This window comes from Mytilus edulis, chromosome 3 (assembly GCF_963676685.1).
Source record: "Mytilus edulis chromosome 3, xbMytEdul2.2, whole genome shotgun sequence".
Classification (NCBI taxonomy): Eukaryota; Metazoa; Mollusca; class Bivalvia; order Mytilida; family Mytilidae; genus Mytilus; species Mytilus edulis.
Window position 1 is genome coordinate 51,703,822 of NC_092346.1, and position 138,244 is coordinate 51,842,065.

Here is a 138,244-nt window from a genome sequence, read left to right on the forward strand (position 1 = left end):
TTTTTATATGTAATGAAACGTAAAACAATTCAAACTAGAAAACTAAAGGCATGATTTGAGAACAAAATAATGAACGAAAAACAAAATATGATTTACAACAACACACGACAACCACTGAATTACCAGCTGCTTACTTGGGACAGGCGGGTTAACCAAATTTGAAGGCGCCAACCCTCCCCTTACATGGGACAGTGGTGAAATGATACAACATAAAACTGAACAAACTATAAAAATCAGTTGAAAAGAACTCATCAGTTCGGTACAAAACAGAAATACATCTAACAAAAACACAAATTGACGTATATTGGTACTTGTACTTCTCACAACAAAAAGACACTATATATAGGTACAGATCTGCGAGTACAAGCAGGTACTGACAATTAGTTACAAGCCAATAGCAATTGGATAAAACAAATCGTGCATCTAACACTAAAATATCAATCAGTATACATCCAACATCCAATGGATTTAGTAAAAGTGGTTTCATTTGTTTTTTAAAGGGGGATAATAATTCATTTTACGAATAACGAAAATTATCTGCTTCTAATTAGAATTGTCTCCCTTTTAATGCAAGCTTAATTTTAAACAGCTAACACAGATGATAATGATTTTCAACTTAGATAAAATAAAAACAGAAAGACACAGGCATATAATTGTCCTCATTTCCCAGCAGTATGAAATTCTAGACATTTACATAATTTCACTATTCAGATTAAATAAACACCAATAAACAACTATTATCATTTCCCATGTCACCCTCGCAAAACTCTAATAAGTAATCTGAATTAAGTTGAATTACAGATCATGTACAAGAGTCTGCACTTAGCTCACAAGGATCTAACAATATCTTATTCGTGATTATTCATAAAAAAAAAATTTATTTCCAGAAAAAAATATGAGTAAATTAAATCCATTTATGATCAATATACTTGGCTTGTCAATATTATCACTGTTGCAGACATCTTTGAATTGCCTTTTTACACTAAGGTCCCAAAACTTTTATTGAGGGTTTCCCTACCTACCTCATCCAGAAGATCTAGAAATATGCATTGCCATAGTAATACATAAAAAAGATCTTCTAAAGAACTATGTTTCAAATTTGTATAGAACTTATATGATATACGTGTACACACTGTTGTAATATCATTGAAATAAGAAATACAAAAGTGGATTTATTACATTTCTCCCCATATGATAAACGCAATGCTATAAATAAAAAAAATATTCTAACATTTTTTTTAAGGAAAAATACCTCAACACCTCTATGTTTTATCTTTAAACGTTTGCCTTTATAAGAGGAGTGTAATTAATTGTAGGGGTGTGGGTAATGACGGTAAATATCGACGGTAGAATCGCAGCTTACTATGATATATTATTTCAGTTTTAACATCCATCAAATATACATTAATTGTTTACGTCTATAATATAAAATAGATACCAACAGAAGAATGCTTTTACCATTTGTTTTTTGGGTGGATTTATAAAATGACAACAGTAGGTCATCTTACCCCATGTGCACTGACCTTACCTTTGAAAAACACAATGTCATGTTTGTGATCTATAGATATACAAGCTTGTTTACAATTGGTTATTTTACCGTAATACATAAATTGTAGTTTATGTAAAATAATCGTTTAACGGTGCCCTAAAATCTAGTTTTGTGATAACCACTTACATCCTTCAATTAAAATACCATTAAAGTCATCCATTAAATAATTCTCACTGAACCTTATAATAAAGGTATAGATGATATGTATCGATACCATATAGAATATTTTACGCTATTTTCGTAAGTTTAAATACATTGATTTAAATTTTACTATTTTTCAACCAATATTTTGGTTAGAAAATATAGAAAGTTAGTTTTTTTTCCTTACATATATGCGAGATTTAAATGCAATTTCAGTACTTGAATTTTATTACATATGCCATGTCTGGCTCTGTGGTGTGTTGGACGTACCGTATTTTGTGGAGAGTTGTTTCATGGGCGCTTTTTTATATATAGTTGCTAACTTTTACTTCATGTTGGTCTCTGGTGGAGGTATGTCTCATTGACAATCATACCATATCGTATTTCTGTATCGAGTACCTTATATTGCCCTCTTATGATATTTTTCTGATTTATAGTATTATTAGGATGCTGTCTAACTTCTATGTGCTCAAATCCCAATTCATTCATATTCAAAACAAAACATACGAAGTGTTTCAACATTCCATCTAATATAAATTTCAAACAGACGTAATTCAAGCTGCTTCATAGCAGTCCGTTTTATCATTATTTAGACCGTGTTGCAGACTTTTCCTTCTTGGGGTGCAACACTTTTATTATCGAAGACGTGATATAAACACCTTTCTTATATCTCTCTTGCGCTGAACGAATTATATAGAACAATTTAACGAGTTACAGTACTTTTAATTTAAAACTAAAATTAAGACAATTAAAACCGAAGCCTGTTGATGCACAGCACGGTGAAAAGAATGCTTATAGTATACAGTGATTTGTTATTGAATACAAGTGCCATGTCTGTTTAGAGATATATATGACACGATAAGTTCAACAACCACCAACGTTGTTAAACAAAATTAAGAAAATCTTAATCCGGATAATATTCATATTCCTATAAATATACAATATGTTGAAATATGCAATGTATAATTGACAAGGATTCTAAATCAGTAACTAAAGATAAGTTTGGCAGACAAATGCACTCGTTTAGAAAAAATTACCAATATAAACATTTGGATTTTTTTAAACTCTAAGGAATATTAACAACACGATATTTTAGTCTTAAATATACATATAGGAACCATTTATTAATTTAGTTGAAACCATACTTTGGGCTAGACATCAGTACCTGCATTTACTCTAAGATGATCGGTACTTAAATGTGTCTTTGGTCTTTTAGTTTTTTGTATTGCTCTAACCTTAGTACCAAGACGAGTCACGCATTCCAATTTAATCTTATCAATTTGTTCTCGTCTTGTATTATTTCACCAGAAGAGGGACGAAAGATATACCAGAGGGACCGAGAGAGGGACATTCAAACTCACAAATCGAAACTGACAGCGCCAAGTCTAACCAAAGAAAAAGATAAACAGACAAACAATAGTACTCAAAACACAACATAGAAAAATTAAAAAAAAAACTATAAGCAACACAAACCTCACCAATAAATGAGGATGATCTCATGTGCTCCAGAAGGGTAAGCACTCGTCGTGTTGCTCATGTTAGTAAAAACCCTGGTTATCGTTATTTCTTAATTGTCTTACTTACTTAATATTTTTCTTCAATTCGTTCCGTTTTTTGTTGTTGTGTATAATTGTTTATTGTTTAGGTCATCCCGAGGTCTTTATTATAGTCTATACTATACTACATTGGTTTGGCTTATAGTTGAAGGCTGTACGGTAATCATATCTGTAATAGTTCACATATTTGATCTTTCTAATTGATAGATTTCTCATTGGTTAAAATGGCAATCATACCACATTCCCTTCTTTATCTTTGGTATATGTTAAACCATTCAGCAAGAGTGGCCCTTAACTTTTTAAGAATAGTTTTAACCAGATGCTCCGCAGGGCGTAGCTTTATACGACCGCAGAGGTTGAACCCTGAACGGTTGGGGGCAAGTATGGACACAACATTCAAGCTGGATTCAGCTCTAAATTTGGATTGTGATTAAATAGTTGACACAGCATAGGTTTCTGACACAGAATGAATGTGTTCTAATGAACTTAAAATTTTTGTTTTCTCTTAGAGCAATTCACTATGCTGTTGAATATTAATCCTCTCAAAAAAATGTTTGAAGAAATTTTCTTTTTTATTTATGAAATTTCAAATGAGAAAAATTGATCCCAATTTTTTTAATCACATCCCCCTTTCCCTTGTTCCAAAACTAATCTCAATTAAAATTTCTAATGGAGTTTGCAACAATAACTACTCATTTAAATACATCATAAAATATTAAGATGTAAAAAAACTGCTTGTTATCACTGAATGGTAAAGATTATTTTAATTTATCAGTTGGTAGTAAAAAGTGAATATACATTGTATATTGTATATAACAAAGATTTAAGTTGATTCTGGACAAAGAAAGATAACTCCAATTAAAAAAAAATCTTGCTATTGCACAATATTTTGCAATTAGATATTTCTTGCTTACTATTCTGGACAAAGAAAGATAACTCTAATTAAAAAAAATTTGATATTTCACAATATTGTGCAATTAGATATTTCTTGCCATTGCGCAATACTGTGCAATTGAAAAGACTTGCTATTGCACAATACTTAATATAATAATTTTAGATCCTGATTTGGACCAACTTGAAAACTGGGCCCATAATAAAAAATCTAAGTACATTTTTGGATTCAGCATATCAAAGAACCCCAAGATTTCAATTTTTGTTGAAATCAGACTAAGTTTAATTTTGGACCCTTTGGACTTTAGTGTAGACCAATTTGAAAACAGGACCAAAAATGAAGAATCTACATACACAGTTAGATTTGGTATATCAAAGAACCCCATTTATTCAATTTTTGATGAAATCAAACAAAGTTTAATTTTGGACCCCGATTTGGACCAACTTGAAAACTGGGCCAATAATCAAGAATCTAAGTACATTTTTAGATTCAGCATATCAAAGAACCTAACTGATTCATTTTTTGTCAAAATCAAACTAAGTTTAATTTTGGACCCTTTGGACCTTAATGTAGACCAATTTGAAAACGGGACCAAAAGTTAAGAATCTACATACACAGTCATGACAGTTAGATTCGGCATATCAAAGAACCCCAATTATTCAATTTTGATGAAATCAAACAAAGTTTAATTTTGGACCCTTTGGGCTCCTTATTCTGTTGGGACCAAAACTCCCAAAATCAATACCAACCTTCCTTTTATGGTCATAAACCTTGTGTTTAAATTTCATAGATTTCTATTTACTTATACTAACGTTATGGTGCGAAAACCAAGAAAAATGCTTATTTGGGTCCCTTTTTGGCCCCTAATTCCTAAACTGTTGGGACCTTAACTCCCAAAATAAATACCAACCTTCCTTTTGTAGTCATTAACATTGTGTTTAAATTTCATTGATTTCTATTTACTTAAACTAAAGTTATTGTGCGAAAACCAAGAATAATGCTTATTTGGGCCCTTTTTTGGCCCCTAATTCCTAAACTGTTGAAACCTAAACTCCCAAAATCAATCCCAACCGTTCTTTTGTGGTCATTAACCTTGTGTCAAAATTTCATAGATTTCTATTAACTTAAACTAAAGTTATAGTGCGAAAACCAAGAAAATGCTTATTTGGGCCCTTTTTGGCCCCTAATTCCTAAAATGTTGGGACCAAAACTCCCAAAATCAATACCAACCTTCCTTTTGTGGTCATAAACCTTGTGTTAAAATTTCATAGATTTCCATTCACTTTTACTAAAGTTAGAGTGCGAAAACTAAAAGTATTCGGACGCCGGACGACGACGACGACGACGACGTGATAGCAATATACGACGAAAATTTTTTCAAATTTTGCGGTCGTATAAAAACTAACCATGTACTTTTGGTGCATACGGACTGAATAGTTCGCGTAATTTAGAATATAACCCAACACCGTTCCCAAACGTTTTGTCGATGGACCAGAGGCATATATACACATGTATGTCTCTGGATGGACGAACTGCACTCAATAATTCAATATATTAAAAAATAGTAGTTAAAATGAAAAGAAAATTGCGGAATATTCCGATTGTTTCCTACATAATCATCCATATTACAAAGGACACAACATTAGTATGATTAAAAAATCACCTGACTCACATCACCTTCAGTATAAATAGTAAATGATGGAATTCAATAATCAATAATACTTAAACATAAAGTTAGTCAGTACAACATCCTAGTCATCTGAAGAAAAACATATTTGTTAACACTGAAAGTTTATACCGTCTGGGGGAGGATATCCAAATTGGGAGACAAGGCAGTAACATCTTAAACACATCAACAAAAAGTACAGTCTTCTTTAGAGTGGGGTAAGTGGTCCGATCTCTGGGAGTGTACATGTATAGACTTGATACAATAGTCGTTCGGCATATGGGAATTTGAAAATCGGTTTCATTTTACTACCTATCATCATCCATATAATTCCATTTAAATCAAATATTTTGTTAAATTGAAATTATCATTAAATTTGTAATTAAAATCTTTTGTTTTTGAATATATTGATACAGTGACATATTATATGACCAATGATAGATGTATACTAATTGAATGATGGCTGCTTGTTCAATCTTGTGACACAAGAAAGTAATTTATAATTGCACTGTTTATGGTAGAGTTCCAGGAATCTAAAATTCCACAAAAACTAACGTATAAATGTCAACGGATAAAACCTGTATCTAAGCGAAATGTATAATGGATATATAGTATGAATTGCCGTTTGCTTTTAAAATAACCAATATATAAAATATCAGTCTAGTAATTAGGAAGAGAGCGACATTGTCTGGAGATTTATCATGTTTTTAAAAACCAATTCCATTTGTACTATTCCCCCGTACTGTTAATTGATGATGTAAACAAAATGACAAAAGAACCCTCCCCTGGGTGAGAATTACAAATGAAAATGTAACTAATTAAATATCATGTCTACTCTAGACCAAAAGATCACTTTTCTACATTTGATAGATGCTTCTAATGTTGTTTTCAGTATCGATTTGTAAACAGCATAACGGCAGGTATCCTGGAAACGATAGAAATTATCCTGACAAGATCACAGACAAACACATAAACCTCCACCAAGCTTTATGTAAAAGTTCATCCTTTATAGGAGTTATATCACAAAGAGGTAAGATTTATATTTATATGTCAATACACTGCTTTGAAGAATGGGAAAGGCATAATACTATACACATCAGTCAAATATTTATGATTGAACATGTGCAAATTCGTAGCTTCGTGTAGGATAGCAAAGCAACGGGATTTCGTGCATGGCTCGGAGGAACCAAAACATATTAGAAGTTTAAGACGTAAAACTTTCAAAGTAAAGAAACGAATTACATAAAGGTGTAATCGGATTTCAACGACTATGCATCTGAACAGGGCATTAAGTGAAATCGCAACCAGAGAAATATACAGTCAGCTTGACTGCAAACTTAAATAATGAAGCTGAATTATGAAAGACAAGCATGTTGGTATCGACAAATATATAAATTATATATAGAACTGATGGAACGGTAGAAATGATAAAAGAACTCCAAGTTAAGCACTCATAAAACAACAGATTTCCATTCGTGTTTTGACTAAATTAGTCTATATATGTGAGGAATTAAAACTAAGCTCATAAGAATATATATATATATAACATTGTTGGGTTGATGTTTAGACGAGTTGTATATATATATATATACAACTCGTCTAAACATCAACCCAACAATGTTAGATCTGTAAATTTGCTTTCGCAAATTTTTTGTTCTTCCCTCTATATATAGCTTATATATATACACTCTAGCTATATCTTTGAACGGCACAGTGTTGCAATTTCCCCTTTGTTTTGAGTATATATTTTTTTCGGAAAGTATCTGAACTTATATTCAGGTTAGTGTGAAGGTTGGCGCCTGATAAAACGCTTAAACCCGTTGCATTTGTTTGCATCTGTTGTTCAGTGGTTTATGTTTCTTGGTTAAGATTAAGCCGTTGTTTTTCTTGTTTGAATGGTTTTACCCTAGTCATGTGGAGCCCTTTATAGCTTGCTGTTCGATGTGATCTTTTAAAGGCTCTGCGTTGAAGACCGTACTTTTACCTATAATGGTTTATTTTTTACAAATTGTGACTTGGATTGAGAGTTGTCTCATTGGCACTCATACCACAAATTTATGTATCTATCATATGATCACAAGAAAAAAAGTATACATTCTAAATATTATAGTTTTTAAATGAGTCGTGACTGCTGATATTTTTATAGAGAGACGACCATATACTTTATTGACTTTCTCTTGAATGCATATTTTTGTGTGCAGGGGATTAGGGTCACTACAATGGTAACTGTCTAGGCTAGATAAAACGGTTTCCTTTTACTACCCTGTTTTGTTGGTAATGAGCCTACAGTTTTGAATATTAGAAAACCAAAAGCTTTTACATAATGTGAAAATATATTGTGGATATTATGTTTCACATCATTTCAAATGAAATATATTCATGTGCACAATGTTCGATTGTTTTTCTAATCTAAAAGTATTCGTAATTTAAGATAACTGATAGCTGTGACGTATGATACAAGAATGGGTTAATATTATAAGGTCACAAAATATTGGTAAATAGACATTCTTGTATCAGGCACCTACCATTTTTCTAGGTAGGTTGCATTTTATGTTGCGGAGAGAAAAAAATAGAGCTGAAGTTTGAAATCTTTCCTCCCGACAGTATATGTTATAATTTTGAAATCCATTATAAAGGTGAATTAATTAGAAAATGCTGGTTTTCAACCATACTTTTGGAGTTAAGTTTAAAATGTTTAATTAGACAGTCGGTTTTCCCGTTGGAATGTTTTTACACTAGGCATTTTGGGGGCGCTTTATAGCTTGCTGTTCGGGGTTGAATACCGTACTTAGACCTATAACGGCCCAGTTTACTCTTACAAATTGTGACTTGGATCGAGAATTGTATAACTGGCTTTCAAATGTTTACACGTGTGCGTTCCTGATGAAGGAAAACCCAGAAATATCGTTTTTGGAAGCACGTTATTTATAAAATGTTATCATTTATAATTCTATGTAGTGAGTAGCATAATAGAAATAAATTGTATACGCATGAAGGATCCGAATATGTTCTGCGTTCAGTTTTAAGCATTCAGTAGCATATCTAGTCACTCATGCGATTGTCCGTGTAAATAGATTAAAACAATATGCAACACCATGAGCAAATGTACCATAACAATAATTGAAAACCTGTGCGGTTTATAAGGTTCTAATTTTTTGAATTAAAAAAAAAGAAAAAAAGGGGGAGGTGTATTTTAGATGAAGGCCTATTGCATGATCTCATTTTTAGAAATCATATTAAAAAAATCATATCAATAAACTTTTAAATTGTTATTGAATTCGTAAAACAAAAAGTAGGAAAAACATCAAACTACTGCTTAACATAAAACTAAATGAAGTTTTCTATATAACTGGTAAATATAGCAAAGACAATCATAGGTTGAATTATCTTTTAAATCAACAACATATTACTGTTAATATAAAAAAAAGGTACAGACTTCTGTAATCTATTACTGAAGTATTCCTAAGATTTCTAATATAAATATTATGTAATAGCGGCCGACAGATTCTCAATCAATACGTATTCAGAATGTTGAGGGTTAATTTGATCATTTTACTTTGCAGAATGAACAGTCGAGTCAATACACATTTGATGGCCAACAACCCAGACTACATTCGTGAAATATGACTTAATTGAAAGGAATATCTAAGTTTTTCATCGATTTTTATGTCTGTGAAGTGTGTGTAATAACGGTTTGTCAGTAGGAATTACATAATGCCATTAGAACGATAACAATATAACCCGAGGACAAACGAACTACAGCTTCTATCAAAAGTAGTAAAGAGAAAACAACATTCATTCTAAAATAGAAGCTTTTAACCTCTGGTAGTAAAAAAAATATAACATTTTATTTAAATATCAATCCATCTGTTAATATAATTAAACGTTGCATTCAACTTTAAAATCAAAACAATGTTTGATTAAACATTAAAACACACTGAAATGATTTAGCATGGAGAATCCGTCTACAAGTCTTGTGATGGCTTGTTTTATCCTCATCTTGATCCAGTTATCTAAGCATAAACAATGTAATATGTGGATAATAACCCGATAATAATCTTATATATTACCCAAATTAATTAATATAAAACGAAATGCAAATTGAAACCGACAAACTGATCTAAATATGTCTAAATACACAAATTCATCTGTTCGTCAAAGTCAATTACCATACAGATTAAACAGTAAGAAACAAGTGCCTTTAACAAATACCTTGACTTTTACTAATGAAAGTAGTACTCGTTCAATTAAATACAATGTAGCTCTCGCCACAATTCATGAAATTGAGGAAGATTTAACAAACGGAAGAAGTTTGGGCGATATCAACTTCAACAAAATTAACCAACAAAACAATTTTTCTGCAGAAGGAAATGAAAGATTTAACAAATACAAGAGGGTTAAAAGTGGCAGTTTATTACAAAGGAAGAAAGTTTCTACTAGTCAAAACAAGTGTGCGAGTGACGAAAAACATTCTTTTTCCCAGTCTACCGAAATAATCCGACATAATATCAACAACAATATTAACAAACGGAATACAAATATTGATAGGGATGATAATATATCACAACTTAAGGCCAGGGATTTTAAACTGAAAGAATCCGATCTTCATAGTGTGAAGAAATTTGAATACACTGCATCCAGGATCAGTGAACAAAGAGACATTCTTTGTGAAATATCAGATAATTCAGAAACAGAAAACCCTACCACTGCCAGGAATTGGAAACCTGATTGTCAACTTAATTCGGTGAAAACGCTAAAATCAGAAACAAACAAATACAGAAAATTGATCAAAGACAAAGGGGAAGACAGTCTTCAAGAAGTTGGATCAACAGCAACAATTCGCAGCTCAAAGATCAAGAAATATGCAAGTGCAATACCAAAGTTGAAAGGAAATGAAGCTAATCCTGGTGGATTAAGAAAAGTAAGTAATTTCAAGAGTAATCAGTCTACCTTCAACAATACTGATCTTTCTTCAAATAAACACCGTACAGCTACAACATCTCAACCCGAAAACAAAGTGAACAAACTTCAAGTACAGGAAACACCTACTACCAATGTTATCTCGAATAAGCAATGTCTACCTGTGCCCAAACATACAGGTAAGAAAAACGTTAGTAGGTTGTATATAGTTGATACAATCAGTAGAACAGACAAGACAATACCGTTTAATAAAGGAGATGTACAAAATCAACGAAGCGATGGTATAAACAAATACTGTCGTAATACACGTGTTAATGAACCAGTAACAATTAAAGGTAGATTAAGTAAGACTGGAACGTCGAGGACAACCCTAGTTACAAAAGAGAACAGTGATTTGACAGAATCTGGCACTGGTAATCTAAGCTTCAATTCGAATGATGGGAAACAAAATGATTTAAAAAGTGCTGGAAATCTTCAAAAATTAAAAACTGAATTGGATATTTTATACGAGGACTTAAATGCCGACAAAAATAACCATAATGAGATAGAAGATCTGACAACGAAATCTGAGAGTTATTCTAAAGAAGGTAGGGAAAGTTTAAAAATAAATTCAGAACAGGACTCTATTAGTGCAAATAACAAAAATAGCCGAAAATCTCCTTTAGGTTGTCAATATAAATTCAATGACTTTACCTGTGTGGAATTCATATCAACTAACAATAAACCAACCACTGAGAAATATACATTAAATATTGAAGATGACAAAAATAAAAGTGTTACCTCAGAGGTCAAAAATAGCTTAAAATTGAAGATAAAAGACAAGAATGACATTTTAAAAACAAATGAAAAATGTGAGTCATCGATTAATTTCAAGGTAAATTCAACGGATGTGTCCTCGAACTTTATGAAATTTCAAAAAACGGGAAGTGATGGTATAATGGAAATTGTTATGCCTCCAAAATATGACAAAGGAAGAAAACACACCTTGAGTAAGGACAAAATTGAAAGAAAAGTAACAGATGATCAGGTAAAAGAGACAGGAAATGTAGTAAAACCTGCAAAACCTAGCGTAACTGCACACAGATTAAAATCAAATAGTGGAAAATCTGTAACAACACCACAGGTGAAAGTTAAATCATCAATTAAAGAAGACGATCAGCGTAAACATGAGTTAAAGAAAACTTCAGCTGGTGATGTTCATAAAAATAAAACAGATAATGTCAAAAATAAAACTTCTGAAGAAAGGCAACTTAATAAAGATAAACTGTTACTAAAGAACAAAAAATCCTATGCTACTAATGTTGGAAAATCTGACCAGTTAAAAAACAAACTAAAGGATAAGGAATCGTCTTCGAATGGAAAGAAAAGTAGCGGACAAGGTGAGAAGGTTATTAAAAAACACAATGATAGCAATGCATCAAGTAGTAAAGCAATAAACAAAGTTTGTCAAAGTAGCCCCAACAGACAGATAGTAGAAAGTGATAATAGACAATCAAGTGATAAAGAAATAACTGATGAAGTGGATGAGACTTGTAAAGCTGCCAAAGATAAATCAATTAATTGCTCTGGAGGTACTGAAACTTTCTCCAAAGATAAATATTCAAAAGTTGTCAGTTCTAAATTGTATCCAACATCGGATGCGCAAATCAAAGTAATTGATCAAACAAAACGAAAAGAAAGTGGAAACACAACTTTGCGCTGCAAGAACTACATTAGGGAACAACCATCTGCCGATCGATTACATAATATCAGTAGTATTGGCAATACTAATTCACGAGAAATCATTGATCAGTTAGCAGACGGACAGAACAATTCAATTGATCAGAAGGTGCAGCAAAATGCACCGAAAAAGTTATCTCATTTATTAGATTTGAACATCAAATCTGAGAAAGACATTAGTTACGATCATGAGGAATCTTCTGCAAATATTGTTGTTTCTAATCAATCAGAAGGTAACTGTCAGGATTATAAACTTGGAAACCTGTCGTCTGCTGACAATGAAAAAAGTAATGAAAGTTGCGCGGGATTGTATCAAAGTGAAAATATTGTAGGTACTACAGGTCAATGTGTAAATGACCATGACTGTGCAGTATCATCATTATCCGTGGAGAGAAGTGTGCCAAAAGCGATTATTAATGATAATACGATGATGGGAAATGATTTACAATATATGACAAGTGTTCCTAACTTATGTCGAGGATTAAGTGAAAGTATCCAAAACAAAATATTTGGTTTAGGTACGAATGATTCTTGTAATCAGGATAATAGTGATTCATTAAATCGGAATACGTTTATTAATAACGGATTAAATACATCAACTGAAACTACTGACAGAAATAATCATGATACCTTATTACCATGTACGGTGAGTACTAAGAAAAACCTACAAAGTGTCTCTACGGAAACCTTAATGGATAATAAATCGTGTATAAAACACACTGACCAAATGGATAACCAAAGTAGTACTTTAAGTGATCATGGAAAACAAACCCATAGAACAAAAGTTAATGATCAAACAAAAGCCAAAGGCGAGAACCAAGTGAGAAGAAAATTACTTTCACCCAAAATATCAATAAAAAAATTCAATTCAGAGATTCCGAATTTGGTTAATTCAGTTAGAGTGAAAACCCTGCATAAAAGTGACAGGTCGGAAAAGGAAAAAGTGAACCAAGAGAATGTTAAACGCAAAGAGAAAATACCACGGACAAGTACACCTACTTCAAAAATATCAAAACCAAAATCTGATGTGAATCGTTCATCATCTATACAGAGTTCGGTCTGTTCTGGCGGCAAAAAGCAACCTTATAGTTGTACTGGTGCCACAACTGGTTTAATTCCTAACAAACCAATCGACAATCTAAGGGAATGGAGTCCGTGTTCTGATGTTTCAAATGCATCATCTTGCGGATCTTACAAAGGCGTAAGGCCAAAAACTACATCGTTTATCAGAGGTAAGACTAACGAATCATCCGATAAATTAGTAAAAACGTTAACAAGTCAAAAAGAAAAAGACACATCTGATATTTCTAAAACACAAAACGAATGTTGTCAATCAACGAAAAAATCAAATAGAAGTTTTTCTTCTTCCAAGATAACGAATTCAAAACATACACTGTCTGGTAAACAATTATCGACCAACAGAATAGCCTCTATTGGATGTCCGTCAGCCGCACAGAAAACAGCTGAAAATGTCAAAGATCCAGAAAAATCAATCAACTATCAAACACAATCTAATGTCAAAACTGTAAGAAAAAGTTTAACTCCTTCTCCAAATAGAAAACCTAAGGGTAAAAATTTAACAGTCAGTGAAGAATCTCTAAAAAGCCATATTCCAACAAAAGCAGACCAAGAAAAGACAACTCCAATAATCATGAGACCAGATACTCTTCCACTACATACTACTACAAACAATATTCTTCTTTCCTCAAAGGAGGAAGCTTCACACAAAAACACGTCAAAAGTTAATCGTGTTATACGACCAAACGAAATGAAGATGAATGCAAAACACAAAACACAGCGTCATTCGCCAAGTCCAACGACATCTCTTAGTTCAAGAGCTAGTAGTATTGCATCATTATCTGACCGAAGTGCTACTCAAAAACGACCAGTTAGCAGTAAAGCCACTAAAAAATCACAAAGTTCAAATATTCCTAAAACAACAAACAGAAATCCATCAGAATCTTCGTCAGGGAAAGTTAACAAGATTCCTATAGCGTCTCGCCCGAACAAAATCCAGCTTAGTAAGATGACAGATCTCAAGACACCGTGCTCGTCGAAAAGTTGTACACCAAGTCCTACCTTGTCAAGGAGCTCGAGGGCATCGAGCGTCGTATCTCCTTGTACAGTTAAGAATCAAAGTTTGAAAGTTAAACAAGAAACAACTAAGAAGAAACTTAACATTACAAATGCACGAAAACCTGAGTTACTACAAATTAACAAAGTACCTATTCGCAGGGCTAGCCTATCAAGTATCAAATCTGTCAAGGTTGCTAGGACACCAGAAGATGAAAAAAGCAAAAAGCAAACGACAGCAGAGTCGAAAATACAGAGAACATCAAAACTTCCAAAGTCAAAATTAAAACAACAACACACCACCGTCGTCTCTAAAATACAACGGCCACAGACAACTGATACAAAACATATTGTTGAAGGTAAAATTTACAAGGATAAAGTAGAAAACAAAACTAATGTTCAGCAAGCTGAAGACCTATTAAAACAGTCCGACAAAAAGTCACACGAAGAGGAACATCCCATTTGTAATAATACTTCTGATATCAATGCAGAAACATCAAAAACAGTGTGTCTATCTGATAAAACTGATCATGTTCCTACAGCAGATCAAATCAAAGAAGAGCCGTTTGATTTTTGTGAAGCACAAAATACAAATATTATAACAAACCAACAACTTCAAAAACAGGTGCAAGATCCATTAATGGAGATTAGATCTATATCAAATAGTAAGACTATTAATCCCATGGATATTCAACAGAAACCTGAAGTTCATTCAAGTATTGAATCTGTGTGTAGTGAACAATACTGGTCCGCAAGTGAAGGAGAAAACGAACACGACAACGTACAATTAGATGACAGAGTTGTTCCTATGAATCGAACTAACGAAACAATGGATAGTAACAAAAACAAAGAGATTTTATGCGGCAAACACAATGATGCAGCGGACAGTGATGCAGACGATAAGTGCGAGAAATCTCACGTGCAGTTGATGTCAGACAATTGTGCATTGAATGCTTTGCCTTTAGAATCTAAAACCGATTTGTTACATAATTATATTGACAGAACTTGCACGACAGAAAATGATTTAGAAAATTCAACTGATTTAATGATAGAAAATATTAGTCAGCAGTGGAAATATGATCGTGATACGTCAGAACGGCTTATAAACACTTTTTTGCCAGTTGATTCGGAAGATTTTGATAAGGCTCAATATGTGTCTAACGATTATGAAGAGAATATCTCCCAACATTCAAATTTAGAACAACATCTCAATGCAGGAAACGATAAATTGAGCGTAGAAATAAATGAAGTTAATCGATGTAAATTTGAATCTAAGTACAACATAGATATAGCGGAAAATGCCGTCAAAGAAGTATATGTCAAAACTGAAAAATTATCAGAGCCAAACATTATGGAGAACCTGATAAACCAAAACTCATGTAAATCAGAACATTCACAAGAGGAAGTTGATGATATATACTTTGGACAACAATCAGAACAGCAATGCGAAGAAGAATGCAAATCTGAAACTAGTTCAACAGGCCATCTTAATTTAGAAAACAACAACATTGTAGAGGACTTTGCATCAAAACACGATTCAGATGGATATTTCAACAATGGTTTATATTTAGAGTCAAGCAAGGGCGACTTCGCAACATTCGATAAAACATTTGATAAAACGGAAACGTATGAAGTGAGAACTCCATCAATACAAGGAAATAGTCAATTTGAAACTAAAACAATTAATCAAAATGAGGAAGTTTCAAGAGTACGAGATGAGCTAATTTGTGAAAATATCAATCTTCTAAAAAAGGATTATATAAAAGAGTATAATGATTGTACAGAAAACAAGACTAATGACAGGACTATAACAACATTTGAAAGTGTACAGTTTTATTGTGACCAAACTTTAGATGATGCTATTTTGTCCAACAACGTATGTTCAAAGGAGGATTTAACTTTAATAAAAGATGAAATTTATAGTGATAAGAGTTTAACCGATTCAACTACTGAACTGATCGAAACAGAATCTGAGAATAGTGACAGCAGCATGGCAAGCAGTAGCGTACAAAACTCCCCGGGTCCAAGACGACCACGCCGTCAGTTCAGCAGGGCAGAACGTAAACAAAAGTACGAACAATTGTCACTTAAAAATCCACAAACCTGCACTGTTTCCTCTTCAACGAAGAATTCAAGACTTGATGACTGTTCACATTATTCAAAAGGGGAAGTGCCGGTTCTACACACCAATGAAATTTATCAGACATCTTCATCACACAAATCTGAAACTTTTGATAGTGCAGGTAGAAATATATCTGGTACATGTTATAGCGAAAGTTTAAATTCAAAAAGCAGATGCACAGAAAGTTCACTGATTAATAAAAGTACGGTTCGTCTCAAATATCACACGGATGAAAGAACTAATAAACATGTCGAAGAAAAACTAAACGAAGAGGCAATTTTTACTAAAATAATAACTTACGAACATGATACAACATTATCTTATTCACAAAGCCAAGATTCTGAGTTAATTTTATTAGATAAAACAGCATTATCAAGTGCTAAACGCTCTGAAGATTCTGAAGCGGATGCCTCACATGGTGTCGTGAAAAGGACTTTACCGGTTTCCAACACGACAGAAAACAGACGTGCTATAAATTTGGACAAACTTTTTCGTTCCGAGGAAGGGTTTTCTATATCTGTGGAATGTACTTTACAACTGAATGAACAGTTACCTACTATAAGTAAAACCGAATGTGTCAATGGGAAATCAGATGTACATGTTTCACCAGTTGACGTTGAGGAAACCGTAAATTTGTGTCTTCGTGACGAAGATTCCTTGTCAAGAAATGAAAATGGTGTTAGCGTGGAAACTCTTCAAACTGTAAGTAATGAGCATGCTTTTGATATTGGTCAGGTGATAAACTCTTCACCTGATACAAAATATTATCAAGATCAGTCCATGCCATCAGATACGAGTATGCAAGATAAGAACATTTTCGTAGATGCTAATTACGAATGCACACCAAGTACATCGAATTTCAATATGAATATATCTGATAAAGTCCCAAATGAAGTTGATAAAACTTTTTCTGCTGATTTTACATCAAATGTACTAAAAGAGACAGAATATGATATCGAGCAGAAGTCGTCAAATTTAAATAAATGTGAACCTCAATTAGAAAGTAATTTGGTACTAGATAACAGTAACATCTTGCATTCCTCTGATACCGAACATCTGAAACATGAACAAAAAATTTCAAATTCTCCATTTGCAGAAATGCATGAAAAATTTGTGATATGCATAGCTAACAATGCCATCCCTTGTATTGAAAATGATAAGTCATCAAAAACGTGTTCTGATGAAGCAAGTGAAAACCATGTTGAAGACAATGTAAGTCAAGCTGATAGGAAACACATGACTTTGGATTTGCCCACAAGTGAGAAACATAATAATGAAATGGGTCTGACAGCTAATGTTAAAGTACAAAAGAGTAAAGACAGGAAAAATATAAGGCGCCTTACCGATACAATACTTTTTGATGGACATATTGAAAAGAACACTGATACTTTAACACCAAAGATCAAGCAAAGAGCAAGAAGCAAGAGTCCTGCAGCATGTTCTCACTCACCACGAGACATGGATAGTGACCAGGTACACAGTCTCTCTGGACATGGGAAAGTTTCAGAGATATGTAGTAAATTTATTCAGAAAACAAGACCTGGAATTATTTCTGTTTCGCCATCTGATCCTGGACTAACCTGTCACTTGAAAGCTGTTTCACCATCAAAACACTTAAAATGGGCACGTATTGAAGGTGTATGGCAGAGGGTTCCTGATGATTCCATTATCACCACGTCGGACGTAATACCGAGGGAAGTTCAAAATAAAACTTCAAAACCTAATAGGAAATCGAACGAAACTTTGTTTCAATGGAAAAATTTATATGACAAAATTCAGAAGATTCAACAAGAAAAACGTGACCTCGAAGACGAAAACACTATTGAATCACATGTTGATGTTAAAAGCCCGATTAATAATAACGATAAAATAGAGAGTAAAGACATCGAAGTTGACCTAAAAAAGAGTAGAGACATCGAAATTGACTCAAAGAAGATTAGAGACATTGAAGATGATTCAAAAAAGAGTAAAGACATTGAAGTTGGCTCAAAAAAGAGTAAAGACTTTGAAGTTGACTCAAAAAAGAGTAGAGACACCGAAGTTTACTCAAAGAATAGAAACATCGCAGTTGACTCCAACAATAGTAGAAACATCGAAGTTGACTCAAAGATATCAACAACCTCGAAGTCAAAGCCCAAGCCACCAAAAACACTGCCAAAACCAAAACGTCATAACAAATCTGACCATCCAACAGGAGCCAATGTTTTGTCCATCAAACATCCAATAGGTGATAATGAGCAGAACAATGTTTCATCAGATGGGGATAACGAGCTAAAAGAAATGCACAAAAACGAAGATGGCACTAGAAATAAAAGTAAACAGGTGCAGAAAAGTGTCGAAGATAATAAAGAAAGAGAGGAAACAATATGCATGCAGTTTTTCTCTTTAAAAAAAGAACATGAAAAACAAATCAGAAAAGAAACGTTTAAATCGACCGCTGCCATGAGTGAAAACTCAACTGATGAAAAGATAGTTGAATTTAAACCTTTCCTAAAATTGAATGACGACAATATCATTGAAATGAGTAGAGAAAAAGAGCAGAAGAATGGAATTAAGCAAATTGATAGCCCTCGGGCTGACACTGTGGACATGAAAGAGTCAATATCAGCAAGCAAAACACATTATCAGGACAATAAATATGCAGAAGAGAAAGTAAAAGTCAAATACATGTCAAAGGAGAAAGATCAATCCGATGTTATTGAAAGCAAGTCGGAACATGGTCCTGGTACAAGGAAAACAGCATCAGGATGTTTAGAAAATGTTAAAGAATTTGATAGTTTTGACAATAATGGTCAAATGATGCATACATCGGTTCCAATTAAACAAGAGATGTTTCCAAAGGAAGAAGATATTTCCTCGGATTTTATAGCTAAAGTGCTCAAAGTGATGGATTCATTTTCAACAGATAATAATCAAAGTTCTGGTGTTAAATTCGTTGTTGGAAATGAAGATTCAAAAAGTGATTTACGTAGGGATTATAGGAATATAAATGTACCCCATGATGACCACGACAGATCAGAGACTGGTTTAATGTATGGACACAGACATCCTATGGTAAGTACAAGTAGAAGCAGCAACATATTACATAAAATCATAAGAATATATATTTTTTTCTCCAAATGGTTAATGAAATGGATTATTAATATATTAGATTGAATATTGAATTCCTAATTTACTAATACTTTTTCAGAGAACTCAGATTGTACCACTAAATGACATTTTAAAAATAATCAATTATTTAATGATGTTATTGTGGAATTGACATTTTGTATTAATACTCTTTTTTGAAAACTTTAGAGAGCCAAGTGTTATTCTTTTTTCTTGGGAATAGCTATTCAGATCTGAATTTGTGTATGTATTGAAACCAAATGTCAATGATTGTGGATTATATCATTGAATGATCATTTGATCTTCACTTTGTGTGCAGACATTGAAGAGCTTTGCTACAAAGTTTTTAAGATCAATATCAGACCGTAATACACAAAGAAAGGCAGAATATCTAATTCACCAACCTCATCCTATTAACAATACAATTATAATTTTCTGGTGAAAAAAGTTGATTGAAGACATAAATGTACAGCTGCAAATTAGATTTTCTTTTCAAATAAATAATTTACACTTTGTTATTAATAAAACTCATCATCTTATTCAAACTTCGTAGATATAACATATACTTATTATTAATAATTTTGACTCTTCACTAGTGAAAAAGGAGTCCAAATTTTATCTCCCTGAAACATCACGTTGAAAAATCTATATAACTGATCTACTGTGACAGTTTACACAATGAACTGTCCTATATGTAATATTTGCCACTTGACGTGAAGCAAACACCAATGGATAATTGAATTTTAATTGGATAATTAACATAGATCTAAATATTGTTTTATTTATAAAATTAGATAATTACACCAATAAGAATCATACAAAGCAGCATCTTTCATCATGCAGAAAAACTCATCTTCACCGGTCTAGTCTCAGATGGTGTTAATTAACTGTCAGTCAGTAACAACATAATACTGTTTCAACATTCTTGATTGATCACTTATCAGACTTTGGTTTATTCTTGGATTTTCAGGATAAAAAAGTGATATACTAATGAGAGTAATTAAAACATTATATTCATATTTGCTCTATGCTGGGGTAACAGAAAGTAACTATGAAAGATGTTGAAAAAAATATAGTGATGGTACTCCAATAAATATACAACTTGAACAAAATTTAACTGAATACTTTGCTCTTGAGCTCATAATCTAAAGGTATCCTTAGATGAACATCTTATTTCATTAAACTTTTTAAATGTCTGGACATTTCATAGCTCATTATTCAGTATTGATTTTTTCTCATTGTTGAAGGCTGAATGGCGAAATATAACAGCTTACATCCAGGTTATGGGAACTCAGGTGCATAATTGACATTTCATAAAGTTTTTAAACATAGATTATCCGAGCCAATTGACTGGAGAAGGAATAAAATGCAATAAAACTTGAATTTGAGAGAGCTTCATAATTGAATTTTGTATTTAATTATTTAAAAAAAATATTTAACATTATAAAACAGAAAACTGTTGATCAAAGAAAAATTTAAAGTATCATCCAGAAACCATCAGTTCTGCTGATTTTGCCATTTTGATGAATCTCCTTTAATGAGATGAGGTAGGAGGGGTCCTGGTCCCGAAATCCCAGGCTTAAAAACACCAGATCCCGAAATCCAGGGCTTAAAAACCCGAAATCCAGAGGTCCCGAAAGGGTAAATCCCGAAATCCTGAACTTAAAAACACCCGATCCCGGAGTCCCCATAAAGGTCATATCTCCCCCTCTTTAATATTATAAACCGCAACAACCATAATTTTAAAATTTACATGAGCTTCTATTTCACATTCATTAATGTTAATGTGTGATGTCCATGCAAAAGTCAAAGGTTTCAATCAACCAATTCATTATTCTAAAACAGTTATAGTCTGATTTTAATGAAAGAAGGACAACTGCCAAGACAGGCAGACAAACATAGTGATGACTATATGATTCAACAAATTATCATACAGTTTTAATCTGACAAGTAAATTTATATAAAAAATGACAATAGCATATTTTTCATACTCTTTATAATCTTCTGAAATAGGAACAACATTAAAAATAGCATAATAAAAACATGAAAACACCTAAGCAAAATCAATCATATACAATATGTCTGGATAAATAAACTGTAAAAACCAAAAGATTAACTCTAACATATATTTTATTACAAAACTTCTTTGGAACCTATTCAAATCCTGAAAATTTTGAAGATTAACAAAATACAGCTGATAAAAACATTAAAAATTTTACATCTATAAATCCAGTGGGCATATTCATAGATTAAACAGAATATTAGAGTACCTAGTGATGAGGAATACAAGTATATATACTTTAAGGCTTTTTTTTATACCTGAATGTTCCTATCATATAACCACAATATGTAGACTTTTTTTGCCCAATGATTAAGGTTACAGTTATATTGTTCTTATTCAAAATAGTGTCTGACATTTTTAGTAATGAACATCAATTTGCTAATTTATTCTTTTTCTTTTGTTTTTCTGCATTGAAATTCTGCACAACTTGGTATTTGTATTGAACTGCCACTTTATAAAAATCTTTTTTTAAAGAATATGACACCATGAATTAATGTCAGCAAGTTAAGTTCTTAAAGCTTGGTTTCAGTAACTACAAGCATTTAGTAAATATCTTGAAATTGGGGTCAAAAGTCTAATTTCGCTTTAAAATTAGAAAGATCATATCATAAGGAACATGTGTACTAGTTTCAAGTTAATTGGACATCAGCTTCATCAAAAATTACCTTGACCAAAAACTTTAACCTGAAGCGGGACAGACGGACGGACGAACGAACGGACGAATGAACAGACGAACAGACGCACAGACCAGAAAACATAATGCCCCTCTACTATCGTAGGTGGAGCATAAAAATACCAAAAAAAACAACCTACTTTATGTCTGCCACATGCGGATGTGCCTCTTCCAAGTAGGGAACCTTGGGGATTCTCTTTTATCATATATATCTCATTCTTCTGATTTTATTGTTGATGATAGATCTTTGTCTTTCAGTTTTTTGTGTGTTGTAGGGTTGCTGTCCTATTAAGGCATACCCAAAATAGATGTTAAAATATACCGGTAAATCTTCCTTGACTTAAGATAAATCACAGAAGTTAAAGTTTTTAGAATTCATTCATCAACCTGTATTATTACCGAACTTCAAGGATGAAAAACACGCCAAGATTTTAGTTGTGATAAAAGTGCAGGTGCAAGAATATAAGAATGAATAACTGCTAAAAAATGCCTTCCAAATGCAAAATATTTTCCTCAGTCCCTAACAAATCAGTTAAGGTATCAGTAAATTCTCATCTGAAGGTCCTTTGAGACTAGATAAGAACATTCCTATGCAAGGAACTCAGACATATATTGAAAAAACTTATTTTAGTTCAATTCGCCGTAAATCCAAATCAAGTAAAGATTGCCATCATATTAAGGGTTTCATAATACTTTAAACTAACAAGAGGCTCTCAAGAGCCTGAATCGCTCACCTGAATTTTTTTGGTTTAATCTCTCATCAATGATTATTTGAGCTTTTCAATTTATTTAAATGTTCTTTGAATCGTCCTATTTTCTTCAAAAGCAAAAAAAAATCATTTTCTCCTATGTTCTATTTTAGCCATAGGAGCTATGTTTCTTGACATACAAGGAAATGAAATATAAAATTTATACTAGATACTCTGAAACTCTGAAACTCATTTAGCCTAAGTTTGGCTGAAATTGATACAGCAGTTTCATAAGAGAAGATTTTTTAAAGTAAGTCAACATGATGAACAAATTGTGAAAAAAGTCTTTAAAGGGCAATAACTCCTAAAGAGGTCAATTGACAATTTTGGTCAAATTGACTTATTTGTAGATCTTACTTTGCTGATCATATTTGCTGTTTACAGTTTATCTTTATCTATAATAATATTCAAGATAATGACCAAAAACTGCAAAATTTCCTTAAAATTACCAATTAAGTGGCAGCAACCCAACAATTGGATGTTTGATTCATCTGAAAATTTCAGGGCTGATAGATATTGACCTAATGAACATTTTTACTCCATGTCAGATTTGCTCTTAATGCTTTCGTTTTTGAGATATAAGCCAAAAACTGCATTTGACCCCTATGTTCTATTTTAAGTAACAGCGGCCATGTTTTTTGACGGATCAAAAATCAAAGCACACACTTTGTGCAGGATAATCTAAGGAACAACCATGCTAAGTTTTAACCAAATCCATTCAGTAGTTTCAGAGGAGAAGATTTTTTAAAGTTAGCAAATATGATGAACAAATTGTGAAAAATTGTCATTAAAGGACAATAACCCCTTAAGGGGTCAATTGACAATTTTGGTCATATTAACTTATTTGTAGATCTTACTTTGCTGATCTTTTTTGCTGTTTACAGTTTATCTTTATCTATAATAATATTCAAGATAATGACCAAAAACTGCAAAATTTCCTTAAAATTACCAATTAAGTGGCAGCAACCCAACAATGGTTTGTTTGATTCATCTGAAAATTTCAGGGCTGATAGATCTTGACCTAATGAACATTTTTACCCCATGTCAGATTTGCTCTAAATGCTTTCGTTTTTGAGATATAAGCCAAAAACTGCATTTGACCCCTATGTTCTATTTTAAGTAACGGCGGCCATGTTTTTTGACGGATCAAAAATCGAAGCGCACATTTTGTGCAGGATATACTAAGGAACAATCATGTTAAGTTTCATTCAAATCCATTCAGTAGTTTCAGAGGAGAAGATGTTTGAAAAATTGTTAACGACGACGACGACGTCGACGACGACGACGACGACGGACGCCAAGTGATGAGAAAAGCTCACATGGCCTTTTAGGCCAGGTGAGCTAAAAATGAGGCCCCTCATGGGGGGGTCCTAGTAATCACATAATCACCATTTTTTTGCCAATATAATCACATAATCATTAAATATTTGCTTATCTTTAGTAATCAAATAATCATAAACTAAAAATACAGTCCTAGGTAATCAAATAATCATGAAATATTTGGCTTAATAATCAAATAATCATTAAAAAAACGGCCAAGTAATCACATAATCAAAAACCCCATGAGGGCCCTCAAAAATGTCATTGAATTATAGTACAAGTTACTTGGGGATGACAAACTGATGTAATGTTTGGGGAGGGGTGCTTTGATGGAAAAGAATACCAGTATTTTGGCTACCTGGTAATAACTGGAAAAAAATAACTTAGCCCAAAACAGGAAAATCAAAATAAATATTTGAATATTTTGACTTATAAAATGCAGACTAATGCATTAAATTATTGTGTATAATTTTCGCAAGTCAAGAGCTGCCTGAAACAACTATTAAGCTGTAGTTTCAAACAGACGATATTGAATATTACATATGCAAAATATCATTTCCTTTAAAATGGTAGTCCTCATACTTAGTTGAAAACCTTAAGTATTTCTAGTTTCCTTATTATCATGATCTGTAGACGTCAGATTCAAACTCTGGTTAATGTTTGGTGGTATTTAAAGTAGTGTAAAAATTCAAAGGATTCTGTGGAAAAATGTATAGGTTTGATTATCATGTTTTCTGGAGCTTTGATGTCAGAAGATACTAGGTGTGAGTCACATTTATGATACTTTTGTGGCATGAAAGCAAAATAAAATAGCAAAAGGTTCATATAACCTTGAAGAGCTGATATTCTTACAACATCTAAATGTTGCAAAACTTGTATTAAGTGTGACTATGAAGGTTATTACAAAAATACTGATGCCTATTGGCTGAAATAGTTAATTGTGCCTCATTAAAATTATAATATATTCAAAATTTTTATAAATTGAAGTCAAACATTAAACAAAAGGCTGACCAATTATATAGATATATGTGCTTTGACCTTTGGTATTAGATGGCACATTTTTGAAAGTGTCATTACTGTTAAATTTTAGCAGTTTCATTTTCATTGATCAGGTCTTCCTGAGACCTAATGAAAACTACTTTGTTTCCAATATATCTACTTACAATAAACAGGAAGAAAATAGTAAATTGCATCTTCAAATCTTCTTAGTCATAAAAGCTATCATCCATTTTCAAGTCATAAAGCAGTCTTCACATTTGCATGTTTTTCATTCTCAAATTGTACATGTGTTTTTTTGGGCATACTGTAAAACATGGTATGGTACGATGGTATGGTATGTGTTATGGTATGATGGTATGGTACGAATACCATCATACCATGGTATGCATGAATGGTACCATGGTATGGTATGATGGTATGGTACAAATTACTATACCATGGTACAAATTATTATACCATGGTATAAAGCATGGTATGGTTTTTCAAAAGAGGAAATTTTGAAAAGTTAATAAACCTATTCTTAAACAGGATTTTATAAATTATCTGTTTTCTTTTCTTTCTTTTTTGAACTATTCCGAAACAAACTTTTTTTGCAAATTAAAATGGTACTTTATTTTTCACAACTACATTCAGGTGCTCTGGGTCAATGTAACTTATCAAAATTTCTATATCTACAGTTAATTGTTTTATCTTGGGACTGACCAGGAATTTAGCTGGTTGAGGAGTGGCCACTCCTGTTAACTTTGGGATAAACTATAAATAGGAGACAGAATGAACTACATTGGTTAGAGGTATAGGGCGAGGGTTGAGATCTCACAAAACATGCTTAACACTGACACATGTGTTGCACCTGTACCAAGTCTGGAACCTCTGCTCTAGTCTTTTTTTTTTTTTCTTTTTTTTTTTGGTTCATTTACATGTTTCGGAGTTTATTGGCACGTTTATTTTATATAATCTAGTACACATTTTTGTTCAGAAAACGGCCATATAACTTCTAACCCCTCCTTCCCCCCCCCCCCCCCCCCCCCTTTTTGAAGTTAAATTATTGCTCCCTTCGGAGTCAGCAGCCCGCCTCCTGGTGCAAGATTTTTTCGCTGTGTAAAAGACTTTTTTGTTTTGCCTTGGGCTGTTTTCCACTCTTTGGTCGGGTTGTTGTTTCTTTGACACATTTCTCATTTCCATTCTAAATTTTATGAAGGATTTACTATACTCAAAGACAGTTACATATATGCTGTTTATGTTTCTCCTTTGAGGAAGCACCGTAAAGAAAGAAATGGACAGCAAATTCAATGTGATTAGTGTGAATCTTAAGATTCTTGTAAACAACAGGTACATGTAAGATCAGTTCTCAGAGACAAATTATGTCCAAAAACACTTTAAGTGTCTAGTAACAGATAGTACAGGAATCCCATTTTCATAAAAACAGTTAACAACATTACAAATTTTAACAGAACAGATAACAACCAGTGGGTTGAAAACAGTTAACAGTTTTAATTTTGTCTAAAATAACAGTTAAAACACAAAGGCAAAAACAGGTTAACACAAAAAGGTATTGCCCCCCCCCCCCCCCCCCCCCTTCTTTGTAGGTCATTATGTTGATCATTTTCTTGTACGTATAGTTCAAAATCAGTCTAACATATACCTTTAAGGATACTACATCATTCATTAATATTATTGAGAAATTAGAACCTAATTAGCCTTTTGGTTTGGTATAATATAACAAAGATGTTTACTAATCTTCCCCAAACGTCCTGTTAAACGAGTCCATGACAGTTTTGACAAATCAAGCTCCGCCGTCAATGTATTAATACATTTGTTGAGATTCATTTTAGAAAACAATACATTTGAATTTGATGGAAAAATTTATAAACAAATAATTTATAAATAGTTGCGGCAATTGGTGCAGTCCCTTCAACGGAAATCTGTGATATACTTAATTGTGTTAAAATATTCAAAATAATGAATCAAATACTTTCTGCATTACATAATATTCTATCATGGCAGAGTATTCATAATATTCGATGGAACATTAGATCATAGATGAAATAATAGATTTTTTTCGTCTAGCAAATTGTTATAACCCTTTATTAAAGCTCAAACGAAAAAAAATGTCGTTTTTAGATGTTGATGTAATTAAAGTTCAAATATTTACAACACATGGCAATTATAATTGACCTTGAAATCCATTTTAAAGAAACCTATTCTTATCTCTAACTGCACAGAAATAGCTGTCACTCTCAGCATGTATTAAAAAAAAAATGAAATAAAGTTGTTTAATAAAATCAAACATAAAAAAAATAAAAGAATCATTCCTTGGTTGATATTGTGTATTCTAGATAACTTCCATAATGCACATTGTTTTTACATATAAATGAAGAAAACAAAATACACTCTACAACATGTGGTATCTATCAACTAACATAGTATTATATTAGTGACAGTTTAATTTGAAAGTATGGTGTTTTCTAATCCACACAGGAGATGCATTCACCTTTTATTCGCATTTTTAGTGGAATTTCGTGGCCATAGATGTAGACAGAATATGCAACTGTTTAAAGTGTCATATTTCAAAACAATATAAAAGTTGACCATTGACAGAAGGTGCAATAAAACTTTAACTACATTATCTAGATTATAATCTAAAGATATGCAGTACTTCCCAAAATTTCAAAGAATATTTGACAGCCATTTACAATGTGTTAGAACAGGACATTATATCTATCTTATCTTAACTTAATAGTTATCTGAGATGTTTAAATTGAATTTTCTCTTGTTTTCTGTTCACAGCTTTATGCATGTAAATGATAGTCTATCTGGTTTGTCTACATCTATTTTGTAAAATATTATTTTCATAACTAAAACAGATACATAATGTCAACAAATTAAAAAAAAAATCATATTTCATATTACCTAAATTAATTTTTCAAAATTTCCTACTTCAAAAAATCATACCATGCTTCATACCATCAAGTTATACCATGGTATAATAATTTGTACCATGGTATAGGAATTTGTACCATACCATTATACCATACCATGGTACCAGTCATGCATACCATGGTATGATGGTATTCGTACCATACCATCATACCATAACACATACCATACCATCGTACCATACCATGTTTTACAGTATGCCGTTTTTTTGTTAAGCCTGTCTTCATCACATAGATGCAAGCTGTTGTTTTAAAATACTAAAAGTTACATCATATGTTTTATCAAATATAAAACATCTCAACTCAAATGAAGCATAAAAAGTTAATGTTTACTGTCACTTTCTGGAGAAAATTTAGCAGACTCACAGCTAAATGCTTGCATGTTATGGCATGCTTCACCAAAATTTGTAATGGGGTTTTGATTTCAGCAATATGAACCATTCATATTACTGGAAATCTGTTTGATGAGAGACAATTTCTGATTTATTTCTCCTTTTAATTTACTAGCTTGATATAATTTTAGACCTGCTGTCCCTTGACTATTAATCTTATAAAGTTGGGCTTTCTTTTTTTACAATTTTGAATAATTTTGAAGCCTTTTTTTTCAAAATATGATGTGCTTATCCATTGTTTGGAGTTTAGTCACATGTAATAAGGGATTTTGTGTCATGATGGAACATGTGATGAAAAGGACTTATCCTTTTTAAATATGATCCTTATTATATAACTATTAAAGAAAATGTATTACAACACAGTTGTTTTAAATAACCTTAATATTATGTTAATAAGATCCTTTATACATTAATACATTGTCTCCCCAATAATACATTCGTATAATTAAATCTGTTACCAGTGTTTATACTTTCTTACTCCTATCAAAATGTAATTACATGCTAGTGATTTGATGATTCAACAGCTAATAATATGTATGTTACTATCATCTACTAGAATGATTCATGAGGAGAACCTTGGCATTGACAAGAGGGGTAAACAAACAATGGAGGGATATGTTAATTTACATTCCTACACATCATTCTGTCAATGCATCTTACATATTAATATCATATACTCTTGCATAGATTGATGTACGATATAAAATGATAACTTCATACATCATGTACATGTATTATCAATATGCCTTTTCTGTTTTTATCAAACATTAGCAGTTCATTAGGTTGACAAGGGTAGGGTGTGGTTTCTGGAACTGTACTTGCTGAAGAAAAGTTGGCATTTAAACTAATGTTTTAAACTTTAAGTGAATTTTTAAAGTACATTTATTATCTTAATAATGGGAGGAGACACTTCATGTGCTTACATAAAGTTTCTGTAATTCTCTTACCAACTTTATTTTGACAACATCAATCAAAGATAGAAGCTGTCTGTTTAAGAAAAAACTTTCTAAAAACATAATTATGTGCCATTCTGATATCATAACTTCATTGTAAAAAATAGCAAAGAAAACTCCTTTTAATATTCAATTTAACTCAATTAAAAGGAGGTAATAAGGGTAATGTGACAGAATTAAGCATACATGTACCTTGTCCCTCAATTTATGAATACTATATTTGGAAAATTGATGCCTTTATTAAATAACTATAGTGCTGAAGATATATGGTACAAAGAATTTTTAATGAATTTACACTTTCATAGTTACATATACAGCTGGGTCTGACAATCTCCAACTATATAACATTATGGATTGCTATGTAATCACTATAGGTCATACAATACATGATAACACAAACCTCTTGAGACTGATTTGATCCAGTCTGTAGATATATTTGGTCTTCAATGGCACTATACATAATAACTAATGACTGACATCAACTTTTGTTTTCATAAAGAGCCTGTGAAGGGAAATAAAAAAAAACTTTGGTTATTTTTTGTTCATTAGATAAATTATTCTGACACAAGCAAAATATTATTTAGACAATTACGAATATTAGTTCTGACAAGAAATCAGTTATATAGTTCTACTAAACAAGAGTACATTAATAATGATTATTAAACCAACAAGGGTTTTATTTTTAAGTTTTTTCTTTGTTTAAATATATTCTCTGGCACATTTATTGCTAAAACTTCTTCGAAAAAAAACTAACAATCTAAAGTTATATAATTTTATATGATTTTTCAAATGATACAGCTGCATCTACAATTTTAAGGCATTGAAAACTACACGTATTTTCCCATTGAAGTGCATTGAAGTGGTATGAAGTGTTCCATTATAAAATCTTTTCTTTTAAAATTGTATTCATTTGCATATTAGTTGTAAAAATTTCTTGGAAACATATACTTTGGCCTTTTTAACTTTTTTGGATTCGAGCGTCACTGATGAGTCTTTTGTAGATGAAACGTGCGTCTGGCGTATATACAAAATTTAGTCCTGGTATCTATGATGAGTTTATTATACTGATAATCCAAGGTCATTTATTTTAGCATAATCTTTTAAACCATACATGTTTGTCTGGAATTCTTAAGACATGAAAACTAGGTATATTGGACCAATATAACTGTCAACAAATAAAAAAAAAACAGATAGGGTATATTCTGAATTAAAGATAAATGCTTTATAGCTTAAGTTAAAAAAACTTGGTACTGATTTACTATAGAAATGTTTTTTCCCCAAAAATTTTACATAGTTCAATATTGCATTTCTGTATCAATCTCTTATAAATGCTTTCCTTTTGAATGAATTCTGCAATACTTTACACTAAACACAAGTTTCCTTCCATTGTGTAAGATTTAATGTTCTTAAAGTTTAAAATTCAAAGTAGAGTTCTTTACAGTTTTCTGATAAAAACAAGAAATTGTGTCAATAGGACACCATAGCTTGCTTGCACTTCTATGTTCATTGTGTGAAATCAGAGACAAAACCCTTATTTTAAACGTTAAAATGATTTCACAACAACTTCATGGTTAACTTCCACGACCAAAATTTTTGCCTGAAATGGGATTGATGGATAGAATGACAAAGGTGTGGATGGGACAAAGCCAAAATACATAATGTCCCCCTTATATCATAGACAAGTCATAAAAATGATTATCAAGGACCTTGGCCCATAAATAAACTTAAGGAGATAAAAATATTGAAAACTGCAGTATCAACAGTATAAAAATATATATATAAATGGGAGATAACTCTTTAAAACATTTCTGGAAAAAAGTCGAAATTGATCAATTTGTAAGGACACATCAGGTTGGAGAATTGATTAAAATATGGCTGTGTGTCTGTAATAAATTTATGCTATTTGGCTTGAAGTGCACTACATCTTAAATTTACTTGCAAAGTAATTAATTTAGTTTGGCTGAATAAAAGTTTGTTCTTTGACATATTTACAGGGAATTCTTATATCTGGTATCTAGCTGAGAGGGGAATTTGTTGCTCAGACTTATCTTTTGATAAAATCTTCACTAAGATGATCTATGTAGACTGATAACAGACTGTGTATAGATTTACAGCTATACAAACATTACATTCTCATATTTTACCAGATGGGGTGGAAATAGGGTTACATATTAGAATGTTACGATTGGGTGCAAGTTAGTTCTGGAGAGGATTTAAATGTAGCTTATGTAATATTGCAGATGAGCTCACAGACCTCATTCATACTATTTTGACTATAAATATTTTTAGACGATTTCCCCAGAGCAACTACAGTGAATCATTGCAAAAATTTGATGGATTTTGCTACATAAGTAAAATTTCATTATTTCTAGTTATTATGCAAAGCAATAATGGTAATTACAGTATTCAGTGAATTTGGAACATTTCCAATTGAATTCATATGATTTCATAAATAACAAAACAGACAATTTTAAAACTGCTTGCACTGCACAGAACTTTAAGAAACAAAATGTATCCCCCTCCTTTAACAGTAAAACATTGTGTACTATCAAAGCCAAAAAATGGGAATTTCCTGTATAATTGTTCTTTTTTTAATTAAAAGTTTTTTTTGGGAAAAGTTTTACCATTTATTTTGTTAACTCCTTGTATCTTCTTTTTGGGTATATCTAACATTAGTTTGCCTATTTCCCTTGCATCTTGTATTTTTCGGTATTTCTATTGATTGCCCTATTCAATATTTCAAACATGATAACAATGTATTGCCAAGTTGTATTTTACTATTGTATTTGAAACTAAAGACAAAACTTTAGGATTAATGCTTTCCAGTACTTTTCTTGATGTTGGTGTTAAAGATGAGCTGACAATAAAGTTGTTTCTTTTATGGAATGTAATAAATGCATTTGTTTTGCACTAGAGCTTTGTTGAATTCTTTGGTCATGAATAATAAACAAAAATGTTTTTTTTTAAATAGATAAGCTTTACATGTTTATAATATGACCATCAAAAGGTTGAATATCTAAGGAAATAAAAAAACCAACAGGGTAACATCATGACAATTAATCCTGCTAGAATCCCCCTCACTATAAATTATACTTCAAAGTTTATCAACAGATTAAGTGCTGGCACTTCAGCAAAGTTTATATATAATAAATAATATAAATACATGTTGCAACACTCAAATATATAAGTACCTACTACACAATTTCATGTTAAATATTTGTGATAAAATAAAAACAGTATGATTCAAAGAATCAAACATAAAAAATACAAGGAAGACTTTATAGTACATTCTTATATCTTGGAATTTCCTGATAATTTCAATTATAAAATTTGAAGAAAAAAATTTTAACAGAGAAAACAAGAATGTGTCCAAAGTACACGGATGCCCCACTCGAACTATCCTTTTCCATGTCCAATGGACCGTGCAACTGGGTAATAATCTAATTTGGCATTAAAATTAGAAAGATCATATCATAAGCAACAAGTGTACTAAGTTTCAAGTTGATTGGACTTCAGCTTCATCAAAAACTACCTTGACCAAAAACTTTTACCTGAACGGATGCACAGACGAACGGACGGATGAACGAACGAAAAGAGCCACAGACCAGAAAACATAATGCCCCTCTACTTTCGTAGGTGGGGCATAAAAATGCATTCACATCAGTTGGGTTCTACTTTGTAATGTATTCTTAAGTTTAAAATAAAGGGTAGATATTTATTTTCTATGGGTTTATATTTTTTTTCCTGAGGTGTATAAATGGAGATTGCCAGTTAACATAATTGAGACAGAAACCCAAAGACAAAAATAACCAAAATGTATCTACAGTCTTTAACAATAAACAGCTGTTTATTTCATATCAACCTCTAAAATGTCCCCAGTACTATAAAGCATTTAAATCATTATTTCTTGTGATAAAAATTGATGACCACAAATATAAATGAATCTACAGTATATAAATGTTAATAATAAACCTAATAGAAACAATTACAAATCTGCTATCTGCCTGTCATGGTTTTGCTTTCTTTAAAAAAAAATGCCATAACTGACATTCGAAGGGGTTAGATTATTGGATGGAGCACAAGAAATGAATATTTTTAAAGGACAAAATTAAACCAAGAGTTCCATAAAAACTGTATCACATTCCCTTGTCCATTTTTGTAAAACAAAACAAAAATGTCAAACGTACAGTGAGTACCCTTGAATAATATGTATTTCTCTGCAAGTTTTAATACTTCATGCCAGTCAAATGGACAACATATTTAGAATTTAATACAATAGAAGGACATAGTCCTTATGTGAACATGCTTCATGAAAATTGAATTGCCATGACCTTGCACATCTCCTGTAAAATGATATTGATTTCAAGTACCATTTCCTGTACTAATGGCCCAAATGTATGAAATGATGTTGTATGGTTTTTATGTTTGAGTCAGAAATTATTTTTTTGTCCTTTGCTCTTGAACAGAATATTTTTTTTCATCAATTTGGAAAGCAGAATATTTGTTTAGGAAGAAAACATACCCCTCCCTTTTGAAGTTAAATGGGTGCCCTTACAACATACAAGAAGTGTAATAGCAATATTAAAGTTTATACAGATATCTTCAGACATTCACCTTCTCTTTAAAAGTTATCTTTCATAATTAACAGGCTCATTTGGCAATTTAACCAAAATCATAACATATGTTGGCTTTTTTATAAATTGATCTTAATATATTACCATTTAATCTGAATAAATTTTTTGGTCAGCATGCATTTATATGTTAATGTCACTCTGTTAACCTACCACTTTATTTGAAAAATCTCAGGCTGTTGCAAAAAATAAAGGGTGCATCTCAAGCTGTTGCAAAAAAAAAGGGTGCATTAGAATCACATTTCAGGACTTTTATCTTAAGAACATTTATTGATCAATTAAAGTCTTATTTGAGTCATTTGGTTGTTGCCTTATAAGATTATACTAATATAAAAAGAGCTTTTTGGTAAAGTTTCTTTTAAAATCATGGAGATGTGGTATGATTGCCAATGAGACAACTATCTACAGAAACCCAAAGGACACAGATGTAAATAATTCAAGGTTGATGCACTTTTTCTGGTAATCTGGTTATATCTAATACATTTTATGTAACTGGTTGCAGCATTTTCACTTTTTATAAAACATATTGCAATATCAAAGATAAGGTTACACTTAATTGCACCTCATGAGCTGTTCAAAAGTCATAATCCTTTTTGATGTTAAGACATGACTAATTTGAGTTCAGACAACAAAAGAAATTACATGTATTAAAGACATTGTCATGACTGGACATTCAAATCAATAAAAACTTCAATTTTTAATAACACTCACTTTGAAACAGCTGAGGGACAATGGAATGTCTTGAGTTAACGAAAAAAAATCAAAATTGGTCCCGAAAGGTTTAGGACAAGATGAATGTAAATCTGACAGATTCTGTTGGAATCAGATTGTCTATTCTTAAATTTTTTTTAAACGAACATTGAATAACCCATTTTAATTTTGCTTAAAATTCCTCGTTAGATTATGTATGAAATCAATCTGATAAAGACTGTGGGTGGAAATGAAAAATATCACAGAAAAAAAGAGTCTTATTTCGTTAAAACCTTACTTTCAATTTATTAAATACTGATGATAGCATAAAACTTGCTTAATTATCAATTTAGTAAATTTATTACATCTTTAACAGATCTATTAATAATAAAATATTGATAGGGATTAGTCAGTCTAGTGATACCACGACATGAGATTGAAGGCGTGATAATTTAAACCATCTGAAAAAAGGTCCATTTGTTTTTATTATATATTGTGCAATATTAAATCTTAACACCTGGTAATGTTTTTATAATGTAAGAATGTAATAAAATAGTGAATATTTGTAGAAAATAAATCAGGTTTACACTGGAATCCTTTTATCATATCTAAATATCAAAATAATGAGAAATTTCCACCTTTGTTAGAAATGATCAGACTTTAATTACCTTCCATAATTACATCTTTGTAGACATTATATGAAAATTATCCTTTCTCAACAAGTTCATCTTGGTGGGTCTTTAACTGACAGGTCTTCAATTTCGGGTATCTCTATAATAAAAGATAAACAGATACTTTGAGTGACAGGTCACAATGTAAATCTCGGTCTTCCTGTATTTTGTGCAAAATCACCAGGCTTGTATTCATTTAATTGAATAGATTTCATAGCTATGTCTCTCTCAACATAAAATGTTTACAATACTTTTTTTCAGTCTATTGAGATGTTAAAGTACAAACCAACTTCACACTGTTGTTTATGAAATTTGTAACTTGGTTGGCTCTTTGTGTTCAGCAGCTAATATTTCAGCTAGCCTGGGTGATTACATGAATTTAGCATGCTTTTTGTACTATTATTACAGACTTCCCCAGGATGAAATGTCAGCCTACCAAGATAACTATTTCTAATCCCACAGCCCTTTGTCTTTTACTCTTAGTACAAACTTCGGCCAAAGCTGCAAATATCCATTTTGTAGTCTAGATTTACCAAGATTGAAGATTTGGAGTGACTTTTAATCTTATCGAATTGTTGCATGTTACCATGAGATAAAGCAGGGGTTTCAGTCCTATGTGTAATTCTAAACAATTGTCCATCTTTTAGTTATAATAACAAATATTTTTAAATCAAGTTGACTTGATGTGATTTTCTTTTTCTTTCCTAACTCCAAAGTATAAGTACAAAAAGGTTATTCATATATGTAATTAGCGGTGAGCTATGTCTTGGTAATTTTTTCTGACCCCAAAGTGAAAATACAAAAAGGTTACCCATTGTTAATAGTAGTGAGCTATGCCTATGCTATGGTCATGTATTGTGATCCCCAAAGTAAAACTACTAAAGGCTTCCCTTGTAATTATTGGAGAGCTGTGCCTTGGTCATTTTTTCTGACCCCAATGTGAAAGTACAAAAAGGATAACCTCATAATTAGTGTTGAGTTATGTGTTGGTCATTTTTCTATGCGTAAGGCATACATCACTTTGATCTTTGCCTCTGAAGTTGATGACCATGACAGATGGTAGTGTTTATAATACAAGCTCATTATGATAGATATATACAGGATAGTAGATATGTAAACACAAAACCTCCCACAACTTGAGAAGGACTTTATCTAATACAAAGTATAGTCTTTGATGTCAAAAATATTCTACATATAAAGGATGTAAAATTATCAAGTAAAAATGTACCTGTTCTTCAATTCTATACACACTTTAAATGAAACAGAACACTGTATTGTTGTAAGAAGAAAAGTGATCAAAAGATCAAAAAAGGACGTATACTTTCTAGCATTTAGCACTTGTCTAATCACAAAACAAGTCTTTTTAAGGCTGGGAAGGCAGAGTGCAAAATAAAAGATACTTGTAGGTTTAAAAGCAGTGATAGGTACCAGAATTAATTTTTATAATAATGTAATCTTCAATTCCTGAAGTTTTTGCATCTTTAGGTTGCTGTCTGATTGATGTATATACTTCACATGTCCTTTTATTCATATTAAATTTCTAATTTTTACCTTTCACATTTTCTTTTCTCAACCTTAAGTTTTCATTGAAATCAGCTACTCAAGGTAAAATCACAGGCAAACCTACTGACAGCCTATAAATTTAAAAAGATCTGAAATATAGTCCAAATTTATTCCCCGATTTGTAAATAATTACAAGATTTGTTTCAAAATATTTGTACATAAAATATTAAAACTGAGGAGAACATGATCCAGTGCATGGTTTATTAAAGTCATACTAATAATCAGTAGCAAAAGGGTGTGCAGTGGGGGATTTAGAAGGTTTTCCAGCCTCCCCCCCTTTAGTGAATAAATTTGGTTGATTATTTAGGAAATCATTGATGCATGACTGGAGAGATCCCCTCTTAGGCAGTCAGTGCCCCATCCCCCCTCTTAATAAAAATTTATAGATCTGACACTGATTTGGTTAGAAATATTCTTTTGGAAAGCTCAATTTTTTTTCTACATCGACATGACCAGCAAAATATGATACTAAACTACAATTTTTTTCTTAACATTTGCTTATTTTTTTTGGCAGACAGTTGCTCTTAATTTTATCAGATAAAAAAGTAAATTATCTTAGATTTGACATTGTGAAATTAAAATATATATAAAGACAAAGAAAAACTGTATTCTGTCAAAATTCATAGTCAGAAAAAGATATAAGCCTATCTTTTAGACTATCTGTTTGATCATCTTTTAACCCCTAGGCAACACAAAACCATTAGAGTCAACATACTACACATTATAGTTTATGTGGATTAAATGAACCATAGATTTGAAAGATTTCAGGGTTATGATAGATTATGAACACAGTGATTGACAATCTATCTCCCATAGTCAATGATTTCATTTTGATCCAGAAATGTCACTTGCAGTAAATTACATTTAAGAAACTGACAATGTTCAGATTATTACAATAAAGATGAGTTATAAATAGATAATGCAAGGTTAAATCGAAATATTCTTTAGACATTATTGTGACTGAATTGGATAAGCATGAAATTGCTTTATTTGATTGAATGTCAAATGAAATGCTGCTAAATTGTACATTGTAAACTTGATAATGCTTTCGGTATTAAGATGCGTGACAAGAATATTACAGATATAAAGACTTAATCTACTAACAATTGATCTGTACAGTTATCTTACAAAATAACAATAGCTTAGACAGAATATCGACAAGAAAAGATCATTTTGTGCCCTGTCTTTTCACTTTTATTGCAACTTAAAATTATTAACAAAATCAAAGGAGTTCAAGCATGTTAGTGTAATATTACTGACTAGCCTAGTCTAACAGTTATATTCAATTATACTAATTTTAGACAGTCTCTTAAGGTTACAGATTGTTGTTTTTTTCATTAAAATGGTTATAAATTGATTACAAATGTAATACAATATACAATTAGCAAGAAATTTCACACAATGTTGATGTTGGACAAAGTAAACCCCAATCCTTTTACAGCATTGAAGTTTAAATTCCATGCTCAGAGCTAGAAAAAACAACCATTCAAAACATTATTAAAGGAGTAGATACAGTTCTGGAGACTTGGAAATATGAAAATTGCTTACACCTTACACCTTACTGACCAAATATCAAACCATTCCTAAATACATATGATGGCTTATATGTTTAAGAATAGAAAAAAAGTTTTAGACAGATAAATATACAGACTGACAGACTGCAGAACGATTTGACAGACAATTCAATTGCAGCGTACCTCCCACTCTGTAAGTGGGGGTATAACAATTAATCTTTCAGCTAACAAATTAGATATTGAAAATGTCACAATTTTACATGAATTAAGAAATATTAAAAAGTAAATATTCTGTGCTCTAGAGAAAATAACATTTTTCTCTTTTTATAAAGTTAAAAACTGAAGTAAGCACAAGTTTGAATAAATAAAATTGACCTTGCATTGATATCTTATCTACTTAAAGTGATATATGAATGGGGTATGCTTCCTTTGCTAAAGTATAACAATTTGCAGGTTCTCATTAATGAAGAGTCCTGGGAGTATTTTTGATAACAGTTCAATTCCCATCCATTGCTTATTTTTTTTATGTACATGACTACAGACAGATTCCTATTATTTTTTATCTTATGAGAAACATAAATAATATTAATGGCTATGGGGAAAATATAAAACATAGCATCTCTAATCATTGATTGCTATGATAATGTGATACTTTTCTAAAGAAAGAAACGGAAATGAGAATATGTGTATCATAATGTTTGATCAAACATGACAAAAAAATGGTGTACGCTTGGTTGATTTAACCTTTTCTTCTAATTACTATTTAATATAATTAAATATATGTTTCATGTTTTATGTCATTCTCCCTATTTTTAAAACATGTACTATTAACAATAATTCCAAGTTTACAATGTTTTTTTATAAAATGTGCAAAAAACAGATGGGATAGTATAGCACTTATATCCATTGAATATTATACACCATACAGATGAAATGAGTAATAAAAATGTAGAAAGTATCAGGGGTGATCATAAATTTGCTGAAAAAAGAAGGGGGGATTTGATGGGGACAGTAAAAATATGGCTAAGTGTAGCTAGATACATTTAAAAAAAATATTTATTTTTCCTATCAGAGGGGGTGTATGTCCTCCACCCTGCTCTCCCTGAACGCAACAGAGTATATCCAAACTAAAGCCCAGGAAAACAAAATAATAAATATTTTTCCTCTCTTTCAAATGAACAGTTTTGGGCATTTCCATTATTTTACATCTTAGTAAAAGGCTTTTAAGAATTAAATTTTAGTTTTCCCAATGCAAACATTTAATTTTTTAGGTTTAAAACTAACAATAAAAATTGTCGAAAGCTTTTTTCCTGTTTTTGAGAGCTAATCTTCCTGTTCATTGTATTAAAGTATGAAAATTAAATATTGCCCTGTAAGCACTTCATAAAATACCTGTTGAATGAAACAGGATATAACATATCATATTGTGAGGTAATCCAAGCTTTACATACAAAGTGAATGATAATCAATCTTGTTAAATCTGCACTCATTCAGTCCTTTTCTTAAATTTTTCTTTAAGATAGGACAATGTAGGATAACATGCTTCTCTGACCTGTATCTCATGTCCTTTATGGACGTGTCAATGAGTTGGTAGTGTGCTTAAATGTACCTTTGTCCATGTTCAGTGAAGGCTTGTTTTTATAATACAAAAAAGTTATGTTTAGTCTTCGCTCTTGTATACTACAAAAAACATTTGTTTGTTTTGAAGACCTCTGTACCTATAACTGGCTCTAACTGATATGCTTCCTTTTGGTTGTTAGGCTGCTGTTTAAATGATATTGATTCATCACTTTTCTTTTTTTTATATCTATACATTGATTAACCGCAATATATATGAAAGAAGCATAGCAAAAAATTTGAAAAAGCTTATTCTGTCAGAACACATATGTCCTTCCCCCTCTCTGAAAAACTTTTTACATTTCATTTGAACTTTTAATTAAATCTGTTACTTAGCCATTAGACTTACAATGGGTTGGGTTTTTCTGGGGGGGGGGGGGGGCATAAATAGACCTTAATATAATTTATTCTACTGCATATGAACACATTGCAGTTTTGTAAGAACATTTCAACTATTTAAAAAAAAAAACATAACAAAAATTGAACCTTTTACAAGACATAATCATTCAAGATGAAAATTTATTCACACTAGGACAAGTAATGTAAACTGCATACTTCAAATTCTACATCAGAGCTAAAACAACTTCTTTACAAAGCAAGTATACTATTTCTGTTATCATTTTACAAAATACAATAAATGTAACTTGAGACTTTTAATGTAATAAAAACATGTAGAACTCATCTTTTGTATAATACTATTTATCAGAGACACTTTAAAACCTTTTAATTTATTCCGAACCGTCTGAACTCTACCATCCATGCATGGTCAATGCTGTGATGCAAAGGTATACACTTGAATTACACCTAAATTTGTAATTGACAAATTTCACTTTGTTTACTTGTCAATAGCTAATCTCTCCTGTCAAAATTATCTGTTAGGATATAAGTATTTTAATGTTTCTACCTGAGGTGAAAATGAAAGATCTAAATGTGTAAATGGACCAAAATGTCTATATTGTTCCTTCAAGCATGAATAAATGACAAGCTTTTTTCAAGGACTTTTTAACTGTAATGTAAAAGGATTATTACTAGATAAGCTGTAAGTTTGGAAGGTGGAAAAAGATTTTCGAGAACAAATTGGACTTTTTCACTGTAAAATAAAGGATTATTACAAGATAAGCTAAAACTTTGGAAGGTTTAAAAAGATTTTCGTGAACAAATCCTGATATCTTTGTTTGACAAGTTTTTGGATTATTTTTGGATGTTCTATAATAAAACCTATTGACACTGGAATTTTATTAAATTAGCTTGATCAAACTGAGATTGTTTCAAGTGGTCATATTATTGATTTGGACATTCACTCTGGACATCAACTTGATTTGAAAACACGGAACAGAGTATCTAACTCAGAAATTTTCGGTGCTTTGGATTACAATTACAACCCTGAAGTTTGAGGGAAATATATGACAATGAATATAATTGCATCAAGAAAAAGTAATTCAGTGTACTTGTGGGGATGTCACGGTATTGACCAATTTGTTTATTAAGATTTTATTGATCGAAACTCTACAAGTTTAACGAAAAAGTAATAAACTGTGCAAATAATGGAGGAACAATGGTTTATATTTTAGGAATTATCCCCGATGTGCCATTTAATGACTGATTATAGGAGATGGATGCATTTCAAGTCTGATGAAATTATTGACATTAAATACTTGCATGTGACTATTGTCTCCATACATGTTTCAGAGCTTCAGTGACAAGTGTAAATAGGAAACGTAATTTACATGAAACTTATTACTCCTACATAAATTCACCAAATTAAATGACTTCAGACTTGATGTTTGTTTTGAAAAGGGATAGATTGGGTATAACAAAAAATTATATGTTAGTAAATAAAGGCTTAAAAGTTGACTGAGCTAAAACTGACTGAAATCTAACATCTGTAGCTTATCTTAAGGATATTAAGTGTTAGTCTGTAAATGGAATTATAACTAGAAATTTTTACGAAAATTATTAAAAAAGGAGCTAATATCTTATAAAGTTGGCACTTCTAAAAGTAAACAGACTTAAAGCATAATGAACTAAGTGACTATCTACAATTTATTTGAAGTGCAATCTACTTTTGATTTGAGAGAAGTGTTTCAATCTCTATAAACAATGATATGATTTGGATAACTTTAATCGGTAGTGTTCTAGCTATGGGAGTTATTGTTGTCATATTAGTGAAGGTTTCTAGGGTGAGTATCTACTTCTTACGCTATACTCAAGTTTAATTTCAATTTGTCTTCCTTTTGATTTGTCAAATGTACATAAGGACATACCTGTATTGGTAGCAGGTTGGTACCTTATGACGTATGTTCTACCTCATATAGGGTGGTTTATTGTTAACTTCTTTTTAAACTGGTAGTCTCTATTAGAACACATATCTCATCTGATTCCAAAAAGTAAACATTTTAACTGACCTGTAGGATAAAAGTCACCTTAAATTACAAGCAAATTGTAACTAAATTATTTGATAAGAAAATGTACACATGGAGTGTGATATATAGAATTGTACAGCTGCTCAATATATTCTTTTTGATGTGTGTTGGTATTGCTTTTGTCATGATAGATTATTGGCTGTCTCTGCTTATCATTTTTTATTCAAAGGAACATGAAACCCAGTGGCGGATCCAAGAGGGGGGGTTCCGGGGGTTGGAACCCCCCCCTTTTTTTGGCCGATCAATGCATTTGAATGGGAGCATATAGTTGGAACCCACCCCCCTTTACTCTGTGTTGGGAACCCCTCTTTTTAAAATGGCTGAATCCGCCACTGAAACTCAAAGGAAGATTCTTATGAGCCCATTTGTTTCTAACATCATTTTTGTCTCTGATAACACTGTTATTTAATTGTAAATGCAATGCAGTCAGAAACAAATGCATTGTTAATCTTGTAGTTAAAGACATAACATAACAGATTTAGAAATAAATGCATGGTTTACACTAGATTACACCAATGTAATGATAATCTATCAACACCATGATGCAACTGTAACACTGCATATATACTGTTTTCCTAAATCATGTCAACATTGACACTAAACTGTTACAAACTGATGAATTCAATGTAACATTCTATTTAGAAACTAATGTGCTCTGAGTAAAACATTTAATGTGTATTGAAATCATCGGCACAAGCAAAGAAAGAACATACATTTTTTTGTTTGAATGGTTTTACACTAGTTATTTTTGGGGCCCTTTTTAGCATGCTGTTCGATGTTGAAGACTGTACTTTGACCTATAACGGTTTACTTTTACAAATTATGACTTGGATGGAGAGTTGTCTCTTTGGCACTCATACCACATCTTCTTATATCCATATACAGTAGTTTTCAGTAACACTTAAGATGAAGAACAGCTATGAGAGTGCTGATATAAAGATTACTTCCTTATATTTCATGAGAGTTTTGTCCCTACACATCAACTCTGTAGCTTTTTTTTCAGACTTTATAACTTGATTGAAAATCATCGCAAACTCAATAACTTATGTCAAAATATGTAAGGTATGTACAGCAGGTGGTTGATATTATTCATTATTCATTCTATCTAATATCTTATTTATTTTTTACCTACATTTGCATATTTCTTCGGTCAGTGTCAGCAGCATTCTCCATACTGAAACAAAAATAAGAGTAAATACATTAAGCTTCATTATGTCAACCCTGACAATTTGTTTGCACCTGTCCTAAGTCAGGAACATCTTGCTCAGTGGTTGTTGTTTGTTAATGTGGTTCATATGTGTTTCTCATTTCACATTTTTTATATACATAAATAAAATTGAGAATGGAAATGGGGAATGTGCCAAAGAGACAACAACCCGACCAAATAAATATAGATAGATATATAGATATAGATAAGACCATTGGTTTTCCTGTTTAAATGGTTTTACACCAGTTAGTTATTTTTGGGGCCCTTTATAGCTTGCTGTTCTGTGTAAGACAAGGCTTTGTGTTGAAGGTCGTACTTTGACTTTAATGGTTTACTTATACAAATTGTGACTTGTCTCATTGGTACTCATACTGCACCTTCTTATATCTATTTAAAATAATTAAATTGGTTGTGTACTTCCCAGCATTTTTATGTGCAAAATTGGAATGTAACAGATAAACTAGTCATGAAAACTAAATGCAACAAATTATATTACTTTATCTACTCCCCTCTTTAGTAATTAGCTACAGACTATCCCCAAAAGTTATTTTATATACTTCATTTAGTGCAATAATCATGATAAATAGTAAATATGAGAGAATTCTACTAGTTCTTGTAGAAATTATCAGTTTAAATGATAATATAGGTAATTTATTTCTGGCAATACGAAACATTAAATATTTCATTACAGAAGATAAAGCAAGGAAGAAAATTGAAATTGACATAATAATCCTAATGTACACATGGCACACCTATAACTAAGATGTGTATCTTAAGTGCTCAATATGTTGTGTTTTACTGATTTTATTTGTCCCCTTAGCAAAAAGGTTTTGTCATTTATATCTTTAGTATATTTAACTGCAAAGTACAATCACAAAATTATTCCTGAGGTATTGTAGCTGATTCTCAAGTCACTTGCAATCTTTAACTCATCATAATCCTTACGCTCTAATGAACCAAAAAATAAGGAGGGGGTGGGGATTTAATGATGGCAACAAAAATTTACCAAAGGAATAGGTAGTAGGTTAGCAGTTATCCTTTTTTACTTTGTCTCAATTAAAGACATTATGTGGCATGGCAAATGGTCAATGAAATTCATCCTCCGGCATGTTGAATAGTTTACTACAGTAGAGTAACTATTTATAAAAGGATAAGTAGTCTGTCAACTAACTAAAGTGCTATTTTTTTTACTTAGACTCATTAAAGATATTATGTGACATAACAAATGGTCAATTAAATTCATCCTCAGTTAAGTTAACTACATTACTACTGCAAGAGAAACTATTCATTAAAGCACTAAGTAGTCTATCACCCTTTTTTTTCTCAAATAAAGATATTATGTGACATAGCAAATTGTCTATTTAATTCATCCTCAGGCATGTTAAATAGTTTACTACAGCATATGATATAAGTACTGTTATACTAAATATAGATGTACATGTATATATGATTTCATGAAATAACAATTGAATGCTTTATTACTCATTATTTAATAAGAGACCTGAATCATTGTGGGAAACCAGGAAAATATTAATCCAAATTAAAGTGGTCACATGTAGTCATCTTTTTCTGGGACTATGGCAATTAGCACTAAAAGTGTTTCTCAACCCTGATAATTTGTGAAGCTTTGCTCTAGCTGTGAATATAAATCTCCCACTTTTAAATGCTACTTTATTGAAATTTTATTAAAAATCAATATTTGTACAACATGGAGTCAATGGAGTCTAGACATGCATTGGTAGCCTCTACTTATTCACTTTATAATTATACAAGTCAATTAAAGAGTTACTTTGTTTACATAACTATGACTGACTTCAAAAGCACATCTTTTTCACACAAAATATGAGGGAAATAAAAAAAATTTCAAATCCACCTGATTTTTTCAACTCCAGTGTTTATCAAGTTAAATTCTACAATTAGACCATTCAAAAATGAAAAATTTCCTGGCTAATGATCATCATTGTATTAAGCTTGCTTTTAAATTTTATAATTAACTATTTTATTATCTTTCAAAAACTTTTTTATTGATTTTTCAAATCAAATTTTTTTAGATTTAAGATCACAGTTTTTATATTCTTCAATTATGTGTACCAAACCAATAATTTTAAAAGACCACCTTGATTTATATTTTCTTCTATTAGAAATTGTAAAAGATGTTTTCTTGGCAAATTTAAGCCTTTAAGAAATTAAATCATAGTAAATAAATTTTATCAAAACAATTTATATGTAGTAAACTGAAAAAGGAATACGTTTCTCTCCCTTCAGATCAAAAGATTTGGTTTTATAATGGTAATAAGTTTTTGTATACCTTTCGGTCATATATATCCTATAAGATCTTCAGATATATAACTTGATATTCAGTTTGGTGGATCCTAGTGAACTTTTAACACTATCTGAAATATGTATATATGAATATTTGCTTAAGTTTATGACATTGAATGGAGAACACTTGTCCACCCTTATGATAGCCTATTAACTGACCATAGACTGGACACAATACTGACCTATAGATAGATATTTTATGGTGACACTTCAAAGCTTATACTAACCAGTGTGAAATACTTTAAAGTTCATTATGAAAGACATTTAACATGAAATTTTTATGTTATATTTATGTGATATTTATTATATCTTAAGATTTGAAACAAACTAAAACATGTACAAAGTCATGTATACTTCAGAAGAGTCCATGGTCATGATATTTATATTTGAACTACTCTAATTTTTTGCTTGAGCAAACTGAGGGATTACACCTGCTAGGGTAACCTGATATCTCCGTGATGTACTGTTAAAGTATTCAAGAATAGATCACTAATGTCAATAAACAGGCAAAGAAGTATCTAACCATAGTTTAATGTAATTTTTAAACTCAAACTAGTCAGTAAAACCTTGGAATATGCATCAAGTTCCTTATTCTTAATTTTCAACTTTTATCATAAATATTACTCCAAATGGAGGATAATGTACTTCTGGTAGGGGATATTAAAACTGCTTTACATGCAAAAATCTAATACCAGAAATTGTTATTCAATGCCAACACCCCAAAAAGGTGACTCGGGAATAGAAATATGTTCACAATTGGTCATTCTCTGACCTGCAGTAAAACCCTCTCAAAAGTGGGCTATATGTTGGCCTGTGCTGGGTGAACAAGTTTGCAGCCATGTAAGGATTGAATGGAGACTTCAAATACTATGCCTTGTGTAAAGATGTGCCACACACTTTGCAGGTTAAGAACCCTTGCAACAACTATATGTTACAATGTAGTAGTCTCAGATATTAGTTTTCCCTATAGTATGCCAATTTTTCAAATAATGTATACCTTGTCATATAGTGGACCATCCTCATCTGACCTCTTTTTATTCAGCAACAAATTAGAATTCTTTTCTTAGACTGTTACAGAAAAAGGTATGGTAATTGTCGCAAAGTTTACTATTCTACAAATAATTAGTATAAACAAGTATATTATTATTAAAGAACAGGAGAGTTGACAGACCAATGAGATATTAACCCATCGATATGAAAAACAATAAAATAAACAAAATTTAATTACAATTTCAAACCCTGCATATATTATAGCTAGTATTTATACTTTCTGATTGAAAGGTCAAATACAGTCATTCTCAAGGTCACCTGGTATTGGGCCGAGTCCAGTAAAATTGGCTTGGTCCAGTTAAGCAATAATATGCAATACTAGACTAAAGACCAGTTAATTTTTTCATTTTGACCAAATCATATATGTAAGTGTCCAGTTAAAATGAGTTTGTCCCACTTAAGAAGAATGGTTTATTGGACCAAATGTCCAGTTGATTTCCCAAGACCTTGGGAACCACTGAAAATGGGCTGTTTGCACTTTCAAATTACAGTAGAGGTTCAATCAGTTAATGTACTTCTTGCTTGTATTGTGGTCAGTAATTTACCTATAAAATTAATCAAGCAGCCTATCATCCTTGTGATTACATGGTTTATCACCTGTGACCACTGACCACTGACCATACTCTATAATCAGACACTTTTATATACCTCAAATATTGTATTAGTACAAGGGCAGTATCAATCGTAAATATTAGTTAACAGTACTTCATTGAAATTTAAATACCATCAATTTGCGATAAATCATGTGATATTAAATGCTGATTCACCTAAATAGACCTATTTGATTGATCTCCTCAATCTTTAACTTTATCAAAGTTTTATAGCCCAGGTATTTCCTGTTTTCATGGATCAAAAATGAACTGTAAATTTGTGATTAAATCTAGTTTGTATATCATATCACTTGACATGCCTTGGGTCAAATATTATTCAATATTACACCTTATTTAATCAGGAATGTTTCCTTAAACAGAAACTGTTTCTAATCCTCAGATAATATCAGCATGAACAGCATTATTTACATATAAAAGTAAATTACTGTGTTACTGTAATAGAACTTTAACTGGATTATAACTAGCTTAATAGGTATTATGCCCTCAAGCATAAAAAATTGGACTTCATTTTCACTTATTCAAGTTTATGAAATGATAAATATATGTAAACAGTTATATGTAAATATTTTGAAGTAAGTTAGGAACATAAAAATTTGAAGATTTGTGATAACTAGAGATATGTATCTGGAATTCAGTAACCAGTGGTTACATCTGATGAATTATTAAAAAGAAGTTGCATAGAATAGGAAAGTTGAGATTGATATCATTCTGACAGCGGAAAAAAATGTCATGCAAGTTCAGACTAAAACCAATTATTCTATAAATGAATAAGTAGATTATTGGTTCCAAAAAAATGTTTGATGAAGTAGAACAGTCATAAAATGTTTACGTCCAGAGAAAAAAGATGTGGGAGTTGTTAGTTAGTTACCTTGGTTTACCAAAAAAAAACACATTCTAAAACCCTAGAACTTCTATTACTGGAATTTAGATTTATTTTAACCCCAACCCAGCAAGAAAAACAACAGGATGAACATAAGACACCAATTCCAAATGCAGTTTTGTGAGAGAAAAAATTGCAAGTTCAATGAATGAGATTCAAAGTTTAATGTTTTGTCATCATGTTGCCGGCATGTATTTCTATCAGCATAAAATGTGGATTCTTTAAACATGTTCATCTGATCATGATTCCTCAAGCTTTCATTTAGATTTTCAATGCAATTTCAGGAAGGGGGAGTATAATTTAGTATTAAATTGTGTCTAATTGCATTGGCAGTATTTTACGTTTGATTTTAAAAATATAAAGAGGTTGATATACAAGAACATCCATACATCATAACAAAATTATAATTTTAAAAGATATGAATGACATAACTCATAGAATATATATATATAAATAAGAAAATTTAATTTAAAACTTAATACATGTATCAAACAATTATAAGTAAATTCTTAAAATATTCAACTTCAACATTAAATATTTAAGATCCTCTTTTCCCCTATCCATAATGTTTCCAAAGTATCAATCAATCAATCAATCTTCTACTATAAACTTGGCATTTTCTAGTTAAAGGGAGATAACTCTAAACTAAAAACATGGAATTGATTTACAGATTTTAACCAAAATGTTAACATTGTTTATGAAAAGATGTTTGAGTGGGTAAATGAAGAGGTAAATGGCTTGGATAATGCTATTACCTTTTACAGAACTATCAGGAGAATATCTCAGCTTCAGGAAAATATTTCAAGAGGATATTTCATTGCAGCAGTGGCTACCTACAAAAGACAAATGCAGAACAGTTTTGAGCTTATTAATTAATTAATAGTCATTTGTATAGTTGAAATATGAGTTGATGTCAGCATTTTTTAAGGTGAAACTCTTGTGATCTCTTCAGGATATACATATACATATATCACTGTCTTGTTTCAGAGATGAATTACCCTAATCAATTTTAATGGTGTTTACTTATTACAGTTCCAAGATTTATATGAGTCATTCTCTTCAATTTACTACAAACATTTGGAAATAAATCATATGTACAAACAGATGCATTTTTTTCAGTTGAAAATAACCCAATCTGACAAAAGTTGTCTTGTTCTCATTAGGCCTACTAAGATGTCTGACTACATGTAAGGGACATGCTGTAGTTATTCATGAGCAATCTAAGGAATATTTTTATGTACAACGCATACTAACAACACATAAAATCAAAACATACCTAGAGTTCAAGATATGGTCTTCAATAACATACATGTTTCTTACAATATATGTAAAGAATCTAAATTGGCCTTAGTGTAGAAATATAGTAATTTAACATATCAAACTATATAGCTACCTATATCCATTACCAACAGCAAATATGAAGTTTAGATCAGAAACCTCCAAAGTAGTTGTCTTTAGTTTTTTTGTCATTTAGGGGAACTTGTTGTTAAAATACTTAGATCTTTGGTAGTTACTATCAAGTTTATTCCCCTTTCTTGACTCTGGATGATTAATAGCATCACAATGTTATAGGCGCTTATCTTTTTTTTTTAGGACTTTATGTTCATCTCCAGATGCTGTTTTGTTTTTTGTTTTGTCTCACTGCAAAACCAACTTCACATTTTATTAACTTTTTTAAACATACCAGTAAAACATTTTAAATCAAGATCAAGGTAACTAAATTTTCACATGAACCTTCATAATTACTATCACACTTGAAAATTTACATGTATATACAACATGTATATCAATTTCTAGAGTCATCCATGATTTAATAAAGGAAGCAATGCATTGTCTTATTTCTACAGGCTCTTATGTTTTATTTAACATATTTTCATCCTAGATCATGATGTATATATCAGGGGTGGATCAAGCCATTTTAAAAGGGGTGTTCCCACCCAGGACAAATGGGTGGGAACATATATCAACTATATCAGAGGTGGATTTAGGGGGGGGGGGGGGGAGGCCACCCCTTTTTGGGAAAAAATTTGGTTGCTGATATAGGGAATCAGTGAAGCGTTACTGGAGCGGGGCCCCCTCTTAGGCAGTCAGTTGGCCCCCACTTATGAATATTTCTAGATCCGCCAGTGTATATGTCCCCATTCAAATGCATTGATCAGTCAAAGAAAAGAGGGGGGGGGGGGGGGGGGTTGAAACAACCGATTAAGGTACATCTTTTATATGATTGTGGTAAAGGTAAATATGTTTTTATTTAACTAGAATTTAACTAAAATCATTTGATTGTGTCTTTACAAATTAGCCTGCACATTAAGAGCATACCTGCCAACTTTTCAAAATGCCCATGGTGGTTTTACGTGAAAGATGGTTCTTATAGTCCTACAAAACCTTCAAGGGGCCTTCAAATATATTCTAATGTGTTTTTTTGGTTTCTTCATGCTTTAACAAGCTCATAGCTATTGTAAAATTAATTGTTTTCTTTAAAATAGTGGACAAAATTGCTCTTACAAAATTTCCATTTGGGATCCTCCATGGGGGAAATCCCCCTCAAATAGTGACAGTTGGCGGGTATGTAAATAGCAGCAATAAAAGCTGTTACCTTGAATATTTGCTTTCATCAATTTATTTTGGTTTTATAGGATAGATTGTTATAGGAACATATGTATTGTTATGTATACTGTTCCCAGATTGACACTACAGTCTCAAAATGACCATCTATTTTAGAACTAGACCGATTAATCTGTCTCTTGTGTGGTCTTGCCTTTGGTCTTTTATTTAGACAATGCTCAAGTATTTATACATGGAAGTGTCTGAGTTCTATCATGATATTTAAGTCTCACATTTCCAGAATTATTATTCTACTTCTCAAATATTACAGCAAAAGGGGGATAATTCAATGGAGCTCTCCAATGTGGAGTCTCGTAAATTGTTGTTGTTTGAAGAAAGACCGGCAAGACAATGAATTTGATATTTCAGCCTTCTTATAAGATTAATTTATCACATCAGTTATAAAATGAGGGTAAAGATAAGTTTACTGCATTAAAAAATATATGAGACAATGAAAAAACGCGTATGTGTAAAGACGCTGGTACGACCTAAAAATTTGAACAGCCCTGAAAAATGAAAAATAAACTTGTTATGAAAGAATGAAGTAAAATTATCTGGAAACAGTATATGTTTCTGAGTAAATTCACAAAAAAAAAGTAATGATATGATGTCATTTACATTTAAGTGATTGAAATAAGATAATCTTTTGAAACGTAATTTGAGTTTCACATGTCGCACCAGGAACATGTATATCACAGTCGCTTGAATTTTAGTGATATATGTATGAAAAAAAAAATTAAAAAAAATACTGTTATACCTATATTATACATATAACAGTATTTTTTTAATTTTTTTTTTCATACATATATCACTAAAATTCAAGCGACTGTGACGGGACTTGACACTGATTGTTGTTGATTTTATTGTCGTGCCATCGTAAATAAAGATGCAATACTGAAACAGACATTTAAAACGGACTGACTATTTTCCTAAAAATTTCTAATAATATCAATAAAATTTCATTCAAACTAGTTTTATAGTGATGCTAGTGTATCAGTATCAGGTCCGTTCGCACCCTACATGTTCGCACCTCGCACGTTCGCACCCAATTTAAAATCAAGTTCAAGTTGAATAATTAGAAAATCAAGATTTATTGTTTTAAATTGCCTTGATGTAAATAATGCATGTATTTAGCTTCGTATGAGTAAAACATTTAAAATTTTAAATGAAAAACGCAAAAGATAATTGTTTTCAGATTGGCCCCTTTGATCTAAAACAATTAAATAAAAAATTATAGCAATACCCTAACCAAAATTGATTAATATTTATAAGATTATTCCACCCAAAAATCCTGGTCGTCAGAATCTCACTTTATTTAGAAACAGTGATTAAAAATATTTTAACAATACACTATCCAAAACATGATTAAGATTTATTCAACACAAAACATGTTGTCTCACATGTTGAGACAATGACAACAAATATACTAATAGGAATACACTTGCCAAAACTTGGTTATAAATCATCAAACACAAAACCAATAAAAATTGGGCGCTAATGTGTAGGGTGCGAATGTGAAAGAGCGCGAACGTGATTGGGTGCGAATGTGAATGCGGGCGAACAGACCCGGATTCTAGTGTATCAAACTTGTATTGTCATTGTACAATGTATTTCAGTATTCTACTATGCAGATCAAAGGAAATTAATTATGGCGTCAGATATTTTGTATTAATATGATGTCAAAATTTTACTGAAAGCTCTGGACTGCCAAGTCTTACCCATTTAGAGTGAGTCTCACACATTTTCTTGCTTATTTGTCAGCATTTTCCTTTGTCTTTTTCTCTTTGATCTTTACAACTTTGGCAAAATCTCATGCATTTGCTGCATGAAAAGTTGGGAGCAGGAACTGGTGTGATGTCTAGTAAGAGTAGACAAATAGCAACCATAAGGTGTATAAGAAGTTCTCTCTGTTATTATTTTCATCTGGATGGCAACTAATGCCACAAAATGCAAGATGTCTTACTCTAATATAAAACAAAGAGAAATGACACTTGGTTGTGAAGTTCCTGTATACTTCAATTCCGCTGTTGTTCTAACTCACTGTGTACATGTCTTGTTATGTCTTAAACCTACATTAAATTATCTACAAAATGATGTTTATAAAAAAGCATATTTCGGTTGCCCAAATATTTTGTAGCAGGCTTTCCAAGTATGTCAACTGTAAATTATTTCATCTTCTGACAGAGAAATGACAAACAGTATATTATAACCCATTTGGGTGATTGTCCACAACCTGATAAAGTGAAAGAGCTGGATTGTTGGGTGAATGTGTTTTATTTTAACTTCGTTTTCTAATCTTGGTTGTAAAATGTAGGTTTTATTTTACTGCCGTTAGGAGAGATTCAATTTATATAGTCATGATAGTTATATATTTCAGTTTGGCCGTTGAAAAGTCACTATGTGACATTTTTTTCTATTTCGTCTGCCTAATGTGTGAAATATTTATAATCTTTATTAGATCTTTTCTTTACTTTTCTCATTTCTTTTGTGAAATAATCCAAACATGTTTCTAGAGTACTTTAATAATTTTATTAAGATAGAGTTATCTAACTTTGCACTAATACAAGTACATACCCAATTTCTTCTCACAATAAATTACAACTGAATTTAGTAAAAGTTATATATATTGTATATACCTAAAATAAAGTCTTAATTTACTTATTATTTTAGACATTATTGAATATGCATTGCTTATTTGAAGACATGACAACATTTACATGTACTCCATAAAATAATTAATTCATAAAGACATGAAAGAGATTGCCATTCAAATAGCAGATTTATGCAAAATTGCGTTCATACAAGAACGGCTTTGATTGAACAGTTAAAGACTGGAACAATATTCCACCAAACATTCTAGACAATTGAGAACTGAAAGACATTCAAAGCCAGAGTCATAGTCCACATTATGTACATGTAACTGGTACCATGTACATAATGTACATAATGTGGGCTATGACTCTGGCTTTGAATGTCTTGCAGTTCTCAATTGTCTAGAATGTTTGGTGGAATATTGTTCCAGTCAAATATAAAATTTCAGTTTTAAATTCAATTATAATCAGTGAAGGAGTGAAACATTTCATCATGTGCACTTTTATTTTTTTTAAAGAAAGTATACAAAGCTACAATTTTAAAATTGACCATGTAAAAATATATGACATTTGCATGTCAATTCAAATTCAGATTATTGAATCAATATTAATATAAGTAAAATAATATACAATGTTCTGTATAGCCATTTTTTTTTGTGGTTCAACACTGGGAATCCTCTATATTTAAGTTCATTCTTTTTACAAAAATCTTGAAAAAATCAAATTGGAATTACAAATTCAAGCCTTTACACAATTACCTGTCTTTGCAATATATTGAGGACAATATTTAAAATGATCAAAAGAAAGAGATTTAGTCAGATTTTGTTGATTTGATTACAATGGATTAGTACAGTTTGATGTCCTCAAGCATTTTAAACTTATTCTTATTTGATTACTAGATTTCTGGAATAGATACCTATGTAAGGGAGAATCAATATTTGTTTATTTTGACTGGGAAAACTTTGTTTGTTAAGGAGAATTTAAATATATCTTGTGTTTGCTGGTCTAAGTAAATAGAGCTTTTATTGAGGACTATTGAAAATACTGAGTTTACTGACTTAAAATGGATAGTATAGATCTAGAGATCTATGTGTACAGTTATTTTCAAGCTTGTATCTTAGGATTTGTAGTTTCTGACATTGTTTTTTAACTAAAGAGTTTCAAATGTTGGTGAGTCACTTTGGTTTAATTTTTTTGTTATACTCTTTGTAAAACTGAAAACATATGTGTATATTTCAAACCATATTTTTGGGTATTTTCATTAAATATTCATCAAAACTTAGCAAAATACTGATGTAAGAAGTTTTTAAGTTGAAGTTGTATTTGAAATATTCTTGAACCTACATCATATAGGAGATTTTTTATAGTGATAATTGACATTTATGACAGTGGTTTGTTTGTTTGTTTGATAGTCTTTGACATCAAGAAGTTAAACACTAAATTTTATAACTTTGACTTTATATTGACATGATTGAAAACATGATTGAAAACCCCTAGTTGTAACCAAATACATGTACATAACCCACATTGCATGCCTATTTTTGCTAATGACCAGATTACCAATGTCAAAGCAGACTGAAATTATCTTTACTGGCAGTGTATGGCTGCAGATGCTTTTAAATTCATTTATTAAAACTGAAGAGGGTTTGAAATTTATTATATTAAAGATTCCCATGAGATTATAAAGTAATAAGAATGGATCTGCATAGACAAGACAAGAACACTTTAATCAAATCTTTTGATAAATGATAAAATCTTTTATTATAACTAGCCTAAGTACTTGTTTTATCCAATTATATATTTTAATTGACAGAATGGATTGACCTGCTTATGACAAAAACATTGAAAGGTTAAGTGGCTCAGTGTTGAAGAAAATTGTTCTATTATATAAGATTGACACTATTGAAACTTATGTCAAGTATGATGTATGTACTGACATCGCCTTCAAACACAATTATGAATTGCACTATTTTCATTCTATATATACTATCCAAGAAAGGATTTGTATAGTAATACTATACAAATCCTTGATCAAGGCCCAAAATGAGAAGATCTGTAGTCCAGATTTTTTGGGACTTTTATAGCTATTAAGCTTACTTTGGTTGAAGGCTAAACCATGACCTGTCGATGCGTACATGTTCCAAGTCATGTACATTTGTCTTTATGGATAAATATCTCTTTTTCAATATAATAAGTTAAGATAGCAAATGAATTAAGAACATTACATAATGAAATGTTGCAATTTTTATTATTTGAAAAAAATCAATCTAAATTTGTTTATGTAAACTCAGTTGTAAAGTAAATCTACTTATAAAGTATACACTTTAAATCTAAATAAATGTTGGACAATTAAAGCTGGCAATGAGAGCTCTGATGCCTCTTTAAGAAAGTTGATACAAAGGAATTTCTACAGATTTTTTTTATTTCTGTAAAAACACTTCAGGATATGAAGTACTGGTAACCCTGAACAAAGTTACAGCACATTGTCAGTTCTTTGTAATTGAAGCATGTTTTTCAATTACAAACATCACTTTATAACACATTCTAAGAATTAAAAATCAAATAAATTATTTAGAAGAGAAACATTAACACCAAGCTCCTGATTTATTTTGATACACTTGCAGAACAAAAGCAAATTATTTTTTTTCGAAGTTTTTTTTAGCTATGTAATTCTGCTATCTGTTTTTGAATTTATCTGTGATAGAGAATTTGGTTTGCCAAAATTATAAACAGCTGTTTTCAAGTTCAAACACACAAAAAGTGTTTTATAAAGAAAAAAAGATTTGAAATAGATATTGTGTTCTGTCTTTAAACATTCCCCATGGCATGTGTGTGTCTTTACAAGATTTTAACCAGATCAAGAAAATAGATTATAGATTGGTTACATAATGGGAGCATAGGGAAAACTGAATGAACATGTAAAAAGTGAAAAGAATTATGATTAATATTACCCCCTAGAGACATGTGGGGCCCCTGATTTTAGGAGGGATAGCTAATTGCCTGTAAAATTGACTGTATTCACAGATTTGTGTCAAACTTAGTTAATGGATGGGAGGGAATGAGAAAACCAGAGATATATTTTTGCAATTTAGTTGTGTGCAGTTTTTTGCAAGTTCCTGATATGAACAGATGCATAACAATTATAAAGGAACATAATTTGTAAAAAAAAACGTGATTTTATTGTGGTGTGCATTAATGTGAATTTTATGAATGGATTTATGACCCATTTCCACTTTGTTGACCTGGATTTACCGTTGTTAGTGAATGGACTGTAAGATTGACTGGGTTCTATACATTGTCCTCACTATGGTAAAATATTGGATTAAAACATGTGTGGGATAAAAATTTGAACAATCCTAATGATAATTTAGTTAATTAGAAAATGGATTTATAATAGTAGAAATATTTCATGGTCTGATGAATACTATTGTTTGAGCTATACACTTAGTGCTGGATTTAAATTATAAGACAATGTGATTTCAAAATATCCTTTGGATAAATGAAGGGAGTATGGTTGTTAAAATTCCTCTAGAAATAATGGGGACCAGGATTATAGATTTATTGGATGGGGACTTTGTACAGTTCCTTCAAACTCTTGATTGTCCAAAGGTATTTCTTTTATTAGTAACTTAGAAAACAGCTTTGAAACTCTTTTTCTTTTTACAGTAACACTGCTGCGGTTTGACTTGCATCTTGTTTATCTGTTAAGATTAGTTTGAAAGTTTGTATGTAATTACCGACTTAAAATTTAAACACTACGTTCTCTAAGAAACTTTATGAAAATTGGTCACTCACAAAAGTGTTTTTTTGTCATGTTTGTTACATTAATTTCACATTTGAGTCATATTATTATGAATTTGACCTTATTAATAGCGTCACTATCAAAATACAGTTATGAATACAGTAAAACAGGAATTACTGTATTTTACACCTCATTTTCATCTATTGCTATTTCAGTTATAAATGACGGATTTGTTTAAAGTAGATGAAATCTTGACATATATATAGATTAGTATTGAAAATTGTGTAGATTGTCTTTTAATTCATACCTCAAAACCCCAAGGGTATTTACATGTAACATTATGTTATGGTTGTCAAGACTTTCCCCAATGCTTTGATTAATGAGCAAAGTATGAACAAGTGATACTTCAGTTATTTTATGAGTGTCAATTTGTCTAGAAAAAGGGGGATGGGGTAGTGGGATAAGAAAGGAGATGAACTATTTAGTAAAAATCCAGCCCATTTTCTGGTTGAATTTGACTTTGAGTAATCTTTAATTATTGTGCGTATTTTAAAAATGTTTGAATTTTCCTCATTTTATGAAATCCTGATATAAAGTTTACTACTGAGCAAACAATTAATGTACACGGTTTTGCATTTAGTAAGAAAAAAATATGCTTTGAAGAAATTGAGTAACCCTTTGTTTGATATTTGAAGGACTGGTCAGTTGTTGAGACAGATAATAAATGCTTGTCCAGTCTGTGTACAGTAATAAATTAACCTTGGCTGTAAACACTATTTATTATACATCAATAGTTAAGTATTGAGGGGCTCAACAAGGGATAAACTATGCAACATTTTGATCATTGAAAGCATGAATGGATATATACCTCAACATGTACAATGTATAATTACAGAACTAAGTTTTGCCCTTGTTCTTTGGTAGGTCTGGATTTAATGTTATCCAGCTGTGCATGTTATGATTGCCTAACTTTACAAAACTAGGTGTTGAATTTGATAAGATTAAATTAATCCCCCAGGAGATAAACAGATCAAGATTGTATATAATCAGAGATTACCATTCCATTTAATCCTGTTGAGAAGAGAAAATAAATATGCAAACATAAAATTTAAATAGTTTGAAGTCTTACACAACTGTCTTAAGGTAATAAAGTTTAAAATTGAGAATGGAAATGGGGAATGTGTCAAAGAGACAACAACCCGACCAAATAAAAAACAACAGCAGAGGGCCACCAACAGGTCTTCAACGTAGCGAGAAATTTCCACACTTTGTCTAGCTGCTTGGATTCACATTAAACATGTTAAAGATTGCAGTTACTTATAGAAGTTGAACTTTTTTAACATAAGCATATTTATAATAATATCATCTTTAACTTCATTATGCCATTGTTGTTTAACTGCAATCTCATAACAAAGGGAATATCAACAAGGAAAAACACATGCTTCTTGAACAATATTTGCTGCCATAATCCTGGTTTAACACTGCATTTCCAATGGAAAAAATTCTTAACTTCCTATACTTTGTCTGCAATATTACAGTCATATGTAATTGTGTCTGTTGGTCTGTAATTGTGTTCCTTTTGTTTTGCACTTGTTTTTTCTCTGTATAGAGTAGGAAGATTCATTGTTCTAATTCTTTAAACTTTATCAGCTCTGCTCAATATCATGCATGACAATACAATTTTTAAAACGGATTCTTATTACCTTAATTAAATAGCATGTTATAATTATTGTTTTATTTTATCCTTTCAGCTTCTGTCAGAGATATCAGAACTTGAAGAGAGAGGTAATGAGGACCTTCTTGAAGATACAAACAAAAACATCACAAATAGAAAGGCTGTAAACAGTCCACCTTGTAGTAGTCCATCAGCTATCAACAACCGAAGTCCTTGTTTACAGAGATCATCATTCTCACATAGATCTCACAGCCTTCCAACTACCGCTCTATCCCATCCAGGAAGTAGAATTCTGTATCGTGATGGCTCGTTTATCATCGAACCTGATTTTCCAGAGGCGATTGATGAAGATAATGAAACACATAGTCTTGACATTGAAAATGGAAATGTAAACAATAGTAACACAATGGGGAGGGATTCGATACAAAACCGGACTAACTATTCTAAGTGCAAGAGATCACAGTCAGAAGCAGATTTGTGTGACGTTGATGACAATTTGTTTATACAGAATGACGGAAATTTAACTGTAATTGAAAACGAAAATGCTAACATCTGCTTACATGGTGCAAAATCAGAACATGTGGATGATTGTAATACCCAGCATTCTTCTATAGAACAAAGTGAACTAGTAGATAGTGGAGTTGAAAACAAAAGAAAAGCTAGGTTAAAAAAGAAGTCACGATTAGCTGCTCGAAGAAGCAGAAGTTTTAAGGATTTTTCTGAAACAGAAAAACCAGTTGTTGCTTTACGCAGGAACTTAAGTTTTGTTGAGGCAATAAAGTATAAAGAAACATTAAATATTCAAAATAGGAATGGTAGCCTTCAGAGTCTCAATTCAACTACCAGTATTGAAGAATCTCCTCGCCATGACAGAAAAATGTCTTTAGATGATACAAGGAGCAAAAGTCAAGGCTTCTTACAGAAGGTGTTTGCTCGACGGAAAGGAAGTCTCGATCAGGGAGGAAAGAAAAAGTCTTCAGAATCAAAAGAGTCAATATTATGGAAAATGTCTTTAAAAACATTATTTGGTGCCAAGAAATCCAAAGAACAATCTGTTGAAAAGTTACTTTGTGAAGAACCACAAACTCCACCCATTGCTGCTTTTCAAAGTGACAATGATATTCATATAGTGGACTCTGCCCCAGGATCACCCTATTCTAGTCTGAGATTTAAAAGGCGCCATACATCTGCTGAAATTTATGATCACAGTGGTACCTCTTCTTCCAGGAGCTCATTAGATATTGTGAACCATCGATCTCGTTCTGGACGTTTTGATGATCAACTAAGCGTAAAATCGTTCAATTCAAGTAATCTTTCTATATCAGAACAGCCATTACGACCAAAAAGTCCTAAACCAAACGTGACAATTGTTCGTAGAAATTCAAATATAAGTTTACCAAGTTCACCAACTAATGAAGTCATGTTTGATATGGGTGGAAAGCCTTTAGAATCTGCTCACAGAAAATATGACAGTATTGACGCCGGAAAAATTATGAACTGCAATAACTCAAATCACTATGCATCTGGTGATGTCCCTACTCACAGACCCAACAAACTGTCCGCTATAGACCTAGAAAAGCTAGCTTCATTGGTCCAGAATGATATGACATCCAGTAATAGTAATGACAGTGGTATACAGCATGATGTCAGTGTACACTCCAGTAACGAATCTTTAAAGGTAAATTTATTATTTATCAAACAAATGAAATATGTGCCATGTAAAGTCATACATGTACTAAAAAGTTTTTCCTCTTCAAGCCGTAGTTAAAAAAAAGATAAAAAGACTGGTTGCACTTTTTTCAATGTACATGTACTGCTTAGTCATATAGGACATTACATTATGAGGGTAACACATCTGCTTTTTTTTTTTAATTATTCCTGTATCATGTATGCATTAATGCTTATAATTTTAGTATCCAAACTTCAAAACTTTTTTTTAAGTCAAAATCATAAATTTCATAGTTTGAAAACCAATGTCAACAAATGTTATCAATGAATATTTCACATGTGCTTTGAAATATGTTTTGGACACAGAAAGCGTAAACTTATCAATTTTGAATTGTTAATTAATCTGTTTAAGTGCCAGTTGACAAGTTGTAAATATAGCTCATCATATAAGGAAGTAAAAGCAAACGAAATAGGCTTTCAGTAATATATTTATGAGTCATTTGTATGAATTTTGATATACATGTAAACAGTGAAACGTTCTTATAATGCAATATGTCAAGTGATATTTTATTGCATTGACATAATTTTTTTTTTTACAATTTTTACCGAAACATATTACATGTAATACATTAGTTACAATGTCAGACCTCATTATTTCATCTTGGTGATCAAAGAATGTTGGACATATATCTGATGATATGTACAATTCTGAGGTAAGGACTATATCGGAATGACTTAAGTGCTCTCGGCATGATATCTAAATAAACAAAATGCAGGTAGGTCTATCTACATCAGTATACATGTATATGTGAGAAGGAGGTTTGATAGAAAGTGAGAAAACGTGAGGCAGGTGAGTCATGTGGAAGTTTGAATATTTGGGCAATCGTAGATGGAGTTCAGTAATTGAAAAAATTGAGTACTAGGATGATGAGGAGTTGTGTAAAGTTTGAAGTTCAAGCAGCGAATATTTGAACAAATGTGGAAGGGGTTCAATATTTGAAAGTTGAGATCAAGGACGATGAGTCATGCTAAAGTTTGAAGTTAGAACAGCGAATATTTGAACAAATGTGGAAGGGGTACAGTAAATTTGAGTTCAAGGAAGTGAATTCATGGAAAAGCAAAATTACCAGTGAAAGTTTGAGCAATGTTTTTGGTCTTTATGTCCCTCTTTGCTTTTAACTGTACAGTGTTATCTTATTGGAAATCAAATTGATATTGTCATTCTCAACAAAAAAGCTGCCTTTCTAGTATCTTATCTTCTTATCTAATTACTTCTTTTTTTGTGAAAACATTTTTTCCATTTTATCTTTCCTATGAAGAGAAACATGATAGTAGCAGGTAGTGACTTTCACCAACTGGTAAAATATCTCAACAAAATCTTTTAAGGTTTTCAATGTTTTTATTTCATTATCTGTTGCTGAATGTAATGTATAGAAAGAAAAAATGTACTCAACAATTTTTAGAAGAAAATGTGAGACCAAGGGCCATCTAGAGTTTATATAAATCATTTTGATGGTCAGTGTATGATTTTGGAATGTATTTTATCTGATATGACACATGGGTTTTCAGAATGATGGCCACTGTTTGATTTTGGAATGTATTTAATCTAGGATGATGCATAGGTGTTGGTTCATATTTTGATGGAGGACATCAATACTTGACCTCAATCAAGGTGATCACCATGGATAATGATTTGTTTATGTTAATATTAAGTTGATGTTGGTATCAGTAGATATTTGATGGTCAAGCCAGGGGGTTATAACTTCAAAGCTTACATGGATAACACCTGTAGAATATCATTGATACATATAATGCTTCATTAACTGGACAATTTATGTCAGAATCGTAAATCTTCATAGAAATGATATAAGTATAAGGTACACCCTTGATGGTGTGTCCGAATATCATTGATACATATAATGCTTCATTAACTGGACAATTTATGTCAGAATCGTAAATCTTCATAGAAATGATATAAGTATAAGGTACACCTTTGATGGTGTGTCTGAATATCATTGATACATATAATGCTTCATTAACTGGACAATTTATGTTAGAATCGTAAATCTTCACAGAAATGATATAAGTATAAGGTACACCCTTGATGGTGTGTCCGAATATCATTGATACATATAATGCTTCATTAACTGGACAATTTATGTCAGAATCGTAAATCTTCACAGAAATGATATAAGTATAAGATACACCCTTGATGGTGTGTCCGAATATCATTGATACATATAATGCTTCATTAACTGGACAATTTATGTCAGAATCGTAAATCTTCATAGAAATGATATAAGTATAAGGTACACCCTTGATGGTGTGTCCGAATATCATTGATACATATAATGCTTCATTAACTGGACAATTTATGTCAGAATCGTAAATCTTCATAGAAATGATATAAGTATAAGATACACCCTTGATGGTGTGTCCGAATACTAGTATATGCTAATACATTCAAGATGACAGTGGGAACCTGATGGCATCAGCAATTCTTTAAAAAAAATTGTCAGATGTCGCAAACATTTTACACTTATTCTTAAACCAAAACTGCATCTAGAGATAAGAGAGGACCATTGAATTCACAACCCCTTGAAAGACTTTAATTTTCTTCAATATACACAAAAAAGACTAGGAAAATACATTTTTTTAGGTTCTAAAAATAGCAGCCACTCCTTATTCCATTACAACACATTTAAAGTATACTTTTTTTTCCTTTGCCGGGTCAAGTAAAGTTTATAATTATACACCCTGTTAAACAGATTATTACATCTACATTTGAGAAATTATTCCCAAACTTCAGCTCCATTTATACCTGAAAAAAACCTAACTTTTGTATGTCTAAAACACACAATACATGTATATAATAATGGAGATGATACTAGCAAACGATTGTTTTTATGCCCCACTTAGGGGCAATATGTTTGTCCGATGTGCATCAATTCGTCGATTCACCAGGTTGTTGGTCCAACTTCAGATTAAAGTTTTTGTTCGAGGTAGTTTTTGAAGAAGTTGAAGTCCAATCAACTTGAAACTAAGTACACATGTTCTCTATGATATGATCTTTCTAATTTTAATGCCAAATTAAAGTTTTGACCCCAATTCATGGTCCACTGAACATAGAAAATGATAGTGCCAGTGGGGCATCCATGTAATATGTACACATTCTTGTTTTCTATAATTAGGGAATATGGGTATTTCTGTATTTTCAACAAAGGCCTATAAAACTTTGATGTATTTTTGGAAGTTCAATAGGATCTGGTTGTACATAATGTTTATTCTCTAGAATGTGAAACTTATTTATTTTCATTTTTTCTGTCAGAACATCTGCAAAGGAAGAGTACAGAATTAGTCATACATGCTACAGATCAGAAGATTCTTTCAGATGCTCCAAATGATTAATTTTCATGTGTAGTTTTATGTTTTACTATCATTACATTTCTCTGCAGGGTAATACTTCAGTTTTTAAGATTTATTTATATAGTTGTTTTGGAAAAGATTTGTAACTGTTTTTGCATCAGGTCATATCAATGTTTCAAGATGGTTTTAATTATAATCCCTTTTCTACAAAAACAAAACAAACTAATAATTAAAAACCAATTGTTCAGAGAACAATTGAAGGTCTTTCCACCAGTAAATATCTATTTTGATATTAAAATATTAAAAATCAGTCTAAAATGTCAGTTCCTATGGCTTTATGATGTATAGATATGAATTTTAACCAAAGGTCATAATCTAAAACGCCAAATTTACCTATGACCTTGACCTCAATTTCAAGGTCACAAACTGAGGATCTCAAATCAAAAGACCCTAGGTCTCTAATATGTATGGTTAATAAGTAATATCACTTTACGCATAATTTTAGATGTGGTAGGGGCTAAAACTCCTGTTCATTGTCTACGCACCCTTTCAACCAAAATTATTATGTTACGACATGTCACAACTAACAATTTAGTAAAAATAATTTGTCGATATCTGATAAGGTTAATGAAAATGAGTGAAAATAAGCCAAAATCAAAATTTAGAATATGACCTTGACCTTTGACCTTGACCTAATTTTAATTTTTTTGGACCGAGGATCTCAAATCAAAATACCCTAGGTCTCTATCACTTATGGTTTTCCAGTTTAAAATACATTTCAAAATTTCAAATACAAAAGGGGAAATAACTCTCATATGGAGTCACCGGATAGCTTCGGTCAAAATAAAACAGCACATCCTGAAGATATAATGAGCAATTTGCAAAAATAAATTTGTCGGTTTCTTATACGGTTGTGAAGATTACGCGATAACAAGAAAAACATTGTTCGGGGAGATAACTCTTATATGGGAAAGATTTTGGTTACGTGGTGTCAGTTACAAAAGCGTAATAACTGTTCGATATCATATACCATATATCTAAGCGACATCTTGCGAAACAAAAAAATTGCGAAGGAACAAAAAGTTGGCGGAAGAAAAAAAATAATAATCAGAAGAAAACCAATAGGTATTTCAACCGAAAAGGTTGAAAGACCTAATAATCAGAAGAAAACCAATAGGTCTTTCCACGGAAAAGTGGAAAGACCTAATTAGACTGCCAAATAAAAAAAAAAGTTATTAATTGATTATTTTTTTTTAGTTCTTGTCAGTTCTCATTCTCTGCCTTCCAAAGACTTTGTTCTTTAATATAATTGTCATTTTCAAATATTCCCTGAACTGTAAAAACTTATATCTTCTTTTAACTTTTCTTCAAAATTTCTTATTAAACTTAACAAAAATATAAAAGCCAATTTTTCCTTAGTGAATCTATTTCTTGGAAGGAGAATAAGACCAACAAATGAATGTATTTAGCCTACTTCAAATGTAACTCAAATGATTCAATGCCCTCTATCTGCTACTTTTCTGGAGTGATGGCAATATAACAACTGGATTATTCAGGTTTAAAACTTCAAATGTAGAACATGTGTTGATATTGATATCAGATTGTTTTCTCTGCCAGAGTAAAACATATTTCGTAATTTATCTTGCCTGTAAAAGAGCGAAAAAGTCTTAGATTATCTGACATTGTGTATCTAGAAATTTTTCATCGGAAGATAACTATCTAAAGTGGAGCCGTACTTTTTCATTTACTTGTAGATAAAAGTTTGTTGTTAGTTGAATAAACTGATTATGGAAATGGGAGATAACTTTAAAATTTGAATATTTTTTTTGCAGTTAAAACATGTAAACATGGTACAGGGGGTATTCCACCAAAAATTTGCATAAATTTTAACATGATGAAAGAAGTGCTGAAATAATCTACATCTGTTAATCATTTGCATGAAGCTATCATTGTTCCCAAAAGACCCACTGTATATGAGATCAAAGACAAAGAAAATGACTGCTTGAATACACTGATAGGAACATTACATACTTACAAACACAAAACGTATGAAGCAATATCTAACTTTCAACATCATTTGGTCTATGGTTGGAGGTTGTCTCATTTGCAACCATAATCACATCTTCTTATATTTTAATATAAGGTGGTTTTTAAGTTAATGTTTCTTTTGGTGGGATTTTTTGAAAATTTATTTTTCCAAGTTTGTGATGAAAAAGGTATATTTAATTTCAAATACTCTGTTAAATATGGAAATTAGTTTGATATAACTGTTTTTTTTTTAAACAGGTCCATTTTGTGTTGTTTGGTGGACTGTTCAATATTTATTTACCTATGTATGTTACAATTGAAATATATGTAAAATGAAAAAAAAGTAGCAAATTTGAGACAAAGAATACCTTTACGACTTAATCATTTGGTCATGATTGTACACCTTGCCTTGAAGATACTCATTACTTTACTAAACTATTTGATGTTATTGTTAACATGGTAACATTTTAACCTCTAAAACATGCATCCTTCTTCAGTTTAAAGTGTTGTTTTTCTTGTTAAAGTGTGATTTTTGTCACTTGAGGTTTCACTGCACCTCCTTCTAACATATTGCCTTCAAACTTTGCCTCTGGATTGAAAAAAAGGACTACAGTTATAATCATTAAGTGATAATCGTAACAGAATTATGATATAGTTAGATTGTACTGACATAGGTATATCCTTAGGAAATATTAGTCAGATGATTTAAGAAACTTTGTTTAGAATCAGTTTGTCAAACACAAGTTTCGTTTAGTTATTAAAAATGGACATTAGTTGTCTGAATTCTCTATGGAAATGCTGAGACTTTGGGAATATATGTAAATTTTTGTTTCATGTGAAAGGATTATGTCGAATGTTAAAGTAATGACAGTTGTTGTGATGGATTTGCATGTAATTCTTGAAAACTCGTAGGTGTCCTTGTGTTTGGTCAGGATTTGCCATTCCGGTTACTTGTATGATTTAAAAAAAACACTTCCTTGTATGATGTAAAATTCTGATAGAAGAGTTTAGTTTTAATCGATGGAAAGGATGCAGAGTTCTAAAAAAATAAATATATGGAAATATTTATGTGACAATTTTTTTATATGTGAAAACTGCAATTATCCATGGAACTAAATATTATAGTGCATGTTTGAATAGTGTTTCTGGAAGAAAATCTTTATGATTTGTATAAAATTTCACTTATTGATAAAAACGCAAATTTTACATAAGGAAATAACATATATTTAATTTGTTTCCTATTCAATTCATTGAAGTTAGAATTGCTTCATTTTGAATGGTAATCAAATTTTGAAATGTTAACATAAATGTGAGAGATTGTAAGTTCCAAATATCATGATTGTACAAATGTTCTGGAATTGTTTAAAGAAAATACACAAGGCTGATAGTTATAGTTGTAAATGTGTTCCATCAAAGTTGAGTCCAATCGGGATTACACAGATTAATAAGTTTTGTGACTGTGGACTCGCTGACATAGCTCGGGCAAGTCCTGTGATACATAGAACAAGGTCAATCCCAGTTCTTAGTATAGGCGATGGTTTAGAATCATCAGATGATGAGGTAAGTGAAACAAGTAAATGGTAAAATGTGGGATTTTTACCATGGTTCAGGATTTACCTAGTGAATATCAGGTATGTTCAAGGGAAATAAGCCACTTTTTTTCACACAATATACTAATGACCACAAGTTACTCTGGATACATTAATATTTGTTAGTACATGCATTTTTGTTTATTTTGATATCATTGTTTTGCCAAAATCTGCATACAACCCTATAAAAAATTTGCAGTACATTGAATGATCATTTAATATCGTGGCCCACAAAATCCAGGAAAAAATTGTATCCAAGGAATAATAATGGTTTGTGACCACCAGAGGCAGTGTGTGGAACAAAATTTGACCTTTTTACTGTATCGTCAAATTCAAAAACTTCTTCCAATTTTACATACCAATTAGTATTGAATTCTATCATACTATCAAGTCAAAGCCTGATTTTCTGAACAAATGCATGACCACAGTAGATTTTTAGAACTGATCTAGAGAAAGAGAGTTTGAGAAATCATTTCATTCTAGGAAGCAAGAAAAATTTAGCAAATTAGGGAAAATTTAAAGGAATTCTAATGAAAAAAGTTTTGATTTTTTTTGTTAGAAAGGTAGGATGCTATAGAAATGAAAATGCCTATATTATCATAACCTTTTCAAGAGATTTTATTACAAAGTTTCCTTCCTGCTATTGTTCTGTATTGTTATTTAAAAATAGTCTCTTTATTATATATAGCTGAGAGCAAAAACTATTAAAGCAGCATCTAGAAAAAGATTTTTGCCAAGGATCATATTGCTGTTAGATTTTTATTAATTTACCAACAAGTATTTCCTCTCCTGGTATGTTTTGATGCTGTGATTTTCTCTGGAATTATAATTAGTTTAATAAGTGTTATTGTGTTTTGGTATCTTACAGAAAATTGATGAGGTTTGGCAGAGGATCTAGCAGTAGTAGGTTAATTATTGCTACTAACCTTGATTGTCTGCAGAATGTTAAGTAAAATTTCATTTGTTGTTGGCGCTGGTAAAGACGGGAATTTCATTCCTTTTTGGGCAGTATATCAAATTGTTTATTTTTAGACCATAAACCTGTATACAAGATTAAACAATTTTGTTTGCTTCCATTGCTCTTGGTATCAAGATTGTTTCCCCAAAACTTAGTCTTGTTAAGTTAGTCCTTAAATTTTTTTTCATTATACAATAAAAAATCTATTTGTCATACTCACATTGACTCTCTTGTTTAATCTGAAAATATTCTTGTTGAATTTTTTTGGTAGTATCTTAAACATACATTTTTTTGGGGAAAATGTCATTTAATATTGCAACCAAATGCAGCATGCATTTCTGTCAATTTTGGCAAAAGATCAAATATTACGTCTAACAGTCAAGCAGTCCTTGTACTTTTCAGTAGTAGGCTTGATTTACATTGTTTATATTGTTTCCCCTTTCATTTCAGGCCAATGCAGACAGTTCAAATGTAACAAGGAGAAGAAAGTCTCCATCACCAAGACCAGAAAGACCAAAATCAGAAATCAGTGTGAGATGGGCCGACCTTGTAGAGACTACCGACATATCTCCTGTCAAACGGCGAGAGAGTGTAGAAAATCGACCAAGACCAAAGTCAGATTTAGGTAAGGATTGTAGCATGATTGATTGAGAATGTTGGTGACTGGGACACACAACGGCATGGAAATTTCATTACTGAGAATGTTGCAAGTGTCTTGTTTGAAAATTTTTTGCTCTCTGGGAGTTTTGTCTGCCAACAGCTCACAATAGTAATTGCTGAAATGACACTTTTTGAACTTACTTGTAATGAAATGTTTATTTGTTTTCAAATTTTGGTTGACACCATAGACTTGCATTTAATATATTTTTTATTCAAAAGGAAATAGAAATTCTTCTGTCATGTCTGTTGAATTCTGTTGCTGCAATACATGAAATCAGAAACACGCAAACCATTAAAAAATATTCAGATCAGGGAAAGCTTGTTTCACATTTTTAATGGGATATTCTTTGTAAATGAAAAGTGAAATAAATGTAACATTTTACTGATTTATTTCAGAGGATAATTTACAACTTTTTGATGAAATGTATGAGGATATCTTTGACGACATTGGTTATTTTACAGGTATCACACAATTTTTGTGGCATGGATTTTTTTTTATAGTTGCCTCCCTTTGTATTTGTATTATACAATTTTGCTTCTTCCATTATATTGATGTTGTAAATTATATTATATATTTTACTTATTTGGTCTTGGAATAACTGCTTTTTTTATTGAAACTTTTAGGTTTTTTCCTTATTTTGAACAGTGTGGGAAATAATAGTAGATATTTCATCTCCATGTGACACTCTATACAAGTTTATGGCTCAAACCAAAATAAATTTGTAACATAAGATAGTTTGAGAGTTGTTATAGACACTAATCATATGAAATTGAATTATTTAACATAACTTGGTTCTAAATATGAGTAACGTTTATCCACTTAATATTTTATCTTAATATTACATATACATTAACTTCTTAACCAAAATATTAAATGCATGCAAACATGCTTTTGTACCTATAAAAATTTGTTTTAACATATGTATTAGTTTAGAGATTTCGTCAATACTTTGATACCTTTGTTTTTATTTTTTCCTAATACCAAATTGATATTAAGTATGGGTGGATGAAAAAAAAGGGGGGGGGGTGTATAGTGGTGGATGGCATTCATCTTCAGTGATCTCTAGCCTGTCAACACATAGGTAGTAAGTTAGTGCCCCTGTTGTGGTGGGTGCATTCAACTCATATCTTCCTTGACAAGAAATGCCAGTTTTATGTGCCGTAGGTCATGGTTCTTTTCATGTGACTCCACTTCCCCACCTAGCTATATTTGTAGATTATCGTTGATCTCAACTACATTGAGGCAATCGAGTTGAGATTATTAATGATAATCTGTTTATCGCTATTTTACCTATGACGACGTTGTCAATTTCATGTCAATTTCGTTAGCAAAACCATGTGCCTGCTTAGTTTCTAGCGATAATTTTCCATCTTAAGCGAGTAGAATGATATGGAAAATTATCACCAAAAACGATCAAAGGAAACATGCTCAGTATAGCGATAAAGCCAAGTATGCTGAAAGTAGTGCTAAAACTCCATCAGTCAAATTAAAATGTGTTTTGAAACTTGCAAATGTCAATAAAAGGACCTATAATATCATTTTAAACAGTTTATTCCCAATTCATCTGCCTAAATATAATGAAATTGTTTTAAAATATTGTCAAGTCCAACTCTGAAAAAGATTTTTATTGAAATAAGACATAACTTATTACTTTTAGAGGACAAAGGTAATTAGTTACTTAAGTCAGATATTAAAATTTTGGTACACAATAAATTGATAACATAAATAGAAATATTAATTAATGTGACAATTTATTTCATAAAGACCTGACTTATCATTTTATTGTAGTATTTATATTTAATAAACAAAGGAAATTAATCAAACCTTGCCAAAAAAATGACACAATTCATTTTAATCAATATATATGTATGTTAATGGATAACAAAATGTCGGTAGACGATTTTTTTGGATTTCTGTATGAAGAAGGTATTGAACTTTCCATCTGATTATTTGAAGCCTTGTTCATGATGTACAATTCTTTTTACTAATTTGATTGTTAGATTTTTAAGAAATCGAGATAAAGACAAAACTTTGAAATCATATTATAATAAATTATTCGATAAAGTATAGTAGCCAAATATCAACAATATTTCTAGCAGCACAAATGCTGTTGTTTTGGAACACTAAAATCTGTTCTGCGTAGCAGTGTTAGACAGTGGTCTTCTTGTCCATGATTTTCAATTTTAAAGTTGTAACCTAAAAGTTTAATACTACGAAGGCAACACAAGGTGTTTCATTTTCACCCAACATCTGTTCAGCTAAAGATAGGCAGTATAAGTATAAGTAGGTATGATTAGGATTAAAGTGGTTTGAAATATACCACATTGTGAAAGAAAAATTATATTTTGTTTTGTTCTATTCATTGAAACATTTGTTATTGGGGGATTGCTTGCTTGCTTCAAATCCATTGGCATATATTGTATTATTAAGGAGGATTGTAGAGGGATGAAACATTGACTTATCAGTAATATATCTTATAACCTCACTCATTGGTGGATGATCCAGAGTGCCTGGAGAGAACCACTGATCCTAGGTAGAAAAACTTAAATTCCTTTTCAATTAAGATTTGAGTCGAGCGCAACTGTCCAATGCTGGATTAAAACTCACAACCTCACTGTAGGGCTAGTGAGTAAAAAGTATCAATAAGATCAATTGGTACTATAAGACCTTTGGAGATTGATTTATGAAGTATATCTGTGAAGGGTTGAAATGATTTATTACATTGTGTGATAGGTAGGTCAAAAAGGAGGTCAAACTTAGGACAAGTTCTGTAGGTCAGCAGTTTGAACAGTTTCGTCCATATCAATGTACATGTACCACAATTATCATTTGTGTTTGTTTCTTTATTTATCAGAATCATAATTTTGTACATGACACAACAAGTTAAAAATAGGATGTTGTTGTTTGTTAATTATAGTATACGTCACGAAGATTCACTCCTACCACCAACTATCGTAAGTCCTTGCGGAAGACAGATCATTCATTAAGTGTGTCAGTTTAGTTAATGTCACATTTTCATCAAACAATATATACAAACTAGCATAAGAACATGATACAATATGAATTTATATGCAAAGATTAAAAAGTTTGGCAGAAGAAAAAAATGTGGAAAATTGTAGTATTTTCAGCCTGTGTTAAAATATTGAAGTTTGTCATTAGTGTGCATGGTAGCAATGGGTAAAGTTTCTTGCTGATTTGGGGTTGGAGATTATTTTGATCAGTTATATTTCAGTGTCTACATAATGCATTTATATGACAGCATGTTCTAAAGTGCTGTGTCACAAGTCATAGTGTTAATAGCTAAATGCTGTCAGAGTGATGTCTTTAGTATATTAACTTTCTGAAAAAAGTCTTGCACAGAAGTTGTGACAAATTTTGACAGTGAACAAATAAATATTTGTTGTGAGTGCACACAAAAACAAATACCTACTTAATTGAAATTAAAAAAAAAATTATGTCCTATTCAACTTTTGTGATAAATAATAAACAAAAGAGAAAATTGAAACTTTTAGGAAAACCGCAACCATTTTTTTATAGCTACATGTTCAACGGACCATGAAAATGTCTATTTTTTATCTATCTGTCAAACATATTTGTCTTAACCTCAGTCATCAATATACTCACAACTTTCGTCATTGCTATGTAGGAATTCAAATGAAATGTGTCCAAACAAAATGAAAGGATTTTTTCATAGAAAAAAGTATGATTTTAAAATGAAATTGAAATTTTCTAAGGATTTTTTACCAGGAGTTTTCAGAATGAAAAAGGACATTTATAATTTTCTTGGTGAGTTTTTATAATAAAAAAAAATGAAAATGTTATATGAAATTTTAAGAATTAACTAGAATTTATTAAAAGTATAAGAAACAGTTGATTTGACTGTTGTTTGCTCTTTGGTGGTGTTGTTGTCTCTTTGACATTTCCCTATTTCCATTCTCAATTTTATTCTACAGCATTACATTGGAGAAAAACTTGTGTGTGTTTTTTTTTCTTCATAATTATTGTTTTCTGCTGTTTGGCATTTTTTGTGCTAACACTAATAATCAAACATCTTTGTTAGATTTCTGTTTTCCAATTCAACTACCCACTTAAATACCTCATTATACATAGTATTTGCACCAGAGCTTACACTTCAACACTGACTGTATAAATGTTTCATTCTGAAAAGGGGGAAACAAATAAGAAAATGTCGATAGGCAGTCAAATATTATAAGTTTGAGCCAGCAGAATTGATGGTCGTAAGAAAGACATTATAGGCAAACAAAATTATTCAAAATATCCCACAGAAACTAAAGATTGAGCAACTAAAAATCAACCAAACCAGAGTTGATTTGAATCTGATGTACAGAAGTTGTCGTTTGTTTATGTAATTTATACCTGTTTCTCGTTTCTCTTTTCTTTATTTTATATAGATTAGAACGTTGGTTTTCCCGTTTGAATGGTTTTACACTGGTAATTTTGGGGCCCGTTATAGCTTGTTGTTCGGTGTTAGCCAAGGCTCCGTATTGAAGGCCGTACATTGACCTATAATGGTTTACTTTTTTGAAATTGTTATTTGGATGGAGAGTTGTCTCATTGGCACTCATACTACATCTTCCTATATCTATTGAGTTAGAGTAAGGTTCCATTAGTAAGCTGTAATATTGAAATTCAGTTATTTATGTTAAATATAAGTTGTTTCTTCTTTAAAATGAGGATTTGAATTTGACTGTTTGATATATAAAATAGATTTAGAAAGTCTCCCATGCTCCTTGTTCCTAAATTTCTTTCTTCCTTAGGACTGCTGCAAATTCTATGTTTTTCTGCTTGTATAACAAGCAATTCTTATATTAGTTTCCAACTTGTCTGCCAAAATGAGTAGGTCTTTAAATGTCTAGCATTTCAAGAAAACTAAGCTCATTATATAAATTAAGATTAAGATGTTTGTAAATACAAAAAAGCATGAAGTTGTGTCACATTGAATCAGCTGTTTTGTATTAAGTAATTACAATCTGATGAGGAAAGTCTAAAGTTTGACAGATATGGGCTTTAATTTTGACAGCTTTGTTTGCCACATGTGTGCAGCAAACTAGTTTTTGTGAGGATATATATCTTGACAATAAGCATCTTTTAATAGCAAATCCAAAGGTGTTAATAATTATTTTGAATAGAAAACAGTCCTTTTAGCATTTAAACTGCAAATTTAGCTAAAAACTGGAATAATATCACATATAGGATGTCTGACAGCAATGCTATAATGTTTGGTGCATTAAACATATATATTTCTGAATGTAAATGTTCAGTGGCGGATCAGGGGGGGGGGGGGTTCCGGGGGTGCGCACCCCCCCTTTATTTTTGCCGATCAATGCATTTGTATCGGGACATATGTTTTGCACCCCCCCCTTTGCCCTGTGTTCCCTGGGTTAGCACCCCCCCTTTCGAAAATTCCTGCATCCGCCCCTGATGTTGCTTTTCAGCATGAATATGATATACTATAAATGTAATGTTTTAATTATTTCTTAAATATGACAGAATTTAGTATCGCATTAATTATAACTGCCATTTAAAATTCTGTTGGCATAATAGGCTGAAATCGCATATCTCCTGTTTTAATTAGTTGATCAAAAATAACAATGATTTCTGTATTTACAGTCTTTCAAATTTTATGGCAAGATGTAGATATTCCTGGATATACTCCTCTCTTCTGTAATATTGGGTACTCACTGTACTGTAAAACATGGTCACCTTAAAATAAGTATAAAAAGAGATAAGTTAGAAAGAGATCTATATGCAGTCACATTCATATCCCTGAGGCTTTGTGATAAAAAGGAAGTTGTTTTTATATTACTGAGAAACCACAGCAAAATGTAGTTGTAAATTGTTGTAAAAACCAATTGTTGTAATCCATTATCAATTTATATACTTGTAAATGGTTATAAATCACCAAAGAATCTACCAAGGCACTTGTATGTCCCCTTAGTAAAGATTGTAAATAATAGAAAGAAGAAAGAAAGTTGGCTTATCCCCATACTGTTGATCATGCAGTTTTCGTCAATGTTAATGTAATTAACATTATATTATTCATTAAATGAAGAATCATCCTTCCTGTGTCATACTTGAGTAAAGTGTTATATTCTGTCAAAATACACTTAATCAGCTGGGACAGGGATTGTTTCGTACTTGTGAACTGGTTTTCTGTATGCTCCTTTGCACTGGAAAATCAACTTTCAATTTCTTAAGCATAATTTTGAGAAAAAAAATGGAAGGAAGACAACTTTTTTTCAATTATAGGAATGAAGTGACGTTGGGACAATAATAGTGAAGGAAATTGTCTTATTGATGAATTAGTGTCTAAATGGTATAAAACTGGTTAAGATATTTTTTTGAGGATTCGGTACTTAAAAAAAACACATTTCGATGTCAGTGATGACTTGTGTGAAAGGATTTTTTAGAAGGAAAAAGTATAATTTAAGAAAGAAGAAGAAGTGGAAAATCTGTAGGGAAGAAATTCCTGGATTCTTCGTGATTAGATTTTTATATCATGAACTTGATGGTAGGTATAATAAAAGGCTGTTTATCAGTTCTATTAATTTACTTATCTATTTATCAATTGGTGTATTCATCATTATATACTTCAGTATGGCTTAGATGGCATCATCATGAGTCTGTCTGTCTGTTCAGATCACTGAAGTTAGTCACCTCAAAATTGATTGAAACTGTCTGCTTTCTCAGAAATGATTCCTCTGTATCTAAATTTCAGTGATTATTGTTATCCTTTGGTAGAATTTGAGTCACCAGCTTTCATTTTTCCTTAAAATATAAATGCATTATTATGACATTGCCTTTGGTAGGGGAAGGACTTATTTTGAATATCTGCTGCTGAAAATGTTTGTACGGTAATCATTCTTTATAATGTGCACCATTACTCATAATTTTGATACTCCCAAGCTCTGCTCAGATCCAGACTCACATTTTCACTACACTGATTAGATTATGATTGAAAATATATTAAAAAAAATATGTCACACTGACCAATATCTGAAAACAGTGACAGATCCAAGGGGCCTAACTCCTTTTAACATTAATGCATTTGAATGTGGACATATGGTTGGACCCCCCCCCCCCCTCTTTTAAAAATGACTGGATCCACCCCTGGAAAAAGAAGAAATCAGTTACTTTACTGTTTTACACAATACTAAACTGATAATCAGAATCATTTAAATTGTCATGGTTTAAGTCAGTGATATTTGAAGTAGCTAATCTTACTAACTTCAATGATAAATGCATACATGTAATTTGGTCCTCAAATTTTACTAGGTTTTATGAATAAGGATAGATTCTTTTCATTTGTATGAAACTGACATGATTTTTTGTTGCTTCAAACATTGAATGTACTGAAGGTTATCAGTAATTTGCAATTTTTCAATATTTAAAACCCTGTGAGATATCTGATCTATTGCTCCATAAATCTGTCCAGTTGTTCTCAGACATACTTATAAGACATAAAACATATAATATAATGTCTATAAAACAGTAAAAGATCTATATTTGGTGAAAAATACAGATCAGCTCAGTTCATATACTTATATTGATATATTATCTGCATAAATATTAGATATAACATCAAATATGATTAATCAACAGCTGTATTGTTTCAGGCGTAATACCTCATTGACCTTGTTGGAACATTTTCAAACCATGAAGTCTTCTTTTTGGCGGGATTTTAGGGACTAAAAAGGATTTCTACATTTTTATCTACTAAAATGGTCACATGTTACATTCGGATCATTTTTTAGTAAATTTCTCTTGTATATTGACCTCTGCTTTTCTGTAAGGTCATAAGGTCATAAGGTTAAATTAAATTTGAATAATACCCACCTGCTAAGAAAGATAAAATATTATGAAGATTATTATGTCATATGAGTGCACTAGATACTGCATTTTGAAATTATTGTTTAAGACTTTGACAAATTGAAACGTAGTAGATACATGAAATCAGTCTTAATTTTATACATGAACCTGTGTACCTGTGCTCGTCTGTGCCGTAGGTATTTTAATGAATGGTTGTTGTTTTGTTGTCAGGCTGTTGCATGAATTGTGATGACTATCTGCGTATATTTGTATCGCTGTGTGCCGTTTATAGAAAAGTACTGTAGAATACATGTTGTGGTAGTATTATAAGAGATTTATGTGGTTTTACTGTTAATTTGCATATTGATATTTTTGTTTAAAAGTGCCAAACTGTGCAGTTTTGAGATAGTGAAGTTTATTAAATTCTAAAGATATATTTAGTGTATCGAAAACACTTAAAAAGCTGGAACTACTTTGGAAATTGTGTGTCGATTGGGCTAAATCTTTTGAAATTAATTTATGAGTTTATTCAAAGCAGTTGCTTTTAATTAACTGTATGTGTTTGTATAATTAGATGTAAGGAAAAAATTGATGTGCCAATTAAAAAGAAATGCCCACAGCTTACAGCTATTGTTTAAAGGATAATGCAGCTGTATTTTTCAAAGGTTATACAAAAATGTACAGAAAATGAAAATTTCTTTTTTGAAAAAAGCAAATACTAATAACTTGCATAAGTTGGATTTTATTACACAGATTATCTTGACAAATAAGTCAAACAAAGTTGAATATCTGTGAACTTTGTATGTTACGTAACTTTGGACTTGGTAAATATGTGAAAGTTATTAACATAAGAGTATTAACTGTTATAAAGGATGATACTATAGGTATTGTTTTCTCCACAACAAAGTGATAAACAAATATTGGTTTATTCATGTAAATAAACATCGTAGTTTTCAGACATGTAACATTGTGACAATATTAAGGACATTCACATTTCAAAAAATAAATTTTGAGGAGACATTATTATTATGGAAATATTTTATAAGGTAAATATGCATTAAATTTAATGAGTTTTATTTTTTTAGATTTTGCTTTACTTTCAAGTTTCTTAAAAAATACTTATTAGACTCAACCAATGTTACATGTAATACAGGAAAATCGTAAATAATTTGAACTTCAAATAGACTTGTAATCTGGAAGATCTTCTTTCTTATCAGATTAAATTGTGACAAGATATTTTAAAGTTACAGTCGATTGGGTAATGATTTGTAATTTGTATTCTTGTCATAACTAAAGTAGTCTGGGAGATTCTTTAGAGGGTGAAGAGGAGTCGGCTTGTTCATTCTATTACATTCTTTGAAGGGCAAAAAGTGGTTTATTACCTATTCAAAGTTCTGCTCTGCTTACAAAAGGGACTATCAAATTTACCATCTCTTGGTTGTTTAGATCGTTAGGTTGCTGTTTCATTGATGTATATATATATAAAATGGAGAATGCAATTGGGGAATGTGCCTAAAAGACAACAACCAGACCAAAAAAGCAGTAAATCACCCAAAGCCAACAATGGGACTTCAAAGCAGCAAAAAAATTCTGCAACTGAAGGCGGGCTTCAGATGGCCTTTACACAATGATGTATTTACTAGTTCAGCCAAATGGGCCTCACACTAAACTGTGAAGCAATTTTTTTTTTTAAATTTGAAATTAGACATAAGACAATAAGAATCATTAGTCTTCCCCATTTTTCATCAGATGTCAGTTCTGTCGGAATCTGTTTTTTTTATTAGCTCACCTGGCCCGAAGGGCCAAGTGAGCTTTTCTCATCACTTGGCGTCCGGCGTCCGGCGTCCGGCGTCCGGCGTCCGTCGTCGTCGTCGTCCGTCGTTAACTTTTACAAAAATCTTCTCCTCTGAAACTACTGGACCAAATTAAACCAAACTTGGCCATAATCATCATTGGGGTATCTAGTTTAAAATTTGTGTCCGGTGACCCGCCCAACCAACCAAGATGGCCGCCATGGCTAAAAATAGAACATAGGGGTAAAATGCAGTTTTTGGCTTATAACTCAAAAACCAAAGCATTTAGAGCAAATCTGACATGGGGTAAAATTGTTTATCAGGTCAAGATCTATCTGCCCTGAAATTTTCAGATGAATCGGACAACCCGTTGATAGGTTGCTGCCCCTGAATTGGTAATTTTGAGAATATTTTGCTGTTTTTGGTTATTATCTTGAATATTATTATAGATAGAGATAAACTGTGAACAGCAAAAATGTTCAACAAAGTAAGATCTACAAATAAGTCAACATGACCAAAATGGTCTGTTGACCCCTTTAGAAGTTATTGCCCTTTATAGTCAATTTTTAACCATTTTTCGTAAATCTTAATTATCTTTTACAAAAATCTTCTCCTCTGAAACTACTGTACCAAATTAAACCAAACTTGGCCACAATCATCATTGGGGTATCTAGTTTAAAAATTGTGTCCGGTGATCCGGCCAACCAACCAAGATGGCCGCCATGGCTAAAAATAGAACATAGGGGTAAAATGCAGTTTTTGGCTTATCACTCAAAAACCGAAGCATTTAGAGCAAATCTGACATGTAGTAAAATTGTTTATCAGGTCAAGATCTATCTGCCCTGAAATTTTGAGATGAATCGGACAACTCGTTGATAGGTTGCTGCCCCTGAATTGGTAATTTTAAGGAAATTTGCTGTTTTTGGTTATTATCTTGAATATTATTATAGATAGAGATAAACTGTAAACAGCAAAAATGTTCAGCTAAGTAAGATCTACAAATAAGTCAACATGACCAAAATGGTCTGTTGACCCCTTTAGGAGTTATTGCCCTTTATAGTCAATTTTTAACCATTTTTCGTAAATCTTAGTTATCTTTTACAAAAATCTTCTCCTCTGAAACTACTGTACCAAATTAAACCAAACTTGGCCACAATCATCATTGGGGTATCTAGTTTAAAAATTGTGTCTGGTGACCTTGCCAACCAATCAAGATGGCTGCCATGGCTAAAAATAGAACATAGGGGTAAAATGCAGTTTTTGGCTTATCACTCAAAAACCAAAGCATTTAGAGCAAATCTGACATGTGGTAAAATTCCTTATCAGGTCAAGATCTATCTGCAACAACAAAAGAAAGAGAGTTTTTAACGACCTCAGCTGGCTATACAACCCTTGCACAATCAACTGAATTTTTGCAGAAATCATTAATAGGATAGATTGCCCTTATATGATAATTTTTTATTACCTTTTTGTTTTTTTTGGCAAATGGGGGGGGGGGGGGTTCAACACCTATTGACCAAATTAATGCATTACTTTGCATTTCTTGTTAGATAAATTTTACAAAAATTCTCCCCTGAAACAACTGTTGAATTTAAACAAACTTGGTTTAAATCACCACTAGGATATCCAGGAACCACTGTGTATGATGACCCTGCCTGCCCACATGGCTGAAATAAAACATAGGTTTCAAATGCACTTTTTAGTATTATATCTCTGAAACTAAACGACAGTACAACAGTTGCATTTATCATGCAACAATTGTAAATAAAAATATCAGGTGAGCGACACAGGGTCCTTGGACCCTCTAGTTGAATCTGTTAAGTAACACCAGTCAATGTCTTGAAAACATATGGTAACTACACAAGGAAGAAACCTTAGCAGGGATTAGAATAATTTTCTCACCTTTAATTTTCATGACGGACTAAGATTGTCTGAAATAAGATATAGCTTATTAACAACACGAAATGACATTTGTTAATATACCAATGGAGCCTCAAATTACATGCTTATTCAGATTTCAACTGCTGTGAATTATATTTAATTGATCCCTATGAAGTATCAATATTCTAGATAATAATGATGTTTTAAATAGCCCTGTAAAGGTTTATCCTATGCTTAGCTTCATAACATTGGACTTCATTTTTTGGGTGAAAACTACACATTCTTGACTTGCAGGTAAAGTTCTAAGCTAAGACTAAACTCAATTTTTTCAGTTAAAAATTTTTGATAAAGGAAAATTTTTATAGACAACAGTTCCTCGAACTGTCTTACAGTTGTGGGAATGTAATATCTCAATTCTAATTTCGTTTTTCAAAATGCATAACTGTTGGTTCAGTTGAACCTTTGACAGTTAGGTCATATTGCTTTATTTAAAATATTGCGTAAAAGTACTTTGAAACAGTAACAGTTCAAGAAAGTATATAAGACTGAAATATTGTTTTTTTGTTAAGTTTATTATATAAAAACTGGCATTTGTTCAGAAAATCAGCATGCAAAATATTTCTTTAATTAACAGATTTAAGAGTTAATTTTATTTCAAAACAAAAACCTATTCATTGAAGAGTTTATGTAGACAGTTTCAGCATCATAATTAAAATTGAAATATGTGAGTGGGTAAAAGTTTTTGTTGTCATTTACAAAAGTATAATTACAGAATTCTAATAGAGGAAAACACAAGAAGGAAATATTTTTTACCTTCATATCTTGGGATCTTTTGTTAATTTGTTTAATGGTGTAATTTGATTTATTAATAGGAGGAAGCTCTCTAAGTCCAGATATGAAACCTTTTGGTAGTCAGAGCAGTCTCCAGTTGATGTACAGTTCCTTACAAAGTTTAGACTCATTGCGGAAACATGATTCGTATGAGCAGAAACCAAATAAACGACGGGTAAGTTTTCTGATATATTCTTACTCCGTACTTGAGTTGTTCCTTACGGAGTTTGGATTCATTACGGAAACATGATTCGTATGAACAGAAACCAAATAAATGACGGGTAAGTTTTCTGATATATTCTTACTTCGTACTTGAGTTGTTCCTTACAGAGTTTGGATTCATTACGGAAACATGATTCGTATGAACAGAACCCAAATAAACGAATGATAAGTTTTCTGATTTGTTGATGCATAGAATACTTGTCTCAGTATATAAATACAGTTTATTTATGATGACAAAGACAAGTAACACGAAGGATTTTGGGCTGCTCAGTCTTGATGCAGTGACTTCGAAAGGAAAAATCAGTTATTGGTTTGTTTAGTAACTATTATACATATCTTTATTTCTCAACAAACCAAATTCCAAGTAACTTGAATAAGAAATTGTCAAATCTCTTGTGATAGATACTAGGGATAAATCAACACTTCTTGTATATAAACAACTTACTTCCTATTTCAAAGGTTTGCTTCAACTTCAAGGTGGAGATAGACCTTGTAAAGATCATTTCCTCTAAAATTACAGTTCAAACTTCCTGAAAAAAACCTTTTGAATTTCTTAAAAGATGTCAATAGCTTTAAGGCAGTTTGGAATTTTAGTTATAGCATGATATGATGCCTGTTTTACCGCTATGATAAAATAAAAGTCTAGATATTTATGGAAATTTCACACTACAAATGGGTTACAATAGTCCTTAGCTACTTTATTTAACCTCAATTGGTGTTAAATTATAATCCAGTTGATTTCTATATAAAAGTTAGATTTTTAATTAAAAATAAAGTTTGAAGCATATGTGTTAATTAAAACTGGTATACAGCTTGGAGGCTTACTATGATTAGATGAAAAGTGAAATTTAAACTTGAATATCCAACATGTATAGGTGGTTGTGAAATAAATTTACTATAAAAATGGTGACTAAGGATATATAACGGCAGATATTTAAGATTGGCAGCAAACACCCGGTAAGGTTTTTGGTTAAGCAGAAAATTGCATGTTCACATTCCAGGTATTCTTATGTTTTGGATAAATAATTTATTTTTAAAATGGTATTTAACAGTGTGAATACATTCAACACCTATTAGGCTACCTTGCGTTGTTCAATCTGAACCTAAAAATTACAAACTGTTATTATAAGTCATTAAGGTATTAAATTCTGTCACCCTTTTCTTCATATTCAAAAAGTTGTTGCAATTTCATTGAAAATTACATGCGATTAAAAAAAAAATCTATCGTTCCTTTCCAAATTTCTGCGTAGGGAAGATTTGTATCTAAAAATTATTTTATTTGGCACTTAACTGTTTTAGGAATTGTTCAGGTTTACATTAATATATTTAGTTAGACATTTGAAATCCTCATAAATTTTTTTTATGAATTCCATTAAGGAAGCAAGTATTTCTTTGTGTATGCATTTCACTTTTGAAAATTTGAATTACATTCTGGATATGCACGATAGTGCATAGATATTCTTAATGCAGCATGATGCATCACAACATATGAATTATATAGGTGAAAAATTGAAAAAGAAAAGAAACACATTATTTTTGACTACCTGAGTGACTTCGAACAAGCAAAGCTTGAACATAAATGTTGACACTTAAAATTCTTTTTAGCAACTTTCCTTTACAATAAGTAGGTGGGATTAGTCCATTTCCCAAATCCAAAGGGATAACAGGTTTGATTCTAACAAGATTTCAATACAGTGTTCAATGAAGCAATTCTCCTTTAAGGCATTTATTTTTTTAAATTGATTGAGCCAGTGATCAAAGTTGTAAAAATAAGACCAACTGTAAACAATAACATTGTTTTTATCCAATCTATCCAGATAAGGTTAAGCGTCCCCAGGAACATACGTGTGAATCATCTTCACAGTGTACACACTTCCTATACTGGACATACTGGGATAAATATATATCTATGTCATATGTGGGGATTATAATACTTAGTGTGTTATCTAAAGGTTATATTTAAAAACTACCATGAAGGGATTTCCAAAAACGAAAAATTGCATCGACATGGATAATATTAAAAAATGTTCTTTCACTTTTGACGAAAATAAGAATATTGCAATAATGAAGAATAAAACACTAACTGAATTGATAGAGGATGAATTTCTGGAGCCTGTACAAATGAGACACAACTTAAAAAACAAGGAAAATCGCAATAGATTGGTAGGTCATTTTAAATGTTTTAAACTAAGACTCCGTTGACCTTGAACAGTTTATATTGATACCAAGGAATTTAACTATTGTTAAAGTAAATAGCCAAAATGTTTTGCAATTTATTAATTTTATAGGAACTAACTCATCATATAGGTATTCTACCATAGACATTAAGTTTCATTGAAATAATAACCCATTTTGTGAACAGTGAAGTGACTGATGCCATGATTTTAAAGTATCAAATTTCCTAACACAATGTCACTATTGAAGACCTAGTCTAGTGTTGTTTGCATTTTGGTTTCATTCCTCATAGACAAAAGGTTGCACTGGGTTATAAAAATATGATCATCTCTTAGACTTCTCTAGTTCGGGCAGTAAAAAACATTTGCTGAAGTGATGTGTCTGTTAGGCTGTTAAATTATGTTGCCACCTGAGGAGCCTGTTGCAAGACAACATTTCTGTCCTCATCCATCATACCATTATTTGCCAGTCCAATGATTCTGCCCTTCATTCCAGTGTACTCTTACCTTGCAGATCCTACCTATTATATTTATTGTTAATTTGTTCTCATCTTAAACATGCATGAAATATTTGCCACTGGACTTTAAATGAATATTAATAAATCAATCATTCCTCCTATGGTTACTGGGGTCCATACTTTTTACCCTATCAGTGCACAAAGATATAACCTTTCACCGACTGCTAGTGGGATGTACTTTAAACTTTAACAAATAGGATATTCTACTAACATTTAGGGTTATTGACAAACATAAACATGATAAACATCTTGATTTACTGAACAATTTCAAGAATAACCTCTTCAAATTATGAAAATTGGTGATTGTCTGTCGTAGTCTATAGTTGGGACAGACTTTTTGTAAAATGAAAGTAGTATTGGTAAAACCATACATTTGTTTGCTCTGATCATGATTAGATATGAATCTGAGAGAGTAAGCATATCCAAAGGAATTTTAAGAAAATGACCCACATTTATCTCACTAAATAGGGGAAAAAATGATATTTTTTGGTGAACCAGGTTGACTAGGTAAAGGATGGCAATATTAGCATATTTATAAATGATATGCAATAAAAATTCTTAACATTAACATTCAAACTATTTATACCCTGGTATTTTTCTGTTGGTAATTCAGCTAAAATTGTCATTTTTCCTTTGTGGAGTGAAATGTTAAATGTCAATTTTTATTTGAATTCCTATTGATTACAATTGGCCACTGTCACCTTCTTTCTTGACAATACACTGTCCAGGACTCCAGGTGCCCTTTCTTTTTTACCTGCTTCTATAATTAATCAGCTCAGGGATTAGCACCTTTGTACATGTCCAACATCTGCTTCAGGTAGGCTGCAACAATAGCATCTTTGAAAATGATATTCCATTGGTTTATTTGAATTCAAAATTTACCAAATGAATTTTGAATATAGTGGTTGGCTTTATCTGAGACTACTATAACACTGTATTATAGTAGTCTCAGGCTTTATTTACTTTACAATGAATGACATATTGTCAAACAGATGTCTTAGGTTATCTTATTATTTATTTATGTAATTTTGTTTAAAAAAAAAAAGAAGAAAATCTTAAGTTAAGAAAATATATAAATCTTTGACCTCTAACACATGATTACTTTAATGAATAAACAAACATCAATCTTTTATTGTTCTTTAGGCTTAAGATTTATCTAATATTAACAGATCTGTAATGATAATGTATATAATTGTTGTGTCATCATATTAATAGCCTATTATCATATCTTATCTTGATCATAGGATTATTGTTATGATGTCAGTGAACTTGTGTCATAAATTCTCATGGTTATTTAGATGTCATCATAAAATTATCAATATTTACATTATTTGAAATGGAAATAAATGATTCTTTGTTTCGTTGATCAATTGTGGTTATGAAATCCAAGTTAAATGTAAATCAAATAAATAAATAGTTAACAAATTTGAATATGAAAGTTTTATTTTGATTAGGTTCACATATTACAGTACAAACTGTAAGCTCTTGAGAGCTTTATACCAGATATAAATAACCTTCATATAACATCAATACAGAGGGCATCCCCATGCAGATTACAAATGTAATTGTTTCAACATGTTTAAAAGAGGGATCTGATGGTGTTCCGTTAATAGCAGATCGAATGGGTTATGCACCAAAAAGAGGTCCATAATTTCCAAAGGACCTTTTTGCAATTTTTTTATTAAGATAGTTTAACCTGTGTCCTCCATATTAAGATTTATTATCTGAAATATATTTGGATGAGTCAAGGATTTGTATAGTAAGTCTTACTATACAAATCCTTGGATGAGTGCAATACAAAAAAGAATACTCTTCAAAGCCTTTGTTACAATTTTTGTATGGCATAAAGCAATTTTTTTCAAACCACTTTTGAAAAAGACTAAATTGTAAAAGAAAATAAGTACATGAATTCACAGTTGTTTATATTTATCTCTTCAAATCTATCAAGGTGTCAATATAAGAAGGAAGTACTTACATTATTGCCATTCAGTTTGATTGGCCAAGAAATTGTAACTGTGTCATTGTAAATAATTGAGTCTTTGACAATTTAATTTGTAGACAGATTAGACTGTGTAATTGCTAATTAAATCATTGAAGCAATGGGTGTCTAGTTACTTTGTCTGGAGTAGTACTGGATACATATATAAACTGTTACTTGTGATTTAATTAATTAAATAGAAAGTGAAGCTTATTGTGATCTCACATATTTTTGCAAAAATATTTTAAATTAGAAAGGTCCTGTGGTGATCAAAATGAAATTACAACAAGATTTTTCTGTTATTCCCATGATGATAATTTGTACACCAAGTATTACAAAGAAGAGGAAAAGAAGAGAACACATAGAAACTGATAATATTTCTAAAAAGAGAAAGTTGACAGATCATGAACTTGAAAAACCTTCAGTACGAAGAAAAATGATATATTCATATTCCTGTGCTGAAAATATTGTTTTTGCATCAAATTTGGTTGTCATGGTATTACATAATTTTTATCTTGTGATAATTATATAGTTATAATTTGTTTTTAAATTTTTTTTCATTTTTTTTTTAGAAAGTGCTTGATAAAAATAGTATATTTAAAACGTTAAACAAAATATTGCAGACATTTTACAAGGTTTTTTGAGCCCTTTAAAGCTTGCTGTTCAGTGTGAACCAAGGCTCCGTGTTGAAGACCTTACTTTGACCTACATGTATAATAGTTTTCTTATATAAATTTGACTTAGATGGAGAGATGCATGTCTCATTGGCACTCATACGTGTACAAGATCTTCTTATATCTAATATTAATCATTAGAAAACTTTGTCATCACAAATTCTAATTGCTTGATATTCTTTTTATTTTCAGATGTCCACACCTCATCCAATCAAAACCAGATTATCAAGAGTACCTCCTAAACAACAGAAACGTGTGCCCCTTGTCAGATCTCACAGTATGCCAGAAAGTCTCGACAAACTCCATCGCAGGAGGAAACTTCATAGTGCAATAGGTAGCCATCTTGTTGTGGTAGCTTGAAATGTTTATTTGTAAAAAAATAAATAAGCATCTCTGAATCACAAATGTATTTGAGTGTCTTCAGTAAGGGTTTATTTGTAGCTTTCATTATTTCAAGTAGAATTCTCCTTTCAGTAAAAATATAAGTCTTTGCACTTATAATTTGTATTAGATAATCCAGTTAAAATAAACAAGGCAATCATATATAATAGTTAAATTAAATTAACATGTAATTGTAATGAATGTCACAAACTTTGACATATTGTATCAAAACATGTAAAGACAAGGAAATGTTAAAAAATATTCATTTGTAAATGTTGATTGTTCTTAAAAGATGGATTTAACGTTCTAAGTGTAAGTTTGATTACAGTTGTTACATTTTAAGAGCACATTTTATTGTAAATTTTGTTGGATTTTTTTTTATATAGAAGTGTATTTCTATGAACTTTTAGGATTCTTTTTTTTAAGAGGAAATGCACAGAAATTGTCACTCTTTAACAGATTCACAACTTTTTCCATAGTTGAGAATCCCATTTCTGATTTGATATTTTTTCTCACCAGCATTTCATTAATTCAGTAGAACTTCTCAGATGTTTGATCATGCTTAACTCTCTCTTTATGTATCAATTCAATTGTACACTTTAATATGAAATCCAAAAATTGCATACAAAATTGAATTCAGATACTTACTAGAATACTGTTTTTTAGTGCACAGAGTTTAATTTTAACTGTCTCTTCACAGGTTCAAGTAATCTTCATGATATATACCTCCGACACTTTGATGATGACAGTAGTTCTGATGATGGTTCAGATATATCAGTAGACCACATTAGTCTCAACGAGAAAAGTTTAAGTGCAAGATCATCACGAGCAGGATTATCTACCCTTGACGAGGTAAGGAAATTGATCATAATGCAATATAGATCCTTTCTTAGCTAAGAATAACTCAAAGGAAAATGTAGGCATAAGTCAATTAGAGTAGGCTGTTCAGGTATTCGGTAAGATGGTCATATATGCCACCAGGGGAGATATAGGGTTATATAGCTTTTACCCCTCCTATCTACTCAAAGTTTAATAAGAAATTATTACCAATAAACTAAGCATCTTAAGTTAGACCATATAAAAGCCTTCTTCAAGAATATATTTTGATGACTGCATTTCATGCATGTTAATTATGTTGAACCAATCAGAAAGAGTTTTATTGCTGTATCAGCCTCTCAAATTTTTTTGATTTTTGCACAATTTATAAAAACTTGTAAACAATCCTCATTTCTATGGAATTTCAAAACATCTGGATTTTTGAAACTAAAGTGCAGATACACGCTTCAAACTGACCACATCTTAAACTTTAATCACGAAATACTTTACTGAAACAATAAACTAGGCACACTTATTACGAAGTACATTTGTTCATGGTAAACTTAGATACACACTTTAAACAAACCACATCTAAATCTGTAATCACGAAATACTTTACTTAAAGGACATTTAGAAAAGATTCAATGTAATAATAAATAATAAACAATAACTAACATTAAGTTTTCTAAGAACAAATATATTTCTCTGAAATGATATGTTGTTTTTAAGCTCTTGTCCAAAACAATCCAAACCCATATATTTCAAAAGCAATAATGATAAGTAGCACTCCCACATACTGGCGGGGAATGATTTCCGCAGCGTGGAACTTTAGACAAAACTTGAAATAAATGCCAGTAAAGTGTGTTACTTTAATTAAGACAGTAATATAATGTTCTACCACTGTTACATAATATAAGGACAGCTGCTGAGAAATTTATCTTTTCAATGTCTGATATTTGATCAAGATTGCTAATTTGTGGTAAGAACTGGAACTTTGTTGCATGATTCATGTATAAAACAGGAGCAAATAAGTAAAAATGTTAAGTTTCGATAATTAGTTTTAATTGATGCAAATCATAATAATTTTTTTATATGAAAATAAAAATATCAGTGTTTTGTCTGTCTGGTTTGATGATATTTAAAAGAAAAGCAACAGATCAAATTATCTGCGAACAGTGTGGAGAATTCAGGTCATTGCATATAGGCCAGGAGTCTGCTTTTTTGGGTATCATTTCTGTAGAAATTTAAAGTTGTCTGCTAGAGTCATTGGGAATGCAAGGCAACTATAAATCCTGACTTATGGTAGCTTTGCATTAATAGTGGACTTGAAAGTTAAAAGCAAGCATCTTAATTAAATAAAAACTAAGAACTAATAATTTCTTTTATAAGATTAAAGTAACTTAGTAATTTGGCATGCCATCAAGTTTGATAAAATATTTAAAAAAAGAACTGATATATGTAAAGATACTGTGTTATCATGTAACATGTCTAAATTGCTTCATAGTGAGATAGTGTCATTACTTACATACTAACACCTTGTATCAGGTAATTTGGAAGTTCAGAAGTTCTTAAAAACCATGAAAAAAAAAGAAAGTTTGTGTCAATAGATATAGGAAGTGCCAATGAGACAACTCTCCATCCAAGTTCTCTGGTCTAAGTCAGTAAATGGCCAGCTGTTCATGGGAGTACCTCATAAAAAGATCCCATGCCTCAAAGTATCCAGTATATTCATTGACATTTGGACAATTTTTTTTATAGTGTATACCTTTTTGTAACTTCCTATCTTTAAATGGAAACTGTCCAAAACAAACCCTGACACCACCAAATTTCACTTTTAATCCGACTGACTTTGTATTAATTCCTGTTATTGCTATCCAACGTTATGTTAAAAATAGATTTAATAATATATTTTCAAGTAGTTTCAATACATACTGAAATAGTATTATTATAAGGATATCCTTTTTCTAATAAAAAAAAATAATAAAAGAAGTTTGTAACCTCAATCATTTAAAAAGGATCTAAAGCTGAATAAGCTTTGTTTTGTACTACATTCTATGTAACATGTACACACTTCTCTGGTTTTCAAATAGCTGCTGAATTGTTTAGACAAAAACTATATTTAAATTCAAGTGAAATAAACTAATGTATTTATGCAGTCCTTAGAGATGTTATTCTGAGTACAGTTGAGAATAAAGTATTGGGAGTGTTCTTACAAGTGTTTCATATAGTGTCACACTGACAGATTGACAGCTGTTTTAGAAATTATTACTGGTTACATGTTTTAAAATGCTTCAAGTTTACAGTTTGAGTTCAAGGATTTATCAGTTCATCTGAGTTTTTTGACAGAAAAAATAACATGATGAGGTGTGGTACTCGTGTGATAAGGAAATACTAATTTTTTAAGAGAAGAAAAGAAAAGAGCTCAATTTCATAATTTTCCAGTGCTAAAAATTTGGATATACTTATACGATATTTTCTATTCTGGGAAAATACTAGTATTTTAAGACATAGGAGAAGATAGGAGCTCTGTTTACTAATTTTCTAGTGCTAAAATTTGGATATACTATTACGATATTGTGTCTTTTCTGGGAAATATTTATGTGTGTTTTTACAAAATTTTATAAAAATTTGAATATGTACAAGATTATGCATGGATTTTATGAAAAGGAAGATTTCTATCCAAAACATAAACATCCATCAAAAGTGAAAAAATCAAAGGTAAATATGGTGTGAAAATTGAGAATATTAAATTAGCTCAAGGGTTATTTAAAAAATATGGATCTTTCTAAATGATCATTTAAATTTCATTTTACAATTTTCACAAGTTTTGCTGAAGATGGAAACAAAATTGTCTTCTCATTAGCTCAGATGCTGAAATACTGGCAATATTCAATTAATTTGTTGCTTGAAATATAAGGTATTTTTTAAGAAATGACTACTTGATATGCATTTCATAATTTTATGATTAATTTCCTCCATTTAAAGTTTTAATACCACATATATCATTATATAAAGTATTTTACTCTTTTTTAACCAATGTTTAAGGTGAAGCTTTATCCTATTTGAAGGGAGGTTCAGTAATAAGTAATGCTGTCGCATGTGTATTTTAAGTAGTTCAAGTAGCGGTTTAAAGATTGGACTTTATACCTTTGAGGGTTTGAAAAAATACACGAATTATAAACTTACGTGTTCTGATCGGAAATGAAACCTTTTGAAATATCAAGCCTCATTTGATATAAATAGATGTATTTAGAAGAAAAACACAAATTAGTTAACTTGAACATTGCACACTGTTGCACAATGTATATGCCTCTAAATATAACTCGTGTCTTTGTTTTGAGATTCAGTCACCATTATAGTATAGACAGATGTTTTGCTGAAAATTTTGGCGGGGTAAAAAAGTATTATAGTTATTTGACAGTCTCTTTTAAAACTTAATAGCAGGACTGAAAAAATTATAGCAGTGTGTAAGTTTCTAGGGAGGATTTAGAACTGGAAAATATTCTTAAAGCATCAAGCGATGGTAAATGGTTAGAAGCATACACATGTTTTTCCCATATCATAAAATGTAATGTTTGTTACAAGAGAATTGCACGTAAGCATGCTAGATGTTATGTCACAGAACTACAACCAAGTACTTTGTTCTACATGTTACTTTAACTGAGTAAAAACAAATTGCTGAGGAAAGGTGAAGGCATTTTATTTTTGTTGTTGTTCTCAATAATTAAAACTGTCTTATTTTTCAGATGCCAGAGAGTGAGAACCGTACATATGCTGAAGCATTATGGGACCACATTACAATGGACCAAGAAGAGTTACCATTCCGTGCTGGTGATTTGTTAGAGATTATAGACATGAATGACAAAGACTGGTGGTATGGTGCTCTGGATGATCACCAAGAAGGGTGGTTACCTGCTACCTTTGTTAGGGTAAGGTTTCAGAACTTTTCGTTCCTTTATCCTTTTCTTTATGAATTAGAAGCATGGATACCCTCTACCTTTGTTAGGGTAAGGTTTTATGTCTAACTCTTCTTTCCTTTATTCTTTTCTTTATAAATAACTATTTAAAAATAACTTTACAAAAGGAAATGTATTCATATTAAGCCTCAACAAGTTTTGAAATTTTTTCTAGTCTTTAGTATTGATACCTCATAAAGCATCAAACATTGTGAATAAAGCAATTTTCTTTCCTTAATAACTTTATTAATAGCTGTTGAATAATATGTTTTCGGATTAACCCTCAAAAAGTTTCAAATTTTCTGGTCTTTAGTATTGATACCTCATAAAGCACTAAACTTTGTGAATAAAGCACTTCCATTAGATTGAATTTGTTCATGTATTGCATTTCATTTTTAATGTTATATTATTTGATGATTACTACATTAATTTTTTCCATCTCAAAACATCAAAACATATATTTATTGACAATTATTTTTTTCAATAGTTACGTGTGAACCAAGACCATTTTGAGGAAGACTTTGTTGGTCGGTTCTCAGAAATACCAGAACACACTAGTCCCAACCTTAGACGGATCAGTATGATAAATCCAGACCAAGGACGGATCAATGTCATCAATGAAATCTTACAAGCAGAACAAGACTATGTTAAACATATGAAAGATGTAGTAGAGGTGAGCCTAATTAGTTTTACGCACTCCAATTATTTTTAAGACATTTTCTCAGTTTTGTAAAAAAAATAATCTTTTTCTTTGCTCATTGTTGAAGGCCGTACACTGACCTATAGTTGTTAATTTCTGTGTCATTTGGTCTCCTTGGAAGAATTGTATCATTGGCAATCATACCACATCTCTTCTTTTTTATATAAAAGGTACAAAATTTACAAACATTTGATTGCCCCAAATGCACTGTTTTGTAATGCAAGGTGAATCAAGAAAGTTTATAAAGATGCTTTTGGTTAATATTACTGATGAAATTATTTGAACAGTTGGAAAGTAAATATATATAAAAAAAAACCTTTTATTTCTCATAATTTTTTAAAATAATGATTTTTTATTATTCCAGGGTTATATTAGACATGCTCGTAAAAGAGTAGATATGTTTACTGAGGAGAAGATATCTGTGATATTTGGAAACATAGAGGAAATATTCAAATTTTCTACCCAGTTTCTAGAGACTTTAGAAAGTGCCTATTGTAAAGAACTGCCTCAACAAAGTGAACTTGGAAAATGTTTTCTTAAATATGTAAGTATTTATACAAATATTATTTAAAAAAAATAAAAAATGGGACCCAAAATTTGTTTTTGATTTTTTAAAATGGACATATTGCATTTCTTTTCCCACAAATCATTGCTAATAATGAGTTCATTTCAATGGTGTTTTTTTAATAATAAAAATTATCTTATGTTCTAAGTATGAAATACGACAATACAGTGTAAATTTGCTGATTTTCAAAATACTAATGAAAAAGACTGGTAATTTGACTGATGGTTTGCTGAAATATGAAATATAGAATATGAAAATAAGAGCAGAATTTAAGAGTTGAAATTTGCCTAGTAGCATGAAATATTTTTAAGCAGGATCCCTATACAACAATGATTTCTGTTTTTCAGAGCAAAGGATTTGAAATATATTCTGACTATTGCAACAATCATCCATCCGGCTCAGCTGAACTTAAAGATTTATACAGAAAACAAAAATACAGACATTTCTTTGAGGTAAGCAAAAGTAAAAATGGTGTATAGCACAAACAAGTATGTTATGAAATGATTGTCAACCACCTAAGGAATTTAATATGGCATGCACATTTTATTTATTACTGACAAATATTATTAAAATCACAACAAACATTATATTTTAGAAGTAAATTGCATTTGAGATATTCTTATAATCAAAATCAAACTTTATATTTCAGGCATGTCGTCTCTTACAAGAAATGATAGAAATCCCATTAGAAGGCTTCCTTTTAAATCCCGTCCAGAAAATCTGTAAATATCCACTACAATTAGCAGAGCTTCTCAAATATACCCCTCAAACACATCCAGATTATGTCAATATACAACAAGCGCTAGAAGCCATGAAAAAGATAGCTGCTCTTATCAATGAAAGAAAGAGAAAAATGGAAAGCATTGAGAAACTAGCTAGATGGCAGCATACTGTTGAAGATTGGCAGGTTAGTTTAATCTTAGTATGTTCGTTAGTGTTGATGCTGCTTATTTACTTTAATATGACATTATGACAGTCAGCTTTAAGTAGTAGAGAAAACATGAATTTTTAGGGTAAACTTCCACCATTAAGTACTGACAATCACTCACTATCTGTTAGATTATGTATACTTATAAATGTTGCAAAATGTCTGGACTTTGAAATACTATGCTAATTATGAAAGTAAATCATATGTATGTGTAAACTGTGAGTAGATACCTGGACCACTCAGTTACCTGTACCTCATATAGTCTTTTTTACAGTCTCTAGCAAACATATTTTTGTGATCAGTCGAAAGATATCCAACAGGATAAATACTTGGATGTTTACTAAATGAAATTTGTTTTTTGTTTACTGTACTTCCTTCTTTAAAGATTGATTTTAAAATGTTATATAAACTTATAGGATGTTGGCATTTTACAATCTAGATAAGGTAAACAAAGTTAACAAACAGTTGTTTTCAAAATTTCAATATATTTTTTTAAAATGGAAGTAGATATAGATTACATCTGTAGATAAAATAATGATAACAGTGCTCTTGATGAAACATGATATATCATCCTATTTATGCAAATAAGAATGAAGGAAGTAACTTTAGGTGCAAATGTAAAAAAGATAAACATACATTTGATACGAATACATTCACTTGTTGTTAAGATTCTCTGACCATTTGCTGAGTTGCGACATTAATATTATTTCAAAGCATGTCCTTTAGAATTACTTATAAGCAAAAGAAAATGATACAGATCTATTAGTGTAATTAATCAATTTGTTTTATTTTCACATAGATACAAACAAAATATTACACTGCAATAATTTATAAATATACAGTACTTTGTATTGTTTTTGTTATTTCAATATATGTTATTTACCTACCAACTTGTAAATATATTGAAGAATTCTTTTTGTTTTTGTAAAGAAAAAAATTATACTACCTGAAAGTTTTTAATAAAATTATGTATTGTATCTTCAGGGTAAAGATTTATTAGAAAGGAGTTCTGAATTAATATACTCATCAGAAATCAACAAAATCAACTCTGCAGGCTGGTCACAAGAAAGATGGTTTTACTTGTTTGATCATCAACTTGTTTATTGTAAAAAGGTAAATTATCATGATTTAAAAGGGTTAAAAAAAAACCCACCAAAGTTCAGATTTGAAGGAGATAAATTTATTGTTTTGCTTTATTGTCAGTATAAGAAGACAATAACATGCTCTATTCAATTATTCATATTTATGTTTATAATCCGGTTGAAAACTTAAGATGTATTTATAACTTTTTGGGTTATTTATTTCACAAAAATTCCTGTATTCAAAGGAAAACAACTCTTCTAAAGCTAAAAAAATACAACAATTGAAAACACAGGATTGGTTGAATTAAGTTAGTGTGGTTAAAAACTTCCACCGATGAACCAGGCAGACATGTCTAGTGAATTTTTTTGGAAAACAAAAGATAAGGAGTTGATGTATGCAAGGAAAAAATCTGAAGAAAAAATGAAGGACATATAAACAAATTAAGATATGCGTAATAAATAGGACTTTAAATGTGGTTCTTTATCTGGACTGTTGCTGAAAGGTCTTCTGTTCCTTTAGTATGTTTGTGGTTACTTGTATCTAATGTACTTATATATTTATTTGTAGGATTTGTTAAAGAGGAATGGTTTTAGTTATAAAGGCAGAATAGATACTGATGAATGTGACATTATAGATATTGAAGATGGAAAAGGTATTGCACTGAATTCTAAATGTTTATTCTGATTTGATTATTCCAATATATTTTGTAGTTACAAACCTGAAGATTCTTTCATGCATTTACTGCAAAAATTGTTGATATTACCCAAATTATCATACACATCTGGATGTTGTTTTTTTATTCAAAAAGAGATATTTAAACACTGATGATTACCACTATAGCTATGGCTAAATAAAATATATATGCTTTTAAACTAATTCAGATACACAATTAATGAAATAAGAATGAAACTATACAAAAGTTCACAATGCATCATGCATTGGGGTAATGATTGTTTGCAATGTTCATAATTACTTCTCATCAGTAAATCTGCATTCATTTAATCTATTTACATTAACTCATCATCATAATGTTTAAAGATAATAGAGAATGTTTGATTTCTATAAATAACTAGTTTTCTTCATTAGTCCTGAAGGAAACAATAAATTGTAAAAGCCTTTCAATCATGATGGTACAATCATAATAGACAAAAACAACAAAAAATCTTTTACTGTTTTATTCAAATTGAGCTGTTGCATAATAGTTTTCACATTAAATGTTATTTTATTTTATCAGATGTGCAGTATAATGTAACAGTAAAAAATGCCTGGAAGATTCACGAGGTAGATAAAGATAAGTGGTATTTATTGTATGCAAAAACACCAGCTGAGAAACAAAGATGGATAAAAGCATTCCAGAAAGAAAGGGAAAGAGTTAGAGAGGACCAAGAAAATAGTAAGTTTTGATAAAAGAGAAAAATTGATTGGGCTATACATGCATCATTTCCTTCAGAAAAAAACAAAACTGAAGTCATTTATGTGTGTTGATTCAGGCATTGAATCCCAACCTGCCCATGGGCATGGACATTTTTAAGTGGTTACATGAGACAATCTATTTCAGTGAACAGTATTGATTTCAGTACTTAACAACTGTTGTATTGGTTTCAAAAAAATAAATTTAAGTGACCTTGTGCAGGGAAGAAAAATGTAAACATAATATTTATGGTTTGGTTTGAAAGTTTTCCTGAATCAGCAACATTCTCTAAAAGTACACCATCATACTTGTCACATATTAGAATAATCTTCCTGACATCTAGACTTATCTAGTTTTTGATCTTCAACATCATGCTGACTGCATAGATTGATGGGAATTTTGTTGATTTAAACATAATAATAAAAAATGAAGAGTAGTTTCTTTTTCTCAAAAAAATTATGGCTATGATGATATGTTAGAGAGATTATTTCTTATACCTCTTATGAGCAGATAATAAAGTATAAGGAGGCTTTAATACATTGATATAATAGAACATCTGAAAACAACTTCTATATGACTGTTTCTTATTTACATATTTTATTTTTCAGATTTTATGCCAGACCATTGGAAAAATAAAATTTTAAACAGAATAAAGGCTTCTCAGGGTATGTTTCATAAATTGGCAGTCTAAGAATTATTTTATTGATAAATAGGGTGTTTTGTTGCCGTCAGAATATTACTCGCAACTACCTTTTCTCAGATAAAATGCATTTTTGACAACTGTTAGAGATTGATCGGAAATAGATATTGCAACTAAAACAAGATATCTTTGTCTTAAGAAGTTGTTACATTTTTGTTTATTTTGAAATTCAAAGAGCAATCATTATAAAGGCTATCCAGAAATTTTAATATCTAACCAAGTACACATTTTCAATAAGCTACTCTGTAGTATGGTGACTTTGGCAAACCACATAATCAAATTTCAGTGACAATACAATTCTTTTTCTCAAACTACAAAAATGGTTACTCATGAAAATGAATGAATCTATACAGAACATTGTTTTTTTTGTAATATGTAAAAGAGGGACGAAAGATACCAAAGGGACAGTCAAACTCATAAATCTAAAACAAACTGACAACGCCATGGCTAAAAATGAAAAAGACAAACACTATTCACTGAATTGGACAAATACTATTCACTGAATTCTTTTACAGTACTAATTTGTTACTTATTAGAAATCTCTCCTTTTGCAGAAAAACAGAACTCCAGAACACAGTCTGAAATACAGTACAAACAGGAGTTTATTAGAGGAATTCCATCTCACGCTACTCTCCCTAGATCCTACAGTAAAAAACAAAGTAAAAGAAGAGGATGGTTTCCATTCGGTGGGAAGCAGAAAGCAAAATCTTGATCATGATAGATCTCTTTCTATGGATGATAAATCAGAATCATGATAGATCTCTTTCTATGGATGATTAAATCAGAATCATGATTCACTATATGGATTATGTATAAGATCAGCTGACATCACAGATCAGATAACTGAATAAGACTTGTGTGATGGAGAATGGGATCAAAGGGAGATAATCAAACAATATACATCAAAGTGATCAATGCAAAGAATGTGTGATAGAAGTTACGACATACTTTATTGTTTTAAGATCTGATACCTCTGTTTTTCCAAAACCAAATACTAACAAAGTATTTTCTAACAATTTATAGTATATAATGATGATAATTTTCTTTAATGATATGCCACATTTCATATGGTGCTCTTGATATATTCGTCATCAATCATAATTCCATTTCATGAAATGTTATCATCAAAGTGCTAATTCATGCCAGAAATCAAATAATTGTAGAATTAATTTATTGTTGTATATGACCAAGTCATGTTATTTTTTTTGTCAGTGTTATAAATTATGTCTTTGTGAAGTCATTAATACTTTTTCTGTATCTAATTGACTCCAAGAGTAAATTTTGTATAATTATTCTATGAATGAAAATAAAAAGTAGATAGATACTTCATCATTTTCGCTCATTTTCGAATTCATTTTCATTTTAGAGTTGAAGTTTTATCCTCTTTTATTTTTGTACCTCATTTTACCATTAGATTTAAAAGGAAAATTTTAATTGTCTTATTTTACTGTAAAATAAGCTTTTGATTGTAATCCTTTATTTAAATGTGTAGCCTTTGACCAAATTGATAATATTTTTTGCTATTGAACCAAAGTAAAAAATATTTCAACCAGTTCAATATACCAGATAATTATACAATTTAGAAAATTCCAAATGAGTGAGAATGTATCGCTGGCACATTCTATCTTTTGTGTAGTTCATTAACATTGTGATCTCATATTCATTTATTTCCATTTATTTGCTCATAATAATTACATTGCACAGGTTGGGGAAAAATGTTGAAAAAGCAGATCCAATTTTCAATTTTTTTCAGCAATAAAAAAATGAAAAGTCAGTTTGTCATTTGAAATATTACTTCTACAAAGGAAACAATAAGTAAAAACTTCTCATGAAACTGAAAGAATTTTTTTAATCTCAGCCTGTGCAAAATTATAAGTTATAACTCTAGTCTTGAGTTTAAGTTTTATGTGATTAATTATATTTGTAAATTTTTAGAGCTTTGTATATATAATGAATTAGTGCTTTGTAGTGACCCTGAGATTGACTCTCAATAGAAAGTTAAAGCGAGTATATTATATTTGAAGATGTATAAAATTGATTGATAGACATACTATATATATCTGCTGTTAATAGGCAGAAGCAAGATAGAAAATGTAATGAAAGAAAAGTAAAAAATCACAAAATTTATACTGTGTTCTTGTTTATTTTTATATCCCTGCTAGTATTCTTAGTAGAATTGGGAATTGTATTAACATCGTAGTATGTGTACATCCATAACGTCCATAACCCTGAAAAGCCTTGAGTAGAACACTTTTGTCAAAGTTTTCTTGGCTTCTTTGAAAGGGAAAGATTTACAGCTTTATAATGTTGAGTTGTAGAGATTAAGTTATTTTAAAATCCACTCTACAGTTACTTCCTGTTTGCCAATAGTTTGAAATTTGACAACACTCATAGAAAAGGGGAAGACTTTCCTAGCTTTCTTTTGCTTCAATGAAAAGGAATGATCAGTTATGCTTCAGTATACATGCCTCAATCAATTGCATATTTTCATAGCTGGTATTTTTCTTCTTTCCAAATTACGGCATGAAATCAACCACATCTTCACACTTGACAAATGGTGACATTTTTTTCTCTCGACAAATGTATTCCATAACAAATACATGTACCTGGATTTTCAGTTATGGACAGGGTGCTATGAAATTGTTAGCTCTGCTAGAATATTCTTCGTGGTAGTGTTAACCTTGATTACAGGAGGTTTTGTGATTAAACAAAAGATTTTTAAATTAGTATTTGCTGCATCTCTTCTAAGCATATGGTATTGTGAGTAAGAGAAAGACTAGTCAGATTGGAGTTGAAAAACATTTTGGTATGGTGACATGTCTTCCCGAGGACTGTTGCCTTGTGAACTTACATTGAAATAGGCAAACATGGTGAACATCCAATTATGTGTTATAAAAGGTTGACTGAAAAGTCAATCTCAAACCCACATGATATAATCATAGATGATCAAGGAAATTTGGTGAAACTATGATCAGGAAACAACCACAGACACAAGTTATGCTACTATATTTTCATAATTACATTTTGAAATTCGGAAATGTTTGTGTGCATTTAGTATTGCCATTGTTGGGCAATTACCACACATGCAAAATTACTTATTGCAGCCTCAGGAAATACAGCTTACAAATAATTGAAATTTTATGTATCGGCACCAATCCCATCACATTTTTAACAATAATGCAAACATCAGAAAAATTTCTGAATTGACAGTATTTCTTGCATACAATGGTCCTAATGAATCATAAATCAACATCTTGAAGTTTGGTATCTTGCTTCATGAGAATCTAGTACACTGTGTTTAAAGCATTTTCACATTAACTTTATCAACTTTACCGTATGTTTACCATAATATATATCTTAAACAAAATAGCCTTTTATTAAATTTGATCTAAATTTTTCTTAGGAACTTCAAATAGAGCCATTTAAAAACTGTTTATAAAAAACGGAGGTGAAAGATAAGAAAGGGACATTCAAACTCTAAAACAATTGACAACGCTATGGCTTAAAAAGATAACAAGAGTGCACACACTGAAATGTCTCATCTTCTTTAGTACTTTACTAATAATTGATATTATGTTGATAGTCCTAAATATAAAGCTTTATTACAACTGAAAAAACTAATCATTGACCAATGAACCATGACATTAAGGTCAAGGTCAGATGAACCATTTCAGGAAGACATGTACAGCTAACAATTCTTCCATACAACAAATAGTTGACATACTACTTATATTTTAAGAAAAAAAGACCAAAACATTAAAACTGAGCAATGAATCATGAAAATGAGGTCAAGGTCAAATATAACCTGCGCAATTAATATATAGATCATTAAGTATTTCCATACACCAAATAAAGTTATGCTATTCGTATAGTATTAGATAAAAAGACCAAAATTCAAAAATTTAACTGACCACTGAACCATGAAAATGAGGTAAAGGTTAGATGACACCTGCCAGCTAGACATGTTCACCTTACAATCACTCCATACACCAAATATAGAAGACCTATTGCATAAAGTATAAGAAAAACAAACCAAAACACAAAAATTTAACTTTAACCACTGAACCATGAAAATGAGGTCAAGGTCAGATGACACCTGCCGGTTGGACATGTACACCTTACAGTCCTTCCATACACCAAATATACAAGACCTATTGCTTATAGTATCTAAGATATGGACTTGACCACCAAAACTTAACCTTGTCAACTGATCCATGAAATGAGGTCGAGGTCAAGTGAAAACTGTCTGACGGGCATGAGGACCTTGCAAGGTACGCACATACCAAAAATAGTCATCCTTTTCCTTATAATAAAAGAGAATTTAACATTACAAAAAATGGGTTTTTTTTTTCAAGTAGTCACTGAACCATGTAAATGAGGTCTAGGACATTGGACATGTGACTGACGGAAAATTCGTAACATGACGCATCTATATACAAAGTATGAAGCATCCAGGTCTTCCACCTTCTAAAATATAAAGCTTTTAAGAAGTTAGCTCACGCCGCTGCTGCCGCCTGATCACTATCCCTATGTCGAGCTTTCTGCAACAAAAGTTGCAGGCTCGACAAAAACCAACAGACAAACAACTACACAAAACACAACATAGAAAATTAATGACTGCAACACAAACACCAAACCAGGGGGTGATCTCAGGTGTTGTCGATGAATAGGGAGAGATCCTGGGTACTCCAAATTCCGAATCTTAACATTTTGTAACTAGAGGCTCTCAAGAGCCTGTGTCGCTCACCTGTTACTGTATTTACTGATGTCGGCCATCTTGGTTGGCAGGCAGGGTCATTAGACACTTTTTTAAAATAGATACCCTAGTAATGATTGTAGCCAAGTTTGGTTAAATTTTGCCTATAGTTTTAGAAAAGAAGATTTTTGTACAAGTTACAACTAGAGGATCTAAAGAGCCTGTGTCGCTCACCTTGGTCTATGTGAATATTAAACAATGGACACAGATGGATTCATGACAAAATTGTGTTTTGGTGATGGTGATGTATTTGTAGATCTTACTTTACTAAACATTCTTGCTGCTTACAATTATCTCTATCTATAACAGTACTTTCTGTGGAAAATGTTATTGAAAATCTTCAAATTTTAAGAAGATTGTTAAAAATTGACTATGAAGGGCAATAACTCCTTAGGGGGTCAATTGACTATTTTGGTAATAGTGACTTATTTTTAGTTCTTACTTTGCTGTACATTATTGCTGTTTACAGTTTATCTCTATCTATAATAATATTCAAGATAACAAAAAAACAGCAAAATTTCCTCAAAATTACCAATTCAGGGGCAGCAACCTAACAACCGATTATCCGATTCATCTGAAAATTCCTTGGCAGATAGATCGTGACCTGATCAACAATTTTACTTCCTCTCAGATTTGCTCTTAATGTTTAGGTTTTTGAGTTATAAGCCAAAAACTGCATTTTACCCCCATGTTCTATTTTTAGCCATGGCGGCCATCTTGGTTTGTTGGCCGAGTTACTGGACACATTTTTTTAACTAAATACCCCAATGATGATTATGGCTAAGTTTGGTTAAATTTGACCCAGTAGTTTCAGAGGAGAAGATTTTTCTAAAAGATTACTAAGTAAAAGTTAACGCAGGACGACGACGTCAACGACAGACGACGACGACGGACGACGACGGACGACGACGGACGCCAAGTGATGAGATGAGCTCACTTGGCCTTTCGGCCAGGTGAGCTAAAAATGATGAAAAGTTGTTCAATATTGACTATAAAAGACAATAACTCCTTAAGGAGTTCTCTGACAATTTTGGTCATGTTGACTTATTTGTAGATCTTACTTTGCTGAACATTATTGCATTTTACCCCTATGTTCTATTTTTAGCCGTGGAGGCCATCTTGGTTGGATTGTCGGGTCACCGGACACATTTTTATAACTAGATACCCCAAAGATGATTGTTGCCAAGTTTGGTTAAATTTGGCACCGTAGTTTCAGAGGAGAAAATTTTTGTAAAAGATTACTAAGATTTACGAAAAATGGTTAAAAATTGACTATAAAGGGCAATAACTCCTAAAGAGGTCAACTGACCATTTCGGTCATGTTTGACTTATTTGTAAATCTTACTTTGCTGAACATTATTGCTGTTTACAGTTTATCTCAATCTATAATAGTATTCAAGATAATAACCAAAAACTGCAAAATTTCCTTAAAATTACCAATCAGGGGCAGCAACCCAACAACAGGTTGTTCGAATCATCTGAAAATTTCAGGACAGATAGATCTTGACCTGATAAACAATTAAATCATGTCAGATTTGCTCTAAATGCTTTGGTTTTTGAGTTATAAGCCAAAAACTGCATTTTACCCCTGTGTTCTATTTTTAGCCATGGCGGCCATCTTGATTTGATGGCCAGGTCATCAGACACATTTTTTAAACTAGATACCCCAAGGATGATTGTGGCCAAGTTTGGTTAAATTTGGCTCAGTAGTTTCAGAGAAGATTTTTGTAAAAGTTTACAGACGGACGACGGACACCAAGTGATGAGAACCAAGCTCACTTGACCATTCAGGTCAGGTAAGCTAAAAAGGGTACAAGATTGTATTTATGACAACTGGAACATATCTGCTGTCATCTGTGATCATCAAGCTTTATGCGAGTATGCTATACAATGTGATGTGCTTTTAAAGTCAATATTTCATCATTTGCTTAGGCTTGAACATGCATGAAATGTTTGCCACTGGTTGTAAAGCAACCAATAATCAATCAAATAATCATCCACAGCTTGTTGACTGGATATTGGAGTCTGGGTATCTAAATGATGCCAATCCTTGTGTGTTATTGCTGGATGGTATACAATTTTGAAGATTAAAGATTCTTTCTTAAAAAAAATTCAACATCTGCCTTGTCCAACATTACTCAATCCAAATACTGAATATCTGGTTGTTCTTCTTACTTTTAGTAGTGATTGTTGTAAATTAAGTGATATCCAGTAGAAATTTACCGATTGGTATCGGTTGCTTAATGTCCATTGGCAAACATCTAATACTTCATGAAGCCCTATTAAGTTTCTTTCACATATCAAAGGAATTTCTACTGGAGTAGTAGTTTAAACAAAACAAGACACACACAGTCAATTGCTTTATCAAACCTCCAAGATTTAAAGAAGAATAAATTTATGAGACATAAGCCTGTTTTCAACATCATGTAATTAAATAACTAGTGAAAGAATATAGTGCTTTCAGCTGTTTATTATAATCTTTATACAATATATGTTATAATTTAATGATAACATTCAATAAATATAAAAAGAGCGATAAAACAATTAATAGCATACAATTATAAACATCAATGATGACATTAAATATAAACCAATTAAAAACAATTGAGGTAGGTAAATAAAATAGACGCACCAACCTAGAACAAAATTGCTCTTGATTTTCTAAAAATGCTTGGTAAAATCCAATCCTACCATTTTGTTTGAAAACTTGTAGCATTTAAGTATAATATAATGAATATTTGATGTCATTCTAGACTAAAAACCATCCATAAACTGCAATAAGACCTTTAGTTGTATGATTTGATAAAGAAAACATATTGCAATCACAGTGGTTCAATAAATTACTATTAAAAAAAACTTAAACATATAAAGATTGTCACAACGATTTTAAAATTGATAAAATACTTATCTATATAAAATGTTGCCGCTATAAAATTACGTGCAAACTGTAATATTTAAATGTTAATATAACATTAATCTTTTTTACAAATACATGGATGCATGTTAAAACTAATCATATTCAATTCATATCATGAAAAGACAGACATATAAGATAATGTCAACTTTAAAATCAGTTTTTAAAATTTGACCATAACTTAAATTCATGAAAAAAGTGTGATATGATATAATGCTTTTTAGTAATTAAAATGTAGATCAACTTTGTAAATCAAATATTAAAAGTTTAATCACAGTAAAAGTTCTTTCTATATTAAGACGTAATAAATATTGTCATTCATAATTAAAACATGTAACAATTAATACAACAGGTCAATACACTGATTCACAATTTAAAAATATAAAATATTATGAAAGCGTAGAATACTGTTTTGATAATTCATCCAATGCAGACATAAGTTGTTCATCTTCTTGTTTTGTAGATTTGGACCATGCTAATGGTAGATGTTTTGATACTGATGTACGATCTGTAAAACAATTAAATGTATGTTACAGTAAGAACTAAACAGAAGAGAAAATATACATGATAAAGAAGAGCACAAACCTACAAAATAATGACTGTTGAATACAGACAGTGATATATATTAACTTCCTTATGTCTACAAATATGTTTTTTTAATTTTTAACTCTTGCAAATTACAAACATTATTTCCATATAATGACAAAAAATATGACATGAACTCAATTTAAAATCGGTGCAAATACAACAAACTTTTTTGTTAATTTACATTTTCTTAATCTTAAAACCAATGGATAAAATTTTTAGTTATCCATTGTGTTAGCTGACATCAATAAACCAAGGGGGAGACAATTCAAATTTCCTTGAGGTTAAACATGTTGACAGATCTGATCATACATCATATACTAGTTACTTAGTTTCAACGTTACGACATCAAAATAATTTGACTCATGTGGAATTACTAATCAACTGTATATAACAGTTATTTATATTTCACTCAAACAATCCACTGTTTCCAAAAACCAATTGGACAGAAGTAAGAAACAATACAGGAGCCTGCAATTCAGTGGTACATAAATCAGGCAGTTAGTTTTCCTCATTCGTATTGTTTTACGTTTGTCTTTTCTGTGCCTTTATTTACTGACTTAGCGGTATAGATTTTGTTCATTGTTGAAGGCCATACAGTGAGCTATAGTTGTAAACTTCTGTCATTTGGTCTCTGGTGGATAGTTTATCTCATTGGCAATCATACCACAACTTCTTATTTTTATAATGAACAAAAGAAAGTTCTTACCTTGAAAAAATAATCCACTAGGTTGTTGAAGTGCTGCATCTGATATAGCTAACCATAGAAGTGTATCTGCACCTTGTTCTGGTGTCCTTAATCTGTCCTTCATCTTAGCATGAAAACTTGGCATCGACATTCTTACAGCTATAAAAGAAATTTCTTTAAATTAACAGCTTCAGCTCTAAACTACTATCATATTATGGTAACAATTGCTTGGTAACATTGTTAACAGAAATCTCATTCACTTAACAAGTTTGCATTTCTGCACTGTTCAGGTAAATTTAGAAATTATCTTGTGTTCATTCTCAAATCAAACCTTATATGACTAAGGTTTATTGGTAGAGATTATATAGGATTATCTTACTGGGACTCATTTGATTGATTAGTTGATTGATTGGTGTTTAACACCACTTTCAGCACTATTATGCTAATTCGTTTCATTCAGTTTTTATTAGTAGGGGAGTAGGTGTGCCTAGAGAGAACTACAGACTTTCAGTAGGAATACTGACAATCCTAGTCAATTTTGGACAGACTCATTTGAACTGTACATACTAGTTTTACATAACTTACCCTTCAAGAAATTTACATTTTAATTTTTTTTTAAACATTCCTTCTCCACTACTTTTGGTTAGTTAAAAGAATGCCACAGAGATAGAAATACCTTCTTTTTTTAACTTTGAAAGTAAGTGAAATTCACATATATGGTAGTAGTAATTTCCAATAAGATGTATATTACCTGGAGTATCAGCCCATCCTGGATGCATACATGAACAGTGTATATTAGGATATTTTTTAGCATACTGTTCAGTCATAATAACTTGTTGTCGTTTATTCTGTGCATAAGCCATGGTACCATCAAATGGATACATCTTTTCAAACTGTAAGTCCTTTAGATCTAACTTCTGCACTAACATTCCACCAGATGTTACCAATATCTATACAAAAACAAATGCATATATGAATATTCTCTTGTATTGTAAGTCTCATATAGACAATTAAATTAATAAAAACATCAAAATCATAGATAATTTTTTTTTATTTGGTAAAAATTTCAAAGTTAAAAATCTTCATGCAAAATTAAGCCACATTAAGAAAGAAACAATTTTTTGACATTATTTTAACAAGTAAAATCTAAACCATTAATCCAGGTATTGTGTTCAGCAATTCAGCTCTTTTAATGTATTTTCAATTCAATTACACAAATTAATTGTGTAAATTGTAATACAGTATTTTTGGTTTTGAAATATATCTTGTTACATATGTTTTTGTATCATATTTACTGTTTTTGTTTCATATTACCGTACGAAGAACTGCATAAGACTATAAGAGTCGTCTGACAGTTACTTGCCTTTAACTTTGTACCTTCAAATATGTATCCATTTACAATAGGATATGTGATTGATAGTAGAAAATGATGTCCAAATTACACAAATCATGTTAAATTTCAAGTACAAATGACTGCAAATGTTAAAAAATAATTCACTAGGTGGGAGCACATCCAATACTTAATCACTAGTTTATTTTAGTAAAACCTAGAGAACAATTTTAACTCTAGAGCTTAAGCATAACACTGAATTGGTTGCAGCAAGAAACACAAATATATTTTAGTAAATTTGCTTTCAGAACTGTATGCTTACTAGCTGACTACTGTTAATTCAAAAATAATTATAATCTTTTCTTAATGGGGAAAATGTCAAAAGGTATCAGCTTCACAATAATAAAAACATTTATAATTTCATTAGTGATTAAAAATTTTGCAATCACGTTAATTAGATTTCACATTTTTGCCAAAAGTTAAGGATTAATAAATAATGCATGGGGGCTTTAATATATAGTGATTTTACCACGGATTGGCCCTTTATGACAAATATTTTACCCTGAGTGAAAGCGAGGGGTAAAATATCAGCATTAAGGGACAACCTGTGGTAAAATCAGGATATATTTCGATTCTAATAGGACAAATACAGCAATTGTTTTGAATCGAAGTGCTCTAGGTGAAGGCATTATTTGCCGTTCCAAAAAATAAACTTGCTATTAAATTGATGTAAAAGAACAGAGCAAACTGAATAATAAAATTAACGGTACCAATTTTCTTGCACCAGATGCGCATTTCGACAATACATGTCTCTTCAGTGATGTGATAAGTGACTTGCTTAAACTATTTACAATGACGTATTTAGATAGGTTTGGATGAATCTAAATGACAGTTGTACTTAAATGTCTTATAAGTATACAAACAATGGCTTATATAACACATTTTAGCACCGTTTGTTTACGTTTCCTTGTTTGTGATGATTTTCGGTTTCACAAGCGAGTATTTTCCTGTAAAATGCTTATATTCTGACATCATAGTTCTATGACATCAGGTAACTCATTCATAAAAAAACATATGACGTGGGAGTAGGATCATAACAGCCCAAGCAATATATTCATATATTAATAGGGTGTGTACTCAAAGCGTTTGAAGGACCTCATGTTAGAAATAGCGATAAAATATGCACACATTAATATCTAGATTTACAGTATTTTAGAAATCCTTGCATGTTATATTATCTTTAAAGTTCTGTGGCATCTACGGTACACTACTGTAAAAAATAAATCTGGAAAACCTCATCAAAATGGTAAATTTAATAGCTACGTACCACTCTTGGTTTTTCAGCTTTGTTCAGCACAGATAACAGTGACGTTGTTAAAACATGTGCTCCTGAAATTGAAAAGTACATGATACAGTTGGTGTTATAAAGAGTGAAATGACATGAACCTAAAATTTAGATGGAGAAAGAAATTTTCCTTTTTCTTCTTTTCTAAAATGTTTACAATCAGTTAGCATCTTTAATGCAAGAAAAATAGGTGTATACCTTTAAAATGAAAAACAAGTTTATTTCTGTTAAACATAAAATAAAAAGTTTATTTTTCAAAATAAAGATGATGCTGTTTTGGTGAAATTTAATACAAACCTAAGGTATTTGTAGCAAAATTTTTCTCCAGTCCATCATCTGTTAACTCTCTTATAATAACCATACAGCCTGCATTATTTATCTGTAAAATAAATATGTAGAACATAAGAGTCAATCAAAATAAATTAAATATATAAACAGAAAGAGATCATCACAAGCCAAAATTTTATGGAGATAGATGAAGTTTATCTGTTTAAAGGTATATATGTTAGTCTTGTTTGCATCACCTCCTAATAAGGGAAAGTTCTCTTTACATTTGGTATGTGATAAGGGCTTATTGGTCTGCTTACTTTATAGATGGTCAACACCCTGCCCTCTAGTGAAATACTAATAAATCTGACTAACATTAATTCTTATCTTTTGTGAGGTTTTAATGATGTGAGTTATGAGACTGAATAAATGTTGCCATAGTAAAACTTCACATACTTGTATCTGTATGCAGATCTTTTTCTGAAATCATCCTTTGTTCAATACCAAAAAAAATTGCAATAAAAGTTAGATATACATGTTAGCAATAATTTTGGAAATTTACTGTATAAAAAAAACTGTACAAATGCACAGAGGTGACACTATTTGGTGCCAATTAAAACAATATCTGTATTGTTTGCAGAACTCAAAATCAAATAAATGTATTGGAAAGTATAAAGAAACATCTGTATAGCATTATTCCTTACCAAAACATCTAAGTTTTTTCCAGAGGTTTCAAAGTCTGCAGCAAATTTTGCAATATCTTTTGGCTTGGACATGTCCAGAAGATATAAGAATACATTCTAAAAGAAAAGAAAAAAACAACAACATTAATTTATATTCAAATAGTCTGTAACTTCTCACATTTTTTAACATTTAACTGCAGGTTAAATTTATCTATTATGAAAAAAAATTCTTCTGACTACAGGTACATAATTTCCATTTGATATAATTGTTGAGTTTAAACATATAACGTTTGCTCAAATTACAAAAGGGATCAGACATTAGTTAGTAAGATTCATTAGATAAGATATAAGAAGATGCGGTATGAGTGCCAATGAGACAACTCTCCATCCAAGTCACAATTTGTTAAAGAAAAACCATAATAGGTCAACACTGAGCCTTGGCTCACACCAAAAAAATAACCTATAAAGGGCCCCAAAAATAACTATTGTAAAACCATGCTAACAGCAAAATCAAGGGTCTAATCTATATAATAATTGAGAAACAAGAAACACTTTTAAACCTTATGAAAGTCTTCTTTGTTATAAGTCAACTACCAACCCCTTTACAAACATGTGCAATCTTACCTGGTTTCCTGTTGTGTCTGTTATTTCTTTTCTGGCATCTTCTCCTCTTATTGAGTCTCTACACACCATATGAACTATCCCACCTGAAACAGAAAATTTAAATTATGCAAAAACAAAAAAATCTATTTTAAGGATGTATTCTTCTGATGTTTCAGTCTCATTCAGTCTCATTGAAATCTCATTCTGTCGTTATTTCCAAAACATCGGGTACAAGTGGAATATAGCAATGAATTTGATAAATATCATAATCAAACTTAACTCAGTGAAAAAAATTGTGTATTTCCAATAATTAGTTTTTGAGTAACAAAATTTTATTACTAATCTAGTCAGTCTTTTAGCCAAAATTTTGAGAAAATGGGTGAGAGGTACAAAAAATGATTTTACCAGAAACATGTATATCCCATATAACTTTTTCTTTTCAAATTTCTTAGATATGTATTTTTCCAATCATTTATAACAACGAAGTTGAAATAATATACATTTTGTTCTTTAAACGGAGAAAATCACAAATTTACAAAATTGACAACAAGGTTAATTTGACACGAAAAAGCATCAAAATATGATAAAACTTTCTTATATTAACACCTTCCTATAGTTTTTTTTAGTTGAATTTATTCAGAATAGTACACTTCATCTTTATTGAGAGTCTGAAAAAAGTTTAATTGTGGAACTGTGATTTTTTTCACGATAATAGCCCAAAAATGGGTTAACATTGATGCGAAATGGGAAAATCAGACAAAATTGTGTACTTTCAAGGGGCCGTAGCAGAAAAAGAAGTGCACCACCATACGATCTTTTATTTACCAATTATTTGTTTACAGTCATATCAACCCAAAAATCAGGTTTAGAAAAAAAGTTTAATTCTAGAAAATTTTAACTCCTCAGAGGTGTACATCCTTAATTGTAGGAAAAGGGCCTTGGAAGCTTTTTGTTGATGTTTCAATAATAATCTCATAACAACATTTTCCTAACATCTATCCCAAAACATACTATATATACTTTCTCTTTATTTTATTTTACCTGTTTTATTGTTGTATACCTTGTATCATTATACATGTTCAGTATGTTCACAGCTTTGGCTCATATAACTTGATCTGGCTATAACGGTTGAATCAGGCTGTACAATATTATCTCCCTTGGCATATTTTTATGAAATTTCAGTTTCGCATTGATAACTAGGTCGTTAAATTCAAAACTTTGCAGAAATAATTCTGAAGTATTGTTGAATATAATTTTGTTATATCATTTCACTTTTCAAGTAAAAAAGTGTCCTTAATCTCTGCGACTAACCTTTTTTAGCAATGGCTAGAGCAGTACATTTCCCTATCCCACTGTTAGCTCCTGTTATCATAAAACTTTTACCAGTGACATCTACATCAAGGTCATTTGGTCGGAAACTTCTACTAGCATTTAGGTATCCTTGTCTGAAAAATAAAGCATAAGAAATGTAAATTAAGCCTATCAAAGTATAAAGATGAAGAACAGACAAGAAATTGTAATACACAGTATAACTACCAGAAAATCTCTGATGAATGAACACATTCTATAACTACAGAATTAATTTATAACCATACTACAGATCAAACAAAAGAGATACAGTATACCTATTTCAATATGATTGTCATGGAAGTGTTAACAGTTTAATAAAGTCTTTATGTACATTCTTGGCTTTTTTACTTAGATTTCTATTCCTGGAAAAACTTTCAAATGTATTTACAACTACAGTGAGAAACCAAATTACATCTACATTGTATGTACAAATCTTAGGTAAACCTCAGAAGAAAAATTAGTAACAAACAAATATGTTTAATCTTTGAATTACTAAGGGGATATTTGTCTAAAAATCTTTTCAGTTTTCAGAAAAAAAATTTGTTGAAATTTTTTTTAATCTATGGTATATTTCTTTGGAAATCTGACATCTTCCTTTCAGTACAAATATGATAGTTGCAAAAACCAAATGCTGACCTCTTTGCTTTAAAGTTTTGAAAATATGACAATCAGACATGTTAAGTTAGTATTAACATCTTTCATTGTTTACCAATATTATTTAAGCTATGTCATTTCTTTTTTATGTAATTTACACAAAACCAATATGTTCATTAAAGTATTAGTCTTGATTCAATTTACAAATTATCATACATACTTAGTATATTCTTTTAGTCCTTTCACAAACCAAACAGTACTTCTGTATATAGACATGATTTCTTTTTTAACAGATCTTCTAGCTACACAAAATAAATTACTATAATTGAGAATTGAAATAGTAACAACTTTTACTTATTTACGAAAAAATCAACATTTCATACAAATCAATGTAAACTTTTACTTAATAAGTGATTATTGCTAAATCTACCAATTGTTCATACTTGTTCTTGCAGCCATGATGATCTGAACTCTAGAGCAGTTGTGTTACAATTAACCGTAACACCATAAGACAACTGCACCAGAAAGCGGTTTTATAACCCTTCACATTTTGGTGCATTTAGTAGCTATGCTATATCTTGTAGTGAATTTTTAAAAAATAAACAAATATTTTAAAGAATTATGAATCAGAACATTTTGTTACAATTCCCAGAAAAAGACTTTCTGCTTAAAAATGTTCATTGCTAAACCTATCAACTGTTCATACTTGTTCTTGCAGCCATGATGATCTTATCTTTTGTGCAGTTTTGTTCTGTTGTACATCAATATTTATGCAGTGAACTATCAGTTTTAATTTGGCATGTTTTGACAAAGCAATTGATTTTTAATCCAATTAAGATGAATTTTAATCTTATGACATAAGATTTTCAAACTAATGTCCTCAGGTTAATTGTGTCAGTAATTAATTAAACTGACCACTTTTCATTGTAATCAAGGTGAATAATTTATTTTTACCTTCTTTGTTCTATTCAGGATAGTTTGTTTGAATTTCTAAATGTGTTAAAAAGAAAAAAGAAAAAAAAGAAAAATTCTTTTACCTTCTGCTCTTATCAAGTGATCATCATGATCATGGTCATAAGAATTGCACCAATTATAACTTGATATTCAAATATTTCAAATCAGAAGTTGGAATAATTTTATCTTCATGAAATAAGCCAATGACTTCTACTGACCCCTCATCATGGAATGTCATATGGCATATTATTTCTTATCACATAGTTATCGCATACTCACTGATAAAAATATATTTATATTTTTATTACCCCTACTTTATATAAATATTGTCTTAATACTGTATGCCATAACCATTTAATGTAAATGTGTTTGTGCTAATAAATATTGTCTATTGTCTATAAAAAAATAAACATGACTTATTTTGGTTACATGATAATAATATATATCCCTTGCAACCAGTCGTCTAGTCAGTTGATTGTGGGAAGGGGGAGGGAAAATAAAATTACAGATTTTGGAAAACAAAGAGGGCAAAACAAATTTGGCCTGTTCGTTCTGTGCCTTGACAAGTCTCTATGGCTGCCCAAATTATAAGAAAATTGCTCCGCACTGGACAGCAATTATCCAAAATGAAAATTGAAATAAGATTACTACAAATAACATTAATAAACAGCTGCCCCATGAGCGCATGATACGCCCATCGTTTTGTGTGTGAATTTTTATGCAATAATCATATAGTTTCTGACATACGGCCCGACATGTGAAAACCCCCCTTTTTAAAAAAAACAACTCAATAACTCTAAAAATTAAATTTTGAATCATCACCAAAAAGTAGACAGATCTTGAGATTAATATAACTAAGAAGTGTGTAAAGTTTTAAGCAATAGTCATAAAATGTTTCTGAGATCAGCGCGACATGTGGAAACCCCCCCCCCCCCCCCTTTTTAACAAAATACTCAATAACTTAAAAATATAATTTTGAATCATTACCAAAAAGTATACAGATCTTTAGATTAATTCTTTAGATTAAGAAGTGTGTAAAGTTTTAAGCAATAATCATAAATTGCTTTGGAGATATGGTGCAACACGTGAAAAAAAACTTCCCTGTTTTAGTTACATCAAGGATTTGTATACAAATCTTGGTTACATAGTCAGTCCTGTAACTCAAAAAGTTGTAATCTTATTTTCACCAAAATATATACAGATAGCTTGACCTGACCATTATAAGAAACGACTATGTAAAGTTTCATGAAATTTGGATAAGTCGTTCTCAAGCTACGATGCGACATGTTCACGCCGGACAGACGGACGGGACGGACAGACGCCGGACATTTGTATACCATAATACGTCCTGTCAAAATTTAAACTGCGTATAAAACGCAATTTTTCGCACAAGCACTTGTTTCTATCCATGGGAAGACCCACTTTCAACGTATATCTACTATTAGTTGGTCTTCCCATGCCCATGGATAGAAAAAAGTACCTGTGATTTTTCGTCTGAGATGTTCATACTTATGATGTGTTAATATTGTTAAAACTTGATTTACTGCCAGGAAAAAAGACAAGTACGGCCTAATACTGCTCAACCACTTATGTAACAATCGCTCTTTACCTGTCTGCAACCCGATGTGTAAAACGTCACAATTTGTGCGGTCTAAAATACAACTCTAAACCGTTTATTTCTGAACTGAAAGAGGAAACAAACGGGCGCCTAAATGGTCGTCTTGTTTTTACGGTTTAAAAGATAAAAGCAGGCATGGGAAATTAAAAACATGAGAACATATTCTTTTATGTATCGTGTAATTGAAATTCAAATAATATTAAAACTTTTAAATCGATACATACTACAGCAGAGTGTGACCAGGGACAGATATACAGTGTTAGATCATATAATTTTCCCATGTGTGACCATATTATGTATTCGTCACTTGAGATTTTCACAAATTATTTCCAAGAATGTGTTTATTGTACTACACAAATCCCTGTTATTTCATTTTAAATAATTAGTTTTTTTTCCCGAAAAATATTTGAAGTCATTTCTGGTACCGTTTGATTTTAAGCAATTTGATACTTAGTCTAATAGAAGCAGAATTGCCGTCACATGTTTATTTGTTTATTCGGTTGTATCATTGTTTCATGTCGAGCTTTTTCAGTTTAGCAAGAGATAAACACAAATATAATTTTCTGTTCAGAAAATTTGCTTTTTTAATATTTAAACCAAAAACCAATACGTTTTCACACCAAGATAAAAAAAAAAAAAAAAACAACAACACCACAGACATGACTTTGACTAATAGGAAATAAGAAATATACGAAAGTTTTATTTTATATTAACATTTAACATACAAACATAAGCTGCACAGGCATATTGAAATACATGCAAAGCACTTCTAAAGTACATATCTAAACAAGCCAACGCTGAAGCACAACTAAAATTAAGCACAAACAAAAATATAGCACACATGCAAACATTTAAAGAATACTAACATGTTAGAGCAACTTATAAAATATGAAAAAGCTTATCTACATGCAGAACAACAACATTTTTAACCATTCCAAAACTGTATAAGGCTCTTAGTAAATTGAGAAAAACTGTTTTCAGTCCTGAAATGGTCAGGTAGGCTGTTACACAGAGTAGCAGCTGCAAATTTAAAACTTTTCTTACCAAACTGTGTAGTTTTTACATGTGATACATCCAGTATATGACTATATCTGAAAGAATATTTACAATCTTTTATATTTAATAAATCATGTAAACAGTCAGGTGCTAATTTATTGACTATATTAAAAGTTTAAATAGAAATTGATCTTTGTCTTTCAATATGCAGTCTTGGCATCTTAAGCAACTGTTGATATGAGCTTGCATGGGAGTCTTCGTACACAAACCTTAGTGCTCTTTCTTGCCCTTTTTCTAATTTTTTTTTTTAATTTTCTCGGTACAAAAGTGCTTGCCAAAGGGCAGAAATTGAAATTTGACAAAATAAATGTGTGGGAAATAGTTAGCTTACTTAGCTTGTTCAAATAGACTCCCAAACGTTTCAAAATATTTTGTTGCTGAGATGCCTTCCTGTATATTTTACCAATTTGAATATAAAAAATTAGCTGATAATCTATGTCAATGCCAAGTAATTTGACAGTTGACTCGCACGAAAGATCAGCACTTTGGATACGTATAGATGGATTTTTGTAATATGTCTTTTTCCCAACTGGTAAGACCTGAAATTTGTCAGGGTTTGCCTGCATTTTATTTATTTTGAACCACTCAATAAGTTTTTTCTTTCAAGAGTGATTTAGATTCCAAAGTAGAAATCAAAACATCAAGATAAAGTATTGTCGTCTGCATAATTATACAGAGTTCCAATTTTTATTAATAAGAATATATCATTGATAAAAACATTGAATAGTAGGGGGCCCAAGATAGAACCCTTGGGAAGCCCCTTATGCATGTCTGACAAATCAACTGCTAAGAATATACTATTTATTTTAATTTGTTGTTTCCTGTTTGTCAAGTAAGATTTGATTATTGAAATAGAATGAACAGAGACACCATATGCTGATTATTTATCGAGCAGAATTTCATGTGGTAGGCAATCAAAAGCCTTTGAGAGGTCCATTAAAACAGCAGCTATATACTTGTTTTTATCTAATACTGTACGCCAATCTTCTAGCAGTCGTAACAGTGTGGACTGTCACCCCTGGCCACGTCTAAAACACACAGATAGGGATAAAAATTATTTCATAAAAATTACCAAGTTGGATTTCAAAAACCTTTTCATAAATTTTAGAAAAATTGGAAGAACGCTAACAGGCCTATAATTCGCTTTGTCAAGTTGGTTGTTTTTCTTGTGCAGTGGTGTTACTTGAGCCTATTTGAGTCTATCAGGAAATACTGCAGTTTCTACGGATAGATTTATAAGTGTTATTAACTGTTGGCACGATTATCGGTTTACAATGTTTTACTACCTTTTCTGGTATGCCATCTCATTGACTCCAGTAGCTTTTTTAGTGGGTCTCATTGGGGTCTAAGCGTGACGCGGGATTGTCGATTTTTTGTAAGCGTGACTCGTGAAAGTTAAATTATTGTGCCGTGAAAACGGGAAATGAAGTCCAGAGGGACACGGGAAATTACCAAAAAATAAGAATTGCTTACATACATAGTGTAAGCGGGATACGGGAATCTGACAAAACAGTAAGCGGGATACGGGAATCTGACAAAACAGTAAGCGGGATCCGGGATTAGAACCCCCAATGAGACCCCCTTTTTAATGTTGATTTGGTTAATTATTTTTTCTACTTTTTCTATTGTTGTTTTCTGAAAATCAAATTTTGTGTTATTGCAGTTTTTATCATTTATTTTCAAGATACTGGGATGAGTTGGTGGGTCGTATATCACATCACTACCAATCTTAAATCTTGTCGAAAAGAATGTGTTAAAGTGTTCTGAAACATCTTTGGTGTTGTTTCTGATTTTGTTGTTTTCACATAGGTATATAAAACAATTTTTTGTTCCCCTGAGTGACATTTTTTTTCAAACGGCTTTATAGTTGTCCTAAAGTTACTGTTTTTTGCCCCACCTGAACAGCGTTCTAAAAATAATTTTTCATGGATATTTTTTTTTTAAGTTTTGTAACAAGGTTTCGCTATTTTCTATATTTTCCCCATGTTTTTGGATCTTTATGCTTTGTAAATTGTGTGTACAGCTTGTGTTTGCGATATACAGTTTTTCTTATATTATTCATGTATGGTAATGGTTGTTTTCTCGGTTGTCTTGTTTTGATTGGTGCATGTCTATTTAGAATATTTGTGAATGTATCTTAAAATTCATTGTATGCCTGATTTAACTGTTCAGAATTGGTGACATTTTCTGATATGGCATTTTTATTTGGTTTAAATCTGAGTTGAATTTATCTATATCAAAATGTTTATAACTTCTGTATGATATGTTTTGCTGCCAGTGTTTTGGGGCATGAACTTTACCCTTGATTGTAGCTGATACGAAATAAACATATATTCTTTCAATGATATGACAAATCTGCATCCTTCAACACATTATTTGTAAAACTGAATCCAACCAGAAATTCCTTCATTTTTTAAAATGTGTTTTTATTTGAAATGATTATATAAAGCGAAAAAAATCAATGTAGGTGACAAATACTTTTGGTGGTATACTGTACGTAAAAGTAAAAATAAAGTTGAGTCGAGCGCACCTGCTATGTTTGATATTTGAACTCACAACAGTTCGACTTCTTAGGTCCTCTTAGACAATTAGGCCCCTTGCAACCACATAAAATTGCTCATTTTAATCAATATTTTTAAGATTAAATTGGTTAAAAACTGCCTGACATGATTGAAAATCTAGACCGATTGTGTTCTGTTATTCAACAATCATTATGGCGGAAGAATTTCATTCTCACTAAAATAAAAGCATTTACCGGTACCTTTTGCCAAATTAACGATATTTAAAATAAATAACATGCTTGAAAAATTCTACCTGATGTTTATACGGTTGCATGGCTGTATATAAAGCAAAATACTTACATTTGGGTCACTAGCTGTACCCTATATAATATGCCGGAAGTGTAGATGACGTTTTCAACTATTTTAGACAGGCGTAGTCATTCACAAGCTTTATAAAATTTCTTCGCAATGCTGTGAATATCTGCATTGTGCAGAGTTTATGAAAATATTTTCAATATGGTATTTATTAAGTTAACACTGTTGCTTTCAAGGGACGCGCTATAAACAGACTTATTTCAGTCCAATCAAGTTGGTCCACTTGTACAGAAATAATTTATTGTCAGAAAAAAAAAATTACACCACAAAACGATTTACATAATATATATACAACACAATGTTCATAAAATATCATAGAACATTCAGTTTTTAAAAATGTGTTCTAGTTCCTGGATGGAATTGAATCTCCTAAGTCTTCCTGTCTCTTCTGTGAAATTACCTCCCTTGGTACATGTATTTGAGAATCTGCCACACTTGAGCTACATGCATGGTCAGATCATATGTTGTTGTACGCAGTATGAATTTGTATTATGCATGATTTTGCAATTGTTACGTCGCAATATTTCTTAATAGTATGAAAACCCATGAGACCAGGATACATTTTCATTGGTACTTAATCATACAACAATCACTTATTGTTTGTGGCTTCAGACATTTCTACTTTTTACATCAAAATTTTATGGGATTCTTTGTGATGTCCAGTAATGGCAGACAAATACTGAAATAACGGCTAAGGGATGATACCACCAATGACACCATACACATTATTGGTATTTATCCACCATTATGTCAATAGTTTATGCTACACATAGTCTCGAGTCAAGTGACACAGATTTTCAAATAGTGATTGATGAGGTGTTTTATTACCCCTTTTTCACTTATTTGTCTGCCATTACAGGACATGACCAAAAAAAATATTTCTATTTTTTATTATTTTTTAGATGCAATTTATGCTTTTGTTTAGTCGGCAAGGTAAATTGCGACTACAGAAATGGTATGAAGCTCATCCAGATAAATTGAAAAAGAAAATCACAAGAGAATTAGTGGCATTGGTGCTTTCCCGAAAACCAAAAATGTGTAGTTTCTTGGAATGGAAAGATCTAAAAATTGTTTACAAAAGGTTAGAATAGAGGGAATTCACACAAGTCTAAAAATTATTTACAAAATGTTAGAATAGAGGGAATTCACACAAGTCTAAACATGAACAGCATTGCTTTCTTTATTATAAGACAAAAGAGCAAAATAGTTTTACTTTTTCAAGGCTATTCAGTTAGTGGGAAGACAGATCTTATATTCAACATGTACACATTTATACGTAAGTGTCTTCTCATATTTCACAGATATGGACACATCTTGTTGTATTCGGTATGAATATAATCATCTTAGACAATTTTTGATATTCTATCTTGAATTCAGTCAGGTACTGTTAGATCTTGTCATAATTGATAAATATATAATACATATGTAGAAAAATTTTGATACATGCTATGCCAAACAAATGTCATCATGTGGACATTGTAGTTTACCCAGTACTTTACCAAAATTTTGATTTGACAATTTCTGTTTGAGTTCATGTATAATAAAATATTAATGCAAGAATCACAGATATTTTACAAAAGCTCCTTTGCATACATGTATGTAGGAAATTTTTGGATGTTACTGTAACTTGTTAAGCAAACAACAATCAATCACTGAATCAACAAAAGCTACTAACTGAGACCAATAAAATTATTTCTGTAGCTGCTTCACATGATCACTTCTATTCTACTTACAGTAGTACAATTGAATACATTGTAGTTCTGATTTTTACATTTTTTGAGATTTACAAGCTCATCAATGGGATTTCATTTGTGAATTAATAACTGTATACAATGTAATACATTGTAGCTAAACCAACAAAATTTACAAGGTGTTAGTGTTTTGAATTCAATGTATATATATTGCAACATACCATTATCTGCTAAATATGCAAAAATGCATACTAATTCTTACATTGTTCACTAATGCCATGTTGTCAAGATAATTTTTTATATTTCAGATATGCTAGTTTATATTTTTGCTGTGCAATAGAAAATGATGACAATGAATTGTTAGCTTTGGAGATTATACACAGATATGTAGAATTGTTAGATAAATATTTTGGAAGTGTAAGTGCTTTGCCTTTGCTGTAGTCTTTAAAAAAAAATAAGTGAACTGAGAATGATTGAAAGGAGGAAGGGAGGCCATAGGTTATTTTGAGAAAATAAAAAAGACTTCTGTATGTGCTGAATAATATCATTTAGAAAACAAAGATGCATAGAAGCAAAATTTGTGCATTCTGAAGAAGTATGCTTACAGGAAAATGTTCATACTAATTATGCATTTTAAAAATAAATAAAATGTGGGTTACATTTATACTGCAAATAGACAGCAACTAAATAATGAAATTAAACTAGAAAACAATCTTTAGTCACTTAAGGACTCCTAATTATGCAAATCATAAAGAATAATTTTAAAATTATAAATCATTTTACTGACTGTCTTCTTTAAACATGTATCCCAAAATAGGGCTGTTCATGATGTATCCGTTTTACACTTTGGTAATTTGTAAAATGACAAAATGTTAAAGATATTCACCAGAAACATTAAACTATTTTATCAGTAGGAGTGAATTTTAGAATGAATCAATCATAAACCAGTATCATTACTCACAAGAGTTGTAAAAAAAAATTGAAGATTTTATTATTTCTAATTTTAGGTATGTGAATTAGACATAATATTTAATTTTGAGAAAGCTTACTTCATGTTAGATGAGTTATTATTGGGTGGAGAGGTTCAAGAAACCAGTAAGAAGAATGTTCTGAAAGCTATTGCAGCCCAAGATCTCTTGCAAGAGGTAAGGTATAGGGTTAAAGATCATGCATGTTACAGGTTTTCAGGAGGTTGAATGTATGGTTTCATCTGGTTTTGTTTGTGATCATGGGTTAAAGTGTGGTTTGTTTAGTATTATAATTTATAAATCTGTTTTTAGAGGTTTTAAAAATAACAAAGTACCTGAAGTTATTGGGTTGGTGTCGAGAAACAAGAAAGGTTCAGTGATTTAAAAAATTAGATACCATCTACTAAGAAGTACTTGCATTTCAGTGAAAATTTTGGATAGTTTGCTTTGATTTATTTTGCTATTGTTTATGCGTTTTGCTTTAATACTTTATTTGAAGGAGGAAGCTTTTGATGAAGCTCTCAGAGAATATGGACTGGTCTAATGCTATTCTAGGAAGATGATGATCTGGTAGACATTTCTATTTATTACTGTCATGATCAGAATTCTGTACATTTTGTACACCAAAACATTGATCAATGTGAAATATACAAATGATCTCCTTAAAGTAAATGATAAAAAGATAAAGTAGATTTATTCACTATTATTTGAAGCAGGCATTTTGATAGGATATAGATCTGTAAAAAACAAACACTAATTTAGATAGGATAATACTTTTTGTACCTGGTTGGGAGAAGTCCATAATCAGCTCATCATGCTCATAAAATGGTGATGTTGGGAGATGGTTAAAAGCGGGTACTTTATTAATTTAATCAACTCCTCCTACAGTTTTATAAAAGGTCAAGGTGACATGGCTTTGGGATGCTAATAGATTTGTATAAAGTAACATGGCATTGTTTAGACTAATGACTTACGTAGGCTAATAATTCACTGAGTAGGAGAGAGGAAGATATCATAGAACGATTAGTATGGGTCAATATCACTTGGAACAGTTGATTATAAACCTATTTTGATAACATGAAATTTATTTGAAGCAGTATCCTAAAACTTATACCAAAGCTGCTCATATGACAGGGATGAACCTTGTTTCATGGAAAATATTAAGTTAACTCAGAAAACTCCAAAACATTTACCAAATCTTAAAGAAGCTGACATAATTTACCCTGGGTTACTTAAGATAATACATGTTTAGAGTATGTACTTATGTCATACAATTGAATGATTAAAGAGGAGTACTGCCACAGAATTTTGATCATGAAAATAAACCTTGCATGTTGTATTGAGAATGGTGATCTGGTTTTGTGGACTGTGTATTTTCTGTCTGTTCTTAAGCTCTTAAGGAGATTTTTTTTTGGCTTTTGATCTCTCTTCATCCCTAAAAATGAATGTTGTTGTTGTTCATGATTTTATTATTTTTGCACATTTTTTATTAAAGAAAGGATCTTATCCGTTGTATTCTTATGTCTTCTTATCAAGGATAAGTTACACTTTATATCCTGTTCCTTGTTTTATTTTAAATAGATGGTTAAAACTAAATTTATATAGATGAAATAAATTTAGACAGAAATTGGAATAGTCTTGCATATATCAAGATCACAGTTGCCACATCTAGTTAAAATATGAAATAATAATTACATTATAATATAGGTTAGATATACCATGACATTGAAAAGATTATAGCAGAGAATAGATTTACAAATTACAATAACCATATTAGAGGTTGATTCAGTAGTTTGGTTTTAACATGCATAATTTCAGATTGTTATCATCTTCCTAGAATGCCTTAGCATACAGCTTAACATTGGCATTCTTAGTCTGCATTGCTACTGTTTGCAAAATGCCAGCATTATGATGAATGTTTTATCCCATGTCAACTATTTATACAAAAGAAAATGATTTTCAGTGCCCTTTATATATATTCTGTAGTAATTTTATAATTGTATGCATTTTTCACAGCAATACATTTTGTTTATTAACCCTTGTTCAAGTATCTAGGGAAGGCACTAGGGAAAAGGTTACTATGGGTAGACTCTTGGTTTTTTTTTTAAAACTTGGAAGTCCCAATTTGGTTTCATTAATTACTCTGTTAGAATAATTTTATTTGATATGTTAAACATTAATTTTAAATAAAAGCCACAAACAATGGGTTTTGTATATTTTAAAGGTAGATTCTAAGCATCTATGGGGATTACTATCTGAATTGTTGCTTGTGTATGTAAACTACTATCTATGTTTTTAAAATTTGCAAATGTTTAGACTTTAACATTTATTTTCACAGAAAGTTTAGTCTTATCAAAATATATTTTGTCTAGCTAGATAAAGTGATTTGTAGAAATGAAAAACAAAAAATTCATTGTGTATTTTATTAACCTACAAATTTTCAATCAATTCTTACTTGTAGATTCAAAATCAAAAATGATAAAAAAAGAGCATCGTAAATATTTTCTTTTGTATAAATGTTTTACATGATGTTGCTTATTACAAAGTCCCTGGTACACACTAACAATGATTGTCATATGTATTTAACCATGAATTTTAAAAGTTGAATTCTACTGTGTATTTATTTATATTTGTGGAATCAATTTAACTATTGAATTTGTGATTTAACTTTAATAGCCGAGAAATCTAAAACAAATTGTTCCCCAGAACTAATAATGAATCCACAGTAAAATAAATTGAAAATAAACAGAAAAAAACTCCGTATTTTAGGAATCACAGAGTGCATGTTTCCCTCCTTTTACTTCAGTCCCTGACTTTATACACACAGAATTTTTTTTGTTTGTACTTTTTGTTTAAATTTTTATGCATGAGTAAAGCACTTGAAAAAATCATGAATGCTGATTTTTTTTGTAATTTTTACTATCAGTTTATTAGATTATGAAACAGAATTTGAGTTTGATCAGGAAAGTCGTATAATTAATCAATTACTTGCTATAGGTAGAACATACTTTTGATACAAAACTGTAAATAAGAATCTGTATATAGATATCTTTATTCTCATAAAGCCAATGCAAGCTCTTTCAGTACACAATTTTTTAGTGTGATCATGATTGTCATAAACATTGAAATATTTTAGAAATATTACAAAAGATTAACAGTGTTTTTCATATGGGAATGTATACTCGATGAAATATTTCAGCGACCTTTGGCCTGGACTTGTGATAGGATGAGTGATATTAGTCTGTCAAGGTCAACACTTCAGTTTTTGAACAATTTTTGTTTAGCCTTTAAACAGATTTTTAATAAGCATAGGTTGACAATAATGTCCTATTTGGGAGATATAGATATCTATTGATAATGAAAACACTTTGTTAAAGGTCAAAGTCGATATCTTACATGAGTGATTCACATTTTTGTCAGCGGAAATAGAAAAGAGGAGGAAAGAAAATAAAGAAACATAAAAAAAAAATATTCATTCATTTTTATTATTTTAATTTTTAATAACAGACAAGTTATGAATTAAGCTGTTGCAATATGTCTTAATTGGTATGAACTATTCAGTTAAGAACTAAATTAACCAAATTATTGTAAAAGATAGTACATGTAAATTTTTCTACTATTTTATACCATTTTTAAAGAGAAATTTCATGTTTATTTTTTTTCTAAATAGAAACAAAAATTGCAACAGCTTATTTTAGTAACTTTAGATGTTGTGAATTGATGTTGTCACTTTTTACTTTTAAATTTGAAAATTAACATTTCCTCCTTTTTTCATTTGATAGGAGGAGACTCCACAAGGATTTTTTGAAGACCATGGTCTAGGTTGATGGACTGCATGTGTAGAGTTGGTGATGTCCTTCCCTTTCAAATCCTGCATTTCCATGACAACAACCTTTTACCATAACATTCAATTGACAATATTAACATTTATATACTCTTATGTAATTTGTGCAATGATGTTTATTAAATGTGCTTTGTTTACTGAATAATGAATTTTAGGAAAATATAGTGTACACTGACAGTAATTATCCTTCAAGAAATATTTTCATTGACAGAAAAAATTAGAATTTCTACAACTTTAATTTGTATTCCTGATATTCTGACTCTAAAATTTATTTGTTGACAGTGTATTTAATAGAATTCTTTTCTTTGGGTGTAGATGCATTGATTAAGTGTTTTGTTTTTTATATTTTTACTCCAGAATGGATACATTGATTTAGGCCCGTCATTGGTTATGAAGCTAAATTGATATTTTTGTCTTCAAGAATGTAAGTGATGAATGTTGTGCTATCTAACTGAAAAAGGGGATCAACAATGTTATAATTTGGTTTTAGGGTACAGAAAAGGGGACCAAGAGTTATTTATATCAATGGAGATTTTAAAGATGTCAAATAACGAATGCATCAAACTGATAAAAAATACAATACTTTTTTATGGGATAATTGGAAATATTTGCTGTATCTGATTGAAGTTTATATTTAAATATTGTAAGAATGATTTTTAGGACTTAAACAAGTCTTAAAAATATCAAGAAATAAAATTGAGATAAGTTAAACCATACTGTAAAAGCAAGTTTATCCTCACTTTTCAGTGTAGAACTTGCTTCTTTTTTACCTCTTCACTGGTTTGATCATTAAATCTAATCAATTTTGATATCACCTTTTTTTTTTTTAATTATCATAAACTTGCAAAACATACTTGCCAAAACTTGCTTTTTTGTTTTGCTTATATTATTTCATGACTGTTTACACTTTAAAACTTTCTTCTCTTTCCCATGACAATTCATACTGTTTATTTGTAGAGAATTCATAAAACTAAGAGAAATTTTATATATCAATTCACCGCAATATTTATATGTTTGTTTAGGAATCATTTTACATTAAATTCATATTTATTATTATGAAAAAGACTGGCAGGTTATGTTGTCTTATTTCTATGTGGAAACTCTATTTTAATAGTTATTAAGTTTTTTATATGACATTTTTGCGAACAAATCAGAAAGGGAAGTTTGAGTGATTACAAAGTATTGATAAGAAATCCATGATACTATAGATAGTGTTTTACTACATTCCTTCTTTTTTTTTCATAGATATTATATACACATAAAGTGCTTTGTTCATTTGAATCTCATAATAAAATACAAAATCAGCATAAAATGAATTCTGTGTTTATTTTGTCCTTAACATGCATGATACACTGTGGATTCATTATTTTTAGTGAGTTACTAATGTTGGTGGGTTGGTGAAAAAAATTCACAAAATACTAATATCTTTTAGGATTTGGTTCAAAATTTGTGAAATATATGAGACAATATCTGAAAAAGTCTAATTTCCTTGTCCCGTCTTTTACCAGCAATTATTTTTTTATTCCAACATCTTTATGGAAAATTTTAAGTTTCAGTATTAACTAGAGTATATAATGCACCAACTGCACCAAATTAAACATTCTTTTTAATATTGCTTCTAATAAAAGATTATAATTTAAAAGGGTCAACCCCCCCAAAAAAATCATGTCCCCTGTTATTTTCTGAAAATTAAATCATTCAAAGAATATCTAAATTAAGTAAAAAGCCTTCTGATTTTCACAAACATTGACAAATATGATAGATTATATAAAACACTTCTCCATTACTGGTCTAATTTTGTTATAACTAAAGCATGTAAGATAAGTTTGCATTTTTAAAGGTATTTTAAATGTTGATCAAAGGAGTAATTTCTTTCCTGTTTGAAAAATCTGAACTCCCCAAAGATCAGAATTTGGAAAAAAAATAATTAATTGCCATTGTTTCCACATTAAACAATTGTTTGAATTACTGACAACAGTTCCTAGATCCTCAATATGTGTTCTTCTATTTGTGCTATTAAAATACAGGGTCTAAAGACACTTTTTTTTGTTTTTTTCTTATTGCCAAATTTTTTTTCAGATATTGTCTCATATAGGAAATCAATTATTCACAAATATACAATTTTCCCTATATCCTCAAAAATTGGTTTCCACTAAAATAAATTAATCCACAGAAGTTCATTTTAGCAAGCAATGCTAACACTATTTTTATTTTTTGTAGTAAAAAATCAAATTAAAACAAAACTCCATGATGACAACTGCACACTTGCATCTGACACTTTTATTTACACTAATGCACTTTATTAACATGTCTACTAGTGTAATACACATGCACAGAAAAGCAATGATACAACAGGTTTGGTGACTTATCTAATAAACAAAGGGTATTTCTTTCTAAAGATTATGCAAAGACAAATTTTGGTAGAATTTTTTTTAATTTCATATATTTTATGTAACTTTCAGATTTTTTTCAAGTTTTTCAAAAAACTTCTTTTCAGAGGTGTGTTTTTTTTGTTGTTGTTTTGTTTATGAAGTAAATGACATGCGTCATAAATATGTAGAAAAATTGCAGAATTACAGAAATATCTGAAAAAGTAAAATCCTGCAGATGTATTTTTCTCCAAAAATATTTTATCAATAGAATCATGTTTAATGGGTATTGTTAACAACTCACAAAAACAGGGGGAATTTTTTTTTCAAATTATGTGCACAGAAATTTTCTAAATAAAAGGTCTTGCATTAATCTTAGAAATGAATACAATTTAAGAGTAATTTGCTACTACCAGTAGCTTTGGCATGGTAATCTCAGTCTATGCATTAATTGTAGGTGTGGATGAATTATGAATCAGCTTCCGTAACCAAAACACTCCCGATTTGAAATAATAATTGGAAAAGCATGGATGTATTTTCACATTATTTGGTATGTTGACATGTTAGGAAAAGGGATTTGACTGAATGCACCTTGGACACTTTGTTTTTTTTAATTATTAAATATTTATAGATTTCTCATATATATGCCAATGAACTAGATTTTGGATGAGGTTTGATCCTTCAACTTGTGTAACCAAACATGCTCTTACAATTTTATTTGTTTGTTTGTTTGTCTGTATCTTAAGAACAGCAAAAAGAAAGACTGGTCTGTTCAGTAAAAGACTGTCCCTTCTCATCAATGTAAAAATATTAGAAATTATTTTCCTGTTTATAGCTGCTCTGGAAAACAATGCCATGTTCTATAATAAAGGCAGTTTAAAAAATACTAGCATGCAAATATTGGATATAAAAAGAGAAATCCAGTCTTTGAAAATAGCAAATTTAAGGAAGGCATGCTCTTTTTAATTAAAATACTGTTTTACAATTTAACATATGCTTGAATATCTGGGTTGTGCAACTTGTGCTCAAGTTCCCAATTGAGTGAATTTATCCATGACTCTTTACATGACATATTGAAACACCTGTTTTTCTGCTTTTTAGCACCTTGTAGTTTAATCTAGGATAACTTGTTTTGCTTTGATTTCTAGAAATCATGCATGCCTTGCACAGTATTATCATAAGAATCATATTTAGATAATAATATTAGTCAATTTTGTTTTCAATTGATATAAAAAATTAAAACTTCAGTACAAGCATGTTTTTTTGGCGATATAAAAATAGCAGAATGTTCCATGTTCAGCATGAAATAAATTTTGAGGAAGTGTCAGCCAACTTGAATTTAAAATATACATGAAATAACAGAAAAATTGTCCTCATCACCATTTTTGAAGGTATATCAAAAGATGCATACAGATGTATAAATATGAAATAAGGGCCAGTGTTTGTAAAAGTTGAATAATTTCAAGCTGAGCGTGTGTGTTTCCAAAGTCTTATTGAATGAATATACACAACAGACAACTCAACAAAGTAGGCAACACACTGGTCAAACATGTCATCCTTTCATACCTGACCCATGATTTGAATGGTAACAGTAACAAGCATTACTGTTCAATACGAAGTCAAATGTATTATGAAGTGTATGGACCATCTAGCAAATACGGTGAACAAGCAAACTATACTTAATTATACTATGTACAAACTTGAGGTGCTGTTAAATGGATTATTGATTGATTGTTGGTATTTAACGCCTTATTCATCATTCTTGTCTGTATTGTGGCTGTCAGCTTGTATAAGTTGAGGCAGTAGTACTTACATAATATAGGTTTATTGCCCTGGCAGGTGAAACAAGTCTACCAAATCACAGACTTGTCATATATTGGTACTTTAAGTAATTGATTGACAACCCTGCATAACAAGATATCCACTTCAGGAGACTAACGAAAGTAAATACAAAGTGGTTGGTTCACCAAATGGAGTTATGTGTCAATAGCGAGGTATACAGACTTTTTCAAAACCATGAAATCAAATATCTATGGGGAAACAAATTCTTACACAAGAAAATTGGTACACAGTACAAGTTTATAAGCATTCATAGTTCATATGTCACTTGTACAAAAATAAATCAACAAGAGTGAAATTTTGAGTTAAAACATCCTTTGGAAGCAACATGCAGATGAATATCTAGTGAACTTCATAACATTTAAAGCAGCATAAATAATAATTATGTCTAGGATAGCATGGCCTTTTTACACCATCACATGTTCATGTTCATTGAACTGCAAAATCTGGGTCAAATGCCTAATTTGGCATGATTTTAAAAGGGTTGTATGGTAATGAACATGCGGACTAAGTTTCATGTTGACCACAACATCCATGCTTAACTACCTTAAACTTATTTTAAACAGATCTGTAAACGTGAAATCATGGTCCAAAAGTACTTATTAAGCATAAAAGTGAAAATCACATAAAAAATGGTTGCTTAGTTTCTATACTATTAAACGAGAAGACCTCATTTTTGGTGTCTTCTCTTCTTTCCACAATAAATTAATCAACACGACTCTGTGTCCTATATATACAGTGCATAGTCGCATTTGTCATCCATTCATATGATTATTCAGATTGAGTTATTTTGGGAGAAAAACGAGAAAAAAGGCATTCGGATATTGTCCCGTCATTGGACGAAATTTTAAGTCAGATTATACTTCCGGTTTGCGTTTTTCTGTATACTTTGAACAAACAAATAGTACGAATAAAGTGTATTTTATTTACAAAATTCATTGATTACAAAAGAAAAAGATGTGGTATGATTGCCATGTTGAGACAACTCTCCACAAGAGACCAAAATGACGCAGAAATTTACGACTATAGGTCACCATACGGCCTTCAACAACGAGCAAAGCACATACCGCATACTCAGCTTTAAAAGGCCCCGAAATGACGATGTAAAAAAATTCAAACGAGAAAACTAGCGGCCTTATTTATGTACAAAAAAGGAACGAAAAACAAATATGTAACACACAAACAAACGACAACCACTGAACTACAGGCTCCTTACTTAAATGTTCATAACATACTAAATGTATGTTCATATTGAAATTGATAGAAAACCAAAAATTGGGAAATGAAGGAGGAGGTATAAAACTTCTAACAACACTTTACATACTTTTAACTCCGCTCTGAATGCCCGCGATTTCGCGGGTGTGTTCTAGTAATAATAATAATAATAATAATAATTCTTTATTTAAAGAGGGTTGCACAGTTAGCTTCAAAGCTAATCTTCCCTGAGGCCCTCATGAAATACAATGAAATATAACAAACAGTTACAACATATCAAACAGACACACATACATGAATAATGAAATAAGTTGATGTGACCGCAAATCTATGGACCAAAACTTTAACCTGTTATGGAATGAAGACCGATGCATGGTCAGATAAACAGGCACATTCCAGAATGCATAATGCTCCTACTATCTACGGCACGGTATTAAAAAATAGGGCTATATTTAAGGTTAACTTTGTTTATGGGATTTGCTACCTTCGTAATGTAAAACAATAGGTGCACATAGTGCCCTTTTGGCTTAAAAATTGAAGTACTTAAAAACTTGCTTATTTTTCTGTAAATTTAATTGATACGTATAAAGAACATAATATAAAGAATAATGAATTTAAAATTTAATGAATATTTCCTAGATCTGGCAGTAAAAAATAGCATAAACTTGTTCGACAAAAAATAACAAAATTTGTATATTTTCAACATAGGTATTTTGTGAGTAGGAAATATTGAGCACATAAAAATTAGAAATCAATGTTTACATGAAGGGGGTCTAAAATATTCAGTTGAAATTGAAAATTTTTTGGTCGTATACTGGTATCTATGAAATTTTAACACAAGGTTTATGACCACAAAAGGAAGGTTAGGATTGATTTTGGGAGTTTTGGTCCAAACATTTTAGGAATTAGGGGCCAAAAAGGGCCCAAATAAGCATTTTCTTGGTTTTCGCACTATAACTTTAGTTTAAGTGAATAGAAATCTATGAAATTTTGACACAAGGTTTATGACCACAAAAGGAATGTTGGGATTGATTTTGGGAGTTTTGGTTCCAACAGTTTAGGAATTAGGGGCCAAAAAAGGGCCCAAATAAGCATTATTCTTGGTTTTTGCACAATAACTTTAGTATAAGGAAATAGCAATCAATGAAATTTAAACACAAGGTTTATGACCACAAAAGGAAGGTTGGGATTGATTTTGGGAGTTGAGGTCCCAACAGTTTAGAAATTAGGGGCCAAAAAGGGGCCAAATAAGCATTATTCTTGGTTTTCGCACCATAGCTTTAGTATAAGTAAATAGAAATCTATGAAATTTAAACACAAGGTTTATGACCATAAAAGAAAGGTTGGGTTTGATTTTGGGAGTTTTGGTCCCAACAGTTTAGGAATAAGGGGCCCAAAGGGTCCAAAATTTATCTTTGTTTGATTTCATCAAAAATTGATTAATTGGGGTTCTTTGATATGCCGAATCTAACTGTGTATGTAGATTCTTAATTTTTGGTCCTGTTTTCAAATTGGTCTACATTAAGGTCCAAAGGGTCTAAAATTAAACTTAGTTTGATTTTAACAAAAATTGAATCCTTGGGGTTCTTTGATATGCTGAATCTAAAAATGTACTTAGATTTTTGATTATGGGCCCAGTTTTCAAGTTGGTCGAAATCGGGGTCCAAAAGTAAACTTTGTTTGATTTCATAAAAAATTGAATAATTGGGGTTCTTTGATATGCCAAATCTAACTGTGTATGTAGATTCTTAATTTTTGGTCCCATTTTCAAATTGGTCTACATTAAAGTCCAAAGGGTCCAAAATTAAACTAAGTTTGATTTTAACAAAAATTAAATTCTTGACCTTTTTTGATATGCTGAATCTAAACATGTACTTAGATTTTTGATTATGGGCCCAGTTTTCAAGAAAATTTCAATTGCACAGTATTTAGCAATAGCAAGAAATCTTCAATTACACAGTATTGTGCAATAGCAAATATTTTCAATTGAACAGCATTGTGCAATAGCAAGAAATATCTAATTGCACAATATTGTGCAATAGCAAGACATTTTCAATTGGAGTTATCTTTCTTTGTCCAGAATAGTAGTTGAATCAACTTAAATAATTGTTTTATACAATATACAATGTATATTCACTTTTACTACCAACTGATAAATTAAAACAATCTTTACCATTCAGTGATAACAAGCACTTTATTTTACATTTTAATATTTTATGATGTATTTAAATGAGTATAGTTATTGTTGCAAACTCCATTAGAAATTTGAATTGAAATCAGTTTTGGAAAAAGGGAAAGGGGGATGTGAAAAAAAAATGGGGGTGGAGTAAATTTTTCTCATTTCAGATTTCATAAATAAAAACAAAATTTCTTCAAACATTTTTTGAGAGGATTAATATTCAACAGCATAGTGAATTTCTCAAAGGCAAAACAAATATTTTAAGTTCATTAGACCACATTCATTCTGTGTCAGAAACCTATGCTGTGTCAACTATTTAATCACAATCCAAATTTAGAGCTGAATCCAGCTTGAATATTGTGTCCATACTTGCCCCAACCGTTCAGGGTTCAACCTCTGCGGTCGTATAAAGCTACGCCCTGTGGAGCATCTGGTTTAACTGGACCAAATCACTACTTAACATGAAGATTCAGAACCCAATTTTTGTTTAACATTTAGCGTCATGATTCATCCCTCAACTTAATACTTTAATCATGCATAAAGTATCAACAAATAAATTTTGAAAGTGTATGAAATTGTTTTGCAAGTTATACACTGTTCACACTAGGGTCTATGTTTAACAGGCTATTATTTGAACTATGAATTATAATAAATTCCATGGTTATTCTTTACTATATTTTTTTAGCAGTGCATTACACTTTCCTTTCAATGTATTTTGTTATATAGTGTTGTGTGCGGCACAGAACATTCTATTGAAAATGCTATCTCCTCTGTAATAGAAAGTGTTGTGCGCAGCACAGTACAAAAAAAGAACAAACTTGGAATTTATTAAAAATTTTAAGCCAAGGAAATTATGGAAATTCCATAATTAAAAATAATTTCAAGTTCAAATAATAGCCTGTTAATTGTAGACAACGAAAAACAAAGGAGGATAATGGTGTTTTTACCATATATATAGCAAGCAAAAATCAACAAATCTGTCATAATATATAGAACTGTTTTAAAATATTGTAGGATTGAAGCACTCACTATTCATTCATGAGTCTTACAAATTATTAAGCTGACTCAGAAAAGTTAAATGTTGAATAAACACAGCCACAGCATGTGTTTTTAAGAAAACCACCAACATTAAATAGGAATACATGTACTGACAATCCTAGTCAATTAAGATTTGAGTCGAGTGCACCTGCACGAGTAGGATTCGAGCTCACAACCTCATTTAATATGATGATCTAATGTATTGTCTTTTCATTCATTGAATTAACTTCTATTGTAGTGTACATGTATTTGTGTTTTTACAGGAGTCTGAAGAGCCCAGAGGATTGCTGGAGGAGTTAGGATTTATTACTGGGAGCTAAATAGGAGAAAGACCTGAAGACAGAAGATTAGATAAGCAGTGCAGCATCTACAATTATTTGTTATGTGAATCTGGCCTCTTTACTTAACATATCAAAACTTATTTTTGATAAATCAGTATTTTTTATGTCTGTCTTTTGACAACTTTGATTTTAGCATTTGATGTAGGGTTCGTTTACAATTTTTAACAATGATTACATTTTCAATGTATATATATTTGAAATAGTGGCAGATTCAAAGGCTAGATATGCTAGCAAAGGCATGAAGTTTGTAAGTTGTACAAACAATACTATTGCATTTAGAGGGTTGTATTGAGTTTTTAAAAAAGATAACATATTTGATTCAAAATCCAATCAAAGATGCTTCAAGAATGTAGTTATAATTTCCTCATGATTTCAGTTGTATCAAAATAATCTGGATTACCTTTATTTATCCAAGATTAAATAAATTTACATATGATTGATAAATTTGCATATTATCGAATAAAATTTCCCATGAATGTAAGAAGGTGCAATAAGGGCATAAATTATCAAATTGGTAAGCGGTTTGGATTTTAAAAGCAGTTTTATCATAAGGGTGCCTGTATTATAAGCATTTATCATACTTTTGTAATTGGTTACTAAAACCATGAATGTCCCTTTGGTACCTCTCCTCAAAAACTTTAAATTACATCATAAAGCAATTTCCAATCAATACCAGTACCGGTAGTTTAAAGCATGACATTCACTTTTAAAAAGTAACAACTTGTCTCCCTTAGTCATGAGTCTTGTGATGTCACAATAAGTGAATAATGATTTGACAGAATCCCCATTTTTATGAAATGTCGGAGATTTTATTCTTTTTTTCTCAAATGTATCTAGGTAAATATCAAGTGCAGGCAGAATCTTCTCGGACAAAAAAAAAAAGTGCACTCAATGGTAACAACTGACCAATTTTCATCTACTATAAACTAATTAACAATTTAATTGATAATAATTAGTTCATATTTGTGGTCTCTTATTCTTAACATTCATGATAGTTTTAAAATTCAACAACTTCAGAATTTTGAAGTGCCAACTAAGAGGGGACTCCGGGATCAGGTGTTTTTAAGCTCGGGATTTTAGGATCTGGGAATTCTTTTTTCTAATTTCAGGATGTCAGGATTTAGATTTCTTTAAATTCCGTACCTTGGGATTTCAGGTTTTTAAGCCCAGGATATTGGGATCAGGAACCCTCCAACCCCCCTCAAATAATGCCCTTAATGCACCTGATCCCTTACTGTGATTTTTAGTGCAAGGTATTTAATTGTGATTGTTGAATGATTAAAAGGTTGTGTTTTAAAGATTGTATGAATATTCCAATCAAATAATTGTAATTCTAGTCAATGTTGATTTTTATTACAATGATATAGACAATAAGATTATATATTTCTATAACTACAATAAACTATTAATAAAAAACAGTGTCTTGAAGAACTTATATTAGTAGTCAGCCTTGGTGAAACATTTAGTAAATATTTAAGATAATCCTGTTAAAAAGATTATATGAATTCTTCTGGTACCAGACTTCCATCATCAAGTTGTATGAAAAAATGAGATGTGGTAAAGTTTCCAATGAGACCACTTTTTAACAAAGACTTAAATACAAGAATGTAAACTATTGTAACTGTATGTCCTTTAACAATGAGCAAACCCAAACCTTATTGTAAGCTATTAAAAGGCCTAGGAACAATAAATATGAAACAATAGACCACTAATGAGTAAGGTGAAACTTTGATTTTAGAGGACATGATTCATTTTTAGGGGCATCATCACTTCCTTCAAATGTAAACTGAGCGATTGAAAAATATGAGATGCTATATTGCATGATTTATACATTTATTCATTAAATCTGTATCGATTCAGTGTGTTAAATGTCTTCCTTTTTACACTATAACCCATGGTGGTGCTCCTACTAAAGGAGGGAGATACGGAACATACATACATACGGCAAATTAAATTCTTATAATTGATAATCAGCATTAGAGAATTGTGTATTAAAGTATATCATTCCACATGGTATATTTAATAAGACATACTACAAATGTAGTTATTACAATTTATGGAACATAACTTGAAACATAAAACAAATAAAAAGCATTCACTTGACGGCCCCTTATAAATATTCCCTTTTCAATTACCTTTGACCTAAAAAGTAGATTCTTTTTACTTGAGCCCCCAACTGAGATAAAAGCCTATAAATCTTAAACCTGTAACAGAGCTTGCAGATTTCTGCTTGTGGTGGTTTCATTTTGCCTTTGGGATAGTCCCTGTATGTGAGATTAAGGGAAACTTGTCTGGACATTGTGGTGGCATCTTTTTATTATGGCCCATTTATGGGCATTATGTTTTCTGGTCTGTGCATCCTTTGGTTTGTCCGTTTGTCTGTCCCGCTTCAGGTTAAAAATTTTGGTCGAGGTAGTTTTTGATGAAGTTGAAGTCCAATCAACTTGAAACTTAGTACACATGTTCCCTATGATATGATTTTTCTAATTTTAATGCCAAATTAAATATTTTTTATTGTATAATGTTTTATATTTCAGAAGGTAGAAGACCTAGTTGCACCATACCTTTTAAACATAAACCTAATGTAAAGAAGTCTCTTTTATTTTTCCATTGTCTTTGACATCAATCATATGGTTTGATGACTTAAGAACAAGTGTATAGTTTTAAATTAAGAATTGAATGCTTCTTTTTGTAAATTTATTGGGGTGTAAAAGCGTTGACCGAAGTACATTTTGTATGAAGGGCGGAAGCGCTTCATTCTTAAAATGTACGCACGGTCAACGCTTTTACAACCCTATAAAGTTACAAA

General features: G+C 30.9%; 3 protein-coding genes and 1 long non-coding RNA gene across 11 annotated transcripts; 2 read left to right on the forward strand and 2 right to left on the reverse strand.

The window, feature by feature from the left end:
- Positions 1-5,852: 5,852 nt before the first annotated feature.
- On the forward strand, positions 5,853-100,459 carry LOC139516769 (uncharacterized). Its single transcript, XM_071307058.1, has 19 exons — positions 5,853-6,022; positions 6,697-6,834; positions 9,368-19,692; positions 59,698-61,299; positions 69,681-69,855; positions 70,287-70,352; positions 82,268-82,401; positions 87,985-88,126; positions 88,874-89,025; positions 92,736-92,918; positions 93,433-93,618; positions 94,010-94,189; positions 94,558-94,662; positions 94,860-95,117; positions 96,123-96,251; positions 96,789-96,873; positions 97,456-97,614; positions 98,241-98,297; positions 98,887-100,459. Exons 3-19 carry the CDS (start codon positions 9,931-9,933, stop codon positions 99,042-99,044), a joined length of 13,533 nt encoding a protein of 4,510 aa, XP_071163159.1. The 5' UTR covers positions 5,853-6,022; positions 6,697-6,834; positions 9,368-9,930; the 3' UTR covers positions 99,045-100,459.
- Positions 30,098-49,844, reverse strand: LOC139516771 (uncharacterized). 2 transcript variants are annotated; one of them, XR_011663021.1, is made up of 6 exons: positions 49,765-49,844; positions 44,072-44,113; positions 42,781-42,921; positions 37,374-37,456; positions 35,820-35,922; positions 30,098-30,332 (listed from the first exon to the last, which is right to left on the reverse strand). It is a non-coding gene; the product is annotated as an uncharacterized lncRNA (long non-coding RNA). The 2 variants fall into 2 exon arrangements; XR_011663020.1 differs by lacking the exon at positions 49,765-49,844 and adding an exon at positions 47,466-47,582.
- Positions 100,460-105,541: 5,082 nt separating the features above from the next.
- LOC139516772 (dehydrogenase/reductase SDR family member 12-like) lies at positions 105,542-116,065 on the reverse strand. Of its 3 annotated transcripts, none has more exons than XM_071307063.1 (10): positions 116,011-116,065; positions 113,668-113,749; positions 112,815-112,948; positions 111,525-111,607; positions 110,922-111,017; positions 110,248-110,329; positions 109,933-109,994; positions 108,027-108,225; positions 107,297-107,434; positions 105,542-106,510 (listed from the first exon to the last, which is right to left on the reverse strand). In XM_071307063.1, the coding sequence occupies exons 2-10, from the start codon at positions 113,721-113,723 to the stop codon at positions 106,392-106,394; spliced, it is 969 nt and encodes a 322-aa protein (XP_071163164.1). In that variant the 5' UTR covers positions 113,724-113,749; positions 116,011-116,065; the 3' UTR covers positions 105,542-106,391. The 3 variants fall into 3 exon arrangements, with proteins under 3 accessions (XP_071163164.1, XP_071163163.1, XP_071163162.1); XM_071307062.1 differs by having other exon boundaries at positions 115,911-116,035; XM_071307061.1 differs by lacking the exon at positions 116,011-116,065 and adding an exon at positions 114,154-114,184.
- A 3,875-nt stretch (positions 116,066-119,940) lies between these two features.
- On the forward strand, positions 119,941-136,776 carry LOC139516800 (AP-1 complex subunit sigma-2-like). 5 transcript variants are annotated; one of them, XM_071307115.1, is made up of 6 exons: positions 119,946-120,095; positions 120,854-121,032; positions 121,951-122,059; positions 122,650-122,787; positions 123,110-123,180; positions 126,393-127,766. In XM_071307115.1, the coding sequence occupies exons 1-5, from the start codon at positions 120,093-120,095 to the stop codon at positions 123,152-123,154; spliced, it is 474 nt and encodes a 157-aa protein (XP_071163216.1). In that variant the 5' UTR covers positions 119,946-120,092; the 3' UTR covers positions 123,155-123,180; positions 126,393-127,766. The 5 variants fall into 5 exon arrangements, with proteins under 5 accessions (XP_071163215.1, XP_071163216.1, XP_071163210.1 ...); XM_071307112.1 differs by lacking the exons at positions 123,110-123,180; positions 126,393-127,766 and adding exons at positions 129,281-129,373; positions 135,358-135,490 and having other exon boundaries at positions 119,958-120,095; XM_071307114.1 differs by lacking the exon at positions 123,110-123,180 and having other exon boundaries at positions 119,941-120,095.
- The last annotated feature ends 1,468 nt before the right edge of the window (positions 136,777-138,244 follow it).

Coding starts and splice junctions, on each gene's coding strand:
- LOC139516769 (XM_071307058.1), top strand. CDS start 9,931: ATGTCTAAATACACAAATTCATCTGTTCGTCAAAGTCAATTACCATAC. Junction 61,300..69,680: donor CCAGTAACGAATCTTTAAAG/GTAAATTTATTA, acceptor CTTTCATTTCAG/GCCAATGCAGACAGTTCAAA. Junction 96,252..96,788: donor AACTTGTTTATTGTAAAAAG/GTAAATTATCAT, acceptor ATTTATTTGTAG/GATTTGTTAAAGAGGAATGG.
- LOC139516772 (XM_071307061.1), bottom strand. Junction 112,949..113,667: donor GGACTAAAAGAATATACTAA/GTATGTATGATA, acceptor TTTATTTTTCAG/ACAAGGATACCTAAATGCTA. Junction 109,995..110,247: donor TTTTGCTACAAATACCTTAG/GTTTGTATTAAA, acceptor TTTCAATTTCAG/GAGCACATGTTTTAACAACG.
- LOC139516800 (XM_071307109.1), top strand. Junction 121,033..121,950: donor CTAAAAATTGTTTACAAAAG/GTTAGAATAGAG, acceptor TTTATATTTCAG/ATATGCTAGTTTATATTTTT. Junction 122,788..135,357: donor CCCAAGATCTCTTGCAAGAG/GTAAGGTATAGG, acceptor GTGTTTTTACAG/GAGTCTGAAGAGCCCAGAGG.